General features: G+C 53.7%; 6 protein-coding genes and 1 long non-coding RNA gene across 38 annotated transcripts; 3 read left to right on the forward strand and 4 right to left on the reverse strand.

Annotated features, from left to right (window-relative positions):
- Positions 1 to 8,906: 8,906 nt before the first annotated feature.
- On the reverse strand, positions 8,907 to 25,161 carry AGTRAP (angiotensin II receptor associated protein). 2 transcript variants are annotated; one of them, XM_005544784.4, is made up of 5 exons: positions 25,059 to 25,161; positions 14,320 to 14,354; positions 12,328 to 12,433; positions 11,077 to 11,251; positions 8,907 to 9,599 (listed from the first exon to the last, which is right to left on the reverse strand). In XM_005544784.4, the coding sequence occupies exons 1-5, from the start codon at positions 25,083 to 25,085 to the stop codon at positions 9,484 to 9,486; spliced, it is 459 nt and encodes a 152-aa protein (XP_005544841.1). In that variant the 5' UTR covers positions 25,086 to 25,161; the 3' UTR covers positions 8,907 to 9,483. The 2 variants fall into 2 exon arrangements, with proteins under 2 accessions (XP_005544841.1, XP_005544840.1); XM_005544783.4 differs by having other exon boundaries at positions 11,056 to 11,251.
- A 7,961-nt stretch (positions 25,162 to 33,122) lies between these two features.
- Positions 33,123 to 35,443, forward strand: LOC123570343 (uncharacterized). Its single transcript, XR_006694484.3, has 2 exons — positions 33,123 to 33,178; positions 34,519 to 35,443. It is a non-coding gene; the product is annotated as an uncharacterized lncRNA (long non-coding RNA).
- Positions 35,444 to 39,226: 3,783 nt separating this feature from the next.
- DRAXIN (dorsal inhibitory axon guidance protein) lies at positions 39,227 to 79,047 on the reverse strand. 3 transcript variants are annotated; one of them, XM_045380717.3, is made up of 8 exons: positions 78,915 to 79,047; positions 77,884 to 77,994; positions 53,642 to 54,102; positions 51,195 to 51,385; positions 49,305 to 49,416; positions 48,782 to 48,871; positions 46,210 to 46,299; positions 39,227 to 41,458 (listed from the first exon to the last, which is right to left on the reverse strand). In XM_045380717.3, exons 3-8 carry the CDS (start codon positions 54,090 to 54,092, stop codon positions 41,346 to 41,348), a joined length of 1,047 nt encoding a protein of 348 aa, XP_045236652.1. In that variant the 5' UTR covers positions 54,093 to 54,102; positions 77,884 to 77,994; positions 78,915 to 79,047; the 3' UTR covers positions 39,227 to 41,345. The 3 variants fall into 3 exon arrangements, with proteins under 3 accessions (XP_045236652.1, XP_015298110.2, XP_045236660.1); XM_015442624.4 differs by lacking the exons at positions 77,884 to 77,994; positions 78,915 to 79,047 and adding an exon at positions 68,551 to 68,703; XM_045380725.3 differs by lacking the exons at positions 77,884 to 77,994; positions 78,915 to 79,047 and adding an exon at positions 57,455 to 57,562.
- Positions 68,753 to 84,704, forward strand: MAD2L2 (mitotic arrest deficient 2 like 2). 6 transcript variants are annotated; one of them, XM_015442670.3, is made up of 9 exons: positions 68,753 to 68,991; positions 79,636 to 79,687; positions 79,777 to 79,895; positions 81,583 to 81,654; positions 82,251 to 82,351; positions 83,052 to 83,146; positions 83,461 to 83,534; positions 84,012 to 84,104; positions 84,368 to 84,704. In XM_015442670.3, the coding sequence occupies exons 2-9, from the start codon at positions 79,648 to 79,650 to the stop codon at positions 84,407 to 84,409; spliced, it is 636 nt and encodes a 211-aa protein (XP_015298156.1). In that variant the 5' UTR covers positions 68,753 to 68,991; positions 79,636 to 79,647; the 3' UTR covers positions 84,410 to 84,704. The 6 variants fall into 6 exon arrangements, with proteins under 6 accessions (XP_015298156.1, XP_065386031.1, XP_073876408.1 ...); XM_065529959.1 differs by lacking the exon at positions 68,753 to 68,991 and adding an exon at positions 78,836 to 79,016; XM_074020307.1 differs by lacking the exon at positions 68,753 to 68,991 and adding an exon at positions 79,106 to 79,211 and having other exon boundaries at positions 79,777 to 79,920.
- A 147-nt stretch (positions 84,705 to 84,851) lies between these two features.
- FBXO6 (F-box protein 6) lies at positions 84,852 to 95,952 on the reverse strand. 3 transcript variants are annotated; one of them, XM_005544794.4, is made up of 6 exons: positions 95,894 to 95,952; positions 91,276 to 91,564; positions 87,773 to 87,899; positions 87,135 to 87,230; positions 85,757 to 85,892; positions 84,852 to 85,550 (listed from the first exon to the last, which is right to left on the reverse strand). In XM_005544794.4, the coding sequence occupies exons 2-6, from the start codon at positions 91,559 to 91,561 to the stop codon at positions 85,314 to 85,316; spliced, it is 882 nt and encodes a 293-aa protein (XP_005544851.3). In that variant the 5' UTR covers positions 91,562 to 91,564; positions 95,894 to 95,952; the 3' UTR covers positions 84,852 to 85,313. The 3 variants fall into 3 exon arrangements, with proteins under 3 accessions (XP_005544851.3, XP_005544852.3, XP_005544853.3); XM_005544795.5 differs by having other exon boundaries at positions 95,717 to 95,929; XM_005544796.5 differs by lacking the exon at positions 95,894 to 95,952 and adding an exon at positions 95,407 to 95,609.
- An 844-nt stretch (positions 95,953 to 96,796) lies between these two features.
- On the reverse strand, positions 96,797 to 106,130 carry FBXO44 (F-box protein 44). 22 transcript variants are annotated; one of them, XM_074020240.1, is made up of 8 exons: positions 105,550 to 105,625; positions 104,812 to 105,174; positions 104,408 to 104,702; positions 101,415 to 101,541; positions 101,178 to 101,273; positions 100,935 to 101,070; positions 98,459 to 98,637; positions 96,797 to 96,956 (listed from the first exon to the last, which is right to left on the reverse strand). In XM_074020240.1, exons 3-7 carry the CDS (start codon positions 104,670 to 104,672, stop codon positions 98,494 to 98,496), a joined length of 768 nt encoding a protein of 255 aa, XP_073876341.1. In that variant the 5' UTR covers positions 104,673 to 104,702; positions 104,812 to 105,174; positions 105,550 to 105,625; the 3' UTR covers positions 96,797 to 96,956; positions 98,459 to 98,493. The 22 variants fall into 22 exon arrangements, with proteins under 22 accessions (XP_073876341.1, XP_073876348.1, XP_065385991.1 ...); XM_074020247.1 differs by having other exon boundaries at positions 104,812 to 105,178; XM_065529919.1 differs by lacking the exon at positions 105,550 to 105,625 and adding an exon at positions 105,941 to 106,130 and having other exon boundaries at positions 96,797 to 98,637; positions 104,812 to 104,921.
- On the forward strand, positions 106,093 to 112,188 carry FBXO2 (F-box protein 2). The gene is made up of 6 exons (XM_005544800.4): positions 106,093 to 106,206; positions 109,737 to 110,105; positions 110,504 to 110,633; positions 110,703 to 110,798; positions 111,343 to 111,481; positions 111,725 to 112,188. Exons 1-6 carry the CDS (start codon positions 106,185 to 106,187, stop codon positions 111,857 to 111,859), a joined length of 891 nt encoding a protein of 296 aa, XP_005544857.2. The 5' UTR covers positions 106,093 to 106,184; the 3' UTR covers positions 111,860 to 112,188.
- Positions 112,189 to 118,823: the final 6,635 nt, after the last annotated feature.

Raw genomic sequence — 118,823 nt, forward strand, 5'->3', positions numbered from 1 at the left:
CTATAATCCCAGCACTTTGGGAGGCCAAGGTGAGTGGATCACTTGAGATCAGGAGTTCTAGACCAGCCTGGCCAACATGGCAAAACCCCGTCTATACTAAAAATATAAAAATTAGCTGGGTGGTGGTGGCGTGTGCCTGTAGTCCCAGCTACTGGGGAGGCTGAGGTAGGAGAATCTCTTGAACCCGGCAGGCAGAGGTTGCAGTGAGCCAAGATTGCGCCACTGCACTCCAGCCTGGGTGACGAGAGCAAAACTCCGTCTCAAAAAAAAAAAGGGTCGGGGGCTGGTAACACTTACCTCCCCTACCTCTCTGGCTTGATGTGAGGGTCAGATGTTTAACAAATAAATGCCAAAGGACTTTTTAAACGCTAAAGCAACTCTTGAAGAGGAAGAGGTGATTACTGCTCCCTTCATAGGTCTGTGTGTCTAATCTTTCCTCCTAAACCTGGTGGATGGAAGCTTTTGTTCTTTAGGTTTATTTGTTTGTTTGTTTGTTTTTTGAAAAGAAGTTTCACTCTTGCCACCCAGGCTGGAGTGCAGTGGTACAACCTTGGTTCACTGGAACCTCCACCTCCTGGATTCAAGAGAGTTTCCTGCCTCAGCCTCTGGAGGAGCTGGGATTACAGGCGTGTGCCACCACATCTAGCTAATTTTTTTGTATTTTTAGTAGAGACAGGTTTCACTATGTTGGCCAGGCTGGTCTTGAACTCCTGACCCCAGGTGATCCACCCACCTCAGCCTCCCAGAGTGCTGGGATTACAGGCGTGAGCCACCACACTCAGCTTGTTCTTTAGGTTTTGACTGTCTTTTATCTCTAGTAATACCTTTTGCCTTAAAGTCAAATTAACTCCACCAGTTCCACTTTGGTCCCTACTTGCCTGGTATAACTTTTTCATCCTTCTACCTTCAGCCTTCCCACGTCCATAATCTTAGGTTTGTTATTTGTAAGCATAATATAGCTGGTATTTAAAAAAATCTGATCTGGCCAGGCGCGGTGGCTCAAGCCTGTAATCCCAGCACTTTGGGAGGCCGAGGCGGGCGGATCACGAGGTCAGGAGATCGAGACCATCCTGGCTAACCCGGTGAAACCCTGTCTCTACTAAAAAATACAAAAAAAAAAAAAAAAAAAACTAGCCGGGCGAGGTGGCGGGTGCCTGCAGTCCCAGCTGCTCGGGAGGCTGAGGCAGGAGAATGGCGTGAACCCGGGAGATGGAGCTTGCAGTGAGCTGAGATCCGGCCACTGCACTCCAGCCTGGGCGACAGAGCGAGACTCCGTCTCAAAAAAAAAAAAAAAAAAAAAAAAAAAAATCTGATCTGACAATCCTGTATCTCGAGTTTAATTCACTTACAAATGTATGATTTTGACATATTTATTTTAACCATCTTATTTTTGTGCTTGCTAGTAGCCAAATGTTTCATCTTTCTCCTTTCTTGCAGTTTTAAGAATTGATCAAGGTTTTCTTTTTCTTCAGGTCCTCCCCGGCTCTTCACTGGCTTGGAAACTGCACATTTCATATCTTTTCTTTCTGTGGTTATCCTACACACACACACACACACACACACACACACACATTTAGAGACAGCGTCTTGCTCTATCCCCCAGGCTGGAGTGCAGTGGTGCAATCTTGTCTCACCGCAACTTCCACCTCCTGGGTTCAAGCAATTTTCATGCCTCAATCTCCCTAGTAGCTGGGATTACAGGTGCCTGCCACCATGCCCGGCTAATTTTTACACTTTTAGTAGAAATCGGGCTTACCAAGTTGCTCAGGCTGGTCTGGAACTCCTGACCTCAGGTGATCTGCCCACCTCAGTCTCCCAAAGTGCTGGGATTACAGGCATGAGCCACCGCGCCCGGCTTCAAGATATTTTAAAATATATATTTAACAAAATCTAAAGTTGCCAGTATTTAATCTCCTTCTAGGTCAAAATAAAGGGCTTCAGCACACTCTGTTTCTGGTCAGAATCGTCCTGAATTACACATTATTGTCTGGGAGACTAGACCATGTTTACTATTTCCTTTGTGCAGCTCAGATCTTCCTTCTGAAAAAAATTCCATGTGCCATCAAAAGATTCTTCAGATGTTTCTATATCAAAGATCTATGGGTGATAAACTCAACTGTCATTTTTCTTAGTATCTTTATTTTACCCTCACCCCTGAAAGATAACTCACTGGTGCATAATTTTAGGTTGACAGTTATTTTTCTCACGACTTTGAATATATCATTCCACTGTCTTCTGACTTCTATTTTGCTGTTTAGACATCAGCTGCCAGTAATTGTCAATCTTTTTGAGACAATATCTTTTCTGTCTGGCTGCTTTTGGGAGCTTAATTTTTGTCTTTGGTGTTCTGAAGTATTCATTCATTCTACAACTTTGATAAAGCATTAACTGGGTGCCATGGGTGCCAACAGTGTTCTAGGTGGTGAAGGTATAGAAGTGATTGAACCATGTTCTGTTAGAATGACTCTCTGTCATCCAGGCTGGCTGGGGTGCAGTGGCGCCATCATGGCTCACTGCAGTCTCGGACTCCCTGGGCTCAGGTGATCCTCCCACCTCAGCCTCCTGAGTAGCTGGGCCTACAGGCACCACTCCAGGCTAATTTTTGTGTCTTTTGTAGAGATGGGGTTTCAGCATGTTGCCCAGGTTGGTCTCCAACTCCTGGGCTCAAGTGATCCACCCACCTTGGCCTCCCAAAGTGCTGGGATTACAGGTGTGAGCCACTGCGCCCAGCCTCTTTTTATTTATCCTGTTTGGGAATTGTTTAGCTTCTTGAACATGAGCTTTGTTGTCTTTCCATTTTGGAAAATATTCTGACTTATCTCTCTGAATGTTGCTTCTCTTCCATCATCTCCTTCAGGAACTCTGGCTATATTTATATCGTTCCTTCTCACTCTATCCTTTGTGTCTTTTTTTTTTTTTCCAAGATGGAATCTTGCTCTGTCACCCAGGCTGGAGTACAGTGGCATGATCTTGGCTCACTGCAACCTCTGCCTCTCATGTTCAAGTGATTCTCCCACCTTAGCCTCTCAAGTAGCTAGGATCATAGGCACGAGCCACCACGCCTGGCTAGTCTTTGTATTTTAGTAGAGACGTGGTTTTGCCATGTTGACCAGGCTGGTCTCGAACTCCTGACCCCAGGTGATCCTCCTGCTTCCCAAAGTGCTGGGATTACAGGCGTAAGCCACTGTGCCTGGCCTTGAAATAAAGTATTTTTAAAACCACTGGGCTAGGGGAAGTCTAAGTTTCCTTCAAGTTCAAATTTGTGATACTGAATTGTCATCTTAGATATGACAATATTTTATGACAACCTGTTGACTCTGTAGATAGTTTCTGGACTTAGAGGTGTGTACAAAAGCACCTGACCACCTGTAGAACTGGGTCCTGAGTTCCGTTGCTAGTGAGGAAAATCTGTTTTACTTCCTGAAAAATTTTCCAATCTTTTGAGAACTTGTAGAAAGCACTCAAGAAATGTTCAGGCCGGGCGCGGTGGCTCAATCCTGTAATCCCAGCACTTTGGGAGGCCGAGGCGGGTGGATCACGAGGTCAGGAGATCGAGACTATCCTGGCTAACATGGTGAAACCCTGTCTCTACTAAAAATACAAAAAACTAGCCGGGCGTGGTGGCGGGCGCCTGTAGTCTCAGCTACTTGGGAGGCTGAGGTGGGAGAATGGCGTGAACCCGGGAGGCGGAGCTTGCAGTGAGCTGAGATCACGCCACTGCACTCCAGCCTGGGAGACACAGCGAGACTCCGTCTCAAAAAAAAAAAAAAAAAAAAAAAAAAAGAAATGTTCATAGAATTGGGTCAAAGAGATGAATTGACTTGCCCGAGATCACACAGCTCAAAGCTGATGATGCTGGGATCCATGCCTAGGCAGCTGAGCCCAAAGCCAGGCTCCAGGCCACTGTGCCATGGGCTTCCCTGTGGAAGCTGAGCAGAGGGACACCAGCCTTGGGCCCACGCAGTCCTCTCCAGCTCCCCTCCCAGGCACGAGGGCACCACATTACTTTATCCAGACAGCCTCGGAGGCTGGGGCTGGGTCCCAGGCAGGGCTGTAGGGCCCCAAGTGCCCCGCACTCCTCACGCCCATCCCCTCCTCTGTACATTCATCCTGGGACCTTGACCAAGTCCCAAGGGCTGCAGGCCTCAGCTTCCTTGTCTGTCCAATGGGAGAAACGTTCTGGTGCCCCTCACCTGGGGGCAGGTCCGGCAGCAATGAGGTCAGCCAGGGTGGGAGGCCCCAGGCCACTCCTGCCCTCAACCAGCCAGTACCAGTCACAGGCCACCTGGACTCCTTCCCTCTCTAAATGATTACACAGTTGTACAGATAATGAGATCTAACATTTATTAAACACTTATGTCACACCATTTTCTGTCCTCACTAATACCCGAGTCAGGCACTATTATTGTTCCCATTTGCAGATGAGGAAGCTGAGGCACAGTGAAGTTAAGAGACAGTGTCTCTTATACAGCCAGTTACAGAGTGCATAGGGGATTTAATCCAAGGCTCACTGACTCCAGAGCCCATTTAGAGACACAGTGTGAGAACTGGCATTTCCAGGCCATTCTAGAGACTCTCAGAACCGGCCTGAGCTGGGGCCCTGTCTGGTCCAGAACTGCCGCTCTGGTCCAGTTCTGATCAACTGGAGAAGGCAGTGACCTCCCATGGGGCAGCTTCTCTGGCTTCTTCATGTGGAAGGCTCAGCTTTGTGAAAACAAGAAATAGATTTGCAAACTGGACAAGTGTGACTTCAGTCCTGATATGGTTTGGCTGTGTCCCCACCCAAATCTCACCTTGAATTGTAATAATCCCCATGTGTCAAGACCGGGGCCACGCAGAGATACTCAAATCATGGGGGTGGTCCCCCATACTGTTCTGGTGATGGTGAATAAGTCTCATGAGATCTGATGGTTTTATAAATGGGAGTTCCCCTGCACGGGCTCTATCTCTTGCCTGCCGCCATGGAAGAAGTGACTTTGCTCCTCATTTGCCTTCCACCTTAGTAATGGTGAGGTCTTCCCAGCCATGTAGAACTTTGAGTCCAGCCGGGTGCGGTGGCTCAAGCCTGTAATCCCAGCACTTTGGGAGGCCGAGACGGGCGGATCACGAGGTCAGGAGATCAAGACCATCCTGGCTAACACGGTGAAACCCCGTCTCTACTAAAAGATACAAAAAATTAGCTGGGCGAGGTGGCGGGCGCCTGTAGTCCCAGCTACTCTGGAGGCTGAGGCAGGAGAATGGCGTGAACCCGGGAGGCGGAGCCTGCAGTGAGCCAAGATCGCACCACTGCACTCCAGCCTGGGCTACAGAGCAAGACTCCGTCTCAAAAAAAAAAAAAAAAAAGAACTTTGAGTCCATTAAACCTCTTTCCTTTATAGATTACCCAGTCTAGGATATGTCTTTATTAGCAGCATGAGAACAGATTAATACAAGCCCTCTCCAGCAGGAAACCAGAGGCAAGAGGAATTTGCCTCCTGTGGTTGACAGTCTCTAGAAAGTCAGACACTATATAAACCTGCACGGTGCCCTACTTCCAAGTCCCTACAGACACGGGCCTTTTAAAAGGTGGTGAGAATGTCTGGTTGGAAAGCCTCGTTAGCACAGTGCAGCCCATCCATGGCTGAAGTCCTGGCCTCATCCTGGACCTGCCCTCCCATGTCCTCCCTCCTGGCTAATGGAAGCTCCAGCCTGCCAGTGAGGCCCACACCTCGCAGTCCCAGGCTCGTCTCTGCCTCCTCCATCCAGCCCATCACAGGTCCTGTTGCTCTTCCTTCAGAGAGTGCCCAAGAGTTGACCACTTGTCACCACCCCCACCTCTATCCCCATCCAAGGCACCAAGGTGGTCCTTTTAGAATGCAGGCCAGGCCCAGTGGCTCATGACTGTAATCCCAGAACTTTGGGAGGCTGAGGCAGGCGGATCACCTGAGGCCAGGAGTTCAAGAGCAGCCTGGCCAACATGGTGAACCCCATCGCTACTAAAAATACAAAAATTAGCCAGGCGTGGTGGCAGGCACTTATTATCCCAGCTATTTGGAAGGTCGAGGCAGAAGAATTGCTTGAACCCGGCTGCAGTGAGCCAAGATCGCACCATTGCACTCCAGCCTGGGCAACAAGAGCATAACTGTGTCTCAAAACAAAACAAAACAAAAAGCTGGGTGCGGTGGCTCACGCCTGTAATCTCAGCACTTTGGGAGGCCGAGGTGGGTGGATTATGAGGTGAGGAGATGGAGACCTTCCTGGCTAACACGGTGAAACCCCGTCTCTACCAAATATACAAAAAATTTGCCGGGCATGGTGGCGGGCGCCTATAGTCCTAGCTACTTGGGAGGCTGAAGCAGGAGAATGGCGTGAACCCGGGAGGTGGAGCTTGCAGTGAGCCGAGATGGTGCCACTGCACTCCAGCCTGGGCGACAGAGTGAGACTCCGACTCAAAAAAAAAAAAAAAAAAAGAAATAGGATGTAAGGCAGACCTTGCCTGGCTCTGCCCAACACCCTCCAGGGGCTCCCATCTCATTCAGTCAGAGCTGGAGTCCTCAGAATGACTTGCTAAGCCTGCACATCTGACCCCAGCCACCTTCTGACCTCATTGTCTTCTTCTCTCCCCCCCAACCCTCTGCTCACCCACTCTCTGCCTCGGGCCTTGTTAGCTGTCACACTGCCTAGAACTTCTCATGCTAAATGGAATGCCCCGGGTAACTTTTCCCGCACCCTGGCATCCCCTGCCTCTGGAACATGGCCTCACGCACAGTGGGCTCTGGGGCGCTTGTTGTTTGTTAGAAGCTCTCCCTGCGGAGCCCGCTGTGTGGAAGGAGCAGCCACACGGGTGCCTCCTCCACTGTGTCTGTCTGCCTCTGATGGCCCTCTGGCTTCTGACTGCCTGCACGGTCAGGGGGACACAGTGCCTGCAAATCTAAGCCATCCTCTCCCACTCCCTCAACAGCTCCTGGCCAATGACCGGAAAGCCCAGCTCCCTTGCTTTCATCGCAGACTCTGCTTCTGGGGCACACCCCAAGACAGGAGCTTTCCTCTGTCCTCTCCTGCAGAGCCGGTTCGACCTGGGAGCCTGGGACGATGAGGAACCAAGGTCTCTGGATACACTCCCCTGTGCGCGGCCCAGGTTCCATCATCTGCCCCCATTGCCTGGGCCAGGCCCCTGCCCTGGCTTTTCATTCCCTTTGGGAATCTGACACATCATGATGCAGGCACACAAGCCCTCCCGGGGCCAGGACACTGTATACACAAGAGAAATAGACTTGGGTCTTAGTCCCATTCCCCCTGGGTCACGCCCCTCCTCCACCCAGGGCGGCTACAGTCATGAACCTGACAGGTGTCCTTCTAGTCCAGGCTTTTTACCTGGACTATTTGACCACACATAAACCTAGGAACAACATATGGCATTGCTGTGAGGTTTGAAAATTCATCCCAGTGTCATTCTGCAATCTGCTTTGTTCACATTTGCAGGGGACCAACGTTGGCAGAAGGTCTGGTTTATCGGCTGTAACTGCTGCACCGTGCTCCATACGATGAATGGACCGTGGCTTACTGCTCCACTCCCTATAATGAATACTCCCTATAATGAATGGACTGTGGCTCACTGCACTGTACTCCATACGATGAATGGACCGTGGCTTATTGGTCCATACTCCCTATAATGAAGTCCGTCTCCTGACAGCGAGGCTGTTTCCAGTTTCTTACAACCACAGCTGCTCAGCAGCCCTCTGCCCGGAGCACAGCCCCTTCCCCACAGCAGCCTTCCTTCCTGGCCCAGAGGCCTGTGTCCCCTTCTTTCAGAGGTCTTGCCTGTTTGTAATCCTCCAGGTGGGAAGACTCCTAGGTTGAAAGAGCAGGCTCCCAAGATCACCACTGCAGCCCCGTCTGCTCGGCACCAGGCAGGTACTAAGCCTCCTTTTTTTTTTTTTTTTTTTTTTTTTTTTTTTGAGACGGAGTCTCACTCTGTCGCCCAGGCTGGAGTGCAGTGGCTGGATCTCAGCTCACTGCAAGCTCCGCTTCCCGGGTTCACGCCATTCTCCAGCCTCAGCCTCCCGAGTAGCTGGGACTACAGGCGCCCGCCACCTCGCCCGGCTAGTTTTTTGTATTTCTTAGTAGAGATGGGGTTTCACTGTGTTAGCCAGGATGGTCTCGATCTCCTGACCTCGTGATCTACCCGTCTCGGTCTCCCAAAGTGCTGGGATTACAGGCTTGAGCCACCTCGCCCGGCCTACTAAGCCTCTTTTGATTGACAGATGGACACAAGAGAATGGTGGGGGTTGTGCACTAGGCCTTGACCCTGTGCCAGAGACAAGCCAGGATGGCCTGGGAAAGCCCTGGCACTTTGGGCCCAGGGGCAGAAGAGCAAGCTGTGAACCGCCAGACCTGTCCGTGGGGTGGGCCCGGGCCCTGGGGAACTTCTGGATGTGTCAGCCCAAGTCAGTGGTGACCAGACACAGGGGCCACCAGGAAGAGGTCGCCCCTGCCTCCTAACCTAGCATTGTCACTGGCCCGAGGAACAAGTCCACTGCTAACAACTTCACCATCACTGAGGGAGCCCTCCTCACGCCAGGCACCTTACACCTGGAGCGGGCACCAACCCTTTCTAGAAGACACTGAAGGCATGCAGCTAGTAAGTGGCGGAGCAGGATTCAAAACAGTGCCTGCGTCATCTGGTTCAGAGAAACGGATGCCCACACGCCACACCCACCAGTTGCTCTCTCTAGGCCTCTGCTAGGCCAGAGTCAGGCACAAGCCCAGCTCAGCCAACACGCATGTCCGTTTCCTCCCGCCATGACAGATTGGGGCAGCCTAGTGCAGGCTCCACCTGGGAATTGGCAGGAGAAATCTTCCCAGGAACAAGGCCAGGCCCCAGCCCAGCCAGGAGACTGAAAGTGGCTCAAAACACAGCCCATCTATAGAATTCCCCAAACTTTAATGCTGTGGCTCCGAAAAGGGAGGCTGGAGGCTGTGATGGGTCACAGTGTTGCTGACGCCTCTGACCTCCAGCCCTGCATCCCTAGCCACCACGTGACCAGGCAGTGAGAAGCACGGGGCCTCACTCCCATGCCAGACGGCTCCTGGAGCTGAGCAGGACCTGAAGCTCTCAGGGCTTCCACTGAAGCCTGACAAACTCAGGGGAGGCCTCAGGGGGCATCAGTGGTCCTTAAAGGCCTGAGCCTGCCACACTCAGGCGGGACTCAGCTGGGGGCCTCTGTGGTGCGGTAGGAGGTGAAGAGAGACCATGGTTCCAGCCTGGGAACCAGTGGGTGCCCTGAAGGGAGGGGAGGCCTCAGGGAGTTTGGGACAGGAGTGTGCAAGGCACTGGGTGGCCCATGGGGGCTCCTGGCCTCTCAGGGCACTTGGTTCAGGCAATCCCTGAGCTGGGGACACAGTCCATCTTAGGTCCAAGAGATGGAGGCCAGGAGCATCCCTAGAACGACCTCCCAGGCACAAGGAAGGCCCGGGGCGGGGCCGGGCACAGTGTGGCTGGCTTCAGTACCCTCGGGCATCTTGACCCCTGCCCTCTGGGACTGCAAAGGGATCTGCGGGTGCCTCTGCTGAGTCAATCGTCTGGTAGGCACCACGGTCCTGAGAAGGTCCAAGGAAACCTGGGTGGCAGGGGACATGGCGGGAAAGAAAAATGAAGGGTGAGAACTCGGAATGTTTGGCTAAGTCCAACCCAAGACCCACCCCCGCCACCCTTGGGCTGGGCATCCTGACATCATGCACAGAGACAGAGGCAGCAGCCCCAGGCACTCAACCTTTAGCATGTATTATTCATTCAATCCTGCCGTATCCCTATGCAGCGGGTATTTTTATTGTCCCCACTTTACAGATGGGGAAACTGTGGGTCAAAGAGATGAACTGACTCGCCCAAGATCACATAGCTCGAAGCTGATGATGCTGGGATCCACGCCTAGGCAGCCGATCCAAAGCCAGGCTCCTAGCCCCTGTGCCATGGGCTTCCCCAGGCAGTGAGTGCTCAGGAACCTGGGCAGAGGGATGCCAGCCCCGGGCCCATGCAGTCCTCTCCAGCTCCCCTCCCAGGTACAAGGACACCACATTACCATATCCAGATGGCCTCAGAGACTGGGGCTGGGTCCAAGGCAGGGCTGTAGGGCTCCGAGTACCCCAATGCCTCACTCCCATCCCCTACTCTGTACATTCATCCTGAGATCCTGAACAAGTCCTAAGGGATATGGGCCTCAGTTTCCTCATCTGTCTAATGGGAGAAATATTCTGGCGCCCCTCACCGGAGGCAGGCCCAGGCAGTGCTGAGGTCAGCCACTGTGGGCAGCCCCAGGCCATTCCTACCCTCGACCAGCTGGTGGCAGTCATAGGCCACCTAGGGCATCTCTTCTCAGGAGTGAAAGGCAGAAGGCCACACCCCACCACCTCCCTCCACTCCTCTCAAAGAGAAAATGGGAGAGAGAGAGGTGTCAGAGAGCAGGCAAATGGCTCGGCCACCAGGAGAAGGGGTTCAGGAGTTCAGAGAGGGCGTGGGAGAGGGCAGGTGTAAGGCTGGGCGAGTGGGGAGGGGCCAGTGGGCAGGGAAAGTACTCCCTGTTCAGGGCTGTCCTCGTTGAGGCTCCCACAGCCTACACTGGTGCGGGCTCTCCCTTGGCCACCTAGCACAGTCTCTGCCTCAAGAGAGGGAAGACCCCACATGGCAGGAAATGGGGTTCCAGTGATGGGCCCCCGTGGGAACAGAAAGGAGACCTGTAGGTGCCTGTGGCCCTCAGGATGGAGACAGCCCAGGGCTGCCCCTGGGAACTAAATGATACCCCAAGCTGTGCCTGTGCTCTGGGCTGAGAGAAGGGCCCAGCCTCAGCTTCACAGCAGGAGAAGGTCGCGGCAGACCAGGACAGCCAGAGGACCCCTGGGCTCCTGCAGCAGACACTAGGAGCTTGGACCTGTCCAGCCTGGTACAGAGCGCCCATGCCACGCTCTCCCTGCACCTTGAGCCCTGGCCCCATGGGGCAAGGCGGGCTTACTGAGGGAGAGGCTGGGGGCCAGGCAAGGGAGAGACAAGAGTGGGGAGCTGGCTGGAGGTAGTGGCCTCACCAGTGTGGACCAGGAGCTCACCCCCGCGCTCCCGGTACATGTGGTAGACGAAGCAGCACGAGAGCGGCTTGAGCAGCAAGCTGAGGATGGCCATGCCCGCGCCAAAGCGGCCTGTGTCCGTGAGGCTGGCCCGTGGGTAGAAGATGCTGATGTGCACGATGTCCAGGAAGATGGTGGCCAGCAAGCCACCCAGAAACTGCAAGACACACCACACTGATGAGCACAGCACCCCCGCCGCGCCCCGTGGCTCCCCCACCATATACCAGATGGGAAGCTGTTTCGTGCCCTACTATGTCCTTGAGTTTTGCTGGAAAACAGATCAAGCAAGCAGGCAGGACCCCGTTGGGGAGCCGCTGGCTGGGACTGCAGTCTGGGGGCAGGGACGCCGGGGGTCCAGGTCTCGGTTCCACCAGAGCCTCCCTCCCCACCCATTTCCCATCACCTCCAAGGCCATGACGGGCACAAGACTTGGTTCTAGAACCGCCACAGAGTAAGGTTCCTTGGAGTTCACCCAGTCTGTCTCCAACACAAAGAAAATCCTTTTTCAGTCATCCTGAGGCCCTGGCCTCGGCTTGAAGAGCCCGTGCGGGGAGCGCTCACTGCCCCACGGGGCTGGGTGGGTGCTGAGAAGCTCCCCCTGTGGGAGGTTTTGGTGGGGCAGGGTCACCTCTACTTCCTAAAGTGTGGAGTGCCCCCTTGGCCGGGTCTCCCAGCCACAGCCCCTCCCCTAAAAGAGAGCCCCAGGGGCAGGTTACAGGGGATGTTCTGCCGCTCTGGCGAAGTGGCTAATCTGAGGCACCGGTGGGACCCACCCCATGGCTTTCCTCGGGGAGATAATGGCAGACTTGGGGTTCTCTAAGCCAGACAAGAGCAGCAGGCTGGGCTCCTGAAGACAGGCATGGGCCGGAGCCCAGGAGGCTGATGAACAAGGCTTTAGACAATGGGAAGTGGCAGCCCAAGGAAAAGGGAGAATATTGGGACGGGACGGGGTGGCAGAGCCAGGCTGTGCTTCACCCTGTGCTGCAGCCCCCCACCCTGCCGCCTCTCCCCCACCCTGCCGTCTCTCCCCCACCCTGCCGCCTCTCCCCCACCCTGCCGCCTCTCCCCCACCCTGCCGCCTCTCCCCCACCCTGCCGCCTCTCCCCCACCCTGCCGCCTCTCCCCCACCCTGCCGCCTCTCCCCCACCCTGCCGCCTCTCCCCCACCCTGCCGCCTCTCCCCCACCCTGCCGCCTCTCCACCACCCTGCCGCCTCTCCCCCACCCTGGCTCACCATGCTTATGGCGTCGATGGAGTCCCGCTGAGCCACAGCCCACACACCCAAGGCCAGGACAGTGAAGTTGGCCCAGGCATAGGAGCCCGAGAATACAATGCAGCCCCTGTAGGAAGAGGTAGCTCAGTCCTGTCAGGCGACCACCACCCCACAGGTCACCTCCCTCCTGCTCCGGGGTCTCAGGGCCTCCTCCCAGAACACACCATAGTCTTCGAGGCCACTTGGCTGTGTGCCAGCAAATCCTATGGGCTCTGCCTCCCACTCAGACCCTGGATCTGGCTGTGTCCCTGTAGATCCAAAGCACCTCCCTCTCCTGCCAGATGACAGCCGCAGCCACCCTGTGCCAGTGTCCTGACTGCCACTCTGTTCTCTAAACAGCAACCCATAATGTAGTCAGATGCTGTCACTCCTCTGCTAAAAATCCTCCAACAGTTTTCTGTCCCATTTAGAATAAAATGCAGACTCTTCACCAGGACTTAAGGGGCCCGTGGGATCCTGGACACAGCTCCGCCCTTGCTGACCTCCCAGCCACTGCCCTGTGTGGCGGGCACCCTCTACCCTGACACCTGGCCCTCCTTTTGTCATTCAGTGGCAACTTGAATGTTCACCCTGAGACTCCTTCCCTCACCCACCAGTGCTAAGTACAACCTTGTCATTTTCCTAACACAAGCTCCGCCCTATTATCTTTTTTAGGGTATTGCCACTAACTGACATTGTTGACTTACTTATTTGCTTGTCAATCCAATCAAAATCATAGTGAACACAGATCACTTGCTAGTACCTGGCATGGTTCTAAGTGCTTTAAATTAACTCATTTATGTGCATTTATATTAACAACCCTAGGAAGGCAGTATTACTGTTATCCTTACTTTAGAGATAAGGAAACTAAGGCACAGAGAGGTTAAGTAACTTGCCCAAGGTCACACAGCTGCTGAGCAGTAAGCCTGGGATTTGGAGTCTGGCTGGAGAGGCCATGCTCTTGCTCACCCTGCTGTGCTGCAAAGACGACTCAGAAGGACAGGGACCAAGTCTACTTCGTTTATTACCAATGCTTCCTAGATTTATGGGACATTCACTGCAGTGTAACATGCAGAAGACATGTACAAGGCAGGTGTGAAGTGCCATTTGGTTCAATACGTCTTTGAATAAACCATCTTATTTTTTGCTTTTAAGAAAGCAGGTGGCCGGGCGCGGTGGCTCAAGCCTGTAATCCCAGCACTTTGGGAGGCCGAGACGGGCGGATCACGAGGTCAGGAGATCGAGACCATCCTGGCTAACACAGTGAAACCCCGTCTCTACTAAAAAATACAAAAAACTAGCCGGGCGAGGTGGCGGGCGCCTGTAGTCCCAGCTACTCGGGAAGGCTGAGGCAGGAGAATGGCGTGAACCCGGGAGACGGAGCTTGCAGTGAGCCGAGAACCGGCCACTGCACTCCAGCCTGGGCGACAGAGCGAGACTCCGTCTCCAGAAAAAAAAAAAAAAAAGAAAGCAGGTGCCTGGGTCCCAGCCCAGAATCACCAACTCAGAATCTTGGGGAAGTGTGACTAAGAAATCTGTATTTTGGCCCTGCTTCTCAAGGTCGTGAACCATGATGGCTACTGTTCATATTACTCACAGCTGTTGCCCTGTGTGCTGCACTGCAAAGTTTACAAAGTGCACATGTGAGCTCAGGGGTTTCCAGTCTTGGTTTGGCAGAGAAATGTCTCCAGAAGCTCAACAGATTAAAAGTGATGGTAAAGGTGAAAATCAAGCCGCAATGCTGAGGCCTCACTGCGGGGCAGGCCCTGGGGAGCTCTGATGAGCACTCTTCCTCATCTCCCTCCCAGCTCCTGCAGGGTGTGCAATCCTTATGCCTATTGTACAGATGACCTGAGAGGCACAGCTGTTTGGCCCAAAGTGACCCGGCTAAAACATGGCAGAGCCAGGACCTGACCCGGCTGACACAGACCCTGAGACCGCAGGAGACACAGAGATACCCACAGAGTCACTTACCAGGTTGTCAGCAGCCAGTGACCTAGGAGAATCACCTGTGGTATGACAAGGGGGGGAGAAGAGGTCTGTGAACATGACCACCACAGAGGCAGGAAAGCATCAGGTGCAGAAAACACAGGAGGCCCCCGCACCCGGCACCTCTGAGGGCCTCAGAAATGTCTGTTGAAAAGACAAACCAGCAACTGCAGGTGGCCCAGGAGTGAAGGAGGAGGAAGAAAGCAGGCCAGGTCAGGGAGGGGCCGCTTCATGCCTTCACTGACACCCACGCCCCTTCCAAGAGTCAGAGGCGTTTGAACCAGATCAACTCCATCTTGAATAGGAGCTGGGTAAAATAAGGCTGAAACCTAGTGGGCTGCATTCACAGACAGTTAAGGCATTCTAAGTCACAGGATGAGATAGGAGGTCAGCACAAGGTACGGGTCATAAAGATCTTGCTGACAAAATGAGTTACAGTAAAGAAGCTGGCTAAAACCCACCCAAATCGAGATGGCCACAAGAGTAAACTCTGGTGGTCCTCACTGCTACACTTCCACCAGCGTCATGACAGTTTACAACTGCCATGGCAACGTCACAAAGTTACCCCTTATGGTCTAAAAAGGGGAGGCATGAATAATCTACCCCTAGGTTAGCGTATTATCAAGAAATAACTATAAAAATGGGCAACCAGGCTGGGCGCGGTGGCTCACGCCTGTAATCCCAGCACTTTGGGAGGCTGAGGCGGGTGGATCACCTGAGGTCAAGAGTTCAGGACCAGCCCGGCCAACATGGTGAAACCCTGTCTCTACTAAAAAATACAAAAATTGGCCGGGCGCGGTGGCTCAAGCCTGTAATCCCAGCACTTTGGGAGGCCGAGACAGGCGGATCACGAGGTCAGGAGATCGAGACCATCCTGGCTAACACGGTGAAACCCCGTCTCTACTAAAAAATACAAAAAACTAGCCGGGCGAGGTGGTGGGCGCCTGTAGTCCCAGCTACTCGGGAGGCTGAGGCAGGAGAATGGCGTGAACGCGGGAGGTGGAGCTTGCCGTGAGCTGAGATCCGGCCACTGCACTCCAGCCTGGGCAACAGAGGGAGACTCCGTCTCAAAAATAAATAAATAAATAAATAAATAAATAAATAAATAAATAAATAATACAAAAATTAGCCAGGCATGGTGGTGTGCGCCTGTAATCCCAGCTACTCAGGAGGCTGAGACAGGAGAATTGCTTGAACCTGGGAGGTGGAGGTTGCAGTGAGCCGGTATCGTGCCATTGCACTCCAGCCTGGGGGACAAGAGCGAAACTCCATCTCAAAGATAAACAAACAAACAAACAAATTAATTAAAAAAATAAAAGGGCAAGCAGCAGCCCTCAGGGATGCTCTGCCTATGGAGTAGCCATTCTTTTATTCTTTTACTTTCTTAATAAACTTGCTTTCACTTTACTCTATGGACTCGCCCTGAATTCTTTCTTGTGCGAGATCCAAGAACCCTCTCTTGGGGTCTGGATCGGGACCCGCTTCCTGTAACACAAGGGCGGGAGGCTCCTTTGTGGAGTGCAGGGAATCTGCTCTGAAATCAGAAGAGGCAGAGTGGTGGGGTGGGGGCTCACATGAGGGTGATTTCTTGGGACACTGGAGCTGGGGCACTGTGTGGGGGCAGAGGGGAAAGCAGCTGTTGTGGCTGGAGAAAGCCAGCAAAGGGAGGGTGGCTGGGGACAGGTAGGGGGGCCTGAGGGCCTTGGGAAGGAGCGTGGGCTTCATGCCAAGTGCAGTGAGGGACGCCACTGAGACTTTTCTACAGGGAGACAGCTTGGTATGTCTTATGGTAACGAAAAACAACAACAACAAAAATCCCTCTGGCTATTCTTCTGGATTTCTGCAATATTCTACTTTCTTCTTTTTTAATTTTGAGACAGGGTCTTGCTCTGTGGGTCAGGCTGGAGTTCAGTGGCACCATCGCAGCTCACTGCAGCCTTGAACTCCTGGGCTTAAGTGATCCTCCTGCTTCGGCCTCCCCAGTAGCTGGGACTACAGGTGTGTACCTCCAGGCCCAGCTATTTTTTTTTTTTTTTTTTTTTTGTAGAGATGAGGTCTCCCTATGTTAACTAGGCTAGTCTCAAATTCCTGGGCTCAAGCAATCCACCCACCTTGGTCTCCCAAAGTGCTCGGATTATAGGCAGGAGCCACTGCACCTGACTACAATATTTTACCCTTTTTAATGCCCTCTATGTCCTTAAAATAACAGCCTCCTCTCCTGGAACTGGTCTCTACTCCAGGACATCAACAAGGCCCTGACTGGAAAGCACATAAAAAAAGGGCAGATGGGCCGGGCGCGGTGGCTCAAGCCTGTAATCCCAGCACTTTGGGAGGCCAAGGCAGGCAGATCACTTGAGGTCAGGAGTTCGAGACCAGCCTGGCCAACATGGTGAAACCCCATCTCTACTAAAAATACAGAAATTAGCTAGGCGTGGTGGTGGGCACCTGTAATCCCAGCTACTCCAGAAGTTGAGGCATGAAAATTGCTTGAATCTGGGAGGCAGAGGTTGCAGGGAGCCCAGATCAGGCCACTGCATTCCAGCCTGGACAACAGAGTGAGACTCCATCTCAAAAAAAAAAAAAAAAAAAAAAAGCAGATGCCTCGGGAGGGCAGGCAGCTGCAGCAAGAGCTTCCAAAGAGGAGGGACCTGGGTTGAGCACAAAGTATGAGCAGGGCTCAGCCAAGCAAAGGTGGGGCCGAGCCCTAGGCCCTGCGTGGGTGGCGGTGAGCGTGGAGATGGTTGAGGTGGGGGTGGGGTGGCACAGAGATTTTGGGGAGGCCGGAAGCCCCAAATTGGAAGCTTCAACAGGCCTGGTGGTCAATGAGGGCCCTAGGAGAAGTTTACTCAAGGGATCGAGGGGGCAGGCTGGAAGGGAGAGACGCCACACGCCTGGGGCAGAGGCAGCGTGCTGGCACAGACACGGGCAAGGTTTGCGAAGAAGGCCGGGGTTTCCAGCCTGGGTGAAAAGGCAGAAGGAGCCCTCACCACCTGCGAAAAAGAACTCCGGGCCGGGTCCGGTGGCTCACGCCTGTAATCCCAACACGCTAGGAGGTTGAGGGGGAAGACCGCTTGAGCCCAGGAGTTCGAGAACAACCTGGCCAACAAAGTAAGACCCCATCTCTACAAAAAATCAAAAAATTAGCCAGGCATGGTGGAGTACGCCTATAGTCCCAGCTACTTGGGAGGCTGAGGTGGGAGAATCACTTGAGCCAGTGAGGTCGAGTATGCAGTGAGTGAAGATCGGGCCACTGCACTACAGCCTGGGGGACAGAGGGAAGGAAGGAAGGAAGGAGGGAAGGAGGGAAGGGGGGAAGGGGGAAGGGGGGAAGGGAGGGAGTGAGGGAGGGAGGAAGGGAGGGAGGAAGGAAGGAAGGGGGGAAGGACGGAAGGCGGGAAGGGGGAAGGGGGGAAGGGGGAAGGGGGGAAGGGAGGGAGGAAGGGAGGGAGGGAGGAAGGAAGGAAGGAAGGAAGGAAGGAAGGAAGGAAGGAAGGAAGGAAGGAAGGGAGGGGGGAAGGGGAAGGAGAAGGGGAAGAGGATAGGGAAGGGGAAGGGAAAGGAAGGAAAGAAGGGAAAGAAAGGAAAGAGGGAAATAAAGAAAAGAAAGAAAGACAAACTCGCTCTGGCAGAGGAGAAAAAACATTTCTAGAAGAGTTACTTTTGACCACACACCAACTATGTGCCAGGCCCTATGCCAACCGTCTCACATGACCTTATCTGGACCTCACAGCAGCCTCTGGAACAGATACTATTATTCCCATTTCACAGATGAGAAAACAAGATTCAAAGATAAATTATGTTGATCAAGACTCCACAGGTAGCAAGTGGCAAAACTGGAATTAAATTTCAAACCCACCTCCAAACCCAGTGCACCCAACCTCCCCGCTGGGGACGCGGGCCTTCAGCTGGGAACTGTTTGGGCTTGTGAGAAAGGTTCACACATGGGGCAGATGGAATCCAGAGCTGGAGGCTGAGATACTTCACCTTTACCTCCAGGACCGGGGGCCAGAGTGAACCACAAGGGGCCTGGCTCTGTGGCCCAAAAGAAATTCCTCTCCCAGCTCCAAAAGACTAGGAAAATAATTCTGTAAGGACCGACGCACAAAACTTTAAGAAGATCTCAGCCAGGCGCGGTGGCTCAAGCCTGTAATCCCAGCACTTTGGGAGGCTGAGACGGGCGGATCACGAGGTCAGGAGATCGAGACCATCCTGGCTAACCCGGTGAAACCCCGTCTCTACTAAAAAAAAATACAAAAAACTAGCCGGGCGAGGTGGCGGGCGCCTGTAGTCCCAGCTACTCGGGAGGCTGAGGCAGGAGAGTGGCGTAAACCCGGGAGGCGGAGCTTGCAGTGAGCTGAGATCCGGCCACTGCACTCCAGCCTGGACAACAGAGAGAGACTCCATCTCAAAAAAAAAAAAAAAAAAAAAAAAGAAGATCTCGAGACTCTGACCAGGCTGAGTAGTGTGTTTACAGAAGGCGAGCTCTAGAAGGGATCTTTGCCATCGCCTCACCTACCTTCGTCTACTATTGGGCACTCCCTACGTGCTAGGTGCCATTCTAAGTGCTTTCTGTATATAAAAGCACTAAATCCTCACAATCCTCTGAGGTCTTATTATCCCCATTTTACAGCTGAGAAAACTGAGGTTCAGAAGGAAGTCACTTGCCCAAGGTCACAGAGCAGGCCAATGGCAGAGCCAGGACTCAGACCCAGGCTGTGTTGTCCAGCCATCAGGCCTCTCCCCATTACAAAGATGGGGAAACTGAGGCGGGGAGGTATAGTTTTCCATGGATTTCAATTCCTAGGGGCTTGAAGTGATCAAATGGTGTTAAGTTTCTTAAACATTCAGTGTCACCCAGCATCACTGGCACCTGCTTTTCATCCACCCTGGGGAGTCAGAGGTGTGCAGAGCAGATTTGGAGCTGTGCTCTCAGGACTAACATCGCTAACCAGGTACTCTGCCCTAGCAGTGGAGGTGCAGTGAACCCTCATCCTGAAGGAAAGCTATAGCAAGCTAAAGGGCACCTAATTGAACAGCAGGGAGGCTGGGAGGGTGGGGAGGTCAGGGGCTTCTCTGAGGAAGGGATGGGGGAGGCAGAAGGGGAAGAAGAGCATTTTGAGCAGGAGGGATGGCACCCACAAAGGCTCTGTGGCAGAAGGGGGGCATGGAACTTTCTGGAAACTGAACAGAAGCCAGTGTGGCTGGAGTGGAAGGTGAGTGGAAGGAAGAGGAGGGAGGGACAGGAAGTTGGGGGCAGGCAGGGCTGGGCATGAGGATGATTCTGATCTTTATCTTCAGAGCTAACCGCTGTCTCCTCTGTCTGATAGTAAACCACGGACCACAGACAGAAAGGAACTTGCTCAGGGCCACACTGCGCAGTCGGCCACAGTGGTCCCAACATCTAGCTTTTAGACTTAAAGAAGACACCGAGGAAAGAGACAGAGGGGAGGTAGCTCCCATCGCCCTTTTCCTCCCCCAAATCGACACCTAACTCTTCCCACTCTGGGCTTGTTTTGGAAATGATCTTCATTTTCAATGCTCTGGCTCCTATGCCTAGACTGTGCACACAAAAGGTCTTTAATAAATGGGCCCTGCAGAGCCCTGGATTATTCTGGAGAGAATGCAGTTAGCATGAAAGGCTGAGTCCCACGGGGGCCGCTGATCTGCAGGGCACCCCAAGGGTCACGCTTACAACCTGTGAGATAAAGACCTCGTAGCGCTGGAAGGGCCTGTAGCACACAGTGGGCACCCAGCTGGGTCCACACCTCTGCCATCTCTGTTAGGGAAGAAAACGATGTAACCTGGAAATACTGCAGATCCTTAGAACACACACAGTCCCTTCTGCGTGATGTCACTTTGGTTTGATAAACATGAAGAAAGTTAGCACCATGTGCTTCTCTTAAGTCCCTGGGAAAAGAAATGTCCAGAAGCCTAAGCCTCCCCTGCCTCAGTTTCCTCATCTTTGTAACAGGAGGACACCCAGAGAGGCCTTAATGTGCAGGAAGGCTCCAGGGAGAAACTGAGCCAAACGGGCCCTGCCCTTCCTGGCAGCCCAGGGAAAGAGGGGCCAGTAACTGTCGGGACAAAAGCACTGTCTGCTGGCCCTGGGAGAGCTTCCTGGTAGCCAAAGAGAAACAGGATTCTCAGGTACTGCCTGAAAGAGGAGCTGGAAGCAGGGGAAGGACCTGAGCTAAATGGGTGGCAGGGCCAGGACCCCTTTCCCAGCTGGGCAGGAAAGACGGACCTCAGCCCCTGGACTCTCACTACAGTGCTCAGCCCAGGGGAGGCCGCCCAGCTCTTTCCCAGACAGGGGTCAATGGGCCAAGGCAGCAGAGGGTCCCAGGATGCTATGTTGGAACAGAAGACCTGGGTGCTGGTCCAGGCACCAAGGCCTCAGGCTCCCTTCCGCGAAATGGAGGCAGTACCCATTTGTCCCACAGGGTGCCTCAACTGCCAGAGACAAGCATCTGTCTGGACGGCCACTGTAAGTATCCGTTTACTAACTGTTAAATACCTATGTGGGACAGGGATCCTGTATCGTCAACAAGAGCAGCAACTCCTGCTACTGACAAGCACCTGCCTGCCATGCATCTAACCTGCACTGCACCTAACTCATGTCATCCGTGTAACTGTATGGGGTAGAACTGAGGCTCTGAGAGATTAAGTAAAGTGGCCCATATTCATAAAGCTTACAAACAACAGAGCCCAGACACAAATGTTAGATTCGATCTATCCAGCCGGAGGTTTGTCCGTTTTATGAAACAGAGTCTTGCTCTGTCGCCCAGGCTGGAGTGCAGTGGTGCGATCTCAACTCACTGCAACCTCTGCCTCCCAGGTTCAAGTGATCCTCGGTGCCTCAGCCTCCTGAGTAGCTGGGACTACAGGCGAGCACCACCACACCCGGCTAATTTTTGTATTTTTAGTAGAGATGGGGTTACATCATGTTGGCCAGGCTGGTCTCAAACTCCTGACCTCAAGTGATCCACCTGCCTGGGCCTCTCAAAGTGCTAGGATTACAGGCGTGAGCCACCATGCCTGGCCCAGCCTGAATTTGTGACCCTAATTCTAGACTACCTCCTGGACCATGGGATCCATCATCCTAGGAGGTAGGGACTGTATTTATCTTCTTTTTACAAGGAAGAAATTGATACTGAGAGAGTTCAGAAACCTACTTAAGGTCACACAGAAACCTACTCAAGACCTTGAATGCAGACCTGCCTGCCCGCAAAGCCTGTGCTCTGTCCACTGTGCTACACCGCCAGGATCTCGAAGAGCCGTAGAGGGCGGATGGAAATAAGGAAGTCTAACCTGGAGAAGGAAAGGTCGAAGAGAAACCAACGAGGCATGAAGACCAAGACTTCAACCCTTTGTTTGCCACTAGAGGACCCATGGCGGGGTAGGACTTCCCAGAAATGGAATATACTCCTACCAGGCCTGTGCAAACACTTGGTGGCCCGTTACATGTGCTAGTGAGATCCCCCAGGGTGGCCGGGGTCCCGGGACACCAGTCAGGGCTGCCACAGATGGGAGGCAGAGTCGTGCAGCGGTTAACTTCGTGGGTGCTGGAGGCAAACGGGTGGATCTGATCCTGGCTCCATGACTTTAGAACCTAATGACCTTGGGCAAGTCACCTGACCTCTCAGAACAGCTGTTTGCTCTTCTGTAAAGCAGGGCAATAATGCCTTCTTCAGTGTTGTGTGGATCCAGTGGTACAGGGAGGTGGAGAGGTGTGGAAAGCGCTCCACACAGTGCCTGTCAGGAAGTCAGCCCTGCATCCCTCATTACTGAGTTCATTATTGAGTTCTTAACCCTAATGCTACACTACCTGCTAGACCAAAGGATCCTCCTCCCAAGGTCCTCTTCCCACAAGACCTCTGAACCCAAGTCCAGTACTTTCTAAGCTCATCACAATGTCATTCTTTTTCTTTTCTTTTTTTTTTTTTTTGAGACGGAGTCTCGTTCTGTCGCCCAGGCTGGAGTACAGTGGCGCGATCTCAGCTCGCTGCAAGCTATGCCTCCTAGGTTCATGCCATTCTCCCGCCTCAGCCGCCCGAGTAGCTGGGACTACAGGTGCCCACCACCATGCCCGGCTCATTTTGTTTTTGTATTTTCAGTAGAGACGGGGTTTCACCATGTTAGCCAGGATGGTCTTGATCTCCTGACCTCGTGATCCACCCACCTTGGCCCCCCAAAGTGCTGGGATTACAGGAGTGAGCCACCGCACCTGGCCCACAATGTCATTCTTGCATGGACAGGGCTTAGTCACCACACCTGGCCCACAATGTCATTCTTACATGGACAAGGCTCAGTCAGGGGCTGCCCTTTGTGCAAAGGGCCTGGGGCAGCTGTTTCTTCTCACCTGGCACCACCGCCCACTCTGGTTGAGCTGGGCAGAAGCGGGCACTCAGCCCTTGCCCAAGGAATATACAAAATGAGGGAGCGCAGGCCGCAGGGAGCAGTTCCCCACCTCCTGAAGGGCTCTGATCTCAGAACATCCCCTAAGTGCCTGCAAGCAAGGAGTCAACGGCTGCTCTCCACAGGATGGCCAGATTCAGCAAACAAAAATACAGAACACCCAGTTAATTCCCAATATGAGATCATGAATAATTTGTTAATATATTCCACATACTGCCTGAGACTTACTCATACTAAAAAACTGTTCGTTGTTGACCTGAAATTCAAATTCACCTGGATCTCCTGTACCTGACCTGGCAACCCTGACCCCTCAGGGCCACCCAGCACTTAGTTGTCTCTGACTGGTAGCGGCTGACACCCTTGGAGATGGGGGATCTTGTTTGCCAAGTCAAGGGGAGGACCAGCCTTTTCATCCTGGCTGAGCTGCCCAGCATAGCTCATACTTGTGGATGCGCTTAGCCTGTCGGGCCTAAAAAGTTGCTCAAAAAAGCCCCTAAGAGACTAAGCCCTCCCAAAAGACAGAAACAGCCAAGGTTAAAGTCAGCCCTAACTAAGCTGGTACCCCAGAAAGGACCTGGCCCTGGAGTCTGAGCCCTATGGGTTCAAATCCTGATACTGCCACTTACTGCCTGTGGGACCTTGGCAACTTACCCAGTCTAAGCTGAAGTTTGCTCATCTGTAAAAAGATGACCACATCAGCTTTCTCATAAGGCTGCCTTGATTATATAACCTGGCACACCACAGAAGCCCATAAATGAGAGCTCTATCCCTCCCACCGCCCTCACCTGATCCTCTCTCAGCAATTATTTTAAGCAAATCCCTCATCAGAGAAAAGGCAGTTGGTGTTAACCCCATGTTGCCTGGAATAGAGTGGGTACTGATACCAACAAACTTCGGTTGCTGTCACGTAAATTTCTTCCCAGCTGAATGTTCCACCCAAGCCCATTTCCCTGCTCCAGCCATGTCTCCCCACCACCGTGGACTGGAAGCTTCAGGAAGGTTTGCTGAAGCAAGTATGATTAAGAAGGGAAACGGGCCCATGGCAAGTCAGCACAGATGTTGTGTAATAAAGTGTATTAAGCCATTGTTTTGTAACCATCTATCTCTCAGGTTCCTTTACTGCCAGACACCAACAGGGAGCTAAATGCTTCGTCACTTATGAGTAAGAGGACATTCCTAGATATTGCCTCAAAGGAGGATGCACTAAGACCCAAAATGGCCGGTTTGGTCCAAGGTCCACACCTTCCTGACCAAAGCTAAAGCTCCTAGCCCCTCTCATGCAAACGGAGCCCAGACACGTGGGCGACGGTGCTGGGTGGGGAGAAAAAGAAGAACAGCCGCTGGCACCCAGACCCGGACTGAGCTCACGGCTTGGCTCGGGAAATGAAGACACCACAGGAAGCCCTGCAACGTTTTCCCCAGTGCACAAAGTTGGGGTTTTCTGCTTTTAAGTAATTTCTGTGGGAGTTTGTGCTTCTTCATTATGAAATAAGGGCGCTGGACGTGTAAATTTTATAAAACCAATTGCTGGCCGGGCGCGGTGGCTCAAGCCTGTAATCCCAGCACTTTGGGAGGCCGAGACGGGCGGATCACAAGGTCAAGAGATCGAGACCATCCTGGCTAACACGGTGAAACCCCGTCTCTACTAAAAAATACAAAAACCTAGCCGGGCGAGGTGGCGGGCGCCTGTAGTCCCAGCTACTCAGGAGGCTGAGGCAGGAGAATGGCGTGAACCCGGGAGGCGGAGCTTGCAGTGAGCTGAGATCCGGCCACTGCACTCCAGGCTGGGCGACAAAGCAAGACTCTGTCTCAACAAAATAAAATAAAATAAAATAAAACCAATTGCTTGGGAACATCAGATTTCCTGAACCCGACTTAGCAAATAAGGAGGTCCTGGGACGGTGCTGGGATCCGGGGGCAGGCCCAGTCCCTGACCCCGCGCGGGGGAGGTGAGCCGCCTCCAAGCCCCTCCCGCGCGCCTTCCTCCTCCTCCAGGGGAATTCTGGGCATGCGGGCAACAGCAATCCTGGGACCAGCGCTGCCTGCTGGAGGGTCTGAGTCCGGGAAGGGGCGGCCCTTGCCCTCCTCTGCCACCTCCAACGGCCCCTCTGCGTCGCCCTGCTGGCCTGTGCCTGACTCACTCTCCCTGCTGTGGCCTGCCTGCCCACCTCCTTCTCGCGTGAGGTCTGTACCTTCCCTTCCTCCCATCCCTCTTTCCCCCAAACTCCCGATCCTCCCACCTTCCTGGAAAATGCAAATGTCCCACCTCCTCCCGCAAAGGGGACCCCCCATCCCCAGCCCGTTGCCACCTTCAGGTTCACAGCAGGCAGCTCCATCTCGACCCAGGCCGAGGGCACCTGCGCGGCAGCCGCGGGGGCTCCTGGGCTCCGAACTCGGGGAACAAACTTGCCCGGCCCCGCCCCGCCCTTTGCGGCGACTCCAACCCCAGCGCCGCTCCGGACCACGTGAAGCGGGCTGGAGCGGGTCACGTGACCGCCGCTCGGTTGCTAGGAGACGGCGTCGGCAGGCGCGCCTTCCGCCAAGCTCCAGGCTCCCGCCACCGCCCAGGCAGTACCTGGGGGCCTCTGGCAAAAGTCGGAGTTTCTGTCGCCCAGGGCGTATCTTGCCTGGCTAATACTCCAGGAAGCGGGCTGTGGGGACTGCCTGCAGCCAGGACAACTGGGGTACCGTCCAGGCGCAAAGTGCTGATGTGGCAACAGCTTGTGTCTCGTCCTTGGGGGCACCCTCTCTCCTTCCCACTTCCCTGTGTAAATGGGCTATTTAGGATACCTACCTCATATGATCCTTGTGAGAGTAAATGAGCTAACCGCTGTTGCTAAAGAAAACGTTATTGGGACAGTTAAACCAGTACTGTTCAAGACTTGCTGTAGGGTTATTGCCATGGAGTGAGAGTTTGGGCTCAACACTGAATACAACAAGGACCCAGGAGGGATTTATAGCTAAAGTGCAGAGTGAGGGAACCAGGGATGGAAGATTCCTGGGAGGAGACATCAAGGAAGGGGGAGTTCTTGCTAACTTAGCAGGACTCTTGCTGAAACTGGTTTATGCAGGCTCAGGCCCAGCAAGGACAGGAAGACACAGAGGTCCAAAGTCAAGGCCTAGTCAAGCTGAGGACTCAGAGGAGCCTAACTACCGTTTGGTCTAGGAGAGAACAGTGCCTGGCACTTAGTAAATGGGCAGGACACACAAGCTATTGTTATTATCAACATAAGAGGAGGCTGGGCGCAGTGGCTTACCCCTGTTATCCCAGTACTTTGGGAGGCCAAGGTGGGTGGATCACTTGAACTCAGGAGTTCGAGACCAGCCTGGCCAACATGGTGAAACCCCATCTCTACTAAAAATACCAAAATTAACAGGGTATGGTGGTGCATACCTGTAGTCCCAGCTACTCAGGAGGCTGGGGCACGAGAATCGCTTGAACCGCGGAGGCTGCATGACACTGCACTCCAGCCTGAGCGACAGGGTGAGACCTTGTCTGGGAAAAACAAACAAACAAACAAACAAAAAACAACACCTGAGGAGCCAAATTAGTGGGAGCCCACTTTAATCAGCATACCAAAAGTTTTAGAAAACTCTAGTTGAAAAACCATAAGAAATTCCTCCCCTGCCGGCGCGGTGGCTCACGCCTATAATCCCAGCACTTTGGGAGGCTGAGATGGGTGGATCACGAGGTCAGGAGATCGAGACCATCCTGGCTAACACACTGAAACCCCGTCTCTACTAAAAATCCAAAAAAAAAAAAAAAAAAAAAGCCAGGCGTGGTGGTGGGCACCTGTAGTCCCAGCTACACGGGAGGCTGAGGCAGGAGAATGGCGTGAACCCAGCGGGATGGAGCTTGTAGTGAGCCGAGGTCACGCCACTGCACTCCAGCCTGGGCGACAGAGCGAGACTCCGTCTCAAAAAAATTAAAAAAAAAAAAAAAAAAGAAATTCCTCCCCCAATTGTGCATGAGGAAAGAATGGGTTGTCTCCTGCCTCGCCTGGCACCTCTCTTAAAGATTGTTGACCACAGCATCCCCCCACCCCAACAAGAACATTAATCCACACTACCTCCAGGTCCCTTCCTAACATCTACTTTCCTTTAGAGAACACCAGCTTTTGTTTAGTGTCACCTAGGTATGGACACCTTCAGGGTACACCTGAGCACTTGGTCTTGTTCCTAGGATGGGGGAAACCAGGTGAGAACCTACAAAACTGCCTGGGTGAGTCCTTAGATATTATTAAGTCCCATAGTCTCTCCAAATGCAAAGAAAGGGTTTCTCTGGATGGACGAGGAGAGTTTTGCAGGGCTGCAGGGCCCATAGCCCTAACTTAATACCCTCTTAGGAGGCACAGATGCCCCCAGTCTAGGGGGAAGGGCCATCCAACATCTGCCGTTGTAATGAGTGGGTAAATTAGAGACCAGCCAAATGGCTACATCCAGTTTGATTTAGGACTGGTTGCTATTATTATTAGTTCATTATTGGTAATTAATCATTGTTATCAGTAAAGTACTTAGAAGAGAGTAATTTCTCAGTAAGTGATCAATATTAGAATATTATGTTATTATTACTTATCTTTTTTTTGAGATGGAGTCTCGCTGTGTCACCGAGGCTGGAGTGCAGCGGTGTGAGCTCAGCTCACTGCAACCTCTGTCTCCCAGGTTCAAGCTTTTCTCCTGCCTCAGCCTCCTGAGTAGCTGGGATTACAGGCAAGTGCCACCATGCTCAGATGATTTTTGTATTTTTAGTAGAGATGGGGTTTTGCCATGTTGGCCAGGCTGATCTCAAACTTCTGACTTCAGGTGATCCGCCTGCCTCGGCCTCCCAAAGTGCTGGGATTTCAAGCGTGAGCCACAGTGCCTGACCTGATCAATTTCCTTCTAAAAAATATTTCTCATACACTCCAGATTCTAGAGGGATTTAATCCAAGCCTTTAGGTATATAATAAAATTGTGATCACTTTGTAAGGAGAAAATGAAAAACAGGCCGGGCGCGGTGGCTCATGCCTGTAATCCTAACACTTTGGGAGGCTGAGGCCAGTGGATCACTTAAGGTCAGGAGTTTGAGATCATCCTGGCCAACAATGATGAAACCCTGTCTCTACTAAAAACACAAAAATTAGCTGGGTATGGGGGCGTGCACCTGTAGTCCCAGCTACTTGGAAGGCTGAGGCAGGAGAATTGCTTGAACCTGGGAGGTGGAGGTTGGAGTGAGCTGAGATCATGCCACTGCACTCTAGCCTGGGCAACAGAGTGAGAGTCCATGTCAAAACAACAAAAAAAAAAGCAAAACAACTCCTAGGATTAAAGCTGACATTTACTAAGTACTGTAGGGGTGGAAGGGTGTGATACCTTTCCTCACCCATCATAAAGGTCACAGCTGACATGCCTGTAAAAAAAAAACAAAACTGCTTAACAAGAGAAAAGCATACCAAGTTTAGTTAAGCAAAGCTTTATGTGACATGGGAGGCTTCAGAGATGAAGACTCAAAGTCCCAGGGAAATCTGTCTGTTTTTGTGCTTAGTTTCAAGGAAGAATGAACAGCCCTGAGGCCGGGCGCGGTGGCTCACACCTGTAATCCTAGCACTTTGGGAGGCCGAGGCAGGTGGATCACGAGGTCAGGAGATCGAGACCATCCTGGCTAACATGGTGAAACTCTATCTCTACTAAAAATACAAAAAAATTAGCCGGGTGTGGTGGTGGGCGCCTGTAGTCCCAGCTACTCGGGAGGCTGAGGCAGTAGAATGGTGTGAACCCGGGAGGTGGAACTTGCAGTGAGCTGAGATCATGCCACTGCACTCCAGCCTGGGTGGCAGAGTGAGACTCTGTCTCAAAAAAAGATTTTTTTTTAAATAAAATAAAAATAAAAATAAAATTAAAATAAAATCAAAATAAAAAAATTAAAAGAAAAAAATAAAAAGAATGAACAGCCCTGTAGCAATGCAGTTGGGTAAAAAGAGAATGAACAAGGCTTGTCCAGAGTCTTCCTAGCCTCTCCATGCAGCATTCCTTCCTCCTGGTTACAGGGTAGAACCTTTCTGTAATGAGGTCTTCAAGGAGAGAAGGGGGAGAGCCACCTTTCTAGGTTTTATGGCTACTTTGGAGACACAGGTTCTAGTTTCTGTGACCCACCTTGGAGAAGAAGGATTTTTTTTTTTTCTTGAGACATGGTCTTGCTCTGTTACCCAAGCTGGAGTGCAATGGTGTTATCATGGCTCACTGCAGCCTCAACCTCCTGGGCTCGGGTGATCCTCCCACTTCAGCCTCCTGAATAGCTGGGATTAGAGGCACGTACCACCATGACTGGCTAATTTTTGTATTTTTTTTTTTTTTTTTTTTTTGAGACGGAGTCTCACGCTGTTGCCCAGGCTGGAGTGCAGTGGCGCGATCTCGGCTCACTGCAAGCTCCGCCTCCCGGGTTCCCGCCATTCTCCTGCCTCAGCCTCCTGAGTAGCTGGGACTACAGGCGCCCGCCACCGCGCCCGGCTAATTTTTTTTTTGTATTTTTAGTAGAGATGGGGTTTCACTGTGGTCTCGATCTCCTGACCTTGTGATCTGCCCGCCTCGGCCTCCCAAAGTGCTGGGATTACAGGCTTGAGCCACCGCGCCCGGCCAATTTTTGTATTTTTTATACAGACAGGGTTTGCCATGTTGCCCAAGCTGGTCTCAAACTCCTGGGCTCAAGTGATCCACCTGCCTCGGCTTCCCAAAGTGCTGGGATTAAAGACTTGAGCCACCCCGGCCAAAGGAGGAATTATTGTTCTGTGACTGCCTCAGGGGAGAAGGAGGGGCTGGAGACAGGAGGTCAGGAGGCGGTCACAGAGACCTTGCTTTTGAGGCCTCCAGTCTTCTTTAGTTTACAGTACTTAGTATGCCAAAGTGCCAGATATTGGGGTGACATTTTCTAAGCCCCAACCGTAGTTGTTGTGTGGCAGACAGTGTGAAAGGGCTTCACAGTGGGCCGGACACGGTGGCTCACGCCTCTAATCCCAGCACTTTGGGAGGCCAAGGCGGGTGGATCACCTGAGGTCAGGAGTTTGAGACCAGCCTGGCCAACATAGTGAAACCCTGCCTCTATTAAAAATACAAAAATTAGCCGGGCATGATAGTGGGTGCCTGTAATCCCAGCTACTCGGGAGGCTGAGGCATGAGAATCGCTTGAACCCAGGAGGTGGAGGTTGCAGTGAGCTGAGATTGCGCCTCTGCACTCTATCCTGGGAGATGGAGCGAGACCCTGTCTCAAAAATAAAAAAAAGAAGAAAGTGCTTCATAGTAAATGCTCACAGCGACACTATGGCACGTGCTGTTCTTATTCCTGTTTACACTAAGGCAGCTGAAATCAAAAGAAACAAGCAACTTGCCACAGGCGCAGCACTAATTGCTGCTGGAACTGGGGTGGGACCCAGGAGGTCTGGCTCCAGGACCCTGACATGTAACCACACAGCAGGAAAATCCAGCCAGGGCTGAAATGAGAAGGATAGAGCGAAGTAAGGCAGGGAAGACAAGGATCAGAAGGCTTCACAAGGCTGGACCTTGGAATATCCCTGTGGCTCAGACACTGACGCTGTATTCATCTCGACCAGCTGGGGCCAGAGACGGAGAGAGGAGGGCACGAGAAGACCCTGCTGGCTGGGCGGGCTTGGCAGGCTGGTGGGGTGGGGGGGATGGGGGAGGATGGAGAAACAAAAGAAAGTGAAACTGTCGGTATCCTCAAAGGAACCGGAGTTCCTGCTAGACCTATTCTTGGCTATGGAAGGACATAATAGACCCCCACGTGGCATTCCACAAGGCTTGGGGTCATATATTGAGTGAGTACAGACACTCCCCAACTTACAATGGTCTGACATGATTTTTCTACTTTCCAACCGTGTGAAAGCGATCTGTGTTCAGTAGAAACCGTATTTCCAGTCCCCAGTATAACCGTTTTGTTTTTCACTTGCAGTATAGTGTTCAATAAATTCCATAGGGTTTTCAGCACTTTATTATGACATAGGCTTGTTTTTCATGATTTTGCACAACTGTAGGCTAAGGTAAGTGTTCTGAGCGTGTTTAAAGTAGGCTAGACTAAGCTATGATGTTCAGTAGATTAGGTGTATTAAATGCGTTTTATTTTCTTTTTTTGAGACAAGGTCCTGCTGTGTTACCCAGACTGGAGTACACTAGTGCAACCTTGGCTCACTGCAGCCTCCAACTCCTGGGCTCAAGTGATCCTCCCACCTCAGCCACCCAAGTAGCTAGTATTACAGGCTCACACCACTATGCCCAGCTAATTTTGCTTTTTTTTTTTTTTTTGAGACGAAGTCTCACACTGTCACCCTGGCTAGTATGCAGCAGGGCGATCTCGGCTCGTTGCAGCCTCTACCTCCTGGGTTCAAGCGATTCTCCTGCCTCAGCCTCCCAAGTAGCTGGGACTACAGCCGCGCGCCACCACACCCTGCTAATTTTTGTATTTTTAGTAGAGACGGGGTTTTACTATGTTGGCCAGGCTGGTTTCGATCTCCTGTCCTCATGATCTGCCCGACTTGGCCTCCCAAAGTGCTGGGATTACAGGCATAAGCCACCGCGCCTGGCCTAATTTTGCTTTTTTAAAAAGTTTTTTGTGGAGATGAGTTCTCACTATGTTGCTCGGGCTGGTCTCAAACATCTGGGCTCAAGCAATACCCCCTCCTCCTCGGCCTCCCAAAGTGCTGGGATTATAGGCATGAGCCACCTCACCTGACCTGAGTGCATTTTGGATTTATGATATTTTCAATTTAGGATGGGTTTATGAGGAAGCAATCCCACTGTAAGTTGGGGAGCACCTGTACACTTTTGGAATTCAAGTTTAAATTTTTCGTGTCCCTTTGCCAACCTGTCTGAGTCAAGTTTGATATTTGTACCTTCAATAAAGAAACTGACATGTAGAATAGATTCATTCATTCATTCATTCATTTATTCATTCGGCAAATAGTTATTGAACACCTACCTGGGCAAATACCTAGAAGCGAAAAAGCCACACACCCCTGCTAGAAAGCAGAGCCCTCAGGCCTGGTATAGTGGCTCATGCCTATAATCCCAGCACTTTGGGAGGCCAAGGTGGGTGGATCACCTGAGGTCAGGAGTTCGAGACTAGCCTGGCCAACATGGCGAAACCCCATCTCTACTAATAATACAAAAATTAGCCAGCCGTGGTGGCACACACCTGTAATCCCAGCTACTAGGGAGGCTGAGGCAGGAGAATTGCTTGAACCCAGGAGGCGGAGGTTGCAGTGAGCCGAGATCGTGCCATTGCACTCCAGCCTGGGCAACAAGAGTGAAACTCCATCTCAAAAAAATAAATAAAATAAAAAATAAAAATAAGAGAGCAGAGCCCTCCACAAGAAGCACATCAGAGAAGGGCCCTTTCGTGGCATAGGAATTGTCAATGGGATTCTATCTGGAGCCCCTTCCTGTGATATTTCCATTCAGCTCGTCACAAACACACTGGCTGTGTGTTTCTGGCCTGAGGTCTGCCAGAGCTGGGGAAGGCCTGCGTGTTTTGTTGGGCAGTGTTGTTCTTTGTGTCTGTGGACATGTTCTCTCGTGCACTGAGGGCCAGCTACCATGAGCGGCAAGGCAGGAGAAAAACGGAAGTAGAAGGGGAAGGAAGCCAATGGAACCCTGTAGGATTGGAGTCGGGTGGCTTGGTGGCTCTGCTGACCTCCCAGACCTCATCTCCTGCCCTTCTGCCCAATCTCTGGTTGATGCCAAGATTCTCAAAGCATCAAACACCATTTTGACTTGTTAGCACCATCGGCCATGTCCTCACCCCATTCGCTCACAGCTAGGAGGGAAGAGTCCTGGGGGGATGTGGGCACCGAGGGAGTCAGCGTGGTTGGTTCTTTTATTTCCTTCTTCGTGTGTTTTCCGGAGGAGCCTGGACACTGCTGGGAGGTGTGAGACCCCCACTTCCCGCTTCAGAGGAGACATTTGTTTCTGTGACTACTTAAAACTAATGAGGGCTGACTCTGAACGATTTGTCCCAATGGCACAGAATTCACATGGCGGCATCCCTTGCTGACACTTATGGACCCCAGCCAGGCTCCATAAATACTCCTCCTTGAGCTTTAAAACACAGGAAATCATGCCTAATGTTCCGACTGCTTTGTTACCTCATCAGAGTCCTATGAAAATTACTGCCGGTTAAGGATGATCCCCACCAAGCCTTCTCAAACACGTGGCAATAGTGCCCTGTCCCTCCAGAGACCCTAGTCTCACAGAACTCATCAGAACGCTCTATGGAACCCTTGGCGATTGTGGAAAAGGCAGAAAAGGAAATTGCCTGTGCCCTGTTGGAGTCCAGGAAGCTGCAGTTGTTGAGAAACCACCCAGAACGAAAGCGGAAGTAAAAGGCTATTGTCCAAGAGGAAGGAGAGCGCACTCCAGCTACTCTCGAATTCTCTGACCTATGGTATTTCTTTCAACCTCTGCTGCATACAGCAGCAATCCTCTTATTTTATCGTGCGTGTGTGTGCACATATGCGGGTGCGTGTGTGTGTGTGCATGTGTATAGGGGTGCATGTGCGTGTGTGTGGGTGTGCATGTGTGCAGGTGCATGTGTCTGTGTGTGCATGTGCGAGTGCATGTGTCTGTGCTTGCGTGTGTGTGTGCATGTGCGAGTGCGTGTGTCTGTGGGTGCGTGTGTGTGTGCATGTGCGATTGCGTGTGTCTGTGGGTGCGTGTGTGTGTGCATGTGCGAGTGCGTGTGTCTGTGCGTGTGTGCGCGCATGTGTGTGCGGGTGTGTGTGTGTGCATGTCTGTGCTTGCGTGTGTGTGCATGTGTGTGAGTGTGTGTGTGCGTGCGTGGGTGTGTGTGTGTGCATGTGCATGTGCATGCTCACGTGCTTTCCTCAACTCTGAGCATCTTGTTCAGAGCTCAACTTCAGCCCCTGGCCCAGGCCCTGCACGGAGCGATCCTCAATGTGTGCTGCCTGCCTCCCGCCTCCCATGGCCTGTCCTGGTTGTGTCATAACTTCGGGCTGCTTCCTCCTCCTCTCTGTTCGTTCTCCCATCTTTCCACGTGGATGCTGCTGGAATTCCAAGGGAGGCATTGGAGGGCTCTGGCTGCATCTGAGTGATGGCTCAGATACCCACATGAGGCCTGTTGTGGCCGCTGAGCCCAACGGCCTGAGACGCCTATCTGCCGTGGGATTTATCTTTGGTGTTTGCTTTCACTGCTTTCAGGCTTCACTGGCGGTGGCTTTCACGTCTGACTCTGCTGCAGGCTCTTTGAGGTCTCATCTTCCTTGCAGGGGGCAGTGGCCACAGGGAGAGAGAAGAGAAGAACAAGGAAGTGGGTCGGGGAGGGCCGGGTGCTTCCACTGCCTCTCTAGGAGGAATCCAGCCCCCTTCCTCCCTGGGAGGCCAGCCTGAAGGTGAATCCAACTTCAGTCCTGGCAGCCCCCTGCCTGAAAGCAGCCTCGGTGGTCCTAAATGAGTGGCACAGTGCAGGGATGGACACCAGGCCCTTAGGGTGCCCCACCTTTGGGGTCACCACGGCACCCAGGGGTGTCTGGGCTCCACCTTGGCTTTAGGATCAAGGCCACAGGGAGACATAACAGCCTGCCCGAGGAAGCCCTGGTCAGCAGAGCTGGGTGGCACTGGCTGGAACTGCCACCATGATAAGAGATGTCCTTCCTGGTGCCAAGCCAGGCCACCCCCTCACCAGTTCACACCCTTTCCCAAGATGGCATCGGACCCTGCCCTAGCCCTGGCTTCCATTGAGCTGCCTTGTCCTTTCTTATCTTGCAGGAGTCCTGCGTCTGCTCTTCTCTGCACTCAGCCACCTTGGCTCGGAAGGAAGCTGCTGGGGACCAGCCTGCTGCAACCCACCTCAGCATCTCTTTAGGACCTCAGCTGCCCCAACCCTAAAATGGGAAGGGAGATAAAAATCTGGGACTCTGGCCAGGTGCGGTGGCTCACGCCTGTAATCCCAGCACTTTGGGAGGCCGAGGTGGGTGGATCATTTGAGGTCAGGAGTTTGAGACCAGCCTGGCCAACACGGTGAAATCCCGTCTCTACTAAAAATACAAAAAGTAGCCTGGCATGGTGGCGCACATTTGTAATCCAGCTACTCGGGAGGCTGAGGCACGAGAATTGCTTGAACCTGGGGGTTGGAGGTTGCAGTGACCTGAGAGCATGCCACTGTACTCCAGTCTGGGTGACAGAGCAAGATTCTGTCTCTAAAAAAAAGGAAACAAAAAAATCTGGGACTCGCAGTCAAGAGGTCTGGCTGAGGGATTATGATGAGGACCAGGCGAGGGCAGGGACCCTGTCTGCCTTGTTTGCTGCTTAGCTTGGGGCAAATGCTCAATCCAGTGTGTTGAGAAGTCGTAGGTGGAACACCAGGCTTAGGGTCCCCTCCAAATGCCCCTATGGAGCTCACTACCAGCACAGGCAAACCATCTCCTGGAGGAACAAAGAGAGACGCCAGGTGGGCTTTTAAAATCTCTTTATTTACAGCCCAAGAGCACATGCAATGTGATATCATGGGACTACAAGGGTGTGGCACCTCCCCCTCCCCCTGCCGCTTCTGAACTTTAAAGAGGAACTACAGCACCCTAGGAAATTGCCTAAGAGTCAGAAAACCCTACACTGAGGGTCCCAGGCCGAGGTGCTCCATTCATTTACCCCAAAAAATAAAGACCAGTTGCAGCCCAGGAGGCTGGGCCTCAGAGCCTGGGAGTTTGCTATTGCTAGTAATTAGCTAGGCAAAACAGGTCTCAGATTTGCCAACTCACACCTGAATACAAATACCCCGAATTATCCGAATGTCCCTGACCACTCCACATTTCTGTTTTCCCTGTCACATCCTAGACTTGTGATTCTCAAACTTGATCATGCCCAAGAATGACCCAGAGAACTTGTGAAAAGCCAAATGGCTGGGCCCCATCCCCAGAGATTCTGGCTCAGTAGGCGTGGGGTGGTGGGGCCCAAGATTCTGCATCTCTTTTTGTTTTTTGTCGTTTTTTGAGACAGGGTCTCGCTCTATTGCCCAAGCTGGAGTGCAGTGGCGTGATCATGGCTCACTGCAGCCTCAACCTCTTGGGCTTAAGCAATCCTCCCACCTCAACCTGGAGAATAGCTGGGACTACAGGTGTGCACCACCGTGCCCGGATAATTTTGTTATTTTTTGCTGAGACGAGGTCTCCCTATGTTGCCCAGGCTAAGATTCTGTATTTCTACCAAGCTCCCAGGTGCTGTTGCCAGCCCGGGACCATCATCTGAGTGTCTAAGGTCTAGAAAGCCTTTTGCACCCAGAAGTGACCCGGCCATGGATCCTGTATCAGACCACTTGTTCTGATTTAGAATTCAGAAAATACACTCCCTGCAATATAAACCCCTGGTTCTGCAAACCGCCCTTCCCAGGAAAGGTGACCTTCCCTGCCAACCTCCTCCCCAGGAAACACACACAGTCACCATTGCCTGTGAAAGTGAAGACTATCACAGAGGTGACAGGGCTCAGTCCAACCCCAGAAACCCCCAGTGAGGAGCCACAGTGGTTTGCTTCTCTGGCCTCTCCACTGTCTGTCCCAGCACCGTTTTCCTGGCTGTTCTGTTGTTTTATAAACCTTGTCTCTGCAGCTGTGAGTGAACCGCACTGCAGGTGCACCCACCACCTCAATGTTAGGTTTTGTTGGGTGGGTTGAATGTGGCTTAAAATAAGGACCCACCTCCGGCAGCTCAGTGGTAGAAGGGGTTGTGGCTTTAGGATTTACTTTGTGGCTTGGTCACTCCTCAAGGGGCTGTGAAGCTGTCATTTTCCCACAAGCCTTGGCCGTCATGTCATTGCACGCTCAGCCTATTCCCAGCAGGTATGGAAACCACTCTTGGTGTCTCCAGACAAACCATGGGATGGCAGCCCTGTGGGAACAGCAGGTATTCCTGGGATCCGCAGTGAGACTCCAGCGGGAGGAGTGCAGGAGGGCTCAGGCCACAGGCCCAGCAGCTACTGGTTGCCACATGGCCTCCTGCTCAGCTCCCCCAGTCCACCCAGGGTGTCTTTTTAGACTCCTGCACCTATCTTATTGCAAAGTCACTTACTCCTCCAGCCCTGCCTCGGTGCCTGGAATCTGTACATGCTGCCAAGGGCTGAGGCCAGAACAGTTTTCCAAACCTCTTTGACCACAGAAGCCGTACCCTGCCCCTTTCTAATGGAGCATCTCATGGTCCCAGTGTTCTATGGAACACACTTTGGGGAAGGAGCTTGAATAGTGACTTGAATAGAATAGAGCTTGAATAGAAATGATCTCAGAGTATGTGATGGGTCATTGTCAAAGAACCAAACATCTCCTAAAATTCTCCTAGAATAACAAATTAGCTAACACTGGAGGTTTATTAGGTGGTAGGCACTGTCCTAAACACCTTATAAGAATTCTGCATTCACAGGCCAGGCACACTGGCTCACGCCTAGTAATCCCAGCGCTTTGGGAGGCTGAGACAGGTGGATCACCTGAGGTCAGGAGTTTGAGACCCGCCTGGCCAACATGGTGAAACCCCATCTCTCCTAAAAATACAAAAATTATTTTTAGTATTTAGGCATGGTGGTGCTTGCCTGTAATCCCAGGTACTTGAGAGGTTGAGGCAGGAGAATCACTTGTACCTGGGAGGCAGAGGTCGCAGTGAGCTGAGATTGCGCCACTGCACTCCAGCCTGGGCAACAAGAGTGAAACTCTGTCGCAAAAGAAAAAAAAATCAAAACGAAGTATGCATTCAGTACTCGCAACAACCCTATGAAGGGAGAGTTATCCCCATTTTACAGATGAAAAAATCAAGGCACAGAGACCTTAAGAAACTTTCCTAAGGTTGCCAAGGCGGTGAGAGGTGGAATAGGTGGATTTATCACCAGCTGCACTGCTACAGATGGAAGGGGAGAGCGGAGGCTCTCAGCCCCAGCTGCACGTGGAGTTACCTGGGGAAAAAGCTATGAAGCCCAGACCAAACAAAGCGGAAGCTTTGTGGGTGGGTCCCAGGCCTTTTAATGTTCCCAGATTGTTGCAACGTGCAGCCAAGGTTGAGAGCGAGCAGGCTTGAGCAGGGGTTGGCAAACTGTGGTCCTCAGGCCAAATCTGTCCCACTGCCTGTTTTTGTGTAGTTGGCCTGCTAAGAGCAGTTTTTGCACTTTTAAATGGTTTTAGAAAATTAAACTAATAATATTTTGTGGCCAGGTGTGGTGGCTCACACCTGTAATCCCAGCATTTTGGGAGGCTGAGGCGGGTGGATCACCTGAGGTGGGCGGATCACCTGAGGTCAGGAGTTCGAGACCAGCCTGGCCAATATGGTAAAATCCCATCTCTACTAAAAATACAAAAATTAACCAGGTGTGGTGGCACATGCCTGTAATCACAGCTACTTGGGAGGCTGAGGCAGGCGAATTGTTTGAACCTGGGATGCAGAGGTTGCAGTGAGCTGAGATTAAGCCACTGTATTCTAGCCTGGGCAGCAGAGCAAAACTCCATCTCCAAAAAAAAAAGAAAGAATAATATTTTGTGACATGTGAAAATTATATGGAATTCACATGTGTGTCCATAAATAGTTTTTCTGGAGCATAGCCATGGATTCATTCACACACTGTCTGTGGCTGCTTCAAGTTATGGCAGAGCTAAGTAGCTGGTGGAGATCGGATGGCTTGCAAAGCCTAAAATATTTATTTGGTCCTTCACAGTAAAAGTTTTCTAAATCCTGGATTAGAGGAAATTGGCTTCTGTATGAGCAAAATAAATGTAAGATAGACCTAAGGAAGAACTTCCTGGCAGAGAGGTTGGTTAGACACTTGACAGGGCTTTGGGATTCCCAGCTCTGGAGTTAAGAGGTTCCATCCACCCATGCCTCTTTGGAAATGTCAAATAGAGATAGCTAGGGCAAAGAGACGGGCCTGGAATTTCCAACCATGGAACTGCCCTGGCAACCAGTGACAGTTCTGTGGGCCTTTTAGCTTTGTCCTGACCCTCTGTGTTCTCCATGGCTGATGTCCTAGGACCGTCTAACAGCTGTCCCCTAGCCATAGTCATGCTGGGCTTTCTTCCTGCGGTACTCCTTAGGGTTCTAGCCCCACAGAGCCAGCACAGTCCCGAGTCACCACTTAATGTGAGGCACACACAGCATGTGGGTTGTCTGGTCTCAAGTACGAAGCTGCTGGCAGATCTGTCCTTTTAATTTTTTAAGTGTTTTGTATTTTTGGAGTCTCACTCTGTCGCCCAGACTGGAGTGCAATGGTGTGATCTTGGCTCACCGCAACCTCCACCTCCTGGGTTCAAGTGATTCTCCTGCCTCAGCCTCCTGAGTAGCTGGGATTACAGGCACCTGCCACCATGCCTGGCTAATTTTTGTATTTTTAGTAGAGATGGAGTTTCACCATGTTGGTCAGGCTGGTCTTGAACTCCTGACCTCAAGTGATCTGCCTACCTGGGCCTCCCAGAGTGCTGGGATTTCAGGCATGAGCCCTCGTGCCCGGCCTTAATTTTTGTATTTTTGGTAGAGACAGGGTTTTGCCATGTTGGCCAGGCTGATCTTGAACTCCTGACCTCAACTGGTCCGCCCACCTCGGCCTCCCAAAGTGCTGGGATTACAGGCATGAGCCATTGTGCCCAGCCATATCTGCCTTTCAGCTAGCCTGCTTTGATCTCCCAGTTCCCCTGCCCTCTCTGCTCCCTCCCCACAAGGTTTCCATGCCCACCAAACTTGGATAGGGAGAGAACAAGCATATTTAGTTTCTTCTAGATCTGCCTGCTTGCCTTGGTGCCTGACCCCTGACCCCCACTGATTTTCCCAGCGCAGTAAACATCTCTGGCATCTTATGGGCGTGATCCAGGCCAGTGAGGAATTTGGCCAGGAAAGTCTTTTGTCATTTGCAACCTGGTTCGCCCTGGAACAGAGGGTTGGCCAGGAGTGAGATGCCAAGTGGGGGGATTTAAATGGTTTTCCTGAAGTGACCCCTGAAGCCAGATCTACTGGGACAGATGTTCTGGGTGGGCATTGAGAGTCTGGCCTGTTGGGGGCAGTTAGCTTCAGATAGCACCTCAATTTCAGAGGAGCCTCAACTTCCCAGTGGGCTCTGCTGCAAAAATGTGGGGTGGGGTCCAGGGATGGTTTTGTGGTCCTGGAAATCACTAAACAGTATGCAAAGTGGGTAAATGTGGGCAATATGTGTGGGGTTTTTTTTGAGTCCGTGCTCGCATCAGAACCCCTGGGGTGGAAGCTCTCCAGAAAGCTGTAAAGTGCCTAAGGGCCAGGACTGGATGAGCAGGACCATAGGGACATAAAGGCCAACGTGATTCTTTTCCCCAAACACTTCGTATCCCAGGATATCAGCTACCAGACCACAGGGATCAACCTGCCCAACTCATTCCTGCAAGCAAGTATGTGCTTAAGTTGTATTTTGTTTTGTTTTTAAACATGATACAGCTTTCTCCAGGGAAGGCAGAGAACAGTCAAACTACTTCCGCCGCAGAGAAAGGGACTACCAGGGTGTGAACCTCTCTTGCCAAAAGCCTTGGAGTATCTGGAAGAAATTCTTGGTTGTGGGGTCGCAAGAACGTGGGCCTTGGAGCTGGACAGCCTTGGCCCAGGTTCAGGTCCTTGCTCTGCCATGTACTTCCCAGGACCTCTCAGTGGGGTCCCTGGGCCAGCAGCATCGCATTCCGTGGGACCTTGTTAGAGCACAGAGCCCAGTGAGTCGGATGTGCTTTTTTTTTTTTTTTTGAGATGGAGTTTCACTCTTGTCCCCCAGGCTGGAGTGCAGTGGCACGATCTCTGCTCACTGCAACCTCTGCCACCCAAGTTCAAGTGATTCTGGTGCCTCGGCCTCCGAGTAGCTGGGATTATAGGCCTGTGCCACCACGCCTGGCCTAACTTTTGTATTTTTAATAGAGACAGAGTTTCCCCATGTTGGCCTGGCTGGTCTCAAACTCCCGACCTCAGGTGATCCACCTGCCTTGGCCTCCCAAAGTGCTGGGATTACAAGCGTGAGCCGCCGCGCCCAGCCAGATGTACATTTTTAACTGGACCTCCAGGTGACTCTTAGCATGTTCAGGTTTGAGGAGCATTGACCCTGGGCAAGTCAGGTTAAATAACTCCAGCGTGCCTCAGGGTCCTCAACCTGTCGCATGGTGATAATGCCTACTTGAAAAGGTCGTTTTGATAATTCAGTGAGATAATGTATTTCAGCACTTAGCACAGTGCCTGGTATCCATATTCATCTCCTGCCGGTGGACTTTCTTTCGGGAAGTTTAAATTTCTTTTCCACTCTCAAAAACGCCACTTGGTTTTGAACTTGAAGCTGTTGCAGTGCTGGAGTTGAACAGCAGAGGGCACTCTCGGCATTGCCATCGCGGAGAGCAAGACACGCGGGATGGAGGTTGCGTGGGACCGGACTGTGGGTGTGCAGGTGCTGCGGACCGGCTCCTGGGCACCCACCTAGCTCATTCGTCGAGCGGCTCCCCTCCTGGGGTCGAGTGTACTGGGCCTGAGCCTGCAGCCTCAGTCATCTGTTCCCCCACTTGATCTCCCACTGCTAGTTATAAACAAATCGCCCGGCTTGTGCAAACCTCCCGGGCTCAGTCCCCAGTCCCGCGGGGCCGCTAGACGTTGATGAAGGATCCCTGGTCGCCGTTGGCCGTCTCGGGCTCCACGCAGCGCCCTTTCCTCCGTGTAACCCTGCGGTTCCGGTGGAATTTGGCATAGCAGCGCAGCCCTGGGCGAGGGGAGGCAAGGGGGTCAGAGGCGCGAAGGGCCGGTGCCCTCCCCTTCTTTCCCCTGCACGCTCGGGGCCGGCCAGCTCTCTCCCGCCTTCTTTATTCTGCCCCGCAACCCGGCCTCCTCCCGGCAACCCCAGTGAGCTTGAAAGACACGAATCCGGGCCGGGCGCGGTGGCTCATGCCTGTAATCCCAGCACTTTGGAGGCCGAGGCGGGTGGATCACGAGGTCAGGAGACCGAGATCATCCTGGCAAACATGGTGAAACCCCGTCTCTACTAAAAATACAAAAAAATTAGCTGGGCGTGGTGGCGGGCGCCTGTAGTCCCAGCTACTCGGGAGGCTGAGGCAGGAGAATGGTGTGAACCTGGGAGGTGGAGCTTGCAGTGAGCCGAGATTGCGCCACTGCACTCCAGCCTGGGCAACAGAGCAAGACTCCTTCTCAAAAAAAAAAAAAAAAAAAAAAAAAAAAAAGACACAAATCCAGGGGAGGGGGAGAATGAACATGGAAGGAGCACAGAGAAGATTCAGAGTGGTAAAAATATTCTGGGTAACACGTAATGGTGAGACATGGCATGCATTTGTCCAAACCCATAGAATGAACTGCACAGTGAACTATAACTTACACTATGACTTCAGTTCGTAGTAATAATACATCATTATTGGTTTGTCAAGCAACAAATGTACCATGAGACCCCGGTACCGTGGCTCACGCCTACAATCTCAGCGCTTTGGAAGGCCGAGACAGGCGGATCACTTGAAGTCAGGAGTTTGAGACCAGCCTGGCCAACATGGTGAAACCCCGTTTCTACCAAAAAAAAAAAAAAACACAAAAACTACCCGGGCGTGGTGGTGGGTGGCTGTAATCCCAGCTATTTGGGAGGCTGAGGCAGGAGAATCACTGGGACCCAGGAGGCAGAGGTTGCAGTGAGCCAAGATCATGCCACTGCACTCCAGCCAGGGTGACAGAACGAGACTCTATCTCGAAAAACAAACAAACAAACAAATGTACCACATGATTGCAAGATGTTATTAATAAGAGAAACTGCATGCAGGGACAAAGAAGGTATATAAGAACCACATTCTGTGCAATTTTTCTAGAAAACTGCTCTAAAAATAAAGTCCACAGGGTACAGTGGCTCACACCCGTAATCCCAGCACTTTGAGAGGTGAGGTGGGAGGACCGCTTGAGCCCAGTAGTTCCAGACCAGCCTAAGCGACATAGGGAGACCCCATCTCTACAAAAAAATGTAAAAATTAGCCAGGCATTGTGGCATACACCTGTAGTCCCAACTACAGGAGGGGCTAACGTGGGAGGATCCCTTGAGCCCAGGAATTCCAGATTGCAGCGAGCCTTGATTGTGCCACTGTACTTCAGGTTCAGCAACAGAGTGAGACTCTGTCTCAAAAAAAATTTAAAAAATAAAACACACAGATAAATTCAATTAAAAAGTCTATAATCTTGAACATTGAAAAGGAAAAAGTTTGTTAACTTTTTTTAAGTGGCTCAAATTCTGCCCTTCCCTGTAAAACATCCTATGGCTCTCCATTGATTTTTTTTTTTTTTTTTGAGATGAAGTTTTGTTTTTGTCGCCCAGGCTGGAGTGCAGTGGCACCATCTTGGCTCATGCAGCCTCTGCCTCCTGGGTTCAAGTGATTCTCCTGCCTCAGCCTCCTGAGTAGCTGGGATTACAGGCATGCACCACCACATCCTGTTAATTTTGGTATTTTTTTAGTAGAGATGGGGTTTCACCATGTTGGCCAGGCTGGTCTTGAACTCCTGGCCTCAAGTGATCTGCCCGCCTTGGCCTCCCAAAGTGATGGGATTACAGGCATGAGCCACTGTGCCAGGCCTCCATTTCTTTTTTGTTTTTTTCTGTATTTTTTTCTTTTTCTTTTCTTTATTTTTTCTTTTTTTTCTTTTTTTTTTTTTGAGACAGGGTCTTGCTCTGTCGCCTGGACTGGAGTGCAGTGGTAAGATTTAGGCTCACTGCAACCTCTGCCTCCTGGGCTCAAGTGATCCTCCCCGCTTCAGCCTCCCAAGAAGCTGGTACTATGGGTGTGTGCCACCACATCCGGCTAATTTTTTCTTTTTTTGTATTTTTGGTAGAGAAAGTGTCTCTCTACCTTGCCAAGGCTGGTCTCCAACTCCTGGGCTCAAGGATCCGCCTGCCTTGACCTCCCAAAATGCTGGGATTACAGGCATGAACCACCCCGCCTGGCCTCCAATGCCCACTTCTGTCTACCCTTTCTAAAACAACTGCAGGACTCTTTATCATATTATTACCTTTATAGCCCTTATTACTTACTTTTTTTTCTTTTTTCTTTTTGAGACAGAGTCTCACTCAGTTACCCAGGCTGGAATGCAATGGCACAATCTCTGCTCACTGCAATCTCCACCTCCTGGGTTCAAGCGATTCTCATGCCTCAGCCTCCTGAGTAGCTGGAATTACAGGCAAGTGCCAGCATGCCTGTCTAATTTTTGTATTTTTAGTAGAGACAGGGTTTCACCATGTTGGCCAGGCTGGTCTTCAACTCTTGACCTCAAGTGATCCTCTTGCCTCGGCCTCCCAAAGTGCTAGGATTACAGGCATGAGCCACTATGCTTGGCCATAGCCCTTACTATTTTCTAAAGACATCCTTTGTGTGTATTTCATTGTTGTCTGCTCATATCACTAGAATGTAATTCACGGGCACAGAACTTGCTGGTTCTTTTCACTACTGAACCCCCCAGTGTCCAGAACAATGTCTGATACACAGTAGGTGCTCCATAAATATTTAACTGATTAGATGAGTGAATAATCAGAACTACATAGCTTTATTGCCGAGGCGGGAGGATCCCTTGAGCTCGGGAGTTAAAGCTACAGTGAGCTGGGATTGCGCCACTGCACTCCAGCCTGGGTGACAGCGAAACCCTGTCTCAAAAAAATAATTAAATTAAATTTAAAAGTCTACAATTTTAAAAATTGGGAAGAAAAAGATTTATTATTATCATTTTTAAGACAGGGTTTTGCTCCGTTATCCAGGCTGGAGTGCAGTGGCATGACCATGGTAGATAATCTCTGAGGCTAATGTGAGCAAAACAGGACACGTATCTCAGGTCTACAGAGGGGCTGGGCCCCAATTTCCCCATCCAGGAGATGTGAATGCTGATTTGATATTGGATGGAACAGATTAATTATCATTCATTTTTGGCATTTTGTTTTTAAAAGAGTACTTGTCTTTCAGAGGTACACACTAAAATATTCACAGATGAAATAACTGTAAGCTCCCAGGAGTTGCTTAGAAATCATGTCGGAATAAGGAAAGTGTGTGAGAAATGACAGACACAGATTGGCCACGAGTTGGTATGTACTGAAGCAGAGTGAAGAGAAATGGGCGTTCATTAGACTATTCTGACTACTTTAGTATATATCTGAAACTTTGCAGAATAAAAAATTGAAACTGGGCCAGGCGCGGTGGCTCAAGCCTGTAATCCCAGCACTTTGGGAGGCCGAGGCGGGCAGATCACGAGGTCAGGAGATCGAGACCATCCTGGCTAACACAGTGAAACTTCATCTCTACTAAAAATACAAAAAAAAAAAAAAAAAAAAAATAGCCGGGTGTGGTGGCGGGCGCCTGTAGTCCCAGCTACTCGGGAGGCTGAGGCAGGAGAATGGCCCGTGAACCCAGGAGGTGGAGCTTGCAGTGAGCCGAGATCGCGCCACTGCACTCTAGCCTGGGTGACAGAGCAAGACTCCGTCTCAAAAAAAAAAAAAAAAAAAAAAAAATTGAAACTGGCTGGGTGTGGTGATTCATGACTGTAATCCCAGAACTTTGGGAGGCCAAGGCAGGTGGATCACTTGAGGTCAGGAGTTTGAGACCAGCCTGGGGAACATGGCGAAACCCAGCCTCTATCAGAAATACAAAAATTATCTGGGCTGGTGGCATGGGCCTGTGGTCAGAGCTACCTGCGGGGCTGAGATGGGAGGATCACCTAAGCCTGGAAGGCAGAGGTTGTAGTGAGCCAAAATTGCACCGCTGTGCTCCAGCCTGGTTGACAGAGTAAAACCCTATCTCAAAAACAAAACAAAACAAAAAAACCCTGAAACTACTTCCCCCACTTTCTTGGCTGTGTAAGTTTGGGCATCATTAAGCTTTCGGTGCCCCAGTTTGCTTATTTGTGTAGTGGGGATCATCATAGCCCCTTTCTATGGGTGGTCATGGGGATTTCAATAGAAAAGAGCTCAGCACAGAGCCCAGCACACCTAGACGAGATGGGGGCATGGAGGAGTTAAAGAGGCAGCTGGCCAAGTGCATCCTTCCCTGGGACATGCTGGGAAACCCACCCCCATCCCATTATCACACTTCAGTGCCTCCCCTGGGATAGAATTCTGGTGTGAAAGCGGCAGCCTTCTGAGGCTGGATCTAATTTAAAGAGATGTGCTCCTGTCTCCTCCCTTCTCCCTCCCCCAGATAGTGGGAGATTGCGCCAGCTTGTATTTCAAAAGTTGAGAAAAGCAAATCTGAGAAACGATGCCAAGAATCGGGACTAAATGAGTTCACAGATTGGGAAGGCACTGATAAAGCTGTTCTTGCGCACGTCTTCGGCTCCCAAGGGATTCTCCCACCTACTCCCCCGCTGCAGGCCCCTGATCCACCCTCTGCCGGGAAAGCGTGTCCCCCACTCAGTGCAGAACGAGCTTCGAGAAAAGGAGGCTTTGTGGTTCTCAGAGCATGGGAAGCCCCCCGCAAAGGAGTCTGGACCCACCTTCCACACACATGCAGTCATCGAAGCATTTGTTGTTGAGGCCTCGGTTGTGGGGTGTGCAGAGATGCTCCCGCAGGTCACAGCAAGTCCCTGCCAACACAGAGAGCACGTTCAGTCAGCCGCCCCGAGCCGCCCCTCCCCGCAGCCCTGCACTCCGTCCTACTGGACAAGAGATCCATCATCTCTGTGGCAGGCCGTGCCCTGGCGGGGTGGGCCATCTGGTGTGCAAGGCTCCTGGGTGGAACCGCAGACGGATGTCATGGCCGAGGCCCCCAAGGGTCGGCGGCAGAGACCCCAGCTGCCTCAGATAGGCAACTGACTGATCACGGAAGAGCGAAGGTGGTGTGAGGTCTCCTCCCAGAGAGACCAGAACAGCTGGGTGCTGCCAGGTGTAGAGTCAGCTCAGAGCTGGGAGGGACCTCAGGATCCCCAACACCAACGTCCTCTTTTGACAGATGGGGAAACTGAAGCCCTGGGCACCTGCCACGGAGCCAGTTCCCAGAGCGACGGTCCAGTCGGCCCAAACGCGGGCCTTTTCTTTGCGCCCAGGGTGAAAACAATGGTTTGGGAATGAAGCAGCCCGTCAGGGAGCTGGTGGTCTGCCTTATACGATGCTAATTGCTGATTTGGTTGCTGTTCTGTGGAATATTCTGGTCATCGATCTAACAATCGTGGTGCCATGGAGGTGTGCCGCTGGGATCTCTCCTGGGGAAAGCGCTTGCTGGTGGCCTCCAGCTGGTACAACTTCAGGGCCACCTCCGCCCATGGCAGGCTGTTCCCAGCAGCCCCTGCCAATGACTGGCACAGGGGTTCTGGGGCCCAGCCATTTCTCCTCAGCATGCGCCTTGTTTAACAGGCCACCTCTGCACCGGAACGCCTCCCAAAGTGCTGGGATGACAGCATGATGTCTGAAGCTTCCCCCATCCAATCCAGCTTCCTCCCCCTCTCATCATTCACAAGTGTTTCCCAACCTCAGCCCACCCCCAAAAAAATCTGTTGCACTTTTTGTTTTGTTTTGTTGAGACAGGGTCTTGCTCTGTCACTCAAGCTGGAGTACAGTGGTGCGATCACATCTCACTGCAGTCTTGACCCCCGAGGCTGCCTTAGCCTCCGAATAGCTGGAACCACAGGCGCACACCACCAAGCCTGGTTGGTTAATTTTTTTTTTTTTTTTGGGACACAGTCTTACTCTGTCAGAGTGCAGTGGTGCAATCTCAGCTCACTGCAACCTCCGCCTCCCAGGTTCAAGCAATTCTTTGCCTCAGCCTCCCGAGTAGCTGGGGTTACAGGCGCCTGCCACCATGCCCGGCTAATTTTTGTATTTGTAGTAGAGACGGGGTTTCACCATCTTGGCCAGGTTGGTCTTGAACTCCTGACCTTGTGATCCACCCGCCTCGGCCTCCCAAAGTGCTGGGATTACAGGCGTGAGCCACTGTGCCCGGCCAAGCCTGATTAATTTTTAAAATTATTATTATTTTTGGAGATGGAGTCTTCCCGTGTTGCCCAGGCTGGTCCTAAACTCCCAGGCTCACACGATCCTCCCGCCTCGGCCTCCCATAGTGCTGGGATTACAGGTGTGAGCCACTGTGCCAGGCCTCACACTTCTAACTTACCTCAGTATCTGCTTCCTGGAGGGCCCGACGGACCCCCAAGGGCCCCCAGTGTTTAGGACATTAGTTACAACGTCCAGCTTCTTGTTTTCAGACTGTCTCCATGGGGACGGGCTGCCAAACAGTGAGGATGTCACCAAAAGCATCTCCAGAATGCCCGGCAGTGTTGTGATGGGACAAGGACAGCATTAAGCCCTGCCTGGCGTCAGGAGGAAGAGGGCAAGACAGGATCACCCCGATTCAAGACACCGTGGGGCTCTGAAGAGGCTTTCCAGCCAGGCTAGGTTGGAGCCACTTCCTAACTGTGTGACCTTGGGCAAGACAGCCTCTGTGGGGCTCAATCACCTGACTTCAAAACTGGGTTGTTGTGAGTAATGTAATTTTTTTTTTTTGAGATAGAGTTTCCCTCTCGTCGCCCAGGCTGGAGTGCAGTGGCATGATCCCAGCTCACTGCAACCTCCACCTTCCAGTTTCAAGCAATTGATTCTCCTGCCTCATCCTCCTGAGTAACTGAGATTACAGGCATGTGCCACCATGCCTGGGTAATTTTTGTATTCTTAGTAGAGATGGGGTTTCGCCATGTTGGTCAGGATGGTCTCAAACTCCTGACCTCAGGTGATCCACCCACCTCGGCCTCCCAAAGTGTTGGGATTACAGGCGTGAGCCACCATGCCTGGCCGTGAGTAATGTATTAAATGAATGAATGTCTGACGGCAACTCTCGGGAAAGTGGCAGCTGTTGTTATTATTTATCATCCATGAAGGGTCAAGGATCCTCAGGTCCTGCACACATGGGAACCCCCACTCCCACCCAGGTTTCCTCCCAGCACTCAGCCTGGTGCCTTGAATGTGGGTGCTGGCTGCCGCCCGGAGAAAAAGGACGGGGGCGGAAGAGGAAGGAAGACTGAGCCCGGGAGAGAGAGGGGAGGGGGCAGCGCGTGACTGGGTCATGCAGGCTGGTACCTGGCAGGCAGTCTTGGTGATGGTCGCATGGTTCCCCTTCGACTGGTGATGTTTCGTTACCATCACTGGAGAGTTTACCCCGGTGTTTCTCTGGGGACAAGAAGATCTGTCGTTAGAAGCTGGGGCCCAGCAGAGCAGAGGTTAAGCACAGGGACTCAGGTGTTGGAGTGCCCATACCACCATCCTACAGCGTGGCTTGGACAAGGCACTATACACCTCTCTCTCTCTGCCTCAGTTTTCTCTTCTCTAAAATGGGATCAACAGTACTACGGACCTAACAGGTATTTTCCCCCAGGGTAACATGAGTGGAAACATGGAAGCGTGTGGCACGTGATAAGCATGTGACAGCATTCTCCATTCCAAGAGGCATTTCCAGGTTAGGCTCCATGCTCTCCCCCTCTCCCCACATACCACCTTTGGACATCTGAAGATCAGACAGGGCTCACTGGGGCCCCCACCTCAACAGATGGTGAGGGAGGGCAGGGCGCCCAGGCATGGAAGGTGGTGGGGTAGGTGGGCATACCTTTCTTCTTTGCAGAGGGCCAACCATCAGGTTTTAAGTCTTCATAATCGGTCCAGTCGAACAAGGCCATGTCCAGCGTGGGCATCACCTCCCCATCAGGCCTGGGCTGTGCCTGTTGGAGCAGTGAAGAGGGAGGGATGTTGGAACCTTCGAATCCATGGAAGCAGGAGTGTGGAGTCCCAAGACCAGAGGGCAAAAAAGAGGCTTCTCAGAGGCTACCTCATCCTCTGCTGGGCAGCCTGGAGTCTCGGCCTGAGGACATAAAGACGGCTGCCGCAGGCTCCTGTTCCAGTGTTCACCAGGTTAATTTCCTCTCTTTGCAGCCATTACTCAAGAAGAACCATGCAGACACACACAGGTGAGTTACCCACCAGGCCCTCTGAGGAGGGGCGGAGACCACCCGCAGGCTAGGAAGGCAATCTTGCTTGCCCAGGGTCTTTAAACTCATGAGGAGGGAGTTGGGCTCCCTCTCCCATAAATAAAAGCCAAGCCACTCACTGGACTTTCCCATCCCTTCCTCTCTCAGCAGAGGTTACCAGCTCTCCGCGGCACCACTGAGGCCACAACCAGGGCTCAGTCCCACTCACAGCCCAGGTCAGTGGCCCCAGGAATGCAGAGGGCTAGAGGTCATGGTTGGATCTACACATGGGCCTGTGCGCGCACTAGGACATGGGCAGGAACTGCACCTTCTAGGCTGGGCTGCAGGGGGCCGTGGACGATGACATGGATAACCATGCATTCCTGGGAAACGGTCCGCAGCTTTCATCACAGTCTCAAGGGCGTGCAAGACCCCAAAAAAGGATAAGAAAGATCTGCTGCTAAAAAAGCTTCATTTCTTTTGTATTTTTAGTAGAGATGGGGTTTCACCATGTTGGCCAGGCTGGTCTCGAACTCCTGACCTCAGGTGATCCACCTGCTTCGGTCTCCCCAAGTGCTGGGATTATAGGTGTGAGCCACCCACCGCACCTGGCCTATTTCTTTTTTATGTATTTTTTAATACATATACGTTATTGATCCTTTTAAATAATTTTATTTTGAAAACCTTTCAAAGCCACAGAAGAGGTGCAAGAATGATGCAGTCAGCTCCTATATACCCCTCTTCTAGAATCACCAGTGGGTAGTGTTTTTGTCACATTTGCTCGCTTACTTTCTCTTCACATATATAATTTTTTTCCCTTGAGATAGGCTGTTACTCTGTTGCCCAGACTGGAGTGCAGTGGTGCAATCATGGCTCACTGTAGCCCTGGGTTCAAGCGATCCTCCCACCTCAGCCTCCCAAGTAGCTGGGACCACAGGCACATGCTTTCATGCCTGGCTAACTTTTTAAAGAAGTTTTATAGACACAGGGTCTCCCTATATTGCCCAGGATAGTCTCAAACTCCTGGGCTCAAGTGACCCTCCTGCCTTGGCCTTCTAAAGTGTTGGAATTACAGGTGTGAGCCACCGCGCCCGGCCCACATACCTTTTTTAAAGATCTGACGCAGATGGGTTCAAGTGTTAGCTAATGCCTATTAATTCTGGGTCTTGACGACATGGTTTTAAAAATCACCCTTATTATGCTTCATGTTCCTCTGTATGCAGAAAGCTCCTACCCAGGCCTCGCTGCTCTCCATGCAGACACCAGCATGCTGAGCTGCCGCTTGCCTCCTTGGCTGTCCCCAGAGTGGGCCCCTGGGACCACTTTGCCCTGGACAGTGGCAGCCCCTTGTCAGGATGGAACACCCACCAGGGCTGGAGTTAGACTGGATGAGCAGCAGGAGATCTGGTTTCAATCTAAGCTCTGTGGCCTCCTGCCCCCGTGCCTCAGTCTCCCTACATGTACTAACAGGGTTTTCCATGACATGGGCTCAAGGACCCTTCCAGATCCGAGGCTGTTTGGGGACCCCTTACCTGGGGCTGCAGGGAGGTGACAGGCAGGATCAGGGACTCTTCTGTGGCAGGTGCTGCCTCAAAGGTGGTGAGGAAGAACATGGTGGGGGCCAGGCTGGTGGAGGACTCCTCCATGGCTGCGTCCAGCGCCTGGGCTTCGGAGAGCTCCGCCTTCTTCATCAGGGAGCTGGGACCTCGGACCAAGGCTCGGCCTGAGACACAGGGTGAGGAGCACAGGGGCTGTATCTGCTTGCCACCTCGTGGCGGTCTATAGTAGAACCCACATTTTATGCTACAAACTAGGAGGCAGCAGGGACCATGTGACAAGCCCTTGGTTCAGCCCCCATCCCTGCTTCCCACCCTTCTTGGGGGGGAGGGGGAGGGGAACTTGGAGGAAAATGTCTTGGAAGAACTTGCAGTGTCGCTGGGAAGACAGCGCAAGGATTCTCCCTGTAAAGCAACATTCCAGCAAGTGCAAGTCCAGGTTCGCTGGGCACAGCCAGATATGTAAGTGTAACAGATGGGAACTAGTAGGATTAACCATGGAAGGCTTCCTGGAGGAGGTGAAGTTTGAGTAGGGAGAAATGTCATGAGGCTGAGAATCATTGCAGTGGCCTTTCAGAAAGCTGGGAGGTGGGAATCACTGCTTACCACACACAAGTGAGAGCATCCTGTGTGGTGATAATTAGTCATCACCCCCCTAATGGAGCACCTGCTGTGTGCTGGGTACCAGATGAGCTGCATCACAAGCATTATTTTATCTAACTACTGCAAGAGCTCTGGGAAGTGGGTGCTCCTTCAGTCTTACCTACAGGGAAGGAAACTGAAGCACAGAGAGGTTAGGTGACTTGCCCAAGGATGCACAGCTCATGAGTAGTAGGGCCTGGATTCAATTCCAGCAGGGCTGGAGTGCAGGGTCTCAATCTTGGCTCATTACAACCTCTGCCTCCAGGGTTCAAGTGATTCTCCCACCTCAGCCTCCTGAGTAACTGGGATTACAGACCTGTGCCACCACACCTGGCTTATTTTTGTTTTTTTGGTAGAGATGGGTTTCTCCATGTTTCCCAGGTGGCTCTCGAACTCCTGATCTCAAGTGATCCGCTCGCCTCAGCCTCCCAAAGTGCTGGGATTACAGGTGTGAGCCACCACGCCTGGCCCGGCCTGAGGTTTCACAGCCAGTTGTCAGCAGAACAGGGCCTACCCCACAAACCTTCTCTGTTCCCCGCCTCCTCCTCTCCATGTCAACTCTCTCAGGAGGCCCAGCTGCAGCCCTGGAGCTGGGGGAGCAGGAGCCCAGCAGGACAGGTCCACACCCCACACGTGCCCTCTAGCTGTCCTCAAGGGTGCCAGCATCCTCCCCTGAAAGCTGACACAGGTGACCCCAGGAGTGGGAGGCTGAAAGTCAAAGCCAGGGGACCCTGACTGGCCTCTGCCCACTTGGGGGGTTCTCAGGCCTCGCAGGGAAGCCAGCCTCAGCTGTTTGCATAAGAGGCGTTGAGGCTCCGTTGCCTTCCTGCCAAAGAACCCTGCCACCACCACTGCGTTTGTGGCACTCAGCATGCCCCTAGAGGCAGTCTGGTCACACAGAAAGCTTAGAAGCTGAGTTCCCTGGCTTAGGGCCAGGCAAGGCTGGGAGGAGCCACCTGACTGGAGCTGCCAGGATATGTCTGCTCTGAGACTGAATGGGCACCGGGAGGGGGAAGCCCGGGCCAGCAGGGGGCTAGCTAGCTCCCAGGGGATGTGGAGGAAATGTTAAGGAAGGTGGGAAGGGCTAGGGGCGCACCGAGACAAACAGGACAGAGGCAGGAGCAGGAGGCAAGTGATGCCTCTCCTGGAGTCACCTGCATCCAGGTTGGAGGACACTGATTTGGCCTCAGCACGGGGCTGGGATTAACCAGAGCAATGACCGCTCGTGGCCCTGCCAGCTGAGCCCCAAGTGCCCCACTAACCAAGTCTCTGCAACGACACTGAGGGCAGGTGGGATCAGTCTCTTCGATTTACAGAGGGGAAAACCAAGGCACAGAAAGAGAACTTGCCCAGGGCCACACCCGAGTAAGTGGTGGAGGCAGGACCTGATCTCAGGCAGACCTGGCTTCAGAGTCCAGGCTCTTAGCCCCTACCCGATGCTTCAGAGTCGAGTAAGGAATGTGCTTGGAGAGCACTGAGCTGTTGCTCCATCTCTACTCAGAACTTACAGTAGGAGAAATTTAGGTAGAACTTCCTGATTCAGGAAGATGATCTGTTGATAAGACAGATTCTATTGCAATACATCCCTCTCCCCTTCCCATGCCCCAACCCTAGGCCTCTCCCCGCCTCCTCCCCTTACCAGGTCCCTCTGAGACCCCTCCTCTCCTCTGGATATTCTTCCAGGGACCTCACAGCCCTGATCCGTCCCTGCATCCTGTCCTGCTCCCCTCAGCCCATGGCAGGAATTCCCCCATCCCCACCCCTCGCAGCTCTCCAGCTACCTCGGTGCAGCCTCAGCCTGTCCCTGCGTCTCTTGTGCTCCCTGCTGCGTTTCCTGGCCCTCTCCCAACCTGGAGGTCGGTTCTCCTTCTCGGGGTAGGGCACTGCCAACCCCAAGAGCAGGTCCTTGTCCTGCAGCAGGCCTGCAGGACTCTGCTCAGGCAGCGGCCCTTCCGCCTCTGGCAGCCTGGAGGCCTGCCTGGTGGCAGTGACCACAGCCCCATCCTGGGCCTGGCTGGGCAGGCCTGGGCCCCACTCCTTCTTGCCCAGGCCCCGCCGGCGGTGGTGGCTGGCCTGAGGCGTCCACAGCGCTGGGCCTGGGAGGTCGATGTGATTCTCAGGGAGGTTCCGAGCAGGGGTGCCAGGTGCAAGGGCGCCTGCCAGGCTCAGCTCCAAGGGCAGCAGGAGGACGAGGAACAGCATGGGGGCGGTGTGGGTGGCAGGCCCAGCCATTGGCTCCTCCCTGCAAGAAAAGCAACACCATGAATTCGCAGCCCCAGGCCCCTCCTCTGCTGCCCCCCACTCAGATGATTAAAGCCCAGTTTTTCTCAACAGCCACAGAGGGGGATTTAGACCCCGCAGACATTTGGCAATGCCTGGAGACATATTTTAGTTGTCAAAACTGGGGAGTGCTACTGGCATGTAGAGGTTGGAGCCCCGGGATGCTGCTAAACGCCCGACAATGCACAGGACGGCGCCCCGAAACCGAGATTCATCCGGCCCAGAAAAACAACAGTGCCGAGGCTGAGAACCCCCGGCTTAAATCATTTCAGCAGCATCCAAGTTCCAGATCAGTCCAGAATTCCTTTCTCTGCACAAACCTCTGCCCCTTACCAAGTCCCCCAGAAGGGAACTGAGTCCCTCAGAGCTCAGAAATGTGCCTCTAGGCCCTGAGACTTGACTCGGAGCCTAATTCCATACAAATGGAATAATAGTGTTTGAGCGCACGCTGTGGGCAGGACCCACGTTAAGAGCTTTGTGTGAATTCATGTCACTTCGCCCTTTCAATAGCTCTCTGAAATGGCTCCTGTTATTTTCCCCATTTTTCTGAAGTGGCAATTAATGCTCAGAGAGGTTAAGTCACAACTGGTAAGTGGCACTATGTCATTTCTATCCCTGAGCCCTGAACCCCGTGTGGCGGTCCCAGGATGGCCCAGCTCTGCCTTTTTCTTCTCCCATGATGAGCTCTGAGGCCCCAGAATGTTCTGACACTGTCCCTTCCCCTGGCGGAGGGGGTTTGGGGACAGCTTTGCAGACTTGGCTCTGACCCCTGCAGGGTAGACTGAGCCAACTGGACCTAGCCTCAGGACAGCCCCCTCAGGGGACCCGGTGCCCTCCCTCCACACTGGAGGGAGAAGCTGCAGCTCAGGGGATGGTGGGGGCGTCTGTCAGACTCTGGAGATCTCCTGCCCCCGTGGGCCACCCGCAGCTGCTCCCCCACGCACCCGCCTCCATTGCACCAGCCTCACTGTATCCTGGAGCTGGGCACCAGGTTAGCCAGGCTAATTGAATTTTTATGGCCTCCCGAGTATTCCACTAGGCTGGCAAGGGTGCTTACGCCACCGTTTCTTTGTGATTTGTGACCATATAATTGCCCAGGGCTGAGGAAAGGTTGGTGGGCCTGTGATGTGTCCCTGCTTCCTGGCGCCTCTCCCTGCAGCCCCCATGCTGGCTGGCCCACCCCAGTGTCACCTTAGCTGACCCCAAGTGAGGGTGGGAGGGGCGGGGAAACTGCTGTGCCTTTGGAGCCCTGACCACCCACTCGGGGAGGGGACAGGGAAGACACCTCCTTCAGCCTCACAGGGTCTGTGGTGGCTTCACCCGGCTCTGCCTCCATCCCAGCCTGGCATGTCCTGGTCTCCTGGGATCCTGGGCCCTGGCCTCCACTGCCCACAGCTCAGCTCTTCCTAGAACCATGAGTGGAGACAAGGAGGTGGCCATCAATTTCCACCTTGTCCCCTATCCCGGGGATCCGGCTGAAGATTCTGAGTGAGCCTTGGTGACGTGCGTGGGACCCTGGGACAGGCTTGTTGTGACAACCTTGTCTCCCATCACACCTGCATCCGTTCCTAAGGCCACAGACCCTGCATCACAGTCCCTGCTCCTGTCCTGGTCACCTCACCAGCAACAGAAGGCACTGCCCCACTGGCCTTACTTCCAGCCCTTCCCTAACAAGTGCTCTTGAGGCCAGAGCTCAGCAAGCGGGACCTGTGCCCTAGTTCCTGAAGCAGCCCAGGGGGCGGAGGGGCCCATTTTGAAGGCCTGTCACTCAAGCATTGTTAGGGGCAGAGGGAACCTCAATCCTTCTTCGGGGCCAGTGGATTAGGGCTGCTCTCTGGGCTGGTGTTTAGCCTGACCACTGCCAGACTTCGCCCCCTGCTCTTCCTGTGACTGGAAAGGCAAAGCGCGTATGGGATCCTGTCCATGTCTGAGACCCAGCCCTGCCTTTCTGTCCTGCAGGGACATGACAGCCTGGGAGAAGCCCAAAGAGCATCCCAGGGACAGGGAAACTTCGGGGCGTTGGCCAATGAATGGAATCACTGCCTCCTCCTTGTCCTGGGGGTTGAGGAGAATGAGGTAGAAAAACCCAGACAGCGCGGGCAAGAGAGCAGAGGAGGCTTGGCAGACAGATGGGCAGCTTCTCAGCTAGACTGCTGTCCCCGGGGACACACAAGGCTGTCAGTAAACCTCACAACCAGCGTCTGAGCCTGGTCACCAGCCTAGGTGCTGGTCTTGGAGGACAGTTCCTCCCCTGCAGAGCCAGGAGATGAACCCCCACTCCCACCCGACTCCAACACCCCCAAGCAGCATGGTCCCACCCGGACTGCCATCTCCCCAAGCTCTGTTGCCAAGACCCTATTTGGCTGTGGGTCTGTTCACTGCGCCCATCCTGCTTCAGGGCCAGTGGAACCCCAGTCTGAGTGACATCTTTGTTCCCTCCCATGCTTCAAGCCCCACATATCACCCACACGGCCAGCCTGGGACAGAGGAAATGGGATTTCAGTGTGCAGTGCCAGAGCACCCATGGGGGTGCACCCAAGGGGGCTCCATCCTCTCCCCAGACCCAGCACATACTGGTGGTATGGCTACTCGGGTTGTGACCCTTATCTGCTCAAAACTGTCTATGGCTCCCTATTGCCTTCCCACATAACCACAGACTCCTTACTTTGGCACTTAAGATCTCATGTAATATGGCCCCAATCAAGCTTTGCAGCTCCACCTTCTACTTTCTCCCCTTCACAGGCAACAGAGATTGCTCCCTAGGCCCCAAACACACCCCCGCTTTCTGGATCTCCGTTCTCACTTAGGCTGTCCCCTCTGCCTGGAACCTCTCCCCTCCTCCCTCATCTCTCTCCGTCCAAGTCCTGCCCATCCTTTGGGACTCAACCCAAATGTCCCTTCCTCCAGGAAGCCTCGTTCAGTCCCCTGACTCGAAGTGCTCCCCACCTGCCTTTGTCCTGCTCTTGAAGACCTCGTGTGTCATTTTGTGCTGGGGCTGTCAGGTTTTTTTAAGCCCCTGGCTAGACTGGAAGCTTCTAAAGGACTGCGCTCAGTCTCCCCTCTGCTCTGCGGCCTCTCCAGGGCCCTGCACATAATAGGCACCAGTAGCCATGGATCAGAACAGAAGTGGATTGAGCACAATCCAATTTATATATCAGGCCGGGCACAGTGGCTCATGCCTGTAATCCCAGCACTTTGGGAGGCCAAGGCGGGTGGATCACCTGAGGTCAGGAGTTCGAGGCCAGCCTGGCCAACATGGTGAAACTCTGACTCTGCTAAAAATACAAAAATTAGATGGGAATGACGAAATGCACCTGTAATTCCAGCTACTCAGGAGGCTGAGGCAGGAGAATTGCTTGAAACCTGGAGGCGGAAGTTGCAGTGAGCCGAGATTGTGACTCTGCACTCAGGTCTGGGAGACAGAGAGAGACTAAAAAAAAAAGAGAATTTATACCTCGGCAGAAGATCATAAATAAATCCCCAGGATATGTGAGTGTGTGTGTGAGCATCGGGCATGTATGTGTGAGCGTGACGTGTGTGTGAAGCATGTGTGAGCATATGTGTGTGTGTACTGTGATCATGTGTGAGTGTGAATATGTGTGGGGGTGTATGTGTGTTGTGAGTGTGTGGGAGTGTTCACATGTGTGTGTGAACATGTGTGAGTGTGTGTGTGTGTGATTATGTGTTAGCGTGAATGTGTGGCTGTGTAGGTGTCTGTGTTGTGAGTGTATGTGTGGGAGTGTTAGCATGTATGTGAGCGTGTGTGTGTGTTGTGACCATGTGAGTGTGAATATGTGTGGGTGTGTATATGCATGTGTGTGAGTGTGAGAGCATGCGTGAGTGTGTGTATGTGTTGTGAGAGTATGTGTGGGTGTGTGTGAGCATTGTGTGTGTGTGAGCATGTGTATGTTGTGAGCATGTGTGTGTTGTGAGCATGTGTGAGCGTGAATATGTGTGGGCGTGTACGTGTGTGTATGTGAGCATGTGTGTGTGAACTCATGTGTGTGAAAGCGTGTGTATTGTGAGCATGTGTGAGCGTATGTGTGTGCACAAGCATGTTTGTGAGCATGGGTGTGGAGTGTGTGCAAGAGTGTGTGTCAGCTGGAGGAGAGGCTGGGGGAAGACTGCACAGGCCCCTCTCTCCAGCCCCAGGGATTTGTACCCAGCTCTTGGCACAGCCCAGCAGCTGAGATGCCAGCCTGGCAGGGAGCCCCCGAGGAAACATGGGCTGCTACAGAAGTCGTGCCAAGGATCCACAGCGACCAAGGGCTCCAATCCATTTCTGTCACTCTGGAAGCCAGTTGGAGGCTGTGTCACAAAGCACCAGGCAACCAGGCGGAAGAAGGAGGGAGCCCCCCTCCACTTCCCTGCAGTCCGGGGCAGTTCTGCCCTGGCTGGGTTGCTCACAAAGCCTGCGCTTCTGGTCCTTGGTCTGCTCCTCCCAGTCAGGCACAGTCAGCAGCCCGGAATGACCCTGGACCAGAGTTGCTGAGGGATGGCAGGAACATCCACAACCCAGAGCCGGCCCCTTTCACAACTGAGGGCTGATAGCGAATCATTAAAAACAAAACAAATTAAAACAAAAGCAATCGTAATTGTAGGAGCTGCTGTCCCCGAGCAGCTGTGAATCCCAGGCCTTTCTGCGTTTCTTTCTTTCATCCACATCTCATTTTTCCTCTCGACTGCACTGTACATCAGGGAGACTTTTCCATGGTTTTAAAATAACGAAACTGAGGCTCTGGGGGTGAGGGGGGTGTAAGCCATAAATCCAAGATGGCACAACTGGCAAGTGGCAAAGCCCATCTCAAGCTGGGGTTCTCCTGGCACCCGGCGCACACAGGACATGGTTCTTGTCCCCACTGTCCGTGTGGCCACCTGCCTCCCCCACGCAGCCACTCATCCTCGCGGTAAGAGGCATCTTCGTCCTTGAGTGCGGTCAGGGACCAGGAGCCACCAGCAGCTGGGAAACAGACACTAACCAGGGAGGAGAACGGGCTTATCTCAAGCCACCATCCTGTCCCCCATCCTAGGGGAGAATTGGAGAGCTGTCTCCATCTGGGAGGCCGCAGGAAAGCAGCATCATCATATGCAAACGAAGGCGATGAATCGAGCCTGGAGTCAGCCTTGATTCCTGAGCCCCTCCCCCACAACAGCCTTGCATTTGGGGGCCAGGAGACTCAGGGGATCCTGCCCCGCCTGCCTGAGGGACAACTGTGGAGCTCGGCCGCCAGGCTTCTTGGGACAGCTGTCAGACCAGCATTCCTGCGGCGCTGATCGGCCTTCCTGTTGCATAGTGGGTTGGGGGGAGCAAGTCATGGCTGGCCAAGGCGGGTCCGATGGGAATCCTGGGTCAGGGATATCAGTGATGCTCAGATGGCGCGGATTATGGTGTGAAGCAGACAACCCCCCATTGGGAGAACCTCATCAGCCTCCCTCCCTTAGCCCGAGTCTACTCCTCATGTGCCAAAGTGACACATTTGTGCGACTGTATTTGGCAGGAATGTTTCAGGGGTTCTGTAAGCATCTGATTCTAGCTTCACTTTAAAAATAAATTTTTAAAATTATTTTGAAAACTGTAGTAAAAATAACAGACACTCTCAAATACATTCTCTACCCAATTTGAACATGGGCACGGCCCCATCATAACTCGGGCTTCTGGTTCACTGAAGAGTATTCCAGGGATGTAAGGTGAGCAGTTGCAAAGACTCACTACCATTTGCAGCTATTTAACTGCATGCTCCAGGATTTTCTGAACGTGAACAATCCAAGCCAGTTAGAAGCGCAGCCACATACCCATGAGTGTAACGGATATCCATTACATTATTTTATATCATGGAGAACAGCTTCTCTTTTTCTCATTGGTTTACTTTATTTATATTTGTTTATTTATTTTGAAACAGAGTCTCGCTCTGTCACCCAGGCTGGAGTGCGGTGGCACAATCTCAGCTCACCACAACCTTCGTCTCCCGGGTTCAAGCAATCCTCCTGCCTCAGTCTCCTGAGGGATTGCAGGCGCTGCCACCACGCCCAGCTAATTTTTGTGTTTTTAGTAGAGACAGGATTTCACCATGTTGGCCAGGCTGGTCTTGAACTCCTGACCTCAAGATCCACCCGCCTCGGCCTCCCAAAGTACTGGGATTACAGGTGTGAGCCACCACACCTGGATTTACTTTATTTATTTATTTATTGAGACTGAGTCTCGCTGTGTCACCCGGGCTGGAGTGCAGTGGCGTGATCTCGGTTCACTTCAATCTCCACCTCCTAGGTTTAAACAATTCTCTTGCCTCAGCCTCCTGAGTAGCTGGGATTACAGGCACGCACCACCATGCCCAGCTAATTCTTGTATTTTTAGTAGAGACAGGGTTTCGCTATGTTGGCCAGGCTGGACTCGAACTCCTGACCTCAGGTGATCCGCCCACCTTGACTTCCCAAAGTGCTGGGATTACAGGCGTGAGTACCATGCCTGGCTTGAGCCACCGCGCCCAGCAGTTTACTTTAAAATAAGTAAATATTAGTCCTGGCTACTTGGGAGGCTGAGGCAGGAGGATCCCTTGAGCCCAGGAGTTTGAATTCAGTCTGGACAACATAGTAAGTCCCTGTCTCTAAAAAAAAAAATTTTAACAAAAATTAAACTAAGTAATTATTATAAACTGGGGCAAAGCAGCTGTTGCACAGAATCTAGGCGGGAGAGGCCAAAGAGAGTTAGTCTGGTCGCAAGTAGGGCTTAAAGTTGTGTTGTGTCTGCATAAAATAGAGAAATTTTTGATTTGGGGAAAGGAATTCTTGGTGGTGGTGGGGTGCTATACTGCTTATAAAACACTGTTTTGTTGGTTTTATGTATTAGGATTATGGGTCGAATTTCATTTGAGAAAACATTTGCACTACTCAAAACATTTATTTTTGGCAGGGAGTAGGGGAGGAGGACCACTGGGCCATTGGATTAGGTGGTCTCAAAGGCCCTGTCTGCCAAGGGAGCCTGAGAATTTATGATGCATGATGACAAGGCTCCTCCATCTGTCTGTCTGTTCAACTGCCAGCCGCCTATGGGGAGGGGTGACAGATAATAGCCATAGGGTGTGGATTGGGCCTCCAGGGGCTAGGGACAAAATATTCTTCCCTTCCGGATACTCCCAACCTAGGAGCTCTGTGGGGAGGAATTGTATCCCCAGATTCAGATTTTGTTGAATGCAGGAATCATCTCAGATTTTATGTCTCTATAGTTCCAGGAAGACTTTAAGATTTTTTGTTTGTTTGTTTATTTGTAGACAGGGTCTTGCTCTGTCATACAGGCTGGAGTACAGTTGTACCATCATAGCTCACTGGAGCCTCGACCTCTCCAGCTCAAGCGATCTTCCTGCCTCAGCCTCCTAAGTAGCTGGGACGATAGCCACATACCATCATGCCAGGCTAGTTTTTTCTTATTTTTCATTGAGATGAGGTCTCTCCCTATGTTGCCCAGGTTGGTCTCGAATTCCTGGCCCCAAGTGATCTTCCCACCTTGGCCTCCCAAAGTTCTGGAATTACAGGCGTGAGCCCCGGACCCAGCAATTGCTTTAACTTGAAATTGATCTGCCCAATTTTCCCTCTGGCTACTCCTCATCACTCACATGGACACTTCCTGAAATGGCAGGAATTGGAGATGGGCGGTGCAGTCCTCAAGCCCCGTCTGCTCTTAGCAGAGTGTGGCCACTGTGCAGTCAGCCCCAGCTCTAGTTAGGGCATGCTGGAACCCCGGCCCCCTAGGAGCCGACTTCTGTCTTCTTCCGGTGGAGCTGACACCCCCAGGGTTGGAAAGTGGGTAATTTTCTTGTTCAGTCAAAGCAGTCATACCCTACATGAGAGTCAGGGAGCAACTGTGTGGATTCTAAATTCATTCCTGGGCTGGGCTCTTCCCAAGGTAATTTGGGATGCGAGTGTTCTAATTGCCCTCCTGATCCCTCCCAACATCTCCTCCCTTCATGAGTCTATTTCCTTGTCTGTGAAATGGGATTATTAGGCTGCCCTGAGACTTGACTACTTAGGAAGTCAGTGCTTCAGTGTGGTTTGTGTGTGGGTAGGTGGTGGTGGTGTTCCAGGTATGGATAGAGCCTGGCAGTGCAGGTGGAGTAGAGGACAGGGCAAGTGAGACTCACAGCAGCTGCCCTGCTGGGTGTTCACTGGCATACTGGTACCTTGATCATCCTGGGCTAGTCCCTACTCATCTCCCTGCCTCCCTGTGGCTCTGTATCCCCCAAAGTGCCACCTTGCCAATAGGAAGGGGCCTCTCAGCAACCCCTAGGCCTCAGAGCAGTCAGAGCCCCACCTACTCCTCCACAGGTCTTTCTCTGGCACAGAGCTCTGCCTCTTGCTCTGCTGGGGACTGCTGCCTCCTTGCGATGGAGATCGCAGGGGAGAGTGAAACCCGGTGGTCAGCCACTAGCTGAGCCCCTCTGTGTGCAGAACCAGGATGCCAGACAAGGGCACCTGCTCCAGTCTGAAGGGAGAGACCTGGCTTCTGCTCCTCGAAACCACCAGTCTGAGGGGGGACCCATAGTCCTGGCTCATTGGGATAGGAGGGAGCCAGGTCATGCCTTAGAAGACTCTATGACTATTGGGGGACCCAGTCCCTGCCCGCAGAGTGCTTTCAATCTAAGCCAGAAGCAGCCCCTGCCCTGGGGAAGCCTCCCATCTAGCAGGGGAGATATAGTTGCTGTCCTCAGGAATTTCCCAATCTGATAGGAAAGGCACAGCTCTGGCCTTGGGAGGGTCCCAGAACACGGAGCTGCTGATCTGCCCGCAAAGACACAGTCCTTGCCTCCAGGTGTCCCCACTGATAAGGGAGACCAGTCTTGGTGAGAGGTCACAGGTCTAACGAGAGGTGGAGGCCCAGACATCACTATTACTGATTCCAGCCCACAGATGTCAGCCCAAACCCACTAAGCTGGCCCATGGGAGGGCCCTCACTGAGCAGAGCAGAAGGAGCTAGACAACCTGGTCAAGTTTCTCAACTCCTCTGGGCCCCAGTTTCCTCTCTTGTGAAATGTCAGCTGTCGTGAGGATTGGGGAGTAAAAGTTTTTTTTTTGTTTTTTAAATTTTTGAGATGGAATCTCGTTCTATTGCCCAGGCTGGAGTGCAATGGCACAATCTCAGCTCACTGCAACCTCTGCCTCCCGGTCTCAAGTGATTCTTGTGCCTCAGCCTCCCAAGTAGCTGGGATTACAGGCATGCGCCACCACACCTGGCTATTTTGTTTTGTTTTTGTTTTTTGAGATGGAGTCTCGCTCTGTTGCCAGGCTGGAGTGCAGTGGCACCATCTAGGCTCACTGAAATCTCCGCCTCCTAGGTTCAAGCGATTCTCCTGCCTCAGCCTCCCGAGTAGCTGGGACTACAGGTGCAGGCCACCACTCCCAGCTAATTTTTGTGTTTTTAGTAGAGACGGAGTTTCACCATATTGACTAGGACGGTCTCGATCTCTTGACCTCGTGATCCGCCCTCCTTGGCCTCCCAAAGTGTTTTTTGTTTTTTTGAGACGGAGTTTTGCTCTTGTTGCCCAGGCTAGAGTGCAGTGGTGCGATCTCGGCTCACTGCAACCTCCGCCTCCCAGGTTCAAGCGATTCTCCTGCCTCAGCCTTCCGAGTAACTGGGATTACAGGTGCCCGCCACCATGCCTGTCTGATTTTTGTATTTTTAGTAGAGATGGGGTTTCACCATCTTGGCCAGGCTATTCTCAAACTCCTGACCTCATTATCCACTCGCCTCTGCCTCCCAAAGTGCTGGGATTACAAGCATGAGCCACCGTGCCCGGCTGGGGAGTAAAGGATAAAGTAAATGGGACACAGAGAGGGTGAAATAAACAGTAGTTGTTACTATGGGAAGGGGAGACAGAGGGAGTAAGGTGGCGGGAGTGGGTGTGGTCGGGGCCGGGGAGTTTCCTGGGAGCATTTGTGCATCTGTGCCTGGGTGTGCAAAGGGGCAGGCGCAGGTGGCTGTGTCCTCTGTCCTCAGTGGGGTGATCGATGGCAGGGCAGGACCGTCCTAGGCCAGCCTGGAGGGGACCATTGTCTTGGCAAATGAGGTTTGGCTTCCCTGCAGGGGCAGCTCCATCTGCTTTTATTGTTTCCAACAGCAGCCTTGGGATTTTCAACCCAACCCAGGCCTCACACCTTAAAAAACCTGTATAGGGGCTTTGGGGGAGTTTGTCAGAGGCCCCACCCATCCAAAGGCCACCAGCTTTCTGCTTCCCTCACCCAGTATTCCCTACTCACCTCCTGAGCTCGAGTCCTACCTCCTGCTAGATTATAGGTACTTGTGGCCCCTCTTCCTGCTCTCTTAGGCAATTTGGGGGTGGGGGGAAGCAAGCCTCAGCCCCCATATTCATCAAACTTCATTATCTTAGTACCTAGACCATTTAGCTCTGGCAGAGGCTGATGTGGAGTGGACAGACTCCTGGAGTCAGACCATCCTGGGTGTGGATTCTGGCTCCAGCACCGAGTGGCTGTGTGACCCTGAGCAAGTCAATTAACCTCTCTGGGCTTCATTTCCACATCTGAAAAATGTGTACATTTGTTTGGGTATCATCTACTGTTCTAGGCCCAGAGCTTTATATGCTTTATTTAACTTGACCCTTTGATATATATATACACATATGTTTGTTTTGTTTTGTTTTGTTTTTATTTTTTTTTTTGAGACAGAGTCTCACTCTGTTGCCCAGGCTGGAGTGCAGTGGTGCAATCTCGGCTCACTGAAGCCTTCGCTCACTGCAACCTGTGCCTCCTGGGTTCAAATGATTCTCCTACCTCAGCCTCCTGAGTAGCTGGAATTATAGGCATGCGCCACACTTCCCAGCTAATTTTTGTGTGTGTGTGTGTTTTTAAGTAGAGATGGAGTTTCACCATGTTGGCCAGGCTGGTCTCGAACCCCTGGCCTCCAGTGAGCTAACTGCCTCCGCCTCCAAAGTGCTGGGATTATAGGTGTGAGCCACTGCACCTGGCCCGAAGTGGATAATATTTTTCAGATGGTAATAGTAACAATGGCTGTGTAGGAACATTAAGACAATGGCCCGAGGGACTTGCCCAAGGTTGCCTAGTAGAGCATGTGATAGAGCTGGGATTCAAACCCGCAGCCATCTGACTCCTCGGACTCATCCTCCCCGCTTCATCGCATTCCTGGCCGAGACTGCTCTTCATGCTGCCATTCAGTAACCAACACCAGTGCAGCTGCTTTGAGTCCCAGGGTAGGTGGCATGAGCTGGGGCCTGACCCAGAGCCTGCTACACCTGAAAACCGTTAAGTCCTGCAATGAGCTCCTTCCAGTTGCTGTGGGTTCCAGCAGGAGCCTCATCCCTCATAACCACCCCTTCAACCCCATCCCATCAAGGGAAGTCTTGGTTTGGGGCATGGGACATTGCCAAGCTGGGACCTGGGGTGGCAGAGCCTCTACTGGCAAAGATTCAGCCATCTTCCCACAGCCTTCTTCTTCTTGGGGACCATTGGCCACAGCGGCTCACCCCTGAGAGGGAAGGCTGGAGTAGGGCAAGCAAAGAGGGCCAGTCAAGCAAGAGAGAGGCAGCTCCAACCCATTGAGCCAGAACAGGGGTGCTGCTATGACCTGCCACCCAGGAACATGCCCACGCCTCTGAGGGAAGTTCCTGGTCTTCCCAGACTGTGTCGTCAGGGAGGCCAGGATGCAAGTCCCTGCTCCATCACATTCCTGGCCGACACACGTGAAGGAACTCCCTCCAGGTCCTGTAGCTGCTAAGTGATCAGCTGGGCTTCACACCCATCTGCATGGCTGGGGTGAGCCACTTCCCTCTCTGGTCTCAGTTTCGACCCCTATAATCAGGCACAGAGACCACCTTCATTTCCCAGAGTTATGCTGGGCCTCAGTATCAGAGGGGTTTCCGGGCAGCTTGCTCCCCCTCCAACCTCCCTAGCCAGAGGGCCAGCTCCGCCCTGGCCCCGCCAGCGGGACCCAGCAGAACTCAGCAAGACACTGGGGCTTGCAGTTTTCAGTTCATTCCCATGCCTTTGACCAGGAATCACATTCAATATAACAGGTGTGCACAGAGCCCCTACTGCGTGCTAGGCACTGGGACCACAAGCAGGAGACCCAGCCCCCACCCAGGGAGGAGCAGACTCCTCCCAGATAGCGATCATGCCGTGCAGTTCACAAGAGACAGGGAGGCAAGGGAGTGCAGGGGGGCTTCCCACAGGAGGGGACATCAGACCTCCTTGGCCAGCAAAGACGGAAGGGCTGAGATCAAACATAGGGCAGGGCAGAAAGAGCCCTAGCAAAAGTCCAGAGGAGGGCAGGCCGTGGAGATGGTCAGCTCTCCATCGTGGCTGCAACCTGGGACGCAGAGGGGGCAATGCTGGGAGGCAGGCAGGACAGGGATAGGCTGGGCTGAGATCTCTGTAGTTAACTGAGTGGCCACAGGGAGCCACTGAGGAGTATGGATTGGGGAGGGGGATGAATTGAATAGTGGGGAGGAAGGCAGCGGAGGGGGCAGGGAGGAGCTGAGCAAGGTTCCTGAGCCTCTGAGCTGGCTTTGCTGCAGAAGGCAGGGGGCAGAGATGGTGTGAAGGGCTGGGTTCACCAAAGTAGAGCCTGTCTGCCAGGTAGGATTTCGAGCAGAAGCCTGGATGTGGGATGTTGCAGGGATATCCGGCCATTCTTGCCTCTAAAGAGAAAGGCTCCAGTTGCCAGCCCGGCTGTGGCTGAAACAAGAACTCAGCCAGAGGAGCCTGGAACCTGCCAGCTGAGAGGTTTCTCTCTTCTGAAGTTGCTCTCATTAAGACACTCAGGCCATGTCACTGCCAGACTCCTGGAGTGGTGTGTCACCTGTTATGACAACCTAGACAGTGGTCAGGGGGCTTGGGCAAGCACACAGCAGGTCCAGGAGCCAGCAAGACAATCCCTTCAGAGGAAAGGAAGCGGCCTGTGAGCTGGTGCCCCTATAAAAGACATCAGGCCAAGACCTAGGTTCAGAATTGCGGGTGAGTCACAGGATGCCTGCTGATTAGCGACCAGCTGTTGGGAACATCAGCACAGCCACACGGATCTCATCTTGAAAAAAAGTGACCTGTGGACCCTGATTGTTTTAGCTGATTTTAAGACAAGCAAAGAGGAGGAGAGAGAGAAAGAGAAGAGTGCTTGCAAGGGTGTGGACGCCTGTACAGGCACGAGGAGGTGACGGTGATAGGAAGTGTTTTGGGGGAAGAGGCTGTGGTTGGGGGATTACTCTGAAGTGCCTCTAAGCCTTGACTTTGAGATCCATTTCTGTGGAGCCCCCTGTCCCCACCCCACCCCAGGTCTGTAGACTCCCCTCCCTTTCCCTCCCCTCCTCCCCTCCCTTCCTCCACAGGGTGTGTGAATCAGCACCAAGCGGCACCTCACTATTTCCACTCACATCCCTATAGGTAGCAACTAGCACCATCCCTGTTTTGTGATAGGAACGTTGAGGCTCAGGGAGATGCATTCCTTTGTCCAAGATCACTCCCAGAGCCCCCGTGTCCCTGACCCCAGACGCATGGTAGTGAACCGGTTCCAGACGCCGTGTGTCACTGGGCTGGGAGGTGGGCAGCGTGGAGGGAGCACGTCGGGCCGAGAGGATGGCCCAGGGAGCACCCAGCTGAGGAAAGCAAGAAAGACTTGGCGGGAAAGCCCAGCCCTCTCTCATCTCATACCCGGGCCCCAAAGGCGGCTGAGATCCTTCGCGAGCAGACGGAGAAAAGCCAAAAGCCGGCGGTGGGGAGAGGGAGGGGCAGAGCGGGAGGCCACAGGCGAAAGACCAGCGCCGTCGGGGGAGCCAGGCTGAGTACCGTCCTGGGCACAGACGGGAGGGCGCGGGGCCACCGGCGGTGCTGGTTCTGGGCGCACTCAGCGTCCCCCGGCCACACACCCCAGCCTCCTGGGAGGCCTCGAAAGGGGTGGGAGGGCACGCCCGCCAGCTCTGCCCGGGGCTCAGGGAGTCTTCGAAGGCTTCTTCCAACGGTGGCGGACTGGGGCCCCCAGTCTGAGAGACCACCCGGAGACGGCAGAGACAGAGAGACAAAGGGAGACTGGGTCCCGGAGAGAGAAGGTTAGTGCGGAGGAGAGTGGGCGCGAGCCGGGACCCCGGAGGGCGGCGAGGGCGCGCGCGAGGCCGAGTGTCAGAGCGTGGAAAAGTGGGCGTCCAGCGGGAGGTGGACGGATGGGGAACCCTGGAGCAGAGCCAGGAGTCGTGGGGAGACGCGGCAAGGAGCGGAGGCGGCGGAAGGACTGGCGGATGGACGGGTCCGAGGGCTGGGAAGGAGGCAGCATCCTCACCTCCAGCCTCGGGACCCCGCACACCCCGCCCCTGGGCGCGCCAGGTAGCCCACCTTTGTCCGGGCTCGCAACCAGGTGCGGCGGGAGGGGCGGGGCCAGGGGCGGGCCGAGGCCGTGCCTTACCTGTCCGGCCGGCGGGGAGGGGGCGGAGTGGCTCGGGGCCGAGCGGCCGCTGGAGCCGAGCGCAGCCGAGGGCAAGCGGCGGAACCGGGACAGCGTGGAGAGGTGCGCGGGCAGCCGGAGGATGTGCCCAGGCTGAGAGGGGCTGGAAGGAAGGGGGAGTGGGCGGGCAGGAGGGAAGGGGGCGGGAGCGCGGGGAGGGGACAGAGGAGGGGCGGCGGGTGGCGGGCTCGACTGCCCCCAGCCGAGGGGCAGCCCCGGGGCCGGGCCCCGCGCGCTCCCGGCCAGCGCGCCCTCGGCAGCTGCGCTTCGCGTTCTGGGCCAGCTCCCCAGAGGCCTAGGCGCCGCCGCCGCGAGGGCGCGGGGCAGACAAAGGAGGCAGACAAAGGCGGGCGCAGCCCAGCAGCCGTGCGGGCACCGGGCGAGGCGGGCCCACTCCTCCCGGTGCGTAAGAGCCGCCTCGGCGCGGCCCAGGGCGCGTGGGACGGCAGGGGCTCCGGCAGCGGTGGCGCATCTGGAGCGGCCCCGCGGGGGGCGGGCGACAAAGTGCCGCGGCGGGGGGTCCTCGGTGGACCCCAACAATGGAGCGAGGCTGCGCGCTCAGCTGCGGCCGCGTCTGGCTGGGCAGGGGCCCGGGTCCGCAAAAGGATTATTCCGCCTAGACTGTCAAAAGGGACGGAAGAAATGCCCAGGGCTGGGGAGGCGGGACGGGGAACGGCGGGGCCTTTGTAGCCGCAGAAAGTGCGCAGAGTGGGCAGGCGGGGTTCTCCGAGAGGTCGCTCTTGGATGTGGGGGTACAAAGGGTGTTCAAAGTGCTGCCAGCTCACCTGGGGCGCCGACGGCGCACCCGTGCCTCCTTTCCCGATAGGGAAGGGAGAAAGACAACGGCCCCAACACACACACACACACACACACACACACACACACACACACACACACACACGCGGCCCGGCTGTCGCCACGCCCCGTCCAAAGCCGGCCTGAAGCTTCTCAGACCGGCCCAACCCGGACAAAGCCAGCGCTGGGGCCGGCTCATCCATCACCGCGCGGGGCGCCGTGTCCTGACGACGCTGGGAGTCCGGGAATGCTGGGTTATGGGTCCCGTGGCTCCCATAACTCACGACGGGGTCGGTGGGGCCACGGACGCTGCAAAGATCAAAGAGCGATAGGGCCGGACTCCCATACGTGGGAAGCAGCACTCCCACCTGGGGCCCTGAGCTCTCCAGGTGGCTTCCATTTCGACTGTTTTCTTTCTCCAGCGGGTGGCAAATTACGATTTTGAGGTTTTAGAACACAGTTCTGCCGTCAGGCTAAATGTCTGTGTGTTCCTCTTCTGATGCCGTCCCTTGTGGTCTCGGGCAAGTCGCCTAACCTCTGAGCTCATGATTATACCTAAATTTCAGGGTTCCAGTATTGAACGCAGTGCCCTGTGTAAGGAGATAACGTTTCTAAGGATGGTCCATAGCAAATGCTCCTGAAAAATTAGCTACCATTGTTACTATGATATTACTAGCCTGGTGGGCACCAGGATGGATTGATGAGAACACTGGACTGTTTATTCACAGAAAAGTTTGAGTCACCCATCCCATAAATACCGGTTGAACACCTACTATGGGCCAGCACCAGAGGTAGGATAGTAAATAACGTGGACAAGAATCCCTGCCCCCATGGAACTCAGATTCTAGTGAAGGAGACAGAAGATAAGTGAATAAATAAAAATAAATGATGTCAGGTGGTGATTAGTGCTATGAAGAAAAGGAAAGCACATTACAGACAAAGCATGAAGGGAAGAGGTGTTGTTTTACATAAAGTTTTTAGGAAAGGCCTCTTTGGTGGGGCAGTTCTTTTGGCAAAGAAAAGAAGGTAATGAGCCACGTGGTTGTGGGAAGACTATTGAAAGCAGAAGAGCCAGTGCAAAGGTCCTGGGGCAGGAGTGTGCTTGGTGTGTTTGGGGGAGAAGAGTCAGGCTGGAACAGAGCGAGGTGACATCAGACGGGGAGCTGGGGTAGGACCATGTTGTTACAGGAAAGGGGTCCCGACCCAGACCTCAGGAGAGGGTTCTTGGATCTCGCACAAGAAAGAATTTAGGGCAAGTCTATAGAGTAAAAAGTTTATTAAGAAAGTAGAGGAATAGCCGGGCACGGTGGCTCAAGCCTGTAATCCCAGCACTTTGGGAGGCCGAGACGGGCGGATTACAAGGTCAGGAGATAGAGACCATCTTGGTTAACACGGTGAAACCCCGTCTCTACTAAAAAAAAAATACAAAAAAACTAGCCGGGCGAGGTGGCAGGCACCTGTAGTCCCAGCTACTCAGGAGGCTGAGGCAGGAGAATGGCGTGAACCCGGGAGGCGGAGCTTGCAGTGAGCTGAGATCCGGCCACTGCACTCCAGCCTGGGCGACAGAGCGAGACTCCGTCTCAAAAAAAAAAAAAAAGAAAGTAGAGGAATAAAAAGAATGGCTACTCCATAGACAGCACAGCACTGAGGGCTGCTGGTTGCCCCTTTTTATGGTTATTTCTTGATGATATGCTAAACAAAGGATGGATTATTCATGCCTCCTCCCCTCTTTTTTTTTCTTTTTGAGACGGAGTCTTGCTCTGTCACCCAGGCTGGAGTGCGGTGGCACGATCTTGGCTCACTGCAACCTCCACCTCCCAGGTTCAAGCAATTCGGCCTCAGCCTCTCCAGTAGCTGGGATTACAGGTGCGCACCACCACACCCAGCTAACTTTGTATTTTTAGTAGAGATGGGGTTTCACCATATTGGCCAGGCTGGTCTTGAACTCCTGACCTCAGGTGATCCACCTGCCTTAGCCTCCCAAAGTGCTGGGATTACAGGCGGGAGCCACAGTACCCAGCCCCTCCATCTTTTTTTTTTTGAGACAGAGTCTTACTTTGTTGCCCAGGCTGCTATAGTGGCATGATCTCGGTTCACTGCAACCTCTGCCTCCTAGGTTCAAGCGATTCTCATGCCTCAGCCTCCCAATTAGCTGGGGTTACAGGCACACACCACCATGCCCAGCTAATTTTTTGTATTTTTAGTAGAGACAGGGTTTTGCCATGTTGCCCAGGCTGGTCTCAAACTCCTGACCTCAGGCAATCTGCCTGCCTTGGCCTCCCAAAGTGCTAGGGTTACAGGGGTGAGCCACTGTGCCCGGCCTTTGCTTCCCCTTTTTAGACCATATAGGGTAATGTCCTGATTTTGTTGTGGCATTTGTAAACTGTCATGGTGCTGGTGGGAGTGGAGCAGTGAGGATGACCAGAGGTCACTCTCGTGGCCATCTTGGTTTTCGTGGGTTTTGACTGGCTTCCTTACTGCAAACTGTTTTATCAGCAAGGTCTTTATGACCTGTACCTTGTGCAGATCTCCTGTCTCATACTGTGACTTAGAATGCCTTAGTCATCTGGGAATATGGCCCAGTAAGTATCAACCTCATTTTACCCAGCCCCTACTCAAGATGAGGTTGCTCTGGTTCAGACACCTCTGACAATGTGAGCCTGCAAAGGCTACGGGGAGGACTTGGGTTGTTTAGAGGGACCAAGAGCAGAGCAGAGACATGATCCGACTTAGGTTTTTAGCAGGTTTGCTGATTTGCAGAGAGAGACTCTGTCTCAAAAAATAAATAAATAAAATAAAAATTAGCTGGGTGTGATGGGGCACACCTATAGCCCCAGCTATTGGGGAGGCTGAGGTGGGAGGATCGCTTGAGCCCAGGAGGTTGAGGCTTCAGTGAGCTGCTATTACATCACTGCACTCCAGCCTAGGTGACAGAGTGAGACCCTGTCTCCAAAAAATAAAATTAAAAATAAAAAAAATTTGGCTGGGCGCGGTGGCTCAAGCCTGTAATCCCAGCACTTTGGGAGGCCGAGACGGGCGGATCACGAGGTCAGGAGATCGAGACCATCCTGGCTAACACGGTGAAACCCCGTCTCTACTAAAAAAATACAAAAACTTAGCCGGGCGAGGTGGCGGGCGCCTGTAGTCCCAGCTACTCGGGAGGCTGAGGCAGGAGAATGGCGTGAACCCGGGAGGCGGAGCTTGCAGTGAGCTGAGATCTGGCCACTGCACTCCAGCCTGGGCGACAGAGCGAGACTCCGTCTCAAAAAAAAAAAAAAAAAAAAAAAAATTAAAAATAAAAAAATTGGACAGTCCATGGAACAGAAAGTAGATTAGTGGTTTCGGAACTGATGTACCCAGCAGCACACTTTGGGCATTAACAACCCTTCTCAAGACATGGGGAGTGATGAAAATGTTCTGAATGACAAAGTAGCGATGTACAACATTGTGACTATACTAAAAACCACTGAACCGCACCCAGTGAAAAGGTGAACTTCATGGTTTGTTTGTTTGTTTCTCAGACGGAGTCTGGGAGTCTCGCTCTGTCCCCCAGGCTGGAGTGTAGTGGCGTGATCTGGGCTCACTGCAAGCTCCACCTCCCCAGTTCACGCCATTCTCCTGCCTCAGACTGCCGAGTGGCTGGGACTACAGGCGCCCGCCACCACACCCAGCTAATTTTTTGTATTTTTACTAGAGACGGGGTTTCACTGTGTTAGCCAGGATGGTCTCCATCTCCTGACCTCGTGATCCGCCTGCCTCAGCTTCCCAAAGTGCTGGGATTACAGGCGTGAGCCACTGCGCCCGGCTTATGGTTTGTGAATTATATCTCCATAGAGAAGTTTTTTTTTTTTTAAATGGCAGTTGAGCTGGATCAAAAGTTCTTATCTTGTGGCCCAGGATGGCTGCAGAATATATCTGGACACTCCTGATGTTGTGTAAGACATTTAGTGTCTCTGGGCCAGGGGCAGTGGCTCAAGCCTGTAATCCCAGCACTTTGGGAGGCCGAGGCGGGCACATTACTTGGGGTCAGGAGTTCAAGGCCAGCCTGGCCAGCATGGCGAAACCCTGTCTGTACTAAAAGTACAAAAAAATTAGCTAGGTGTGGTGGCACATGCCTGTAGTCCCAGCTACTTGGGAGGCTGAGGCAGGAGAATCGCTTGCACCAAGGAGGCGGAGGTTGCAGTGAGCCGAGATCACGCCATTGCACTCCAGCCTGGGCGACAAGAGTGAGACTCAGTCTCAAAAAAAAAAAAAAAAAAAAAAAAAAGAGAAAGAGACATTTTGTGTCTCTGTATAGAAGCCCAAAGTTTAAGAACATACGACCAGGCTAGGCGTGGTGGCTCATGCCAGTAATCCGAGCTTTGGGAAGCTGAGGTAGGAACTCTGGAGGCCAAGTGTTCAAGACCAGCCTGGGTAACACAGTGAGACCCTGTCTCTATGAAAAAAGAGCAGATGACCAGCAAGGTCCCCCTGACCACTGAAGGGTCAGCAACACTGGGAATCAGTAGAATCCCACAGAGGGAATGGTGGGTGAGGGCCTTGCTCTGGCTGCAGTGTTGAAAGCCATCTCAGGTCAACAGTGAACCCCGAGATCTGGGACAGCTGACCAGGTCAGGCCTCACACCAGAAGGCAGATGAGAGCGGAGAGGAGCTGTCGGCCGGAAGCCCTTGTCTTCAGGCGTCTTGTTCCGTGATGATACGTGTCCTCCCTAGGGCAGCTTGGGAGTTGCCTGCTGCCTTGGGAAATGGAAATGGAGCTATGGGGAGGCCGCTAAAGATGGTTTGGATGGGGTTTTGAAAAGCATGACAGCTTGTCCAGAGTGTTTGTTCTGGGGGCTTAAATAGTGTATATAGACCTTAATATCATTGTCATAACAGCCATTAATTGAGCATTTATGTGCCAGGCATTGTGCATTTTATTTGTTTATTTATTTTTCGAGACAGGGTCTCACTTTATCACCCAGGTTGGAGTGCAGTGGTACAAACATGGCTCACTGCAGCCTTGATTTCCCGGGCTCAAGTGATCCTCCCACCTCAGCCCGCTAAGTAGCTGGGACTACAGGTGCATGCCACCATGCTCAGCTAATTTTTATATTTTTTGTAGAGTTTTTGCCATGTTGCCCAGGCTTGTCTCGAACTTCTGAGCTCAAGTGGTCCATCCGCCTTGGCCTCCCAAAAACCTGGGATCATAGGAGTGAGCCACTGTGCCTGGCATTGTGCACTTTATGTTTTTTATAAATATGAACATGGACATAAGCATTTGCTCTTTGCTCAATCCTATGAAATTGGAACTACCATTATCCTATTTTACAGATGAGCAAACTGAGGTTCAGAGAAAGAAGAGCCTCACAGCTAGTTAAGGGGCAGCATTGGGGAGAGAAGCAGCAGGCTGGACACATGAGCAGGACGAGTGGGTGCTGGGGACACCATAGGGAACATGCCACAGCCCTTGCTTTTGTTTTTGAAAATAACTTTTCTCTGCATAGTGCCCATAGCCCAGGCACTGAAGCCAATGTCTTTTGCTCCTCATCCAGACTCAGTTGAGATTCAAGTCAGGCAAGTGGTAATGAGCCACTGTCCACCATCATTTCATTCCTCTGTCACTCATTCTTTCATCCACTCATTTGACACACATTCGCTGAGAACCTGAATTTGGGCTGGGCATGGTGGCTCAAGCCTGTAATCTCAGCATTTTGGGAGGCTGAGGCAGGAGGATCACTTGAGCCCCAGAGTTCGAGACCAGCCTAGGCAACATGGTGAGATCCTGCCTCTGCAAAAAATTTTAAAAATCAGCCAGGTGTGGTGGTGCACACCGGTAATCCTAGCTACCCAGGAGGCTGAGGTAGGAGGATCTCTTGAGCCCAGGAGTTTCAGGCTGCAGTGAGCTATGATTGCCCCACTGCACTTTAGCCTGGGTGACAAGGAGAGACCCTGTCTCTGGAAAAGAAATAAAAAAAAAAAGACAGAGAGAGAGAGAACCTGAATTTGGCTAGGCACTGCATTGAAATAATGAATGAGGCTGGGTCCCTGCCCAGGGTCATTGCAACTGGATGGGCCCCTGAGCATCAGGGTATCAGGAGATTGTCACCAGGTTATGTGTGGCTCACTCTGTATGTCCCCCATACCCATGTGATTGGTGTCCTGGGAACCTTCATTCTGCCATCAGCCTGGTGGAGATGGGAGGGGTCTTGGAATCACCTCTGGGGGCTGGAAACCTTATTACCTGGTTCACTCACTGTGTGTTTGTTTTCCATAAACCCCAGCAGTCCTCTTCTGCGCGTGCAGGTCTTTCTCTTTGCTGGGCTGGTGCTCACAGCTCACCTTCTCAGTTTCCACTTCAATGTCTCTTGGGAGTGATTTTCCCTCCATCCCCATTGCAGATCCTCAGGGACCTGCTCTAGTTGGCAAATAAGCTCTCGCTCCCCCTAAACACCCATCCTTCCTTCCCAGCTGCCTTCCTACATATTGTCATTATGGTGAAAAATATGCAAATAACTTTGAACAACAGTTTCCCAGCAGACGGGTGTTCAAAAATGTAATAAATTAACCCCATAATGTAATCTGGATCCCGTGACCATCCATCATGCTGATACGATTAAGATATGCAAAACCAGATGCTGAGGAGCCCATGGATGGAGCGTTGGCAGAGCTCCCCGGATGGGCCCATGCTGACTCGGCCCCCTGCCCCTGCTCCCACCCCCATGGAACCTGAGGCCATCAGAGGTTTAGGGAACATCTGTCTGGCCTGTTCATTTCACTAATGAGACTGAAGCCTTTTGGGGGTTTGGGGTCAGATCGGTTTGAATCCCTACCCATCTGCTTCCTAGCCCACCTTCCTTCTGTTTGTGATTGGATCTGAACCCAAGGCCCCAAACCCAGACTTTTTTTTTTTTTTTTGAGATGGAGTTTTTGCTCTTGTTGCCCAGGCTGGAGTGCAATGGTGCGATCTTGGATCTCAGCTCACCACAACCTCCGCCTCCCGGGTTCAAGCGATTCTCCTGCCTCAACTTCCCGAGTAGCTGGGATTACAGGCATGTGCCACCACGCCTGGCTAATTTTGTATTTTTAGTAGACACAGGGTTTCTCCATGTTGGTCAGGTTGATCTCGAACTCCTGACCTCAGGTGATCTGCCCGCCTCAGCCTCCCAAAGTGCGGGGATTACAGGCACGAGCCACCCACCGCGCCCAGCTGACATTTTTTTTTTAATTGCAATAATTTTGGGTTACATGGATAAGTTCTTTAGCGGTGACTGCTGAGATTTTGGTGCACCCGTCACCTGAGCAGTGTAGACTGTACCCAATACATAGTCTTTTGTCCCTCACCTCCCCACCCTTCCCCTAGAGTCCCCAAAGTTCAATATATCATTCCTATGCCTTTGCATCCCCATAGGTTAACTCCCACTTACAAGTGAGAACATACGATATTTGCAAACCCAGATATTTTTATCCACAGGTTTCTAGTTGACAAGGTGGGTACCCCAGTGTCAAAAGCTGTTGGGACCTCAGTTTCCCCAAGGAAAAATGAGGGTTGAGTTTATGTCCCCCAAGGTTTTTCTCACGTTCTTAGCTCTGTGTGTCAGGAATTCTATGGGTGGCTTGTATTGTGTCTTCTCGGGGCAGAGGGCTGGGGCTGGGAGTCCATGGACGGAGGGCCTGACTTGAGCCCCAGTGCCCCTCACACTGTGTCCTGAAGGCCATCACACAGGAGTCACCTGACTCTCAGTTTCCCCACCCCAGGCCCCAGTCTGAAGGGCTCCTTTGCAAGGAGTTGCCCCCTATGACCGCCACTGCCTGTCACCAATACAAAAGCTGCTTAAGCAGCCTCCAGAGAGGGAAAGGAAAGACGCTTGTTTTTCCCAAGTTCTGCAATGAGTCAATCTCAGGGAACCACGGGACACTGTCTATAAGCCAGTGAGCTGTTTGGCCAGCTCTGTCTGGAAATGGCATGATGTGGGCAGGATCCCCACGTCTTGAGAAGGGTTGCTGTCCCCAGAATGTGCTGCCAAATGCACCAGTTCCTAAAACAAAATCATCCGTCCCTTTGGACGGATGATTTTACATCACAATTTTACAAAATGCATCATATTTTTACAAAATGCAGATATTCTCTGGGAACAGTCCAAACCTCTGTGGCGATTCCGACACTTTGCTGGGCATCCGGGCCCCTGGGGAGCTTGTTAAAGGGCCAGTGCCCTGCTGTGCACCCCACCTCGATCAGGTTGCTCTGGGCAGCACAGCAGCTGTGATTAATGGGCTCCTGGGGGATTCTGATGCAGATTTCCTAGGACTGCATTTGAAGAAATGTTTTGCTGACATTCCTAGCTTAATGGGTTACTTACAAGTTACTTTTTCTCTCCCCATTAGAAGTCTGGAAATGCAGGTTTGAAGGCATCAGGGGGTCGGGGGAGGGATCCGGGTCTCCTATAATGAGCTGTAAATGATAAACAAGCCTGGCTAGATCTGTGACCAAACAGACGGATGGGATTAACAAGCTCTTACCTCCCTGGAGGTCGCAGACAAAGTCCTCTTGGCTTCTGGTCCTGACTTGTTGCCCACTAACTCCGTAGCTGCTTCTCAGATCTTAGTTTTCTCAGTTGTAAAATAAGGGGGCTGTAAATAAGTGGAAGCCCTGGTGTCAGAAGAGGCATCAGAGCTAGGTTTGTATTCCCACTATGTGATTTTGGCGAATTAGAGAACGTTTCGGGGCCTGTTTAACCATCTGTAAAGTGGGGCTGTAAAGTGGAGATTTAGCTGCTAGGGTTAAGGAGGGAATTACAGGAATCAGTGTTTGATACATAAGAAGCACTCGATGCTAGTCATTTCTTATTATTTTAATAATATCATCTCTGAGGGCCCTTTCAGGACTTCCAGACGGAGTCCACGTCCGTGGGGGACTTCGGAGCAGTAAAAGGTAGCGGCAGGAGGCACCTCGGCCATCGCCCACCCCACTAGCTGGGAGACTCCGGCAGGTTATTCACCCTTCTGCACCTCGCTTCACTCATCTGTATAAAGGGAACAGTCAGAGTAACTGCCTCATGGAGTTACTCCGGGGACTTAGATAATCCAGGGACACACGTAGCCCAGTGCCCAGCACTCGGCTGGAGCTCCATAAAGGTCAGCTATTGTTCTGAAGCGTAGGGCGGGGAGGGTTCATCCTGTTGGGCCGTCAGGCCAGGCTGTATTTAGGTACCCGGTGGGGGCGGGGCGGGGGCGGCGCCGGTGCACGCCCTCTTTTTTTAATTTTTAAAATTTCACCCGGGTCTTGACAACCGGTGCAACCCTGTCCTCCCCTGTTCCCGCCCCCGAGCCAGAGGAGCCTCTTTTAGGTGGGCAGCTGCAGGAATGGTGACTCGGGTTAGCTCAGATGTGGCTGCCCTTAGTCCCCAGCTGCATCCTCCCCTTTGCCCTCCCCAGCAACCCCTACCCGCCCTCTTCCGGCGCGTGCTAAAGCGAGAGAAACGCCCTCGGGGGAAGATATGTAGCAATCCGATGGAACTTGGAGATCAACGTTGTGTTTTCTTCGCGCCCACCTGAAGTCGAAGGGAGGTGGAGCGGCGGGTCTCAGCCCCTGCCCGACGCCGAGACCCGGCCCCCGCCCCCCGGAGCCTAGTCCCCGCAGGCGGAACCGCCCTGTGCGAGGCCGGGTTTGGACTGCGCGGGAATGGGCGTGGCCTGGGCGGGGCGGGCTCTAGGACCCGCCGGAGCGCGGTGAACGTCACCCAGCGGCGCCGAGGCCCCGGGTTGAGCGGGAGGCGCGATCGGTCCGGTCGGTGGCTCCCCGCAGCGGGGCCGGGCCCGATCTCGGGCAGGAACCGAGCCCAGAGCCGGTACTAGGGGAGGGAGAGGGGGCGGATTCCCGCCGGGAGGGATCCGGCCGGGCAGGGGGCGGAGTCTTATTCCAACCCAGCTTTGCTTTCCGCGTGTCCCGCTTTGCACTGCCGGCCCTGCGCATCCAGCTGTTTCCCTCTGCGTCCGCGGCCCTGCCCTTTTCAGGGGCACCGCTGTGATCTTTACACCCCCCGAGACGGCGGAGCGAGGGGGCGCGGGCGGCCAGTGGATAGAGGCTGATGCCCCCAAGCACGGACGCCAGCGTCGGGTTGGGGGTTCTTCCCAGCTGCTCTGAGCCTGTGCGAAGCGGGAGGTCATGCCCCAGTTCCCACGGACTGTGGGGAGGGAAGAGACGGTGGAGGCGAGCGGGTTCTGGGCTCCTGGGTGTCTGGAACTACCCTCTGCCCTTGCCCCACCACTCAGGTAGCGGGAAGGATGACCACGCTCACACGACAAGACCTCAACTTTGGCCAAGGTAGGGAGGCTGGACCTGCGGGGTCGGGGGCGGGGGCGTCTGGGCTGGCGGGCTTCCCGGAGCGCACCACCGGCTTGTGCCCCCTGCAGTGGTGGCCGATGTGCTCTGCGAGTTCCTGGAGGTGGCTGTGCATCTCATCCTCTACGTGCGCGAGGTCTACCCTGTGGGCATCTTCCAGAAACGCAAGAAGTACAACGTGCCGGTCCAGGTGAGGCACGTCCCAGAACCACAGAGTGGGTACAGGTTAGACTTTTAAAAACTCTTCGGTCGGGTGTGGTGGCTCACGCCTGTAATCCTGGCACTTTGGGAGGCCGAGGCGGGCGGATCACTTGAGGTCAGGAGTTCGAGACCAGCCTGACAAACATGGTGAAACCCCCTCTCTACTAAAAATACAAAAATTGGCTGGGCGTGGTGGCTAACGCCTGTAATCCCAGCTACTCAGGAGGCTGAGGCAGGAGAATCGCTTGAACCTGGGAGGTGGAGGTTGCAGTGAGCCAAGATTGTGCCACTGCATTCCAGCCTGGGTGACAAGAGCGAAACTCTGTCTCAAAAAAAAAAAAACCTCTTCCACTTCAGGCCAAGCCAGCACTTTATTTTTTATTTTATTTTATTTTTTGAGACTGAGTCTCGATGTGTCGCCCTGCCTGGAGTGCAGTTACATGATCTTGGCTCACTGCAACTTCCACCTCCTGGGTTCAAGTGATTCTCCTGCCTCAGCCTCCCGAGTAGCTGGGGATTACAGGCGTGTGCCACCACACCGGGCTAATTTTTGTATTTTTAGTAGAGACAAGATTTCGCCGTGTTGGCCAGGCTGGTATCGAACTCCTGACCTCCGGTGATCCGTCCGCCTTGGCCTCCCAAAGTGGTGGGATTACAGGCATGAGCACTTTATTATGAAATAGATTTTGTGTTAGATAATGTTGCCCAACTGTGGGCTAATGTAAGTGTTTTGAGTGTGTTTGGGTAGGCCTGGCTAAGCTATGATGTTCTGTATGTTACATGTATTAATTGCATTTTCCACTGGCGATATTTGATGGCTTTATCCAAACAAACAGCAACAAACCCACAGTATCCAAACAACAACAAACCCATAGTACATTGTTGAAGGTCACCTTTAGAGGGAAAAGGAAAAAAAAATTGACATTTACTCACTTTTTCTTTATGATGAAGTGATTGAAGCTCAGAGAAGTTAAGGAATTTACCTGAGGCCTCACAGTTCCTTAGTTCTTAACTTTTGAAATCTGATTATGTTTTTCTGGATCCTTTTTCTGGAAAAATGCCCACGTGCACAAAGATACAACTTTAGGGACTTTTCAGACTCTGGAGGAGTCCATGGACCCCACATTAAGAACCCCTAATGGTATATTAAATGCTCATATTGGGATTGAGTTCTTATCTTTTTTTTTTTCTTTGAGATGAGTCTTGCTTTGTTGCCCAGGCTGAAGTGCAGTGGCTTGATCTAAGCTTACTGCAACCTCCGCCTCCCAGGTTCAAGTGATTCTCCTGCCTCAGCCTCTCGAGTAGCCGGGATTACAGATGCCACCTTATCTGGCCAATTTTTGTATTTTTAGTAGAGACGGGGTTTTGCCATTTTGGCCAGGCTGGTCTGAAACTCCTGACCTCAGGCGATCCACCCACCTTATCCTCTCAAAGTGCCAGGATTATAGGAGTGAGCCACTGCGCCCAGCCTGAGTTCTTATCTTCTAACTTCTTTCTCCATGGATAAATTCACAGTTGTTAGCCTCTTGAGGGAAAGTGGGGTCTTCTGGGTAGGGGGCCCTGGAGAGCTGCTGGGCCTCTGACGGAAGGCAGACAGGGCCTTGGGCTCCTGGTCGTGTTGGATGGTTTCCCCATTTGTGCTTTGGGCCTCACCAGCCGCATGGTGTTGTGTGCAGATGTCCTGCCACCCGGAGCTGAATCAGTATATCCAGGACACGCTGCACTGCGTCAAGCCACTCTTGGAGAAGGTGAGGGTGCACTGGGCTCCCCAGCCACCTCACCCCATGCTCACCCCTGTCCCTCTATGCTCACGGTCCAACTCTGGGATGGGGTGATGCTAGGACTCTGTGGCGTCTTCATGGCTCCAATACCCAGAAGCCTGTTCCCTGCACTCTGGAGACCATCCCAACCCAGGGGCAGGCTCCAAGGCATGTGGGCCACGTGCAGGGTGCCTGGGGCCTGGGAACCTGGGTTGAAGCTGGCTGTGAGGAGGGACTGCCCTGGTGGGCTCTGGGTTTTTCTCACATCCGTTCCCTGTTCTCCACGCTAAACGTTCTGTCTGAGCTGAGCCCCTCAGGGTTTCTTCCCCATCTAGTCCTGATCTCAGACTTCCTGGGACCTTCCCTCTGGGGCCTGGTTATTCCCTCAGCCTGCACCGCTCATACCGGAGGGTGCCAGCTTCTCAAACCCGCGCTATCTGGGCTCTTGGGGACGCCCAGCCTAGCAGCTGAGCAGGGCTGTGAGTGGGCCGCTTCCCCTCCTTCCTTGGGCAAGGGGGTGGAGGCGGGGTGGTGGAGTGGGGGTGGGGTGTCTGGCTCTGCAGCGGGGGTTCCTCTCCTTGCAGAATGATGTGGAGAAAGTGGTGGTGGTGATTTTGGATAAAGAGCACCGCCCAGTGGAGAAATTCGTCTTTGAGATCACCCAGCCTCCACTGCTGTCCATCAGGTGGGCTGCCCCTGCCCCTCGCCCACTAGCTGGCAGCAAGTCTGTCTCTGGCAACACACCCACCCCTTTAAGGCAGCCCTTGAATACCTTGGAAAAGGCCTGGGAGGAGAAAGGGCAGGATGCGCCAGCCTGACAAGGGGACAGCCTGTGAGCAGCTGAGATGGGTCCAGAGAAATGACATGAGCTACCCAGGGTCACCTGGGTAGGGGCAGAGCCCAGGACACAGAACCAGTTTTCTGACTCCTCAGGCAAGTGTCCAGTCAACTTGAAGTTGACCTTTGGCACATATGTTAGTTAGTCAACTGCATGCTTCTGATGGTGAGGTCAGGGCACTGGAATCTATGCCCAACCTGTCCCCACAGGCTGTGTGGCCTTAGGCAAGCCCTTTCCCCTCCTGGCTTGGCGTCCTGGTTCTTGGGCCTGGCTGCACATTAAAACCACCTAGGGAGGCCTCCTCAGATCGCCTCTATCTCCCCTGCCCCCCGCCAAATTCTGACTTTGTCTGGGGTGGGGCAGGGCATTTCTTGTAAACTCCCTTGCTGGTTTGAATTGTGTGGACCGGATAGGGAGCTGGGTCCTAGGCATGCAGCACTCTCAGAGGCACTGGAGGGGGTTCTGTACCCCAGGTCTGCATCCAGGCTTGATGCCTGGGGTGGAGGGGAGGGCGCCAGTGTGATGGGAAGACCTCCTCTCCTCTCAGCTCAGACTCCCTGTTGTCTCACGTGGAGCAGCTGCTCCGAGCCTTCATCCTGAAGATCAGTGTGTGCGATGCCGTCCTGGACCACAACCCCCCAGGTGTGTCCACTCCCCACCCTCTCTTCCCTTGGCGTTTCCACGGTTGTCTCGGGTTGGTCTGTGTTCCCAGGTCCATGTTTGGCTGCTCTGAGACTCATCTCTTCCTAACCCTGAGAGTCCACCTCCTCTGGGAAGCTTCCCTGATTGATTCCACCTGGCTTCCATCTCCCTATTGACTGGGGCTTTTCTTAGCACTTGCTTTGCCATCTGCTCTGGGGGTGCTGCCGAGCCAGCAAGGGAAGTGGGAAGAGGCTGGGCCCAGTGGCAGGCACCAGGGCGGCGGGGGAGCCTCCACCAACCTCTTGCTTCTCCAGGCTGTACCTTCACAGTCCTAGTGCACACAAGAGAAGCCGCCACTCGCAATATGGAGAAGATCCAGGTCATCAAGGTGAGATGAGACAGGTCTGGGTCTGGGTGCAGGCTCTAGAAACGTGATGTGGCAGTTTCAGGCAGGCAGGGGCGTTGCCTGTGGCCAGCCATCCATTATATTGGTGCAGCAGTGCCTGGTACCCAGCAGGTCCTCAGGCCTGGCCACTGCTCCATCTGGGCACTTGGGGCAGTGAGGAGCTCAGGTGGAGCCACCTGCTGAGGCCCCCAGCTCATCCTGGCTCTTCTGAAGTGGGGGCTCTCCAGGGAGGGGTCCTGGCCCATCAGGTTCAGCATTGGTGCCTGGGGCTTGTCCCTTGGGTTCTATGGACTTGGCCTCTGTGGGGGATGGGGGGGCCTGGGGTCTGCATCACCAACAGCTTCCTAGTGATTCTGAGGCTCAGGTTGTAGGCCCCTGGTCTGGAGTGGGAGGGACAGCAAAGTAAGGGCAGGCAAAGGCCCAGCTCCGTCACCCCCCTGACCTTTGTCCCCTCCCTAGGATTTCCCCTGGATCCTGGCAGATGAGCAGGATGTCCACATGCATGACCCCCGTCTGATACCACTAAAAACCATGACGTCGGACATTTTAAAGGTGAGCTTCGTGGGGACGTGGGAAGCTTATTTAGGGGCTGCTTAGGAAGTGAGGCCCGGCACTGAGGCCTTACTAGAGGGCTTGGGGGAGAGAACGAGGGAATGCCTGGTGGAAGGCTCCTCCCGTCTCTACTCTTCTCCACCTCGGCTATGGCCACGAGGCCCCACCCTTGGCGGAGATCTGCCCACCAGGTGCTTCTGTGTCCTCCAGCAGGGATGCCCTGGCTGTCTTGCTGACTGTGGCTGTTTGTTTGTGTTCGTCAGATGCAGCTTTACGTGGAAGAGCGTGCTCACAAAGGCAGCTGAGGGGGCATCTGCCACCTCACTGATGCCCGAACTGTCAGACTTTGGGGGATCCCCGCCTAGGGCAGTGCTGCATGGCTGCCCTGATTCCAAGTGCTCTTATCGCCTGTGTGTGTGGATCGCCCGCCCCAGCCCGGGGCCGCTCAGGTCTGCTTGGAGGATGCCTCCCCCAGGAGGCAGTGAAGGATGCCGCAACCTCGACTTCTCAGCCTCCTGGGGTTCCGCCGGCAAACACTGTCTGTCTCAAATACTGTGCTGTGAGTTCTTTCAATAAAGGGGCCCCAAGGGCTGGGCTGAACTGATGCCATCATTAACCAGAGTGGGAGGGACAGGTATGGCCAGGGGAAAACCTGGTGGGGGAGTGCTGCTTCTCCACCAAAATGCCAGGGACCCCCTCTCCCCACTCCTAAAATCAACCCCAGGTTGATTTTACTGAAAACATGTATTTTTTGTTTTTTATATTTATTTATTTATTATTATTTAGACGGAGTCTCGCTCTGTCTCCCAGGCTGGAGTGCAGTGGCGTGATCTTGGCTCACTGCAAGCTCAGCCTCAGCCTCCCGAGTAGCTGGGACTACAGGCACCCGCCACCACGCCCGGCTAATTTTTTGTATTTTTAGTAGAGACGGGATTTCACCATGTTGGCCAGGATGGTCTCGATCTCCTGACCTCGTGATCTGCCCGCCTTGGCCTCCCAAAGTGCTGGGATTACAGGCGTGAGCCACCGTGCCCAGCCTGAAAACATTTATTAAAACAAAACGTCAGAGCTATGTGACAGTAAGTTTCCACAAGCTGGTAGGGTTGAACCGGGGCAGGAGTCGCTGGTACAGGGACTTCACTGCCCACCCCATGCTCAGCTCCTGCATGGAGGAACCTCTGGCTGACCCGGATACAGTATGGACAGCTGTCAGAAAATCTGGAGAACAGCTTGGTAGGGCGATTGGGCAGCCTCCTCCTGTCCATGCTTCTTCCCAGGCTGAGCCTCGGAGGAGGCCTGGTTCCTGGTCCTCTTGTGGCTGACGACGATGCTGCTGTTGGTGACTCGGGGCCCATACCAGCCTGCCCAGTACTGGGTGTCACTGCCCCCGTGCTGAAAGAGGATGTAGCGGACACCCCGGGGGTAGTCTGAGAAGGTGTAGGAGACCTGCCGGGAGGAGGGGACAGGAAGTGACCACCAGGACTGGGGAGGGGAAGGCAGGAGCCAGGTCCTCTAAGAGAGCTGCCCAGGCGGGAAGGCAACAGCTCCAGGCCAGAGAGCAGGGGCACCTTGGGCCCTGAGGCTGCCCCTTGCTTCTTGCCATCCTGGCCCTGGGAGGAGTGGGTAGAGAGAGCAAGTGGGTGAGGCCTCACCTCTGTCCATGCAGCATTGTTCCACTGTTGGATGGTCACAGGTGGGGGCTCGAAGGAGGCCAACACGAAGTAGTCAGCTGAGGTCAGCTGCACCTTGAGTTGGTAGGTGCAGCCACAGTCGGCTCTGGCAGCAAACCTGGTGGAGGGGTTGAGAGCCCTGTGTCCAAGCTACTGAGGGCTGGCCCCAGCACTGGGGGCAGGGGGGACCTACACATTGGAGCTTGGAGCTTTGTTTCCCATCAGCCAACACTGCTCTGCCTGCTAGGCCCAGCTGGCTTCAGTGCTCCCTATGCCCCACTGTGGCCTGGGGGTAAGCAGTTGGTCCATGCTGGCCTCAGTTACCCCATCTGAGAAAAGGGACCCTTTCAGGCATCCTACTAAAGATGTGACCTCAAAAAGCAAAAGACCCCTCCAGAGAGGCCTGGTCTGTCCAAGCCACGTAACCTGTACTTAAAATGGACCAGGCTGTGGATTCAGTGGGAGAGTCAAGGGGGTGGCCTGTGTAATGGGGCTGGCACAGAGCTCACCTTCTGCTCAGCCCAGCCCAGCCACCTCTCCCCTCTGCAGCTCTGCATACTCCTCCAGCCTCGCCCATTTATCCTCAGAGTGGCGGCCCTGGGCCCTGCCTAGAACTGGGGTCCTGCTTCTGCCACCGGCCAAGCCAGAGCCTGGCACACTTCTGTGCACAGAGTAGGAGCTCAAAAGAGTCATGGGATGAATAGGAAAAGGAGCCGGGGAGGCAGGTAGGTCAGGGGACCTGGGGGTTTCCACCCAGTCCAGAGAGGCCTGAGAGTCCTCTGTTGCCCAAGTGCGTGTCAGTGTTGACCGGGCACAGTGGCTCATGCCTGTAATCTCAGCACTTTGGGAGGCCAAGGTGGATGGATCACTTGAGGTCAGGAGTTTGAAACTAGCCTGACCAGCATGGTGAAACTCCATCTGTATTAAAATGATTAAAAAAATAGCCGGGCGTGGTGGTGGGCAACTGTAATCCCAGCTACTCGGGACGCTGAGGCAGGAGAATCGCTTGAATGTGGGAGGTGGAGGTTGCAGTGAGCCAAGATCGCGCCACTGCACTCCAGCCTGGGTAAAAGAGCGAGACTCTCAAAAAAAAAAAGTGCCTGTCCATGACAACCCACCTGGGGGCCTCAGCCTCCTCATCTGCACACTGGCGCTGCTGTGTCCTGCTGACTCCGTCACAGGGTGGTGGGGAGGCCAGGAGGTGCCGCAGGGTCTGGGCACAGAGCGGGGGCAGAGGCCAGGGCTACCTGGCTCTACGACACTGCTGGGCACAGTGGGCACTTGCTATGGCTTGTCTCACCCGGCACAGCAGTAAGACGAGCATGTAGAGTGGGGGACACAGGCCATGGACCCTACTCACCAGTCCTTAACCACGATGTCCGGCCGGAATGTGTCCAGTAGTTCCTCCCAGTAGCCCTCAGCTACAAGGTCCACCAGCTGGGACTTGAGGCACATTCTGGGGAGCAGAGTTGGGGGCTTGCGTACCTGGGTGTGCTATGCATGGCCCCCCCTCACCCAAGCCTTGGCAGCCCCTGTAAGCCCAGGGAGGTGGCTTGGGGACTTAGGGTATCCTTTGGCCGCTGCAGGACAGGCACTCGCTGGGGCTGACTGGTTTCTCCTCCAGTGTAGGAGGGAGTCTGACCCACTTGTGCCTGGGTGGCATCTGATTCCAGTCCAAAGGCCCAGTGTTCCAGGGCACCAGGCAGGGCACTCTTGTAAACTCAAGTTCCTAGCTTAGGGATGGATGCCTGTAGATAGCCCTGGCTTATCTTAACCACCCAATGGACTCCTGGCCTGCTTCAGTGACCCCCACCCCCACTGTCCATGAACACAGCACTGAGTGACTCCAGGAAGCAGTGACTCTGGGCAAGTTTTGGGGCCACCTCCCTTGAGCTTCACAGAGAGGCCTTCCCTTAGAAGACTTTGCCTGAGACTTGGCAAAGGTGTCCTAACCCTCTGTCCCCTCCATGCAAGCCTGGTAGGTTCAGTTTGCCTTACTCGTAGGATGTGACAAAATACTTCTTGACTTTGGGGTCAGGAAAATCTGTCCCGTGGGCTCCAGGGAGGCTCTCCACCTTCCAGCGGTCCCCACCATTGAAATCGATTTGCCATGCAAACATATCCTCTAGGAAGAACAGAAGCCGAGGTGAGACCCCCTGTGTAAATCCAAAATACAGCCCTCCCCACCTGGTCCCGGGAGGGCGGGAGGGAGGGTGGTATGGCGTTAGTGATCTTCTTGGGAGGCAGGACTTGCTCATGCTCAGGTTTCTGGGGCTGTGGACACCAAAGGGTTAACAAGCTTGTTCCTTCTCAAGGGCACTGTGTAGCCAAGGTATCCCATCAGCCCAAGTATACCCCAACTGCACCCTGGAGCACCCCTACAAAGCACCCCTCCAACACATTCCCACCTGTCCTCACCATATCAGCTCTGACCTGACTCTGTCCCACCCACACAGTCCCAAACTGGCCTCACTCCTAACACACAGCTGGAGAAAATGCGTGTTACCAGAAATTCTAAACCAACCCCTTCCTCACTTCCATGTTGCGGTGGAACTCTGGGAAATACCCAAGTATCAGTTCTCAAAAAATGAAATTACGAGGGGCCTGTGAGAGTACTGTCCTCAAAGACTAATGTGAGGCCAGGCACGGTGGCTTGGCCTGTAATCCCAGCACTTTGGGAGGCTGAGGCAGGTGGATCGCTTGAATCCAGGAGTTCAAGACCAGCCTAGGGAACATAGCGACACCCTTTTTTTTTTTTTTTTTTAAATAAGTAAAATAATTTTTTTAAAAAGGCTAACAAGTGTTCATCCCAACACAGACTGCTTACTTGACCCAGATGGCACCCCAGATGTCCAGGAGGGAGAGGCCCTTGGTTAACGACATAACCCAGATTGGAGGCCCTAGAGGATGGGTTTGTGGGTTTGTTGGTGGTCATGGGAACCAAGATTCCCATAGGGCCCAGATGGCCCAGGGCAAGAGTGCTAAGTGGAGGAACCAGTACCCTTTGGGCTGGGCGGTGTGGTAACATTCATGGGTGGACTTCCATTAGGTGGGCCTGGTGGGTTCAGGGGGGCGATCACCCTCTTCACACTGAACTTAGAGGACCTTAGAAAACAAGGGCGCTTCTCTACCAGTGCTGCCCAGGCAATCACTGGGGCACTTTTCCAATGGCTTGCTCCCCCTCCAGAAGCCCGCTATTCTCAGGTGCTCTGGGGTCCCCAGTAGAGAACCAGAGGAGTAATACAGAAATCTAGGAGCTGGGCTGACGCTGAGTACAGACCTGGGGGTATCTCAGCAAGGCTTGACTGAACACTGCCAGCCCTGGGCAGGCCAGGCTGCAAGGCCAGCTCTGTTAGGCCGTGTTAAGCCGAGTGGGCAGCTTAGCTGGGCAGCTTCTGAATGAAATCTGGGGCAGGCAGAGGGACTGAGTGTCAGGCGCTGTCTATGGGGCCTCTGGGATTTGGGGTGGGGGGAGTTTGAGGCCTTTATCTGTCAGGACCAAACCCTGGAAGCTGGGCAATTGTGCATCTTTGGGGAAGTCACTCATCTCGGGCCCAAAGCTCCCCATCTATACAATGGAGTCCACCCTAATTGTCTTGGCATCTCCCAGGTTCCTGTGTGTGTGTGTGTGTGTGTGTGTGTGTGTGTGTATGTGTGTGTGTGTGTGTGAGAGAGAGAGAGAGAGAGAGAGAGAGACAGTGTCTCTCTGTCACTCAGGCTGCTGGAGTACAGTGGCGCGATCTCAGCTCACTGCAACCTCCGCTTCCCAGGTTCAAGCGGTGCTCCTGCCTCAGCCTCCCAAGTAGCTGGGATTACAGGTGCCCACCACCATGCCCAGCTAATTTGTGTATTTTTTGTAGAGACAGGGTTTTACCATGTTGGCCAGGCTGGTCTCGAACTCCTGACCTCAAGTGATCTGCCTGCCTTGGCCTCCCAAAGTGCTGGGATTACAGGCATGAGCCACCGTGCCTGGCCTATTTGTTTTATTTTTAAATTATTTTTTCAGAGACAGGGTCTCACTCTGTTTCCCAGGCTGGAGTGCAGTGGCACAATCTTGGCTCACTTCAACCTCCACCTCCTGGGTTCAAGCGATTCTCCTGCTTCAGCCTCCTGAGGAGCTGAGATTACAGGTGCCTGCCACCATGCCTGGCTAATTTTTTTGTATTTTTGTAGAGATGGAGTTTCACCATGTTGTCCAGGCTGGTCTTGAACACCTGACCTCAAGTAATCGCCCATCTCAGCCTCCCAAAGTGCTGGGATTACAGGTATGAGCCACTGCACCCGGCCAATCTCCCAGGATCCTGATGAGGATGAAGAGAGTACAGAGATAGCAAGGAGGTTCTAAGTACACAAACCAGGTCTCAAAATCAGTTGCTGCTGGAGTCCCAACAGGAAGTATGGTGTGTCCGGGGTGGATGGTGGCTCATGCCTATAATTCCAGCACTTTGGGAGGCTGAGGCAGGCAGATCATTTGAGCCCAGGAGTTCGAGACCAGTCTGGGCAACACGGTGAGACCCTGTCTCTAATTAAAAAAAATATATATGGGAAGCGTGGTGCCTGGTACATAGCAGGTACCAAACGAAGGAAGGGAAAAGGGAAAAAAATGCCTGGGAAATACAAGAGAATGTAACAGGCTAAGTGGGGACCTTCAGCTGTGATCACAGGCCCCTCTGGATCCTCATTTTGTTTGTCTGTATAATGGGGCTAACAGGAGGATGGGTAAGGACATTTGTAAAGATCTCCCATGAATACCTGACACAGAGGAGGCCCTTGGTCAACATGAGGCAGCTTGGGCTGTACTCTGGGGGACAGGCGGGTCTGCAGTGTGCTTGTTCTTTCAATGAGCATTTCTTGGGCACCTGCTATGTGCGGGTGTCACTGTGGATGCTATAGTGTAGCAAACAATGTCCATTTGGCCACTGGAACTTGAAGTTTGTGGCAGAAAAAAATAAGGAAATTCTGAAAAAAACCTTTTTCTTTTGGAGACTAAGTTTCACTCTTGTCGCCCAGGCTGGAGTGCAGTGGAGCCATCTCAGCTCACTGCAACCTCTGCCTCCCAGGTTCAAGTGATTCTCCTGCCTCAGCCTCCCGAGCAGCTGGGATTCTAGGTGTGGGTCAGCATGCCCAACTTCGTGTGTTTTTAGTAGAGACAGGGCTTCGTCATTTTGACCAGGCTGGTCTCCAACTCCTTACCTCAGGTGATCCGCCCATCTCAGCCTCCCAAAGTGCTGGGATTACAGGCGTGAGCCCCCGCGCCTGGTCAAAAATGTTACAGGGCATGAAATGGAGGTGCTATGCTGGAGGTGGAGAGTGCTGTTTTTAGATTGGGAGCACAGGGCAGGTCTCTGAACTGAGACCTGAAGAATGAGAAGGAACCAAGGGAGTGAGGTGGGTGTTTAGGATTAGAGAACATTCCAGGTAGCGTGGGAATCACAAGTGCCAAGGCCCAAGGATGGGAAGGAACGAGCCCGGTGGCGGCCTCCACCCTGCCCCCATGCCACCTTCAGCACATGGGTTGCGCAGGAGGTTCCTGTGCAGGCTCCGTAGGAAGTAGAAGATCTTCCAGTCGGCCACGGGCTGGTCCCAGTCCTCGGTGATGAAGCCCTCTCGCAGGCACTTGCGCTTCCAGAGGGTCATGAGGTCGATGAGATCCCGCCAGAGGCTGCAGACCAGGCGGCAGTTCAGCAGCAGCTGGCGGGCGGGCACATGCATGAACAGCTCCAGCAGGATGTTCTCGGGCAGCTCGTTAATGCTGTCCAGGGCTGCCTTGGGGTGAGGAGCATCCATGGCCTGTGGGGGGGGACAGCGGTTATGAGCCTGACCAGGGAGGTCTAGGCCAGGGACTCCTCTCCAACCCTGCATTAGCCAGGTGTGGTGGCACACGCGTGGAGTCCCAGCTAGTTGGGAGGCTGAGGCAGAGGCTGAGCCTGGGAGTTCAAGGCTACAGTGAGCTATGATTGCGCCACTGCACCCCTGCCCGGGCAACTGAGCAAGAACCTGGCTCAAAAACAAAAACAAAAACACCACAAAAGAGCATTTCGGAGGCTGAGGGTCCTTCCAGTAAACAGTAGCCCCTCAGTGGAAAGAGTAGTCATGGGACCCACATTCAGAAGAGTACAATACAAGTAGGAAAGTCTTTAGAGACACATATTTTAAAAGGCCCCTCCCCAATTTAAGAAAAAATTGCTTAATTTTAAAGCCAGTGGTTTGGGTGGACTGTAAGATTCTGTGGAGGCCACACTTATCTGCAAAGTTCTGTGAGGATTTTGGTGATTGTTGTTATTTTAATGCTCTGGATTCACTGTTAGAATATAAAATTGGCCGGGCGCGGTGGCTGAAGCCTGTAATCCCAGCACTTTGGGAGGCCGAGGTGGGCGGATCATGAGGTCAGGAGATCGAGACCATCCTGGATAACACGGTGAAACCCCGTCTCTACTAAAAATACAAGAAAATTAGCCGGGCGTGGTGGCGGGCGCCTGTAGTCCCAGCTACTCGGGAGGCTAAGGCAGGAGAATGGCGTGAACCCGGGGGGCGGAGCTTGCAGTGAGCCAAGATAGCACCACTGCACTCCAGCCTGGGCAACAGAGCAAGACTGTCTCAAAAAAAAAAAAAAAAAAAAAGAATATAAAATCTTTTTTTTTTTTTTGAGACACTCTTGCTCTGTTGCCCAGGCTGGAGTGCAGTGGCGTGATCTCGGCTCACTGCAACCTCTGCCTCCCGGGTTCAAGAGATTCTCCTGCCTCAGCCTCCCGAGTAGCTGGGACTATAGGTGCCCGCCACCACGCCCAGCTAATTTTTTTGTATTTTTAGTAGAAACGGGGTTTCACCGTGTTAGCCAGGATGGTCTCCATCTCCTGACCCCGTGATCCACCCACCTCAGCCTCCCAAAGTGCTGGAATTACAGGTGTGAGCCACCGCGCCCGGCCAGAATATAAAATCAGTTTTACATCCCAGACTCATGAATGTTCATTCAGTGGATGGCTAGCGCTGAGAAACCACCTGCCTCTCTCCAGAAGCTCACTCTGGCCTGGAAGTCAGACGTGATAAAACAACCCCATGGGAAGCCCCCACAGCACCCGGCTGGGCTGCCTTGGGTGTCAGGCCAGAATCTACTTGGAGATGGTCGGAAAACAAAAATCAGATGGAGGGTGCCTGAGAAGACTGCCTGGGTTTGAATCCTGGTCTGCAGTGACTAGTTGGGAAGCTGTGGAAAGGAGGGGGTAACTGTCCCGACCCTGGAAGGGCCAGGAGAACCAAGTGAAGCACAGATCTTTGGTCAGCATTGCTGCCAGCACAAACCTGCCCTCAACACTGTCCTCCCTGTACCTCTGCACTGCACACAGGTTCTGGAAAACTTCAAGCAGTGCCACAGCCCTGGCCTGAATCTGTTACCTGGGGGCACCTGATTAGTCCCCTAAGGGGATCCCAGGTACTTGCCCCAGGTAGGTGGGGGTTGGCCAGCAACCAGGGCTCTGCCTTGTCACTCAGGTGGGCCTCATCTGCTTACACATGAGGAGAGAATGTTCTCCACCTACAAGCAGGGAAACAGAACCTTCCTGGCCTCTTTTTTTTTTTTCCCTCCCCCAGCCCTGAGACAGAGTTTCGCTCTTGTTGCCCAGGCTGGAGTGCAGTGGTGGGATCTCAGCTCTCTGCAATCTCCACCTCCTGGGTTCGAGCAATTCTCCAGCCTCAGCTTCCCAAGTAACTGTGATTACAGGTGTCCGCCACCACACCCCGCTAATTTTTTATTTTTAGTAGAGATGGGGTTTCACCATGTTGGCCAGGCTGGTTTTGAACTCCTGACCTCAGGTGATCCACCCGCCTCGGCCTCCCAAAGTGCTGGGATTACAGGCGTAAACCACTGCACCCAGCCTTTTGCTGTGGCCTCTTCTGATTTTCCATAGAGGCTTAGCCATAGCAGCAGTTCATAGTCTTCTGAAAGCTCCCATCCCAGAAAACCGGAGGGTGGGTGTATGCTGGCTCCTGCCCGGGGAGGAACACTTTACATGGCAGAGAAAACAGGTGAGGTACTTGTGCCTCGTGAAAAATGCTTTGCAAGCTGGGAGCGGTGGCTCAAGCCTGTAATCCCAGCACTTTGGGAGGCCAAGGTGGGTGGATCAGGAGGGCAGAAGTTCGAGACCAGCCTGGCCAACATAGTGAAACCTTGTCTCTACTAAAAATACAAAAAATTAGCCGAGTTTGGTCATGTGTACCTGTAATCCCAGCTACTTGGGAGGCTGAGGCAGGAGAATCGTGAACCCAGGAGGCAGAGGTTGTAGTGAGCCGAGATTGCGCCATTGCACTCCAGCCTGGGTGACAGTGCAAGACACACCTCCAAAAAAAAAAAAAAAAAAAAAAAAAGAGAAAAAAGGCTTTGCAACCTTGGCAACACAGGGAGACCCTGTCTCTACAAATAGTGAAAAAATTCGCCGGGCATAGTGGCCAGTGCCTGTGGTCCTAGCTACTTGGGAGGCTATGGTGTTAAGATCTCCTGAGCGCAGGGGGTCAAGGCTGCAGTAGCTCACAGGCATGAGCCACCAAACCCGGCCCCTCAGAGGTTTTCTAACTTAGAATCCATGAGGCCTGCTGAGGTCACACTCTAGGGAAAGAAGGAGCCTGCTGGGGCAGAGTGAGCCATGATTCCTCCATGGCACTCCAGCCTGGGCAACAGCAAAACTGTCAAAAAGAAAAAGGCTTTGATAGGGAAAAAAAAAAAAAAAAACCTCAACGTGGCCAAGTCTTCTAAGTTATGAGAAGCAAATGTAGCATTCGAAAAAAAATGTAAAACCTGTCAATTAAAAATGCCTGTAGTCTGGGCAACATAGTGAGACTCTGCCTCTAGGAAAAAAAGAGATTAGATTGGGGGTGGGGACTCATGCCTGTAATTCCGGCACTTTGGTAGGCCGAGGTGGGCGGATCACAAGGTCGGGAGTTCAAGACCAGCCTGGCCAATATGGTGACACTCTGTCTCTATAAAAATATAAAAATTAGTTGAGTGTGGTGTCGGGTGCCTGTAGTCCCAGCTACTCAGGAGGGTGAGGCAGGAGAATTGCTTGAACCCGGGAAGTGGAGGTTGCAGTGAGCTGAGATCGCACCACTGTACTCCAGCCTGGGCAACAGAGTGAGACTCTGTCTCAAAAAAAAAAAAAAAAAAGAAGAAGAAAAGAAATTAGCTAGACCTGGTGGCCCATGCCTGTAGTCCCTGCTACTCAGGAGGCTGAGGCAGGAGGATCGCTTGAGCCCAGGAAGTAGAGGCTGCAGTGAGCTGTGACCATGCCACTGCACTCCGGCCTGGGTGACAGAGCAAGACTGCCTAAAATAAATAAATAAACGCTGGCAACTTCTAAAGTCACTGTCTAGACTCTAGACCAAATAAAAGTCACTGGGCTCCAAGCTAGAGGCGTTTAGGCACCAATAGCTTCCTACCGTGGTGACTGAAGTCTGGTCTCTGGCCCAGTCCGCATTTTCTTGCGCCCCTTCCCCGCCCCCACACGGGGCATTTTGTGGTGGGGAAGTCCATGCCAGCCCTAGGAAGCCCTCACACCTATCGGGTTCCCCAACTGCCCCGCCCGGCGTCTCGTGCTGGCCTTCACCGCACCCACCCTCCCAGCAAGCTCTCGGGGCACTCTTACTTCACCGGTTTCTCGGAAACAGAAACCGTGGCTGGGGAAAGGCAGAGGCCGGATCTCGCAGGCGCGTGGGGCCTGGAGGTCCCCTGACAGGTCTCCGAATCCGGCAATGGCCTCGGGATGTGGCCGGGGTGGAGGCGGCCGCAGAGCCTCCGCCCGGGTGGCCCCGGGGCCAGGCCCCCAGTCCGGGCCCAGCCGCCCGCGCCCCCCAGCCCTGGACGCCCGGACCAGCGCCCGCAGGCTCCGTGAACGCCCAGGCGCCTAAGACCCCGGCTCCCCACTCGCCCGCCGCCCGTCCCCCCGGGGCCGCAACCTGGAAGCAGCGGCGGAGCTCCGGGTCGGCCCGAGCCTACGGCCTCGGCGGCGTCGTCGCTGGGCCCCGCCCGGCCCCGCCGCCGCGTCACGCGCTGCGCTCGGTCTCCACCCCCGCCCCGGACCCCGCTGCGTCCCTCCCGGCCCGGCCCCGCACCTTCGCCGCGGGAAGACTAACCTGAGGTCCCTGGGGCCCGGGCCCTCGCTGCGGCCTGCGTGTCCTGAAGCTCAGTCTCCCCCTCCAGGCGGCGGGCGGCTCAGCACCCACACCTGCACCCCACTCCTCCGCAAGGCAAAAGTCCCTGAACGCGAGGCAGCTCACCGGACCTCCGCACTAGTTCCTTCTTTAAGGGGCCCAGGGCTCCACCCTTGACCCTCGGTTCACTCCCTAGAGGGAGGAGCTGACACCCAGCAGGCTCTTTCTTTCCCTAGGGCGTGACCTCCGCAGGTAACAACCTGAGGGGCTGGGAGGTGGCTAACGCCTGTGATCCCAGCACTTTGGGAGGCCCAGGTGGGGAAGGTTGCTTTAGGTCAGGAGTTGGAGACCAGCCTAGCCAACATGGCAAAAAACCTGTCTCTACTAAAAATACAAAAATTAGCAGGGCATGGTGGCGCATGTCTGTAATCCCAGCTCCTCCGGAGGCTGAGGTGGGAGAATCGCTTGAACCTGGGAGGCTGCAGCGAGCCAAGACTGCACCACTGCACTGCAGGCTGGGCAACAGAGCCAGTCCTTGTCTCAAAAAAACAAAAAACCTCTGAGGTTTTTTGTCAGGAGTAAGTTCATGAATTTCTTCCATCAGTCAACAAATAATTAGCAAGCACCTTGTTCAGGCAACCACCACGGGTTGTGCAGGGTGTGCACTGCACAAGGGTACTGGCCCAGGCCACATTAATTGCTACGTCTTCTCCATGGAAGGCCGTCCTTTTGCAGTTTGCCATGGGCTGGTGGATGGTGATCCTGCCCTGGCCAAAGCCCTTATCTAGCCCACCCTTGATTGAGATAGCTAAATGTAAGGAGTATTTATTAAGTGCTATATTAGTCCATGTTCATACTGCTATAAAGAAATACTCGAGACTGGAATTTATAAAGGAAAGAGGTTTAATTGACTTACAGTTTCATATGGCTGGGGAGGCCTCAAGAAACTTACAATCATGGTGGAAGGTGAAACGGAAGCATGTGGCAGCAGGAGGGAGCCAGGGAAACTGTCACTTGTAAAACCATCAGATCTCGTGAGAACTCACTATCATGAGAACAGCATGGGGAAAACCGCCCCCATAATCCAGTCACTTCCCACCAGGTCTTTCCCTAAACACCCAGGATTACTGTTCAAGATGAGGTGTGGGTGGGGACACAAGGCTTAACCATATCAAGCACCAGCTGTGTGCCAGGCACCATTCTAAATGCTTCGGCTTCATCCAATGTCAGTAAAGCTCTTGGCAAAGAATAACACCAGGAGGCAGAGCCTGGGTGGCACTGCTGATCTGGCACAAGGTGGACTCAAGGGCTGCTCAGAGATGCCCACACACCCCAACCCCAGCCTGTGGCTGGGCCTCTAGAGGAAGCTAGTAGTACTGGACGGCTGCCAGGTGAGACACCTGCAGCTCACTGAGGGGTCTGTCCCATGAACCTGCTTCTGTGATGGTCTGGTTCCTGAAATGCCAACCCCTCTGTACCTTAGGCAGAAGCCACACCATTGTACCATCTGCAGGTCCCGGCGGGACCACCTAAAGTCTGCCTTTCCTTCCAGAAACCACAGGGCACAGGTTAGGCTGGGCACACCTTTTATTTGACTGCATGCAGTAGGGCGAGGTCAGGAGAACACTGCTGTCCTTCCAGCAGGACAAGAGGCACGTTCCAAGGGTGGCTGGGTGGGAGACAGAGGTCTTGGGAATGCCAGTTCTAGGGGTGGGGTGGGGGCTTGGAATGCTCTCCAAGCCACAGGGGGTCTGGCCTGGATTTGGGAGGTGGGCAGAGGATCCTTCAAACACCCTACCATACTCATCCAGGGCTCACGTGTCCAGCTGTCAGAGCGGGTCCCAACCCTGCTCCCCACCTACCCTGGGACATCCTGTGCAGGATTCCCTCAGTCCTCTGGGAACCTGACCCCCACCTGGCACCCATCTAGCTTCTAGGCTCTATTGATAGTGAGGAAAATCCACACCTGACCTGGACCCCACTCCACTCTGGGTCTGCCCATCTCAGACCGGGCCTGAGCCTCTGGGCTAAAGCCACCTCTTCTGAGCAGGCAGGCAGAGTAAGAGACTGGGAGCAGCAGACAGGGGCAGAGCATGGCCCACGAGCCCACCCTCCGCTTTCCAGACTGGTCTGAGTTACATGGTCACCTCCCTGCACCATCAGGGCAGCTGCAGGCTTGCCAGATGTCTTGCCTGTCCCTGCTCTGAGGGTCCAAGAACACAGGTAGAATGGTCCCAGGCGGGGAAGGGAGAGACAGATCCAGGCTGGCCTCCAAGCTCGACTTTCTGAGGGGCCCAGGGGAACACGCCGCACCTCTCACATCTCAGGTGCTCCATCTCTGAAAGGGGCCCATGCAGGCTTCCTCACCCATCATTCAGGTCAAGACCTTTTGGGGAGAGCTGGCCCCCACCCCAGCATGTGAGGGCTGCCCAGGCCGAGAGGCTCCACAAAGAAGAGGCAGCTGGGGGCAAGGGTCAGAGGTGTGGGGACGCCTGGCCTCCACCTCCCCTTCCCAAGCCCAGCCGTTTTCTGACAGCAGTTGTTTACCAGTCAGGGTTCAGCAGATGGGGGCTCAGGGGGCGTCAGGGCAGCGGGGGCCCGATGGTGATGCTGCTGTTGGTGACCCTCGGGCCGTACCAGCCGGCCCAGTAATGAGTGTCCACGCCGCCGTGCTGAAACCAGATGTAGCGGACGCCGGGCGGATAGTTGGAGAATGTGTGGGAGACCTGGCGGGGCAGGTAGAGGGGGGAGAAAGGTCAAGGGAGCTGACTCAGGCTGGGTGTGGTGGTTCACACCGGGAATCCTAGTACTTTGGGAGGCCGAGCTGGGAGGGTTGTTTGAATCCAGGAGTTTGCGACTAGTTTGGTTGCAAACCAGAGATAGTGAGATACCATCTCTACAAGAAAAAAAAAAAAAAGTTATCCAGGCACAGTGATGTGTGCCTGTAGTTCCAGGCAGGCTGAGGCAGGAGTACAGGCTAAGGTAGGAGTTCAAGACTGCAGTGAGCTGTGATCACGCCGCTGCACTCCAGCCTGGACAATAGAGTGAGACCCTGTCTCTAAAAAACAAAAGAAATAAAAGAAAATGAGCCTTAAAAAAAAAGGGTGGGAGCTGACCCTGAGTGTGGCACTGCCTGAGGGGGGCAGGGGAACAAGGAAGTGGCTGAGTTCTTGGTGCCAGTCTAGAAATCAGTGGAGTTCTAGTTTGAGCTCTGTGATTTGGGACAGATCATTTCCTTTCTCTGAGCCTCAGTTTCCTCAGCTATAAAATGGAGCAAAATCCTGCTGGTTCACTCCACAGGTTTATCATTCAGCCCAAAGGAATGGAAAGAAACTGCAAGCTGCCAAAGGATGTCCAATATGCTCATCACAGGGCACATGTATTATTTAAGCTAAAATTAAGTAAAATTGCCCTGCGCGGTGGCTCACGCCTGTAATCCCAGTACTTTGGCAGGCCGGGGTGGGTGGATCACCTGAGGTTGGGAGTTTGAGACCAGCCTGACTAACACGGAGAAACCCTGTCTCTACTAAAAATACAAAATTAGCTGGTGTGGTGGCGCATGCCTGTAATCCCAGCTGCTCAGGAGGCTGAGGCAGGAGAATCACTTGAACCTGGGAGGTGGAGGTTGTAGTGAGCTGAGATGGCGCCACTGCACTCCAGCCTGGGCAACAGAGTGAGACTCCATCTCAAAAAAAAAAAAAAAAAAAAAAAAAAAAATTAAAATTTGATGAAAAAAATTCAGGTACTCAGCTGTACTAGAAACTGGATCTTACTAACTGTTCAGTGGTCACATGTAGCTACTGACTACTTTATGGATAGTGTAGACACAGACCATTTCTATCACTACAGAAAGTTCTATCAGACAGGGCTGGGGTTGGCAAACGATGACCTGCAGGCCCACTGCCTGTTTTTATAAATAAAGTTTTACTGGAACACAGCCATGTCCATTCGTTTACATATTGTCTAGAGCTGTTTTCACACAACAACAGCAGAGTTAGAGAGTTGAGTAATTGTGACAGAGACAGTGTGACCTGCAAAGCCTAAAATATTCATGTCTGCCATTTTAAGAAAACATTTGCTAGGGCTGGGCACAGTGGCTCATGCCTGTAGTTCCAGCACTTTGGGAGGCTGAGGCAGGAGGATGACTTGAAGCCAGGAGTGCAAGACCAGCCTGGGCAACAAAGCAAAACTCTTATCTCTACAAAAAAAAAAGAAAAAACATTTTTTTAAATTAGTGGTGGTGCGCACCTGTACTCCCAGCTGCTCAGGAGGCTGAGGCAGGAGGATGGCTTGAGCCTAAGAATTTGAGTCTGCAGTGAGCTATGAATCCGCCAGCCTGGGTGACAGAGACCCTGTCCCTAAAAATATGTAAGTAAATTAAAACAAACAAACAAACAAATATTTGCTGACCCCAGTCTAGAAAACAGTAATAATCAATACTAGTAATTAGTAACAGTCAAACAGTCAACCTTTTGGAATTTTTTTTTCTTTTTTTCTTTTTTCTTTTTTTTTTTTTTAAGATGGAGTTTTCCTCTTGTTGCCCAGGCTGGAGTGCAATGGTGCGATCTCGGCTCACTGCAACCTCCACTTCCTGGATTCAAGCGATTCTTCTGCCTCAGCCTCCTGAGTAGCTGGCATGCACCACTACGCCTGGGTAATTTTATATTTTTGGTAAAGACAGGGTTTCTCCATGTTGGTCAGGCTAGTCTCGAACTCCCAACCTCAGGTGATCTGCTGTCTGGGCCTCCCAAAGTGCTGGGATTATAGGTGTGAGCCAAAGAGCCCTGCCAACCTTTTGGAATATTTTTTGGCCCTGGCCTTGCCAGCATCATTTCACTGATTTCTTTCAGAGCTCTATGACGGAAGCACTATATACCCATTTTACAGAAGCAGTGAGTGAAGCTCAGAGCATTGGAAGCACAGGTGAGAAGGTGCAGAGCTTGGATCTGAACCTAGACCCCATCTGACCGCAGCCTCAGCCTTGGACAATCTGCCTCTGCCCCTGCCTCCCAGGCCCACGCACCTCCCTCCACTTGGCATCGCTCTTCTGCTGGATGGTTGCCGGGTCTGGCTGGAAGGTCCCCAGAGGCGCGTGCGCGGACGACAGGAGCTGAACGCACAGCTGGTACTTGGACCCGCAATCTGGCCTGGCTGCGAACCTGCAGGGAGAGGGAGGGCCCATCAGGGCCTCGGAGATTGGGGGCAGGGCAGGGGTGGGGCGCCTGATTGGCATGCCCCCCCCCAGACCCTTGCCCCAGGCACTCACCAGTCCTTGACCTCGATGTCCGGCCGTGTGGTATCCATCAGCTCCTCCCAATACCCTTCGGCCTTGAGGTCCACCACCTGGGACTTGAGGCAGGTGCTGGGGGCAGGCAGAAGGGTGGGAGGGGCTGGGGCTCACCACTAGGGCAGTGAGGGGCTAGGACTGCCCCTTTCCAGGGTGGGAGGGACCCCAGGGTAAATTAATTTGGGCTTTCCCCTACCCCAAGTCCCCGGATCTTACTAATATGAAGTCACGAAGTATTTCTTGACCTGGTCATTGGGGAATTCCTTCCTCTGGTCTCGAGAGAGATCCTCCACCTTCCACTCATCGCCTCCATTCACATCCAGGCTCCAGAACTCGAACCCCTCTGATGGAAAAGCAGAGTTCACACTGAAGGGAAGCCCCTCAGTGGCCACCTTCTCCCAAGTGCCCCTTCCTCCCAACTCCTCTGCCCGCATCTTGGCGGCTGCCCTCAAGCCCTGTGCTGTGGGACACTGCAGATCACAATGGCCGCCGCGTATTAGGTGCTTCCTGTGTTGCAGGCACAGGGAGGTTACTTCCCTGGGGGCCCTGAGACACATGGTGATGTGAATGACCAGACCTCTTCTGTGATGGAGAACGCTCTGATGTGGGCCAGACAGACCTGGGTCTAGTCCCAGCTCTACCAGCACTCGGCTGTGTGACCTTGGGCCAGTTGCTTTCCCTCTCTGACCCCTGGTTGACTCCTCTGTAAACTGGAGTAAGAACAGGGCCTGAGAAGCTTTTTTGGCAAAGTGCCAAAATATTTTAGGGCTTGTGGCCCACACGCTATCTCTATTGTATAGTTTTTTGTTTGTTGTTGTTTCTTTTCCTATAACCCTTCAAAAACATAAAAACTTTTTTTTTGTTGTTTGTTTTTTGAGACAGAGTTTCGCTCATCACCCAGGCTGGAGTGCAATGGTGCGATCTCGGCTCACTGTAACCTCCGCCTCCTGGGTTCCAGTGATTGTCCTGCCTCAGCCTCCTGAATAGCTGGGATTACAGTCGCATGCCACCATACCTGGCTAATTTTTGTATTTTTTTGTAGAGGCAGGGTTTCACCATGTTGGCCAGGCTGGTCTTGATCTCCTGACCTCAGATGATCCACCCACCTTGGCCTCCCAAAGTGCTGGGATTACAGGTATGAGCCACTGCTCCTGGCCCAGATGCCTTCTGTGATGGAGAACGCTCTGATGTGGGCCAGACAGACCTGGGTCTAGTCCCAGCTCTACCAGTACTCAGCTGTGTGACCTCAGGCCAGTTGCTTTCCCTCTCTGAGCCTCAGTTGTCTCCTCTGTAAACTGGAGTAAGAACAGGGGCTGGGAAGCTTTTTTGGCAAAGTGCCAAAATATTTTAGGACTTGTGGGCCACAAACTATCTCTATTGTATGGTTTTTTTGGTTGTTGTTTCTTCTCTCTCTCTCTCTTTTTTTTTTTTTAAATAATCCTTTAAAAATGTAAAAACAGGCCAAGCACAGTGGCTCACACCTGTAATCCCAGCACTTTGGGAGGCCGAGGCGGGTGGATCACCTGAAGTTGGGAGTTCGAGACCAGCCTGACCAACATGGAGAAACCCCATCTCCACTAAAAATACAAAATTAGCTGGATGTGGTGGCGCATGACTGTAATCTCAGCTACTTGAGAGGCTGAGGCAGGAGAATCACTTGAACCCAGGAGGCGGAGGTTGCGGTGAGCTGAGATTGTGCCATTGCACTCCAGCCTGGGCAACAAGAGTGAAACTCTGTCTCAAAAATAAATAAATAAATAAAAACATAAAAACAATTCTTAATGCCTCAGCCAGATTTGGCTCATGGACAGCTGGGAGGAGTTGTTTTATTATCATTTTGCTCCAGAATTTGGTCAAATTGTGGAAAACGAGGTTCCCATGCCATCCCAGTGTCTACCCAACAACACAGCAAGCAAGGATCAGTAGAAACCTTGCTTTACCTGTTGTTGTAACATCCTGGGAAGAAGACCGGATCTCCCATTCCTCCACAAGCAAAACCCCTTTGGCCCTCTGGGACCATGTCAGTAGGCCCAACCCTGGAGCCTAGAAACTAGGCCAACAAAACATGGCTCTGACTTCCTTGCCTTGTGTCTTAAGCAGAATTAGTCTCAGTTGGCCAACATTCCCTTTCCTAGGAAAGGTCACTGGGGAAATAATCTTAAGAGTAGAATAAGAGGCCGGGCGCGGTGGCTCAAGCCTGTAATCCCAGCACTTTGGGAGGCTGAGACAGGCGGATCACAAGGTCAGGAGATCGAGACCATCCTGGCTGACACGGTGAAACCCCGTCTCTACTAAAAAATACAAAAAACTAGCCGGGCGAGGTGGTGGGCGCCTGTAGTCCCAGCTACTCGGGAGGCTGAGGCAGGAGAATGGCGTGAACCCGGGAGGCGGAGATTGCAGTGAGCTGAGATCCGGCCACTGCACTCCAGCCTGGGTGGCAGAGCAAGACTCTGTCTCAAAAAAAAAAAAGAGTAGAATAAGAGGCCGGGCGTGGTGGCTCATGCGTGTAATCCCAGCACTTTGGGAGGCCAAGGCAGGCGGATCACTTGAAGCCAGGAGTTTAACACCAGCCTGGCCAAATACAGGCTGGTTTAACAACCAGCCTGTATTTTAATAGAGACATGGTGAAACCGTGTCTCTATTAAAAATACAAAAAGTTAGCTGGGCATGGTGGCGGGCACCTGTATTCCCACCTGTAGTCCCAGCTACTCGGGAGGCTGAGGCAGGAGAATCCCTTGAACCCGGGAGGTGGAGGTTGCAGTGAGCCAGGATCGCACCATTGCACTCCAGCTTGGGCAACAGAGCGAGATTCCATCCAAAAAAAAAAAAAAATTAGCCAGGTATGGTGGCGCATGCCTGTAATCCCAGCTATTTGGGAGGCTGAACCTGGGAGGTGGAGGTTACAGTGAGCCACGATTGCGCCACTGTATTCCAGCCTGGGTGACAGAGTGAAACTCTGTCTCAAAAAAAAAAAAAAGAAAAAGAAAAAAAAAAAAGAGTAGAGTAACAATAAGAAACACCACTCTTGGCCTCAGTTTGCCCATCTGAAAAATGTGTGTACTATCAGTAGCTACCTCTTCGGGTTACTGTGAGAGGAGAAAAGGTGTTAAACCATCCAAAGCACGTGGCTCATACTAAGTGCTCAATACATTTTCCTGGTGTTACAACTGTGTGTACTGGAGGCATGCCAGACCCGGCCTGTACCCCACCTTCAGCGCATGGGTTGTGCAGGAGGTTCCTGTGCAGGCTCCGTAGGAAGTAGAAGATCTTCCAGTCGGCCACGGGCTGGTCCCAGTCCTCGGTGATGAAGCCCTCTCGCAGGCACTTGCGCTTCCAGAGGGTCACCAGGTCGATGAGGTCCCGCCAGAGGCTGCAGACCAGGCGGCAGTTCAGCAGCAGCTGGCGGGCGGGCACATGCGTGAACAGCTCCAGCAGGATGTTCTCGGGCAGCTCGTTGATGTTCCCCACAGCCATGGCTAGTGGCTTCTGGATACCCTCCTGTGGCTGTTGAAAAGCTATGCTGCAGGCCTCATCCCTGCTCTGTCATTTATCTCGGGAGAGTCATAGTGCCTCTCCCAGCCTCAGTTTCCCTCTCTGTAAATGGGTACCTTACCTCCAGGGGTCACTGGGGCGGTCCAAGGAGCTTAGGGCATATCAGGTACTTTAATAAAAGGTGAGCTCTGATTTTTTTTCTCTGGCTTCTCACAACAAAGGTGGAAGGCACTGCCCAAGGTCAAAAATAAGGGCAGAGGGGGAAGGAGCCGGGATCTTCTTTGATTCCAGGGCCAGCCTTTTTCAGTAAGCCAGACAGTCTATGCGCAGCCCGGCAGAGCACCCCAGGCCTCCAGTGTCGTCACCATCCTTTCTCCCATCCTCGGAACATGATGGGAGGAGGAGGCTAATTATTACTGCCTCCCCCGGAGGTCCAAAGGGCTGCAGCCACCTTCTCAGGATCTCAGAGGACATGACCTCCTGCCTAGCTGGGAGTGGCAAGAGGGTGGGCGACAGGGAAGGGCCCTTCCTATCTCCCTACTCCCTACCCCCACCCCCAGCCCCGCGGCTGGGCTCCTCCACCCCAAGTCTGCCAGCGCGCCTGTAGCCTCCCCTTCCCACGCTGTGCTTTAAAATGTCCCCCAAAGTCTGGGCTCCGACCCCTGCACATCGATGGCGACCCCAGCTCTCGTTCGCGGCCGCGCCGCGCAGCCAGTTCAGGCCCGGCGGCCTGGGCCTGGTCGGTGCCGGGCCTCCCTCGGCAACTGCGGCGCGACCGGGAACCCAGGAGCCTTCCCGGCAGCCCCCGCCCAGCCGCGCCCCCTCCCCGGCGCCCCCCGCGCCCCCTCCTGCCGGTCACCTGCGCTCGGCTGCAGCGGCACGATCCGCTGGGCCGCCCAAGCTGCACCGCCTGGACCTGCGCTTGCCGGGGAAGTGAGGCTCCGCCCCGGCCCTCCAGGCCCCGCCCCCGAGCCCAGCGCCCCGCCCCCGCGCCCAGGGCCCCGCCCCGCGCAGCGCTGGGCCAGGGACGCGCCCCCCGCCGCGTCGTAGGAAAATTACCTGGTGTTGGGGGTGGGGCGGAAGGCGCCTCCTATCCCCCGACTACGCTTGGGCCACCCGCCCCGCACCCTCGGCCTGACCCAGCCTCTCCCTGCCTCCCCTCGCCGCCTCCTCCCAGCAGTCCCCCAGGAGCGAGCTGGGAGATGCCCCAAATCGGACCCCTCCCCAATTAAACAAAAACACCTCCTGACCTTTCCCAGCCTCCTGGGTCCGCTGAGGAACCCGCAGCCCCAGGCCTCGAGCCGATTGCTGGGACTGCGGGGCGGCCGGGCGCGGGGCCAGAGGCGGGGCGGGGCGGGTTGGGTCGGGGGCCTTTAAGAGGCGCGGCCGCCGGGACCGACACAGACGCGGACAGCGCCGGTACTCGCCGCCCCGGGACTCGCGCAGCCCGCAGCGCTCCGGCTCCTCCTCCTCTCGCGACCGCCCTCCGCAGCGATGGACGGAGACGGTGACCCAGGTAGCCGCCGCCTGGACCGCTCGCTGCGGCGGGGAGGGGAGATGGGGTCGGTGGGCGAGCGCTGCACAGAGCGGAGTCAGAGAGCGAGGGGGCCCGGAGACCTGGCGCGGCAAACTTTCACGCCAGCGAAGTCCTAGAGGCGGTCTCCAAAGAGCACATCTCTCTGCTATCTTGGTCTGGCGGGAGGCCTTGAGAGGCGACCGGCAGGGAGAGAGGACTCCTGGGTCCCATTTAGCCAGGAAGTAGCACGAGAGGACCCCCACATTCCCGCCTCCCAGCTTCCTGAGGGTCTGTCTGGCGGGCGCCTGGGATGCGTCTGGGACGGAGGCTGCGAGCCTTTTCTTTCATCAGCTCTTCCAGCTCAGGGCCTTGGGCCGCCTGGATCCCCGTGGGTTCTTTGGGGTCCCTGGCCTGGCCTCACCTATCCCTGCCTTCCTCCTGAGCTCCCTTGTCTGGAGGGGCGGCCCCTCCCCTCCCCGGCGTGGTGAGATGCCCAGTGGGGACCGGGCCAGCGGTGAGGGAGCATTGGGGGCAGCTTTGGCTGGTGCTCAGAGCCTTCCCAGGCTGCCCAGTCATCCTCTCTGGCACCCAAGACCCCTCACCCCCACTCGCCCAACTCCCTGCGGGGCCTGCAGGGGTTGCCTGCTGAGTCAGGATGGAAACAAGACCTGCCTGCAGACAGCCCTCACTCTTTCCTCATCAGGTCCAGCTCGGGGTGGGCATTGCTTGGGGTATGCGGTGGCAAACAGACTGATGAAAGCTCTGGCCCCCCCCACCCCCCATTCCCCCCACCTCCAGCCCTGAAAATCCCAGCTCCTGCAGCCCTTGCTCCCAATCCACGGCCTTCTGGCCACACCCTCTGTAGGGTTCCAGAACTGGCTCCTGCTTTTTCCCAGGGCTCAGCTATTCCCTGGACTCTGGGGCCCACTCCAGGTGAGTGAATCAGCCTCGCAGGCAGGCAGCTTCCAGGGGCCAGATAACTTTCTGCTGACAACAATGTGGGGAGTTGTGTGTGTAAGAGAGAGGGTGGGGGGAGCTGTAATTGGATCTGGGGCCTTGAGTGCCAGGCCCCGGGGCCAGAAGAGGGGACTGGGTGAGGTGCACCTTTCGGGGAGCATCAGGTGTCCGATGGGGCCAGGGCCGGAGGGGAGGGCTGGAGAGGTGAGGACACTGGGCCCAGCTCCCCAGAGAGCTGTGGGCATCTGCCTGGGCAGGCGATGTGGCTTCAGGGCTTGGCATTTTCCTCTGTCTTCCTGCTGTTCTGCGATGTGGTCTGGGAGAAGCTGTTAAGCCCCTTTTGGCCTCTGTTTCCTCTTTGCCAAAGGGGCAGGTGTAAATCCCCACATCATAAAGATGTGGCCAAAAAAAATGCTAATAAGGAAGGAGAAGTGCTGTGTTCAATGTGGTTCACTCAGTAAGATTGACTGAGGACTCGCTGTGTGCTCTGGGCTCTGCGAAAGCTCTCAAGGGCCCGACTGTGTGTTGGGCAGGGAGGAGAAGCTGCATGTGAGGAGGTTAAGGGCTGGTGGGCCTGGAGACTTGGGTCTGGACCCTGCCACCTGTCCCCTTCCCCAGTGCCTGGCCTGTTCCCACCACCGCCTTGACTCTCCAGGGCCTAGCCCATGGGAGCTCCCCATCGTAGGTCTGAGAGCTGTAGTCTTCCTGATCACCCAGAGTGGCCCTGTCTCCTCCTCACTGGCTCTCCCTCATCCAGGCATCTGGGGCACTCGGTGTCCACTTACTCAAGGCTGTGACGGCCCCGCTGAAGCCAACTGGGATCCAAGAGACAGTCCGGCTACTGCGGTGACATCTGCCTGCCTCCTTACAATTCAGAATGCTCTTGTCCCCCTCGTCAGGGGATTTGGACATCTGTCCTGTTTGTATGGCCTAGCACAATGATTACTCCCATTTACAGATGAGAAAACTGAGGGCCAAGGATGGGAAAAGGAGGTAGAGACAGTTTCCTTCCCCAAGGCCCTATGTCATCTCCTTGCTTGTTATGGTTTATTTAAATAAGTCCCTCCTCATCCCCAAATCACACAATAGCTGGGGACAGCTGGGTTTCTGGGCTCTGTTCTCCAGCCCCTGAAGGCTCCAGGTCCCATGTCCCCTTCCCTAAATACTGGCAGTATGTCCTTCAACAAGTCACTTAATCCCTGAGCCTGAATATTTGCACCTGCAAAGTCAAAATCCTGGCCTTGGTGCAGTGGAGCATGACTGTAATCCCAGCACTTTAGGAGGCCGAGGCAGGAGTTGAGTACAGGAGTTGCTTGAGTACAGGAGTTGAGGCCAGCCTGGGCAACAGAGTGAGATCCTATCTTTAAAAATAAAAGTCAGCCGGGCGTGGCGGCTGATGCCTTTAATCCTAGCACTTTGGGAGGCCTAGGTGGGTGGATCACCTGAGGTCAGGAGTTTGAGACCAGCCAGGCCAACATGGCGAAACCCCATCTCTACTAAAAATACAAAATTTAGCCAGGTGTGGTGGCACATGCGTGTAATCCCAGCTACTTGGGAAACTGAGGCAGAAGACTCGCTTCTCAGCTTCCAGCTACCCAGGAGGCAGAGGTCGCAGTGAGCCGAGATCATGCCACTGCACTCCAGCCTGGAGTGTAGTGACAGAGCAAGCGAGATTCCATCTCAAAAAAAAAAAAAAAAAAAAAAGTCAGAATCCTAACACTGCCTACTAATTCAGTGAATTAGTTCGTGGAGGCTGTGGTGGTTTAAGATGGCTCTGGAGCCAGGCTGTCTGGGTTCAAATCCAGGCTCCAACCACTGATTAGCTGTGTGATCCTGGGCTGTTTCACCTCTCTGTGCCTCAGTTTCCTCATCAATGAAATAAAGACAGCAATAAGAGCAACCTCAAAGAAATGGTATGAGGATTTAAAGAGTAAATGAAGTTGAAATGCTTTGGACAGTGGCTAACACTTGCCGAGTACCCCCAAAACATGAGTTCCTGACAACAGACCAGGGAAAGTGCCAGATGCCAGGCACAGGACATGAAGCTGTGTTTTCCAGACCATGTTCTGGCCCTCGTGAAGCTCCGTATGGTCCAGAGACAGGCGTTTATCATAGGATCACACCACAAGACAAAAGCTAGGAAGGGCTGTGAGAAGGTGTCATAGGGGGAAATCCCGGAAGGCTTCCTGAGGAGGTGAGGAGAGCAGGGATCTCAGAGGGTGGTTGGGAGGATGAAAGAAGTTCCGGTGTGAAGCATTGTACAGTGCTATAGATGGATGTCATTAATAATAAAAATATGATCCTTGCTGCCATCTGCCCAGGCCTGGGCTTTACTGGTCCAGCAGAGGAAACAGGCGTCTGAGGCACCTCTTTGGACTTAGGGGCTGATCCAGGGTTGGTCCCTGGCCCTGTGGCCTTCTTCCTTGGGCACCAGTCTGTAGTTACAGAATCTCCGACCCCAGCTGTGGATTGTCCCAAGGTGGGTGGGGGAGGATATGGGCACATTGCAGTCCTGGGGTCTGGAGGGGTACAGGGTGGGGGAATCACAACCCCCCACCCACCCCTGCCTGCAGAAAGCGTGGGGCAGCCCGAGGAGGCAAGCCCGGAGGAGCAGCCGGACGAGGCGAGCGCTGAGGAGGAGCGGCCGGAGGACCAAGAGGAGGAGGAGGAGGCGGTGGCCGCCGCGTACCTGGACGAGCTGCCCGAGCCGCTGCTGCTGCGCGTGCTAGCCGCACTCCCGGCCGCCGAGCTGGTGCAGGCCTGCCGCCTGGTGTGCCTGCGCTGGAAGGAGCTGGTGGACGGCGCCCCGCTGTGGCTGCTCAAGTGCCAGCAGGAGGGGCTGGTGCCCGAGGGCGGCGCGGAGGAGGAGCGCGACCACTGGCAGCAGTTCTACTTCTTGAGCAAGCGGCGCCGCAACCTTCTGCGCAACCCATGCGGGGAAGGTGAGAAGCCCTCGCCGGGCGAGCTCAGCTTCCCCTGCTGCGAAATGGGCCGAAATGGCGCCGGCTGGCTTTGAGGGAGAAATGGAAGCGCCTGGCTCAGTGCCAGCAATGGGTAGCCCCAAGGCTGTCTATTACTGTACCTCGCTGGCCACCTGCGTCCTGGGGTCTCCCGGCTCCTCCCACCCTCAGCCAGCTGGAGCAGGGCGGGATGGGGGACATACCTGCCAGGAGGCAGATTTAGAAAGTGCCCACTGGTTCACTCTCTCATTCATCATCTGCCCACCCAGACACCAAGTGCCACCTTTGCCCTGCCCACCTCCACATAGTGGCAAGAGCCAGCCCTGCCACAGCCTTAGCAGGGACTGAGTGACCAGGGTGGGGCTGTCGTGTCCCTACAGAGGACTTGGAGGGCTGGTGTGATGTGGAGCATGGCGGGGACGGCTGGAGGGTGGAGGAGCTGCCTGGAGACAGTGGGGTGGAGTTCACCCACGACGAGAGCGTCAAGAAGTACTTCGCCTCCTCCTTCGAGTAAGGAGAAGGGGGTGGAGGAGGGGGGAAGGGGGAGCGTCCGCACTGTTCTAACTCCAGTTCTCCCAGGTGGTGTCGCAAAGCGCAGATCATTGACCTGCAGGCTGAGGGCTACTGGGAGGAGCTGCTGGACACGACTCAGCCGGCCATCGTGGTGAAGGACTGGTGAGAGGGCCCTGGGGTGGCATGGGGCTGGGAGGAGTGGGGTAAGGCAGAGGGGTGAGCCAGCTGGGGACTCCCCCCCCCCAGGGATGCTGCCTCCCCACTGCAGGGGTTGAGGCCACGTGGGCCACGGGTCTGCAAAGTAGACAGCTTCAGGAGAACCTGGAAACCCACCTCCCCTCCTGAGTTTTAATTGTTGGCAAATATATGCACATATATATGTTTGTATGTAATGTATATATTTCAAAATCAGTCTGCGGTCCAAACCAAAGGCCACTCTGTGGACTGGCTTTGGCCCCAAGCTGGGGTCCGGCCAACCTGGAATGTAGTCCTTGTGTTTCGTTCTTGGACTGTCACTTTCTCTTGCTGGCCTTGTTTCCCTTATCTGTAAACTCGGAGCACTGGCAGTGCTGGCCGACAGGGATGTTGGGCGCACAGGAGGACTTTTGTGGAAATCCCTGTCCCCAGGACGTGTTCAGCAGGGCTGAGGCCATGCCCCCACCCCACCCCCCGCCCCCCACCTCCCTCCCTCCCTCCCTCTGAGCAGGTACTCGGGCCGCAGCGACGCTGGTTGCCTGTACGAGCTCACCGTGAAGCTACTGTCCGAGCACGAGGACGTGCTGGCTGAGTTCAGCAGCGGGCAGGTGGCAGTGCCCCAAGACAGTGACGGCGGGGGCTGGATGGAGGTGAGCCTGGGGGACCCAGGGCGGAGGCGTGGGGCCTGGACGTCAGGGGCGTGACTTAAGGAGACCCCGCCCGCGGCGCGCCTGGGCTGGGCAGGGCTGAGATGGTCACCGGGTGGTGGAGAGAACTCTGAATACTGCCGAGAAACCGAATGGGGGAGCTGCAGGTCGGTCGGTGTGCTGGGGTGGGGCGGCAGGGGAGGCCTCTGGACCTCTGAGGCTGACTCTTCTTACCTCCGCCCCCAGATCTCCCACACCTTCACCGACTACGGGCCGGGCGTCCGCTTCGTCCGCTTCGAGCACGGGGGGCAGGACTCCGTCTACTGGAAGGGCTGGTTCGGGGCTCGGGTGACCAACAGCAGCGTGTGGGTAGAACCCTGAGCGGCCCGGCCCTGCCTCCACCCACCCCCAGCTGCCTGGAGGGGCAAAGGCCGGGGGTAGATAGGCCTTAACTTAGTTCATAGCGTCCTTGCCTTCCCCAAGCCACACATCCTCCTCCCATCCCTTGCTCCGAGCCCAGCCCCTGAGCAGGGAGAGAGAAGTTTTGTTGGCATAGGTTTGCTTAGGTAGCCGGCTTCTAGAACGTAGATCCGTGAGGGCGTGGGCTTGGACTGGACCCACTGCTGAACCCCTTGCATCTAGCACACTGCCTGCCACAAAGTGGGCTCTCAATAAATATTATTTGTCCAAGGAAGGAATGAATGAACAAATGGATGAACGCTGCTCCCTTCCCATCATTTTCTGTCTCCTGAGGGCCCCCGGCATAGCCTGGAAAAATACTTGGTAGGGCTCCAGTTGCTCTGGTTTCCAGCGGCCCTTGGGCCAGTATGGAGCCAGCTGGGCCTGGCCCTGCCAGGCAGGACAAAGCTGGGATTGTGAGACCAAGGAAGGGTGAGCTGAGCCTGGCGCCTGACCGACACCCAAGCTGCCCAGAGGCCAGAAAAGGGCATGTTGGGGGGGCTGCCCTCCAGGCCTTTCCTGGTCCAGTGATTATCCTAGGCCTTGCTATGATCCCCCATCCTTTACTAAAGGCAGAGTGGGGTTGGGGGTGTACCAGTTCTCAGGGCCCAGGTGACCAATAGCAGCATGTGGGTAGAGCCCTGAGTGGCCCTGCTTCTACCCTCCCTCAGATGCTTGGAAGGGTAGAGGCTGGGAGTAGATAGGCCTTAACTTAGTCCATAGTGTCCTCACCTTCCCCAAGCCTCCACAGCCCTTCATCAAGCTGGGCCCCTAGGGCAAGGTGTCAGTTCCTTTGTCTGATTGGCAACTGGGGTGGGTGTGGACTGTGCTAGGGTCTACGGTACCAGTTCTCTTGGGCCCAGGGATAGAGTTGAGGGGCCTGGGGTGGGGGATGGGAGGTGGGGATGGGGAAGCACAAAAAGGGTTGGTTTGGAGTTTCTCTTAGTTCATGCCCACCCTCTGGAGTCATTAGCATCTGGTCTCATTGGCCCTTTTCCAAGCCTGGCCCAGAGGTTGGCCCAGCCATTGGCCTGGGGGAAGGGAGGTGGGGAGGGCATTGTGCCAGACTCTGTGCTCCGGCACGCTCCTTCCGGCCACCCCAGCCCCTTCCAGAGACTGTCAGCTGCTGGTCCTGGGGGCGGGCATTTGAAGAGCCTGGAACCCTCTGCCCTTCTCTCCTGAAATGGAGACCAATAAAATCACTGAGAGCCTCCAGCTTTGCTTTGGTTCTGAACCCTGATGCTACCTTCTGGTCTGGTGGGATTGCAGGGGTCAAGCTGGGGCCTGCCTGCAATTGTTCATTCCTTCACTCGTTCATTTACTTACAATTCCCAGAGCCCCAACCCCAGGCCAGGTCATATGTGGGGGCCCTGAAGTTACAGCGGGGAATAAGAGACTCGTTCGCAGGAAGAATCAGAAGCCTGGCCACATGAAGGGTAGGACCCCAGGGGAGGGGGAGCCAGTGTCCTGGGCCCTCCAGTGCAGTGGTGGAGATGCAGCCCCTGCTCTGGGGACATCCTCAGTCTGACAAGGGAGACAAAACTTTGACTTCAGAAAACTCTCAGTTTCAAGGGAGAGGCGTAGCCTCTTCCACAAGGACGCCCTCTGTCCTGTTTAGGGGATTTCAGTCTGGTGGGGAAGGCACAGTCCATGTTCACCGGAGCTGCCAATCAGACAAAGGAACTGATGCTTTGCCCTCGGGGTCCAGCTTGATGAAGGGCTATGGAGGAACAGGCTCACCCCATGAACTCCCATGCTTAGGGGTGGGAGACTAAGGGTGGGCGTGTGGGGAGCCAGGTTAATAGGGGATGGGGTGAGTGGAGAAAGGACTGGAGCCCGCAGTAGGCTATGGGAGGAAACTGAAGATGGAGACAGGTCGTGGGCGTGAGGGGCCAGGAGGTCAGGTAGGGGTACCCGTGAGTACTGGAGGTCAGCACTGGAATGTGGGGGGTGCGGAAGGTGCTGTAGGTGGAGGGGGGCGCCCCTGAGTTTTCAGGCGCCCATGGAACATTCAGGAAAGAGGCCCATAGAGAGTGTGGGGCCCTGGGCTGCTGATGCAGTTACAGGAGGTGCAGTGTCTGTGGCCAGAAACCAAAGCCAAGGGCGGGAACAGGCATGGAGCGAGGCAGGAGAGGCCTCTGGGCTCACAACGGACCGACCAGGGACAGGGGAAGCAGGGCAGCCAGGAAGGCAGGGGGAGGGGTGGGAGGTAGGTGCAAAACCAGAAGGCCACCTGCAGCCAAGAGCCTGAGGAAGGATCCAGAAGCCCTGCCCGGAAGCCCAGAGGCCCTGAGCCTGCTGTGGCCTCTCCCCAGGGCATGGGGCCCTCAGAGGAGACCAGAGGGGCCTCAGACTCACTCTCCCTGTCAGTAGAGGGACATCAGATACACCAGTGGTGTTTAGGTTAAGAAGATAAGACAACTGCTTCTCAGCCTTCAAAGGGCTGTGTGAGGCGGGCCAGAAGGCTCCCTGGGCATAGGGCACTTCCTATTACACCACCCCACAGTCCAGTCAGAGGTGGGACGGGAGAGCGCATGGCCATCCCTTTTACGGTTTCCTGGCAAGTGATACAGAGTAACTGGAGAAGCAGAAGCTCCTGTCCAGGCACATCTGGCTCCTAAGTGAGTGCTCTTAGCTCCTGTTAGCATTTCTCCCCTACCCTGGAGGACAGAGCTGGACCCACGTGTAAACATTACAGGATGGCAGATACCAGCTGCCTGTAAGGAAAAACCTGTGTGGCATCCAGCAGGGGGCACCCCAGGGCTGTCTCTGGGACAGTGGGGCCAGTTGAAGCCAGAGACAGCAGATAGGGCTTTCATGTCTCCTAAGATCCTATTTTTTATTTAAAAATTAAAAAAAAAAAAAATACACATTCAGAGACAGGGTCTCACTCTATCACACAGGCTGGAGTGCAGTGGTATGATCATGGCTCACTGCAGCCTCAATTTTCTGGGCTCAAGCAATCCTTCCCCCTCAGCCTCCTGAGTAGCTGGGATTGCAGGCATGTGCCACCACACCAGGCTAATTTTTATTTTTTGTGGAGATGGGGTCTTGCCATATTGGTCAGGCAGGTCTCAAACTCCTGGCCTCAAGCAATCCTCCTGCCTCGGCCTCCCAAAGTGCTGGGATTACAGACGTGAGCCACCGTGCCCAGCCAGTTCTTCCTAATCATTTGATATTTATGAAGATGGACCTACTATATGTAAGGTAGGGACAAAACAAAGTCTCTGGTCTCTTGGAATGTACAGTCTAGATGGAGAAACGTAACACAAGCAACTAAATGAGTGAACAAGATAATTACCCACATGAGATAGCACTTCATCAATAAGCCAGGCACTACTCTAAAAGCTTTATATATATTAATTTGTCATAATAACCTCACGAAGTGGAAACTATGATTACTTCCATTTTTACAGATGAGAAAATTGGGCCCGGCGCAGTGGTTCATGCCTGGAATCCCAGCACTTTGGGAGGCCGAGGTGGGTGGATCACTGGAGGTCAAGAGTTTGAGACCAGCCTGACCAACATGGTGAAACCCCGTCTCTACTAAAAATACACAAAAATTATTTGAGTGTGATGGTGTGCACCTGTAATCCCAGCTACTTAGGAGGCTGAGGCAGGAGAATTGCTTGAACCCAGGAGGCAGAGGTTACAGTGAGCTGAGATTGCACCACTGGACTCCAGCCTGGGCCAGAAGAGCCAAACTCAGTCTCAAAAAAAAAAAGAAAAAAAGAAAAAAAAAAAAAGACAAAGAAAAAAAGAAAATTGAAGCACAGAGAGATTAAACAACTTGCCTCGGGCCACACTGCTAAGAAGTGATGGAACTGGAATTCTTTTTTTTTTTGATACAGAGTCTTGCTTTGTCGCCCAGGCTGGATTGCAGAGGTGTGATCTCTGCTCACTGCAACCTCTGCCTCCTTGGTTCAAGTGATTCTCCTGCCTCAGCCTCCCAAGTAGCTGGGATTACAGGCGTCCGCCACCATGCCTGGCTAACTTTTTTTTTTTTGTATTTTTAGTAGAGACAGAGTTTCACCAGGTTCGCCAGACTGGTTTCAAACTCCTGACCTCAAGTGATCCACCTGACTCAGCCTCCCACAGCACTAGGGTTACAGGCATGAGCCACCACACCAGGCTGGAACTGGAATTCTACTTAGCCACTTAGACACTTGACCTCTGCAGTATAGAGAAGGAGGGAAGGAGTGCTATTTTGATTGGGGTGATCAGGGAGGACTTCTCTGAGGAAGTGATTTTTTTTTTTGGAGACGGAGTCTCACTCTGTTGCGCAGCCTGGAATGCAGTGGTGCTATCTCAGCTTACCGCAACCTCCACTTTCCAGATTCAAGCGATTCTTGTGTCTCGGCCTCCCGAGTAACTGGGATTACAGGCATACACCACCATGCCCAGCTAATTTTTTTTTTCCTAAATAGAAACAAGTTCTGTCAGGCTGGTCTTTAACTCCTGGCCTCAAGTGATCCACCCGCCTCTGCCTCCCAAAGTGCTGGGATTGCAGGTGTGAGTCACAGCACCTGCCTGGAAATGACACTTGAATCACGTGATAACAAGAAACCAGCCACAGGGCTCTGGGGAAAGAGCATTGCAGAGGCAGCCAAAGGCTCCGAGGTGGGAATGAGCTTATTCACAGGTTAGAAAGGCAGCCAGCATGGCTAGGGCAGTGAGCAAGTGAGGAGGTGATCTGACGTGAGCTTGGAGATGTAGGTGGGTGACCCAGAGAGTTTCCTGAGGACCTACTATGTGCTTTGCCCTATAGGATATAAATGCTGTAGGAAGCAGATATGATATCGTTTCCGTTAAGGAAAAACCTTTGCTCTGTTCAGCAGGAGCTAGGGATGGGGGTTTAGACATCAGCTGCTGACAATCTTGTTGATGAAACCTAATTTCCCAAGAGTAGCAGGATGATCAGGATGATGATGATGGTGATGATGCTGATGGCAGCAATGATGGCAATGACAGGCATTTGCTGAGGACCTAGAGTGCCAGTTCATGTGCTAAGTGCACAGGCTCATTTAATCTGCGCAGTGGCCCTCTCTGGTAGATATAGATGTTCCCAAGTTATAGACAAAAGAGCTAAGACTCAGAGATGCTCGGTAGCTTGCCACGGTCACGCAATGAATAAGGAGTTGAAGCTGGCTTTCCAGCTTAAGTCTTTTTTTTCTTTAAATTGACATTTTATATGTGTATATAGACTTTTAATTAACATTATTTTCACAGAGCCAAGCAAACATTTTCAGTCGGCAGGAGGGAAAGAGGGGAGTTGTGGGTTGTGTTTTTTTTTTTTTTTGAGGTGGAGTCTCGCTCTGTCGTTCAAGCTGGAGAGCAGTGGTGCAATCTCAGTTCACTGAAACCTCCACCTCCCAGGTTCAAGCGATTCTCCTGCCTCACCAGCTTAAGTTTTAACGACTTTGCTGGGGTACAGAGTCAGAAGGGGCCACATGCTGGGGGACAGAGCAAGGACAGAAGCTGGGGGCTTCCAGGAGGAAGAGCAGAAAGAGTTGGAGATGATGAGGACACTGGGCTCCGGAGTGTCTGTGCGTACCATTACCCCAGGCAGAAGGAGGGATGCTAGATGTTTGGGTGCTATTTTGGCTAAGGGGTCAGGGAAGGTAAAATGAATTTCCTCTTAGATTTCTCAGCGGAAACTTCTGTTTAACAGTTTTGTAATGGAAAAGTCCCTCTTCCCCTTTCTGATTTCTTTTTCTTTTCTTTTTTTGAGACGGAGTCTCGCTCTATTGCCAAGCTGGAGTACAGTGGCGCGATCTCGGCTCGTTGCCTCTGCCTCCCGGGTTCAAACGAGTCTCCTGCCTCAGCCTCCTGAGTAGCTGGGACTACAGGCGCCCGCCACCACGCCCAGCTAATTTTTGCATTTTTAGGAGAGATGGGGTTTCACCATGTTGGTCAGGCTGGTCTAGAATTCTTGACCTTGTGATCCGCCCGCCTCGGCCTCCCAAAGTGTTGGGATTACAGGCGTGAACCACTGCACCTGGCCTCTGATTTCTTTACCTTAAACATCTGGATTTTTGTGTGCACAGTGTATTCAGTTGTGGACACAGTGTATTCAGTTGTGCACACAGAGGGAGAGAAGGGCCAGTTCCTCCAAGTACCACTAGGTGTCAGCATTGTCAAGGCTGGCCCCAAGCTGGGTCTGTCCTGCCCATTTCTCTACGGAGGAAAAGTCGAATTTGAATCCAAATCCTGGTCTCTTTCCATTGCTTGGGGCTGAGCCTGGGTCCTCAGGGGCTGGGATTTGGAGCTGCTCTGACCCCAGAGGCTCTATGAGAAACATTTAGGAGGCTAGGTCTCCAAGGCCTGGGAGGCCCCTGGGTCTCACCCCAGGCCACATAGCAAGGGCTTTGGATGGCTGGAATCCCCTCCAGAGCTGGGCCCCTCCCAACTAGGGAGGGCCGGTGGTATCCTGGGATCTAGCCCCCAGTGAGTCTGGGAGTCTAGAGCCCCCGCCAAGTCCATCCCCACCTCAGCAGAGCCCCGGGCCTTGTTTCAGGTCCCAAGCCTGCAGCGAACACAGAACACCCAGGCAGATCCATTCCTGGGCTCCTGGTGCTTAATGACTTTGCTATTTCCCCCCACTGTACATGAAACCTAATCTTGTGTTGACTGTGCTGAACAAGGAGAATAATGAAGAAGATTAAGATGAGATGGTATTCATTCTCCTCCAACAAAAGCCAATTAATCGTCAGTAGGATTACCACCCGGAGCCAGGCGCTGCTTGCTAGGAGCTCTGCAGACAGGATGGAACAGGGCTGGGGGCCATTCGCTAGTGCGGCCACTGGGGTCTGCTGGTCATGCAGCAGGAAATATTGCAGGTAGATGTTAGGGAGAACTGCCTGGATGAAGGAGGGGGCTGGTGCCA

Source organism: Macaca fascicularis, chromosome 1, assembly GCF_037993035.2.
Source record: "Macaca fascicularis isolate 582-1 chromosome 1, T2T-MFA8v1.1".
NCBI lineage: Eukaryota > Metazoa > Chordata > Mammalia > Primates > Cercopithecidae > Macaca > Macaca fascicularis.

What these genes read in the sequence shown, in the direction of transcription:
- FBXO44 (XM_045380788.2), bottom strand. Translation starts at nt 104,672, where the DNA reads ATGGCTGTGGGGAACATCAACGAGCTGCCCGAGAACATCCTGCTGGAG. An exon ending in GCACAACCCATGCGCTGAAG is followed by an intron (nt 101,542 to 104,407) that starts GTGGGGTACAGG and finishes CTTTTCCATCAG; the next exon opens with AGGGGTTCGAGTTCTGGAGC. An exon ending in GACATCGAGGTCAAGGACTG is followed by an intron (nt 101,071 to 101,177) that starts GTGAGTGCCTGG and finishes CTCTCCCTGCAG; the next exon opens with GTTCGCAGCCAGGCCAGATT.
- DRAXIN (XM_045380717.3), bottom strand. Translation starts at nt 54,092, where the DNA reads ATGGCTGGGCCTGCCACCCACACCGCCCCCATGCTGTTCCTCGTCCTC. An exon ending in GCCCTCTGCAAAGAAGAAAG is followed by an intron (nt 48,872 to 49,304) that starts GTATGCCCACCT and finishes TCTTGTCCCCAG; the next exon opens with AGAAACACCGGGGTAAACTC. An exon ending in TCACCAAGACTGCCTGCCAG is followed by an intron (nt 46,300 to 48,781) that starts GTACCAGCCTGC and finishes CTGTGTTGGCAG; the next exon opens with GGACTTGCTGTGACCTGCGG.
- FBXO2 (XM_005544800.4), top strand. Translation starts at nt 106,185, where the DNA reads ATGGACGGAGACGGTGACCCAG. An exon ending in GCGCAACCCATGCGGGGAAG is followed by an intron (nt 110,106 to 110,503) that starts GTGAGAAGCCCT and finishes GTGTCCCTACAG; the next exon opens with AGGACTTGGAGGGCTGGTGT. An exon ending in TACTTCGCCTCCTCCTTCGA is followed by an intron (nt 110,634 to 110,702) that starts GTAAGGAGAAGG and finishes CAGTTCTCCCAG; the next exon opens with GTGGTGTCGCAAAGCGCAGA.
- AGTRAP (XM_005544783.4), bottom strand. Translation starts at nt 25,085, where the DNA reads ATGGAGCTGCCTGCTGTGAACCTGAAG. An exon ending in TGCCTGCTGTGAACCTGAAG is followed by an intron (nt 14,355 to 25,058) that starts GTGGCAACGGGC and finishes GTCATACCACAG; the next exon opens with GTGATTCTCCTAGGTCACTG. An exon ending in CACTGGCTGCTGACAACCTG is followed by an intron (nt 12,434 to 14,319) that starts GTAAGTGACTCT and finishes CTCTTCCTACAG; the next exon opens with GGGCTGCATTGTATTCTCGG.
- MAD2L2 (XM_015442670.3), top strand. Translation starts at nt 79,648, where the DNA reads ATGACCACGCTCACACGACAAGACCTCAACTTTGGCCAAG. An exon ending in AGTACAACGTGCCGGTCCAG is followed by an intron (nt 79,896 to 81,582) that starts GTGAGGCACGTC and finishes TGTTGTGTGCAG; the next exon opens with ATGTCCTGCCACCCGGAGCT. An exon ending in CCTCCACTGCTGTCCATCAG is followed by an intron (nt 82,352 to 83,051) that starts GTGGGCTGCCCC and finishes CTCTCCTCTCAG; the next exon opens with CTCAGACTCCCTGTTGTCTC.
- FBXO6 (XM_005544794.4), bottom strand. Translation starts at nt 91,561, where the DNA reads ATGGATGCTCCTCACCCCAAGGCAGCCCTGGACAGCATTAACGAGCTG. An exon ending in TATTTTGTCACATCCTACGA is followed by an intron (nt 87,231 to 87,772) that starts GTAAGGCAAACT and finishes TCTGCTCCCCAG; the next exon opens with AATGTGCCTCAAGTCCCAGC. An exon ending in GACATCGTGGTTAAGGACTG is followed by an intron (nt 85,893 to 87,134) that starts GTGAGTAGGGTC and finishes CCCCTCCACCAG; the next exon opens with GTTTGCTGCCAGAGCCGACT.